General features: G+C 39.4%; 9 protein-coding genes and 1 long non-coding RNA gene across 13 annotated transcripts; 5 read left to right on the plus strand and 5 right to left on the minus strand.

Annotated features, from left to right (window-relative positions):
• Nucleotides 1–4,914: 4,914 nt before the first annotated feature.
• slc30a4 (solute carrier family 30 member 4) lies at nucleotides 4,915–14,828 on the minus strand. Its single transcript, XM_044134957.1, has 8 exons — nucleotides 14,492–14,828; nucleotides 13,631–14,174; nucleotides 10,958–11,104; nucleotides 9,912–10,065; nucleotides 9,482–9,707; nucleotides 8,341–8,446; nucleotides 8,112–8,246; nucleotides 4,915–6,017 (listed from the first exon to the last, which is right to left on the minus strand). Exons 2-8 carry the CDS (start codon nucleotides 14,052–14,054, stop codon nucleotides 5,863–5,865), a joined length of 1,347 nt encoding a protein of 448 aa, XP_043990892.1. The 5' UTR covers nucleotides 14,055–14,174; nucleotides 14,492–14,828; the 3' UTR covers nucleotides 4,915–5,862.
• A 193-nt stretch (nucleotides 14,829–15,021) lies between these two features.
• Nucleotides 15,022–20,036, plus strand: bloc1s6 (biogenesis of lysosomal organelles complex-1, subunit 6, pallidin). Its single transcript, XM_044134970.1, has 6 exons — nucleotides 15,022–15,356; nucleotides 15,538–15,655; nucleotides 16,993–17,152; nucleotides 18,945–19,032; nucleotides 19,148–19,234; nucleotides 19,313–20,036. The coding sequence occupies exons 2-6, from the start codon at nucleotides 15,601–15,603 to the stop codon at nucleotides 19,430–19,432; spliced, it is 510 nt and encodes a 169-aa protein (XP_043990905.1). The 5' UTR covers nucleotides 15,022–15,356; nucleotides 15,538–15,600; the 3' UTR covers nucleotides 19,433–20,036.
• Nucleotides 20,037–29,730: 9,694 nt separating this feature from the next.
• mibp2 (muscle-specific beta 1 integrin binding protein 2) lies at nucleotides 29,731–32,021 on the minus strand. Its single transcript, XM_044134983.1, has 8 exons — nucleotides 31,750–32,021; nucleotides 31,252–31,342; nucleotides 31,001–31,049; nucleotides 30,592–30,781; nucleotides 30,441–30,512; nucleotides 30,252–30,358; nucleotides 30,079–30,171; nucleotides 29,731–30,003 (listed from the first exon to the last, which is right to left on the minus strand). Exons 1-7 carry the CDS (start codon nucleotides 31,773–31,775, stop codon nucleotides 30,086–30,088), a joined length of 621 nt encoding a protein of 206 aa, XP_043990918.1. The 5' UTR covers nucleotides 31,776–32,021; the 3' UTR covers nucleotides 29,731–30,003; nucleotides 30,079–30,085.
• A 3,201-nt stretch (nucleotides 32,022–35,222) lies between these two features.
• LOC122841574 lies at nucleotides 35,223–38,115 on the plus strand. Its single transcript, XR_006372405.1, has 5 exons — nucleotides 35,223–35,531; nucleotides 35,745–35,895; nucleotides 36,066–36,189; nucleotides 36,280–36,347; nucleotides 36,904–38,115. It is a non-coding gene; the product is annotated as an uncharacterized LOC122841574 (long non-coding RNA).
• A 9,418-nt stretch (nucleotides 38,116–47,533) lies between these two features.
• LOC122841599 lies at nucleotides 47,534–50,001 on the plus strand. The gene is made up of 4 exons (XM_044135036.1): nucleotides 47,534–47,661; nucleotides 48,062–48,239; nucleotides 48,327–48,547; nucleotides 48,790–50,001. The coding sequence occupies exons 1-4, from the start codon at nucleotides 47,569–47,571 to the stop codon at nucleotides 49,093–49,095; spliced, it is 798 nt and encodes a 265-aa protein (XP_043990971.1). The 5' UTR covers nucleotides 47,534–47,568; the 3' UTR covers nucleotides 49,096–50,001.
• A 531-nt stretch (nucleotides 50,002–50,532) lies between these two features.
• LOC122841579 (EGF-like repeat and discoidin I-like domain-containing protein 3) lies at nucleotides 50,533–59,596 on the minus strand. Of its 2 annotated transcripts, none has more exons than XM_044135011.1 (10): nucleotides 59,413–59,596; nucleotides 56,406–56,531; nucleotides 56,191–56,322; nucleotides 53,396–53,509; nucleotides 53,090–53,271; nucleotides 52,861–53,016; nucleotides 52,618–52,762; nucleotides 52,007–52,191; nucleotides 51,735–51,890; nucleotides 50,533–51,320 (listed from the first exon to the last, which is right to left on the minus strand). In XM_044135011.1, the coding sequence occupies exons 1-10, from the start codon at nucleotides 59,486–59,488 to the stop codon at nucleotides 51,177–51,179; spliced, it is 1,416 nt and encodes a 471-aa protein (XP_043990946.1). In that variant the 5' UTR covers nucleotides 59,489–59,596; the 3' UTR covers nucleotides 50,533–51,176. The 2 variants fall into 2 exon arrangements, with proteins under 2 accessions (XP_043990946.1, XP_043990938.1); XM_044135003.1 differs by having other exon boundaries at nucleotides 52,007–52,209; nucleotides 59,413–59,594.
• Nucleotides 59,597–62,751: 3,155 nt separating this feature from the next.
• Nucleotides 62,752–78,839, plus strand: LOC122841591 (monoacylglycerol lipase ABHD2-like). The gene is made up of 12 exons (XM_044135023.1): nucleotides 62,752–63,003; nucleotides 64,496–64,592; nucleotides 65,005–65,039; nucleotides 65,222–65,437; nucleotides 68,614–68,789; nucleotides 70,207–70,374; nucleotides 70,837–71,020; nucleotides 71,538–71,630; nucleotides 71,903–72,004; nucleotides 72,097–72,166; nucleotides 72,259–72,343; nucleotides 75,453–78,839. Exons 4-12 carry the CDS (start codon nucleotides 65,229–65,231, stop codon nucleotides 75,659–75,661), a joined length of 1,296 nt encoding a protein of 431 aa, XP_043990958.1. The 5' UTR covers nucleotides 62,752–63,003; nucleotides 64,496–64,592; nucleotides 65,005–65,039; nucleotides 65,222–65,228; the 3' UTR covers nucleotides 75,662–78,839.
• Nucleotides 78,840–79,247: 408 nt separating this feature from the next.
• Nucleotides 79,248–85,664, minus strand: LOC122841606 (retinaldehyde-binding protein 1-like). Its single transcript, XM_044135050.1, has 8 exons — nucleotides 85,633–85,664; nucleotides 84,738–84,778; nucleotides 84,388–84,516; nucleotides 84,091–84,295; nucleotides 81,713–81,891; nucleotides 81,467–81,625; nucleotides 80,260–80,370; nucleotides 79,248–80,166 (listed from the first exon to the last, which is right to left on the minus strand). The coding sequence occupies exons 2-8, from the start codon at nucleotides 84,744–84,746 to the stop codon at nucleotides 80,020–80,022; spliced, it is 939 nt and encodes a 312-aa protein (XP_043990985.1). The 5' UTR covers nucleotides 84,747–84,778; nucleotides 85,633–85,664; the 3' UTR covers nucleotides 79,248–80,019.
• A 4,077-nt stretch (nucleotides 85,665–89,741) lies between these two features.
• slc39a1 (solute carrier family 39 member 1) lies at nucleotides 89,742–97,645 on the minus strand. The gene is made up of 4 exons (XM_044135064.1): nucleotides 97,330–97,645; nucleotides 94,878–95,008; nucleotides 94,255–94,563; nucleotides 89,742–91,663 (listed from the first exon to the last, which is right to left on the minus strand). The coding sequence occupies exons 1-4, from the start codon at nucleotides 97,442–97,444 to the stop codon at nucleotides 91,310–91,312; spliced, it is 909 nt and encodes a 302-aa protein (XP_043990999.1). The 5' UTR covers nucleotides 97,445–97,645; the 3' UTR covers nucleotides 89,742–91,309.
• A 10,669-nt stretch (nucleotides 97,646–108,314) lies between these two features.
• On the plus strand, nucleotides 108,315–112,477 carry tmem208 (transmembrane protein 208). Of its 3 annotated transcripts, none has more exons than XM_044135077.1 (6): nucleotides 108,315–108,570; nucleotides 110,086–110,181; nucleotides 111,274–111,333; nucleotides 111,424–111,560; nucleotides 111,655–111,739; nucleotides 111,826–112,477. In XM_044135077.1, the coding sequence occupies exons 1-6, from the start codon at nucleotides 108,565–108,567 to the stop codon at nucleotides 111,961–111,963; spliced, it is 522 nt and encodes a 173-aa protein (XP_043991012.1). In that variant the 5' UTR covers nucleotides 108,315–108,564; the 3' UTR covers nucleotides 111,964–112,477. The 3 variants fall into 3 exon arrangements, with proteins under 3 accessions (XP_043991012.1, XP_043991023.1, XP_043991020.1); XM_044135085.1 differs by lacking the exon at nucleotides 108,315–108,570 and adding an exon at nucleotides 109,532–109,740; XM_044135088.1 differs by lacking the exon at nucleotides 108,315–108,570 and adding an exon at nucleotides 109,528–109,740 and having other exon boundaries at nucleotides 111,274–111,560.
• Nucleotides 112,478–127,668: the final 15,191 nt, after the last annotated feature.

Genomic DNA, 127,668 nt, shown 5'->3' on the forward strand with positions numbered 1-127,668 from the left:
GATTTTAATCTGATAGCTTACAGTTCCTTTTAAATAACATGAAATTAACAAAGCAAATTTCTTCTTATTTAAATCGAGTGAGTTGTTTGTGCATGATTCAAGTGTCAACCTCTCCATTGAAGATTGAAATATACCACTGGACCAATGTTATATCTATTATGACCTCTTTAAAAAAAAATTGATTACATATATGATATGTGGATAAATCAGAGGGTTTTTTTCTACTTTTAAAAGAAAATAATGCAAAAAATCTAGTTTTGCCAGCAATATCTGTACTGCTTAGTTAGTGACAGCAACAAGGTGGGAAAGAATCAACTCTCTGAAGCGTCTGAACGATTATGTTGAAAAAGTGGGAATGGATATTGGCTCTGATTGTTTTGTTTTCAAGATCGATATCAAATACAAGAACTAAAAGTTCACTGTTACTTTGATTCTTCTGTCACAGATCTCCGTATTTCATTCAGACGACAGTGGTTAGCAGGAAATGGTGGCTGTAAGGCAGGCTGTAAAGTCAACCCAGGACGAAAAGCTAAGCAACTAATCTGCTCAGTTTATGGCTGGATGGGCAAACAGAGCTCGCATTATGTTTCAGAGAGGCAGTCCTCCCAACGCTCATATCAGAGAGCGAATAATCAGAAAATGTCAGTGTCTGGCATCCACAGCCTACAGTTCAGTTGGATATCCATGACGCTGAACAGGTGTCTCATGATTTATTAAACAAAAGGAGACAAAAAATGTGGAGCTTTTATTTCCTGCTCTGCAACCAGGAAGTGTTTCTCCTTTTTTTTTTTTTGGTTCCACTTGCATTGGAGGTGCTGCTGCCTCATGAGTTTTTAGCAATGAAATTTGATGGCTTTGGATAGACGAGCTCAGACTTGCCCAGGCATCTGCATGGCTGCAAGGCTCCTAATGCTTTTGCATTAGGAGCAAATAATACTAATAATAATAATACAAGAGAGCTTTACTGCTGTCACAGTTTCATCTATCAAGCTACATTTGACAGACAAGTTATTTACCGAAACAATGAGACAGGAAGGGCACGGCGCTGCAGTCGTGTGCCTTGAAATATGTGTACGTGACATTATTGCACACACACATGACACCGCAGGTCATGTGACCAGCGAGTGAAAAACATTCACTTTAGCTGTAAATTAATATCAAACATGAAACCTGTTTGTTCATGTCATATTATTGAAAGTTATTTTGTGCTGCTCATTTCGGACAGATTTCCATGCTTTGCAATGGAACCTACTCAGACACAATAAAAGCAAGTTGTGTGTTAGACGAGGCAGAAAGGCAGGGCAGACGGAGGGGAACTGTTTCCTTCTCCTAAAACAAAGAGTAATCCGCTGTTTGGAAATTTTATAGCACTTATGTTGCTTGGAAACTGACACTGTCTTGTCAATTATAAACTTTTTTATATATTTGAAATGTACACATTAACTTTGATTGGTGGGTTATGTTGCAGCTATCAAAGGATAATTCTTTCATGTAGTCTGATGTTCTCTTCAAGTATATTCATATTACTTAGAGAAATCACAAAGTTTCTCTAATTCATAGGCCTTTCGATGTTTGATTACCTGCACCTGCACTGACCAGCCACATACCTTTAAAAATACGAGGTTGAAGACACTTTTTCTTTCAGAACTGCCTTACATTTCCATGGTAAAGTATCAGCAAACCTTCCTCAGAGATCTTGGCCCTCATTTGCAGGAGAACATCAAGCTGTTGCTACAAATTTCTCCGCCACAGATCCATGATGGAAATGTGTTGTTCTACCACTTCCCAAAGGTGCTTAATATAACTAGAATCTGCTGACCTTGAAATGCCATTGTAGCAATTTCAATTGCAGCCTCGGTTTCCTGTTAAAAGCAAAGAGGTGTGACACCTGCTGCTGAAACCCACCTGCTTCAAAGTTGACATGTGTTCAGAGATTATATTTTGCATACCTTAGTTGATGCCTCATCTCAAACCATTTTCATTCTACTGATGGAAATCCTATAATCTTCTACTGCTGCTGAGAGAGGGTTTGGCATGACAATGTACATAGTCCACCAGTTTCTCAAACACTTAGACCAGGTCGTCTGCTGTAAACAACCATGTCGTTGAATTTCCTACCCTGATGCCAAGATTGACCTCCGTGTTTCTAGTCCCTGCCATCTAATTGGCTGATTTGTTTGTTAATGAGCAACTGAACAGGTGTACCTAATAAAGAGCCGGTGAATGTATATTTTATTACTCGCTAAAAGCCGATTTTGCTTCCTGCACTTAATCACGTTTCGGCTTCAAGCATTGTCATTCATGAAACCAGCACATGCGCGCCCCCTGGTGTTGAAAAAAACAACACATAAAAAAAAAAAAAAAAAACATCTAACGCTTTCATCCAAACCTGATCAGATTTGCTGTGGTCACTTTTGAGTAGAATACATAAATAACCACAGTTTATACAAAATGCAGTTTTGTAAGACATTTTACAGACTTTTTATGGACTTTTTTTAATGGATGTAAAACAGTTAATGTCCCCTCAACCAAACAAATGGTTGTGCTATTCTTTACAAGAACAGTTTAATCTCTGAGCCTCAAACTTTCAGATATGTCTTTCATTGAGCCAGAGGACTTTTGGCCCACTTTTCCTAACAAAATTGTTAGACATTAACCACAACCACCCACTTCTCTGGGTTGGGGGTGGGGGAGGTCCTGCCCCAAGTGGAGGAGTTTAAGTCTCTTGGGATCTAGTTCACAGATGAGGAAAAAACAGAGTGGGAGAGATGGATTGGCGCAGCATCTGCAATAAAGTGGGTGCTGTACCGGTCTGTTGTGGTGAAGAGAGAAGTGAGTCAAAAAGCGAAGCTCTCAATTTACCGGTCGATCTACGTTCCCACCCTCATCTATGGTCATAACCAAAAGCAGGAGGTCACGGATTCAAGCGGCCGAAATGCGTTTAGAGATAGGGTGAGAAGCTCAGTCATCCGGGAGGGACTCAGAGTAGAGCCTCTGCTCCTTCATGTCGAGAGGAGCCAGTTGAGGTGGCTTGGGCATCTAGTTAGGATGCCATGTTTCTCTGGTGAGGTGTTTCGGGCAGGCCCCAAAAGGAGGAGACCCAGGACACGCTGGAGGGACTATGTTTCTCAGCAGGCCTGGGAACGCCTTGGGATTCCCCCAGAGGAGCTGGAACAAGTGGCTGGGGAGAGGGAAGTCTGGGCCTCCCTTCTGAAGCTGCTACCCCCGCGACCCGACCCCGGATAAGCGGAGGGATGGATGGATGAATGGATGAACGCAGGGCCGGCCCAAGTCTCCATGGGGCCCTAAGCGAAATGTGGTTTTGGGACCCTTTAGTTCTGCTAACAATGTGGACTGGCTGCAATCAGCAATCTGATCATTAGATCCTTCACACACCTGCTATAAACCTATTGCATCTCTGGCAGTGCTGTTTACATTATATACATGTATAATATAAGATACATTTATTGGCCAACTGATTTATTGACCAGTTGATTTCTGGATGCTGATTTCCTTAATTTTGGTGGATCGTGATCTGCTGATACTTACATGTGAAGCTGATCTTATCCCCTAATCTAATCTTCGTCAGCAAAGGTTTATAAATCATCTCTGTCCTCTTCTGCTCTGCAGTGAGAGGAGTGACTGACAGACCCACCAGGTCAGGTCTGAACGTTTACAGTTAACAATATTCATCCCACTGTTGCCAACTCACCGACTTTCTTGATATATTTAGCAACATTTCAGACAAAAAAAATTATATCAGCCAAAATCAAAATTGGCAGGTCAGGCTCTAACCGGGGATCGGCCAGAAAACTGCAATGGGTGCAGCTCTACACACATATTCATGACATTCTGTGATTAAATTTATTTCTCTTAAGCGTTTACGCCAATAGCTAAAAATGTAATTTATACCAGGTGAGTCTTTCTCTCCTCAGAATGTGGACCGGTACCGGTACTGGACTGATTCCGAGCCTTCAAATGATTTTAACATTAGTTTCACATAGTTGACGTAAAAATAATATTTGTTTTAGGCAGAAAATAGTTTTGCTCAGCAGCAAACAACAAATCCCCAACTATAGAGTAGCTCATCCATGTAGCAGCCATGTAGCCTCACGTAAAAACATTTTGCTAGACAATGTCAAACATTGAGAAGTTTTAATTATTGTTATCAAACGTTATCAAACACGGCGTTTCGAAGCCAAAAATACCTCAGAAATATACAGAGCCAAATAGGAGAATCAACTCGTTTAAAGTTTAAACACAAACACAAAGACGCTAGCATAAATGTTTGGCTGTTGAACTGGACCGTTCAAGCTAATTTTCTATTAGCAGCTTTACAAATCTTTTACATTACATTACATTGCCAAGGCACATGGTGACCTCCCCACTCTAATACATTTTATTTATTTATGGATAATAGCTCTCATTGTTATTTTCTTTCTTTGTAACCCTTTCTAGATTGATAATGACTTCCTAGTTCATGTGTTCCACAATAAATTTAGTCTGAGGCATGATGTGTAGCTTATTGAGATATTTGAGCCTACTTCATGTTGTCAAGCAGGTTCTATAAATGTAATTTCTTATTCCTACAGGTCTGGCCTTTCTCAAGCTTGGGTATCATCTCTGCAGACCCCACACATACAGGACACTGTCTGTTCACACTTCAGCCACACAATACCGTTTGCACAAACCAGCTGTTACTGATGGATATAGATCATTTCATTTTAAATTTTTTGCGTCTTCCGTCTCTCTGTATGTAAATACACATATTGAATGTCTGTATGTTAAGAGTGTGTGTAGAGTCAAGTCCCTTGCTTGAGTGCACAAACCTGAACAATGTAGCTGATTCTGATATATTTGACATTCTGAAACACTTGGCTGCTGCTTTACTTTATTACAACACAGTACAACAAACACAACTGAAAACTTTATTAAACCAAAACTGTGGTCCAGTTTTTCATACTATTTTTGCAGGGAGTGGAGATTTAGGTTTCCCCCTTTTACATTGTCTTAACTCTTCAGAAAACGCCATAAATGGCAAATTCAGTTCATGTCATTGCTTGTGCTCTGAACACTAAAACTGATCTGCACTTATATCCTCATGCTGTCTGTCAATGATATCAGTCTTATTGATCGTTAGCACTCTGTTTCTTAATTCTGTATAGTTAGTAAATTATTACATTGTGCAAGTGGAGCAACAATGATGTTACTTTTGAAATATTTGGAATATTCACCATTGATTTTCTTAACAGAGACAGAAATTTGCCTGGTAACAGACTTCAGGTGGACACATTTGATGAGGTGTAATGTTTACAAAATAGAAATACTAAAAAAGTGAGGGGCTGATCCATAAGTCTCATAACCCATGAAAAGGTTTAGCTTACATGCAGGGAGGCCAAAATCAAATCAAAATTGCTGATTTCCACTAATATATTAAAATCATAGCCTCCAGCTTCAACACATTAGAATAAAGAAACACCTTTTAACAACTAAACATCATTTGAAACAAAGCAAAATTATTTAATACAAATAAAAAATACCTGTTGCAGTAGGCTTTAATGGTGAATTAAGGTCAAGTTTTCAGATTATTCTCAGCATAAGAGATCATTTTCCACCCAATGAGAGCAATACAAGCACAGGGCATCAGGTCCCCCTGAGGCTGCAGTTCTCCTCCAATTAGAAATGTGCATCCGTTGTCGTTCCACTGACTGCACTTGGGCACCGCCATTTTTTCCCGTCCAATTCTCAATACTTCAGCTCTTGCAATGCCACCGAGCAGCGCAGAGACATCCCAGCCCCTCCGTGTGAGCTCATCCCTGCCTCCACTGGAACGGATCGCGTGTGTCAATGAAACAGAGACTCTCAGACGCTGGGCTGCTGACACTGTGCACAGCTGCGTACTGTCCTCTGTCTGTGAGTCTGGACCTGCACCGTGCATCTGGTGAGGCCATAGGTGTGAAGCAGCAGGTGGCGTGCCTTGGCCTGGACGTCTTCCCAGTTGTTGGCACTAGAGGGAGCTGTGAACACAGGCGGTGTACATGATCACAGTTAGCTCAGCTGTGGATTTTATGTTTCAAGAAAGTGATTTCAATGTAGTCAGTTTTCTGCAGTGTAATATATCTCATACTAGATTACCATGTTAAGTGAAACTCTTCAGAGACCAAGAGGTTAGATAAGTCAACTTTGCATTCCCAGCTAATTATAGTTTCATTTTTGAGAACAGAGTGTAAGGAGTCTCTCACAGACTCATTCCCTCACTTTATTTCTGGCTTATCCAGACCAAATGACAAAAATAGTCATGCCACAGTTTGTTTTAACATACAAAAGATTTCTCTCCTAAACAACATATCTAACAATAGCTGAATCCACAGAATACTTTTGCAACAGAAACAACTGTTACAGCTGGAGGTAGCCTGATGATTCACTTGTTGTAGAATAATGTTGCACAGAAAGATAAGCTGGAACAAAAGAAAAGCCTGTTCTTGTTAAAGTTTCATTCTGGTCGATCCAGCATGCGCCGTCTGTACAACAAGAATCATTTTCACTCCTTCATAAGGCTGACGTCTACTTGAGTAAGCAAGATGGGGCTAAGAACGTTCTGCTGCACAGTGGGAGAAATGGAGCATCTACCGTCTTTTTTTTAAAAGGATAATAGCGGAAAACTAAATCACTTTAAAGTTGAATCAGGATCTGCTAAATACCAAAGCAAGACTAGAGGATTACGAAAGGTTGTGTTCCCAAGTACCTCATGTACAAAGACCTGAGTGTGTCAAAAACAGCTTGACTTAAATCGAGAACATAGTGAACGCAGACAAATCCAGATGTATGAAATGTTATGAATCCAAATGAATTTCCTTTTATACAGTATCATAAAAACATTCCCCAATAGCAGGTTTATTCTGTTGTCACATTTTTGTCACACTTAAAGATTTGAGAATATAATAGAGCGTCACACATGTTTATTAGGGGGGGAATATATTTTCACAAGACTGTACATCTTAACCAGAGTGGAAGTGAGGGAACACAAGACCCTCCACAGCCATTCACACTGATCCAAAAGGATTGGCTTTGGTACAGCAACTCATTTACTGTAAATGTGCCAAAATCATTAATGCTTCAAATATTTTCTTCACCACTTTGTGTATGCTTTAATATCCACGGCATACACATATATGTGCACAATAAAAGTTTTCGCACCATTATCAGTCAAACCAGTCAAGTTTTGTCAATAGAAACAAAATCCTGAATAAGGCAGCCAGTGAGTTGGTACAGAGATGAAGGAACAGCGCCCTCTGCTGTCCAATCTGCAGCTAATGGAAACTTTGAAGTGTTCACCTAAAATACATTCAGATGCAAATTGTAAAGCGCTTTAAGTGTTGGACAGTGTGTGTCTTTCATCCATGACCCTGCTCACTGTTGGATCAGACAGTGGAGGGACTTTTTATGACATGAAATAAGGAACATCAGACGGTCTGTTAATGGCTGAAGTTTATAGGGTTTTCTAAAGCAGTGTTTTCCAACCCTGGTCCTCAAGGCACATGTTTTAGGTATTTCCTTGCTTCACTCCAGCTGATTTAATTGATGACTGATTATCAGGCCTTTGTTGAACTGCAGTCAGTTGAATCAGGCACATTAAAGCAGGGAAACCTCTAAAACATGGATGACAGTGCGCCTTGAGGACCAGGGTTTGGAAACACTGCTCTAAAGTGTTACATCTGATAACAGCATGCATCAGCACACTGAGCACCATTCCTGTTGTAAACAGAAACGTACATAGTTATTAAACCAAAGGCCAAAGATAAGAACGAACTCCAGAGGCCACACTGACACATGGCTCAAAGGCTTTTGTCCTTTCAGGTCACTGAAACTTCATCTACTGCCAAATCAGCAACCAATCTACATCAAGCCGATAAAGGAAAAATGTTGATACAATCACATCAGAATCTGATTATACTCAGCACATATGCTGAGAAGATCTTTCCATTCTAGCTAACGTTTTCAATTTAACCAAAGGGCTTTGATCTAGCATGCTGAAAAGCAACGCATGTTAAACTGGAGCTGAATTGCCTGAAATCTTTCCATTTCATCCCATCTTTATTGTAGATACTCACTCAGCTGCAAGTGCACCACCGCTGCGGTCTTGTCAGCCGTCAGAGCCCAGACATTCAGCTCGTCGACAGACTGGACGTCGTCCAGCTGCAGGAGGTCCTCTTTGATTCGCTGAGTGTCCAAATGTCTGGGAACACCTGGAAGGCGGGAAAATGATCACCGGAGCTCCCGCTGTAACATATTAATAAAAACTAACCAAAGTAAGCTCGGGGAAAAGGAACCCGGACTGACCTTCCAGTACAATGACTATCGTGTCTCGGATGATGCGGACTGTGGTGAAGAGGACCAGAACTGAGAAGATGTAGGTGCAGATGGGGTCCGCCAGCTTCAGCTCGGGCTGTGAAGTCAGACGTTTGCGTTGAGTAAAAGCAAGAATGTCATCAAAAACTGTACTTAAATAATTTATTATTTTAAGAAAAAACTTCCTCAACATACAGTGATATAGTTGTAGTGCTGATATCTGTTCATTTGGATGGTTATAGCGAAGAGCAAATTAAATCCACAGCAATTTTCTGAGAAACTGACATTTCTGCAAGTTTGAATGAGCGGCAATTAGGATTTTAAGAGGTTTTGAGGACTGGGTTAAATTGAAGGCCTACACAAAATGATCTAAGAACTTCAAAGCTTATTTGTTACATGTTTTTTGACAAGTGCCATGCAACTCTTGGACTTAGCTTGCCTTTAATACAACAGGCTTCAAGCTGATTATTGAAGAAACCTTTACTTGGTGTGAAAATCCGTTTTCGTGATAAACGGAATGTCAAATTCAAATTTATGGAGGGTTCAACGTCAAAAAAAAGCCTAGGCTGAACGTCAAACAGAATATTTTGTTTTTCAGAAACAGAGACATGTTTCAAAGATGTTTTACGTCAATGTATTAACTTTCTAATATTTTTTCAAAATTCAGAACAAAGTTTTCACTGCTTGAGTATAAAACATGACATTAAATTATTATTTGTATCAAATATAAGTATTATATTACTAGATCTATTATGTAGATCCGAGCAGCAAAAGCAGTCAAAGGCCTCTTCTGACTTGAATGTCCGTTTTATTATTATTATTATTATTATTATTATATTGCAGGTGTGTTATGACTTGTTTGGGTCCATCAACCACAATGCTGCTCGAATACTGTTTGAGCAATATGTAAACAGGAACAGATGGATCAACAAAGAGGCAACAAACTAGGGCAACACGCTGTTTCTTCATGAATGATGGATTGCACCATAATGTTGGAAGCAGGCTAATTTCTGCATGCTCAGTTCTGTTACCCTAACTTTGCTATAAGAAAAGAAGTGGAAAAAAATCTGCAAAGGATTTTACATTATCTGAACTCTGACTTCAGGAGGAATATTGGAACAGGTGATTTCACCTTGAAGCGGACGATATAAGCAGCTATGAGCACGCCGACGCTCTGGAGGAGATCTCCCAAAGCGTGGATGAAGGCCGCTCTAACGGCGAGGCTGCCGCTGGGCCTCTGCTGACCCGACCCGGCCGAGTGTGAACCTGAGGGGGCAGCCGGACCGTGGGAATGACCGTGACCATGACCGTGGCCATGAGAGTGAAGGTGGCCGCCTTGGTTTAACAGAAAACCCATTCTGAAAAGACAAAGAGACATCAAATCACACATCTGACCAAATCACTAAAGCGCCGCAGTCGATCCTGTAGACTGAAGTTTGTGCAGTAAAGGGTTAGGGTAGGTTAGGGTTAGTAAAGGCAGCAGCAATTTGGACTGAACTTACACATTTTTTCTGTATCATATAGTTTGTTTTTTTTAATTTGGTAAAAATGGCCATGCTTACATAAGATTAACCGCCACCCCTACAGCTGCAGTGATGAGCATGACATCCCCGTCAATGTCAAAGTCCTGATGCACAGTCCTCAGGACGGCCTCGTACAGCAGGATGCCCGTCAGGATGTAGATGAGCAGCACACTTAGGACCGCCGACACCACCTCTACAACAACCACACACAGAGGTCAGAGGTCAGCTCAGAAACACACGCTTACTAAAAGCTGAAGAGAGGAGAAGTCTCTTTTAACAATGTTACAGTAACGGATCAAAAAAGAAAATCTCACACAATGGCTTTTGATCTGCAACTGTACCATCCAGCTTAACTTGTGTGTTTAATAATAATAATAATAATAATTTTCTAAAAATATATAAATTTTTTCTGAATTTTTCCATATTTTTCTCACATTTCTCATCATTTTTATTTTTTCCTTCAAGGAAATTAAACAGAAAGCCGCTGTTGTACCACAAAAAAACCTTAATTAAGGCATAGTAACGTGAAACACGCAAAAAATCTCACCTTTACAATACTTCTAAAGAAATAATTGTGTTTGAAATTACTGAAACATTAAAAAGATATATCTGATGCAAAAACAATAAGTGCCTTATGATTATTATTTTTTTTCTTCTGCAAGAACCGAGTTCTAAAATGAAGAAGCGATGTAATGAACTGAAATCCAGTTTAATGAGAGGCAGACAGAAAATCCAGTTGAACTCTTTCATCTTCAGCAGCTTCTTCATTTGTAGCTGCTGGTTTCATTTTCCTGTTTGGTTTAAATCGTATTGACTGTGTTAACAAAGACATAAATATAAAGGCAACTCTTTCAAAGACGTTTCTGAAACAATGAATTTTCATAACTATGTTGGCCTCCATTGTTATAGACGCAATAAAAGAGATAGGACTCTTATCTGCTTTCAGCACAGCTGAAAACACACTTCTCCAAATGATTACTCAGCAAGAAACGCAACATGAAATGCCACAGCGGGAAAGTGACAGAAGAAAAACAAAAAAACAAACAAACCAAAAGCAGAGCAGCTCAGCTGCCTCTGCAACTCACCAAGGCGATGTAGTCCAAAGGTGAATCTCTTGGTGGGCGGCTTGGTGGAGAGCCACAGGGCCAGCAGAGAAAACAAGATACCAACCACATCTGCTAGCATGTGCACAGCATCAGTCATTATTGCTAAACTGTTCGACACGTAACCACCTGGGGGAAAAAAATGGAGGAAAATGAGAGCAATTAGAGCGAAAAATGTTTACGACTGGCCATCTAAAAATCAGTTGTAAATGCCAACTTGAAACTTGGAAATCCTCGCTAACTGAGATTGGTGCTGTTCAGTGCAATGGGAATTATTTTAAAGATTTTCACACTAAACAGTGAAAATAGGGCAAAAACTAATAAAATAATGCTGAATAGATTAAATCTAACAAATGAGAAACACTGGAGATACTGTTAAATGCTAGTTAGGTTGAATTTAGTAAAAAAAAAAAAGCACTGGAGGATAATAAGAAGGTGATGGCCAGTAGGGGATAAAAGAAAGGATTTACACAAAGGCAAGACACAATAGAAAGGAAAGAAAACATGAAGAACGAGAGGGGGAATGGACAAAAGAAGTAAGGTAAAGAAGACGGAAGAAAGAGCAAAGGACAGGTAAAAGAAGATGAGGAAGAAAGGAAATAAGGTCAGAAGGGGTTAGGACTGAAGGGTTGAGGACAGAAAGGAAAGTAGAAGGACACAACGAAGGACAGCTAACAGGACAAAAGGAAAACTGAAGGAAGTATAAAAATGGAGCGAGGACAGGGAGGGAGTTCCTGCATGGGGACCTGTCAAATACACACCCTGTACTGAAGTTAAAACAAGCCTGCAGCTACTGCATGGTGAGACAGTTTCAGATCTGATTTAAACAACCAATTAAAGTTCAAACTCCCGCATGAGACAGCTGTATGCTCCTCTTTCATATAGGTTAATGTTTTATGAAGATACTGAAGGCGGCTTTCCCAGCTGGTTTATCGGCTACTGGAAAAGTAAACAAACGCTAGATTAATTTCAAAGGTTGCTTACGGGAGATTTATCCCTTTAGTGGTTCACAGGGTTTAGTTTTCCAGGAATAAATCACTGTGTGACCAGCAGGAATAAAAATAAATAAATTCCAGTAACTCCAGGCAGCCCTGTCGTAATTAATGCACAACAGATTGATACAAATTATTTCAGCAGAGAGCAAGAAGAACAAGATAAATGTTACAGAGATAATGTTGTTCTCTTCTTGCTGCATCTCATCTCTGCCCTCAGCCCTATGGTTTATAAGTACTTCTGTGGGCAAGGGGGAAAATATGGGGGACTCTTTAGATATTTAAAAATTTTTAGGGATACACTTGGAGACAAAGCAATTTATTTTTTTATTTTTTTTTGCACAGTAACCAGCATTATGTGAATATTGAAGGGTTCCAATATAATACTTTTGGTACGCTTATTATTCAGGCATTAGAAAACACACTAGAGCCAAACATTTTCCATTTCAAACGTTTAACTGCTACAACTAAAAGTTTGTGCAATCATATCCAGTTCCCAGGAAGACAAAACATAAATGAATAGGAAGAATAACAGCGTTATTTCTTCATTTAAAAACATAATCACAAGAGCAAAACTACTGAAATATCTAGCTTCTTGTACACTGGTGCATTGGGCAAAAATAAAATGAATTACTGAGTGTAAAAAAAAAATTTTATGAACTTGACGGTCTTTGAAGTCAGAATATTTCCAGCATGTATGAAAAACTCTTCTTCTTTGGCACAATTATTTAAAGGGGCATTGTTATGTGTTTTCAGGGCACATAGTGCCATTTTATAGCACAACCAAATAACTATGTGATATTCAGTTGTTAAAAAAGTGCTATATATATATATATATATATATATATATATATATATATATATATATATATATATATATATATATCCTTTAGCAATATTTAGCAATGTTTCTACTAGTGCTGAGCTCGTCTAATGAGCTCAGCTTCATCACCAGGTGTTTGCTAATTGCTGCCGGCTAGTCTGTAGGAGCTGAGTGGCGGAGGTGCAAGGGAGGACTGCTCTGTGAGGCAGAAGCTCAGAAGCTTGAAAGGAGCTCAGAGGAGGAGCTACACCTCAAAGAAGGCGGGGCTAGGCCCATCCAGGCATTTTGCAAAGCTGAATGGTCGCCATGGAGATTAAAGGATTTCTCAAACACGCATAAAGGAATCAAGGCAACACTCCAGGTATGTTTTTGATCATAACATGATGTACAGCTCACACATGATGCCGGCTGAAGGGTTGATAGCCGCTTGCATGACACGCCCAGGCATATTAAGTCATATTATGTCTATGTAATTGGAAACAGTGAGAACAGATGATGCATCTGCTTCATGAGGGAGTGTCTTGTTTCACAGCGGGATATTTTAACTACTAAGGGATGAGTGGGAGGGGTAGGGCTTGGGGCAGCACTGGTGAATGTGATTCACAGTGGGGCCAGCTGCTACTCTTAAGGCAGTTCACTTTCAACTGGGTGCATTTTCATATCTAGAGTTTGTTTAGCTACAGAGATAAATTCAAAGGATTTGCATACAAAAAGGAGGTGGTTAAACATGCATATAGAAATCGTTTAAGTATAAAAAGAAAAAAAGACAATAATAATAATAATGTTTGGATATTTTAGTCATTTACATTGAAAGCCACCTTTTCCCATTGTGGTTCTTACCTATAATTTCCCCCGTCATGAACAGGAAGTACAGTATAGCTGCAATGATGAGCCTCTTCATCACCCTCCTGTGTCTGATCCTCTCTCTCTTCTTGTTGCAGTTGTCACATGGGTCCATGTTCAAACCAGGGCTGCCCAGAGTGGACGAGGAGTCCAGCAGGGAGTCATCATCATCTTCTTCATCTCCTCCACCACCGGGCGGGACCACCACGGTGCTCACCGCCACCCCGTTGGACGGAGCCCCGGCCGAGTAGTCGGACATCTCTCCGGAGACGACCACCTTCAGCTTGTTGAACTTGGGGGCCTCGTCATCTTCCACCAGCTCGTCGGAGAAGTCAAAGGGAGCCGAGTCGCTCAGGCTCCAGTCGCTGCGATCCCTCCTGAAGGCGGACCGCACCTTACCGAAGAGCTTATTTCCTGACATGTCAAGTGATTACCGGGGCTCAGTGTGTCGATAGCTCTGTGTTTAAGTCCCTGTCCTCTTGGGCAATCAATCACATCTTTATAATGGAGCGCGATGGTAAAGCTGCATGTCTACTCCGAGCTGTCAAAAAGGAAAGAGATGTCAAACGCAGACAGAGAGGCGTTTCGTGTTTTTACAACTGAGTAGTTCAAACAAACAGACAAAAAAAAGCAGTCGCTATTTACTAAACTTCAACAAAAAAATTTGAAAAATAATAATCTTCTTTGTGCCTTTAACGCCTTCACGTGAGCAGAGAAAGTTCACCTGCCCTCATAAAAGTAGCACTGGCCAAACAGTAACAAGCTAGCAAGCAGATGTTAGCTTTCCTGTCACTTTCAGACTGAATGGCAGCTCTTGTAATATGACAGTTTGTTAATAAACACTCGAGAAAGACTTACTGATCAAGAGTTTTCAGCACGACCCACTTATTCCGCTGTCACGATAGTAGTTGTGCAAACAACGCCAGAGACCTGGCACCACCTTAGCTCCGCAATGAAACACAGGGAACTTTGCTTCTGTTCGGTTGATCATAGACATGGGATTTCCGGCTCTTTTCTGGGATCCGTATCAATTGGCTAGATTTATCGGAAATAATTGTTATCGTGCAGAGTGGAATTCCCCGTTAGAGGTTAGTTTCCTCACGATTATGCTTCTTTAAAATTGTAACATGGCGCGTTTCTAGCCTTTTAAACCACTGAAAGTGTTTTTAGACTTCAAGTCTGATGCTCAGAGTACTCCAACTTCCACAACAATTTAGGACAAACGTGCTTGCATATTGCGTAGCAAAACTACAGCTATTATTATTATTATTATTATTATTATTATTATTATTATTATTATTATTATTATTATTATTATTATTATTATTATTATTATTATTATTATTCACAAATAAGATTCCTTGGGTATTTTGAACATGTATTGTAGGGAAGAAATTTTTTGGTTTCATTGATTTTAGGCAATGACGTGATTTTATTACCATAAATACAAAACTAGTTACACCGTTTCAGAAGAGAAAAGGAGTTAGAAAGAAAAGACCCATCACATGAGTCAGTTCCAAACGTTCCTGTAAACGAGTCGGCAAAGGGAGCCGGATCCATCGCGTTGGCACCTTCGGAACGTGATCACGTGATGACGCAGAGGTCACATGATGTTGTCTCATGCTACAACAAATCGAAAATATCCGGATTTGTCTTTCTTTCCGAGTGCCAAACACACAACCCAACCGAACCGACAGCTGCTGTTCAGCCGAAACGTAAACAGGTAACTCCCTGACTAAGATAGTTTTCAGTGAAGCCTCTGGTTCAGTGATGACCAAGGATTGTCGTGTTCCTGTCATTCAAAGAAGCTCAATGAGCTAGCTGCTCTTCCTCTGCACAGAGTCAGGAGACACCGCATTACACTGTGACTCATATGCAGGCGTTTAACTTGTTATTTCCATCAGATAAAGGTGTTGCATCCGACCGCTCGACGTTACTCGGTTGGTGGTTCAACCGAGTAGCTGCAGATGGAGGTAGGGGGGATGGAAGATGAAGGACCTTCGTCCCAGAATGAACTTCCAGGTACATGAAGAGTGAAAACGTGTCTCTGCACAATCTGTGTTTGTCCATTGTCCAAGCCTGCGTGCCTCTGCACAGTGCAACACAATTGTAACTTTATTTAAAAGCACAAAGCAGTTTGCTTGCACGAGTCGAGAGGAAAGCTTCAGAAAGATGGCATGTATGTTTTTTTTTTTCAGGTTGCCATGTGTTTAGTTTGCTTAAAGCAAGCACTGAGCTACATTCCGAGGAAGATTACAACTACAAGAGACCTGCTTAGGAACAAACTAATACCTCTGTTGCCCAAATCCCTGCTCAGATTTGCGTTTCCTGTATTTCAGCCTCTGACATTTCCAGATAAACATTTCAGTTAACCCTGATGTAGTTTGAAGGGAATGGATTTGCACCTATCTGATTGAGGCTACAGAATTGCGATGCTTTTGTAAAAATATTCAAAGTACTCGGTTTTGTTCACATCCTTCCACATGCTTGCTGCTCTTCCCTCCCAGCTTGTGGCAAACTGTGAACAAGGATTCTTGTGACTTTCTGTCACCAAAAAAACTACCTTTCTCTCTATTTTCCATTAAGAGCAGATCAACTGAGTTCACCACCAATAGTTGCTGTGTCAACAGCATCTCCCACCTGAGCTGTGGATCTCTGAAGGTCCCCCAGAGTTACCACGGGGTTTGCTGGATTTATATTAAAATCAAATCACACACACGAGTGGAATTGGTTTAATGTGTTAAGAGTAAAGAATTCTCAATAATATTAATAATGCATGCCATGCTTTTCAACTGTCCATTTGTCAAAAAATATAAAAAGCTATGTATTGTTTCCTTCTGCTTTAGTTATACGCCACTTTGTGTTGGTGTTTTACAACAAGTCAGAGTTTGTGGTTATAAATATGGAAGTGGTGAAGGAATATTTTATGCATTCTATTGCAGATAACAAAACACCTCTCCACTTTTTGATAAAAAACAGACAAAGACAACTTTATCAGATCACACGTTCAAAATACTTGTGCATTGGTGTTATGGATCTCTTTTGTTGTGTCACAGACATGCCGCTCATGTAGAACACTTTTCAGTTGTGGTGGATAACGGAGTAAGAATCTTATTTCATAATTTTTTTTTCTCCAAAAGTAAAACTCTAAATAAATGTTTTAAAACTGCTTTAGCATCGACTGCATAGCCTAATATCTCAGAAAAAATGTGTTAAATTCTCATGTTAAAACAAAATGCTAGTAAAAGGTTGCCTTTCAGACTGTAAGAATGTCAGTGCTTTTATGACCACCTAAAACTCACTAGCTGTCTGTATGAGTCTTTTTGATGTTGTTTGAGCTCTCTGAACTTGCTTGACAGATCTCCTGGCAACGCAGCAGCAGCCAGCGGATCTGCAAAGCTCCAGGCCTGCAGAGAACGTCCGCGTGAATCAGAAAGCAGTGGACAAACTCACAGAGGGTTTCCTCTCCCACTACCTGCCAGATCTACAGAACTCTAAACGAGCCCTGCAGGAGCTCACGTACGTCTCTGCATTTTCTGTGTCTCGACGTATGCGCGCCTGTTCGTAGTGCAGAGAAAAAGTATTTGCCGGCTTGTTTTTTTTTCCCCCTCATATAAATGGTAAATGGACTGAACTTATATAGCGCTTTTCCAGTCATTTTGACCACTCAAAGCGCTTTACACTAGAGTCACATTCACCCATTCGCACTCACAAACATTCATACACCAATACGCAGATCGGTAGGTAATTTGGGGTTAAGTGCCTTGCCCAGAGGCACATCGACATGTGGCAGGAGGAAGCTGGAATCGATCCTGCAACCTTCCGATTGCAAGACGACTACTCTACCATAGAGCCACAGTCACCCACACTTATATGTTTAAGTCATCCAACATTTTTAGCTAACAGTCAAAGATCCCTGAGTAAATTAAAACAAAGTTTTCAAATTCTGTCTTCATTTATTTAGGGATTGAAGCTGACCAAAAAAAAAAAAACTGTACCTTTGGCTTTGCTACTTTTTTCTGTTACATGACGCAGTAGACGCTTCTGGTTCTCATACGTCAATACATTTGAGCCCATCCAGTCTGTTTTAAATAGAAATTGCAAGCAAGTGAGCTAAATCGGGAGCAAAAACAATCCGTTTTCATGACGCAGCAAGCTTCTCCTGCTTTTATTCCTGGAAGGAAATCGAATTGAACAGGTGTCAGTTGGACTAGCGTGTTCACCCAGATGAAATGAGAAAGGATGGGTCAAAGTTGTATTGTTATTAGTAAAAAAACAACAAAAAAAAACTATCATTAAAAACCCAAAGTGATGATTGAAGCATTGAAGCACTGCGGTAATGTGTTGAATGACCTTCTGGATATTGAAGCCAAACAGAAGCTAGCCGGATGAGTCAAAAGGGGAACAGATGTAAAAGAACAGCTAAAGAAAAATCTGTCAATGCTGCAGTGAAACGGAACAAGAATATGCAAAACATGTTTTGATGTTCACAGCAGTCAGTTGTCTTGACTGACAATTTGTTTAGATATCAAGTTTCACAGGAAACAAACATGAGTCATTCAAAACATAAAAAACAGGGCACATGTGTGGATCAGCTTTCTGTTGTTTGTGCTTATTATTAGTTTCTGTGCAAAGTGATGAAACTATAAATATAACATGTCGCATTAAAACATGCTGATTTTCTATTCTGTATTTATTTGCTCTAGATTTTTTTTTCTAAATAGATTTTTTTAAAAAGACTCAGTACTTCAGAGTGATCGATCTGTTGAAAATCCCCTTTCGACTCAACTCAGAAATTTCCATTTCTTCGTTTTCAGCCATTTCTTGTTCCTTGGGGCTTTTTCAGCTTTAGCTATTAATGGATGGTTTCGCACTTAGTTCTTATCGCCCTCTGAAATATGACATGATCATGGTAGAGTCTATAATAGTTAGCTGAACACTACCGGCTAAAGCATTCCCAAACCACGACACCTCTTACACCATGCTTTTCATTTCCCTCTAAAAGAACCTGATGGTTTGGGTTCATTAAACTTGTCCTCGTTTTGTCGTACCCTATTTTCTGTACAGTGCAGCGGCTGATATTCAATTTTTGTGACCTCTTTAAGTTGCTTGGCAGACATAGAAGTCTATTTCTATTTTAATCTCACCCTACTGAACACTCTCATTAGCTCTCATCCGGATATCAAAATTTGGCATATCTGGTCACTGTTTTAATGCTTTTTACGCAACTTTAATGACAAACTTCTCTTGCTTCTCCTTTTGAAGGTTACATTTCTACACGATTCTTTATTTGTTTTCTATTTCCAACCAGACAAAATCAGCTGATACTGTTGGACACACTGGATCAGGAAGTCACCAAGTTCAGAGAGTGCAACACCTTGCTGGACCTCAACTCGCTGGTGTGTTTAGACTTTAAAAAAAAAAAATAAAATCCCGTCTGCGTTACTCTCTCTTTGATCTTTTACTGGACTCCGTGGATCAGAACGGAGGACTAACCCAGTCTGTCTTCTTCAGTTTACAGAAGCCAAACTTTACCAGAACAAGCTGGTGAACATAAGGAAAGAGATGATCATGCTTCACGAAAAGACAACTAAATTAAAGGTACCTGTCGCAGCGAAAAGAGATCTAAAAGGGCGTTGATGGCATGTTGGGTAAGTGTTTGGTGTTGCTGGATTTCAGAAAAGAGCTCTGAAGCTGCAGCAGCAGAAGCAGAAGGAGCTGCTGGAGAAGGAGCAGCAGCGTGAGCGGGAGCTGGAGAGGGAGAGGCAGCTTATCGCCAAACCGGCCAAAAGAACGTAGAGATCCCCACGGTGATAAAGAACCGCTCTGTGGCGCTTGCATGTCTTACTCTGTTTACTACATATCTCCGATCAATGACACAAACCTGTAACCATTTTCCAAAGTGCTGATTGGATAATCGGACAGGCAGCACGTGGTTTCAACACATTTCAATGCAGATCTTGTGACAAGCTTTTGAGGAACTTAGAAAAGCTCCTCTGCATCTCCTGCTTAGAGTCAGTTTTGCAATGGAGGGCTTTTTATTTCCAAATTTATCTACACTATATACACACTATATCTGTACATAAATTAAGTTGTTCTCATGGCAACCTGGTGACAGCGTCGTGACACTTTAAGCTGCGGTTCTCTAGAAGTGCTCTCTTGAGATTTTTTATTTTACTTCCCTCGTCATTTCCATTTTAAACGTGTTGCAGCCGACTTCCTCCTTGCTCGGCTTTGTTTATTTCAGTTCCACTTCGTTTAGACTCACTCTGAGTGTTCGGGCAGATTTAGCTGTGTATCTGTTTGCATTAGTTTGTATGACGTATCGATATAAACACTCATATGCCTTGCTTGAATGGCATGGTCTCTAAATTCCCCCCCCCCTTTTTTTTTTTTTTTTTTAGAAACATTTATGGATTCTTAAGCGAAAGTCCCTTCATATTCTAAAAGGAAATTTCTCAGGGAGATTTTTGTTATAAAATTTGTTTGGGGTGCCAACATTTAGGAGAAAGGTGTTTTTTATTTCTTAATATATCAGTACATTACTGAAATGTTGGATTCGTCAAAAAATAAAAGACTACATCATTGTGATGCCATGAAAGGTATGTTTATGTTAATACTTTTTACAGCTGTTTATCAGCATGGATTCATGCTTTGGCCTTTTTACATTTACTAAAAAGCCTAATTTCTATGGTATTTTGTGGAAAATATTTACACTCCCTTCTGAATTTACTGCTTCTCCAGCAGGAGAAACTTTTTGAACAGACTAGGAAGTTTAAATATAAAACAGTATTCACCGAGGAGATTGGAAAAGTTGTCCTCCGTTCAGTTCAGACCTCCTTAAATCTGCGGCGCACTTTGGAAAATGGTTTTCTTAATAAAACACTTGATGTGGTGCTTAGTAAATAGGAATAGTAAAAAGCTTGCAGAACCTTGATTTCGGTTGTTCCTGCCTGATTTAGCCAAGGACACCATAAACCAAAGACCTGAACTACGTCATCCAATGCTGTTTGACTTCTGACGATGCGCATGTTTGTAAAGCAGAACAAATCATCCTCTGACTCTTTGACAGATAATAATCTAGGAGAACTTCTTCATCTGCTGTGTTTTGTCAAAGTATTGTTTGATATGCGTTGTAATATGGGCCGTCAGCCCCGTTAGTGTTGAATGTTACAAAACAAGTATGTTGTGTAAATCTCTTTGTTTTTTCCTGCACTAAATCTGACTGGGGGTTGTGTACTATGATAATAGATGGTAAAATGTACCAAACTGTAAACATCACTTCGAAATCTCCTTGATTTATATATATTTTTTTTTTTGTAAAGGCTTTCTATGCACTAGTTTTGTTTTGAAATTCTAGGGTTTGTAGAGTTAATAATAAAAGCAACATAATCACTGGTTTGGTGGGATTTTTCTCTTGTTGTTGAATAATTTACAGTGTTTGTCAATAATAGAAGTTAAATTATTATCAAAAATCTTTTTTCAGTTATTCGTTCTGAGAGAAATAGCTCATGTTATAGTTTCATTATAGTTTCACAGATTGACATATTTTAAGCGTACATGTAATGAAAACCCAAAATTCAGTTGGCAGAAAATTACAATATTGCATACTTTAGACCAGGGGTGCCCAAAGTGGGTCTTCGAGGGCCGACATCCTGCATGTTTTAGTTCTCTCTCTGGTTTAACTCACCTGGATCAGATGATGGCTCATTAGAAGGCCTAAGAAGAACATTGACATGCTGAAAAGGTTGTTGGTACCACCAGGGAGAGAACTGAAACATGCAGGATGCCGGCCCTCGAGGACTGACTTTGGGCACCCCTGCTTTGGACCAAAGAACTGAAAAGTAGATGGCTGCACTAACTCTAGTTTATAGACCTAGTGAACCAACACCAGCGGTTCACCCTGAATAATCACATTGTATGGAAAGTCAACGCTGGACCTCAAGCAGCTCCTTCAGACTGAGACTTTTATTTGTAAGCAGAATGAAAATTATGCTTTCGTCTGAAAATAACATGTTAAATATAGTTGGGTCTTTTCTCTTCCGCCCAGGTAAAACACTTGACTGTGTCCTGGACGTGCATGTGTGATGATTCTTGAACCTCTGACTCCAGCTGCTGTCCACTGCAGTCTTCTTACTCTCTCCTCTTGAATTGGATTTATTTCATCATCCTTTTCGACTTTTGTGATCCATATTACTTGTGCACATTTTTTCTGGCAAACATCCACAGTCAACTTTCCATCCACATGTTTAACTTAGCATTTTCCCCCATGGTTGTGTTTGCCATAACACAACCGAAACCCAATATTTCGGGAATATAAATTTTGCCGGTCTTTTGTTTTTTGAAAGAGGAGCTGTAATGATGATTTTAGCCCACTAGATGGCAGCAGAGAACCGCGAACAAACGTGCTCGTTAAGCGGAAGTCAATTTTGCACGGCCAGGCAATTCACGGTTATAACTTACGTTTGACCGTATTCCCTTTACATGTAGCGCTTTGTCAAAGTAATTTGTTTTTTGTTGAGTTTTTTTCTTATTTGGTGGGGGTTTTTTTTTACATGTAAACACAGGTAAAAATGGACCAGCCACAAAACTGGAGTTTGTTGACAGAGAAAGTAGGCTACATTCCTCTCAGTCTCGGTCCTAACACCAACCCCGTGTCTGCCACACCCACTTCCATTTCACATAAATCCCCAATTTTATCCTCAGCTACTACAGCACTACAGCAGGAAGTTGAGTCAAAGCCCACAAGACTCTAATTGCCCCCGCTTGGTTTGTCTTGGACTGTAGCACAGGGTGGACATTAATGGTGAATTCTGAGGTCGGGGCAATTTGGCATCTCACTAACAAAAGGAATGAGTAAAAGACACAGATTTGAGGGTAACTTTACAAACCTTTTTTTTTTATGTTGTTGAAACTAAAACATTACAGCGGTTTAGGAAAAGTGAGAATTTGTGAAAAAAACAATCAGTTTTTTTCACAAATTAGCTACAGCTAGAGTATGTTACATGTAGAACGGTTGTGTTTTTAGTCTATTTTATTTCAGAAATTTGGTGAATTGAGTTTATTAGATATGGACTCTTAACATTTGTCTAAATAACAAATGAGTCCTCACCAGTCATCCAACTTGCATTGCACCAAATTTTTACATTTCCTCCCTGCGCCTAACTGGTGGTCATTGATTATTATGAAGGAAGGTTCCTATTGAAATTTTACACTTATCCTGGTGAAGTCCCTGGAGGTTCAAACCCCGGGACCACCAGCATTACCCTAGATATGGCTTCAGAAGAGTACTTTGTGGTCCCTAACATGAACAAGTATCACTGTGGTCTTGGTCTGGTCCCTTCTGACCTCAGTGTCATCTAGGATGAGTTAGAGATGGAGGTCTGATTCATTCCTATCCTGGAGCTTTTACTCCAGGATAGGAATGAATCCAGTCCAGAACCAACAGAGTTGTTCTAATAACTTTTGGGACAGTCGAAATTAGATGGTTCATAATCAGACCAAAAGAAACTTTTTTTTTTTTCTCAATTCAAGTCTTCCTCAAACTTTATTTACTCCTTACATTTTTCAAATAAAAGTTGATTTAATAAAAAAAAAAAAAAAAAACATAAACTAAAATAACACTGATTTGGAATTATTTTAATGCAACATTTGCATGAAAAAAGAAGAATAAAAACAATAAGCTGGACAAAAAATGTGCTCAGTTTGGATTTAAAGCCCGCAAGATGTTTCAGTGACCTTGTGGGACTATTGTGTACCTTCCTCCTGCTCTAGTTTTGTAAATGTTTAGAGTCTGAGGAGATTCAGAGCAGTAGTTTTGCAACAGAAGGATGTTTTATCTACCTTGTTTGGCAGATGACTTTCAGCTCCTAAACAGTTTGTTTCACATTTTGAAACCACACTTAGGTAACTGAACCACCTGAACAATAACTTCACAACCTTGCCCTTGTACTTACACAATGCGGCATGACCCAGACGAAATGGGCAAAGCCTGTAACTGCTGTTTCGGAAACGGGATGTTCATGCATCTGTCCTCTCTGCACTTACTGATGCCGCCTTGATAATAGCCAAACAGAATCTGTCACAGAAACTAATCAGATTATTTAAAACTGACTCTGTTCGTCCAGCAGATGGAGGCATTAAAGCTTCTTGGGGGAGACGGCTCACAGGCACATTATTTTCAGAGGCAAGGCCAGTGTTGTCTCTGAGCGTTTGGTTGGAGAGTCGTCTCTACTTTTAGAAAGTTACCCGTCAGGGAAAACACAGCCTCCCCTCATCAAAGCCGCAGGCGAGTCACAGAAACACGGAGCAGAAGAAACAGATGATGTTGTAGCCTTCCAGTCTGAGTAAACAGTGATTCAGATGGGTGAGGAGTGGGAGGCTGTGGTCTGCTGGAGACTGGCAGCTCCAGGCCTCTCCCAGACCCTCCACAACAGGATATGGTCCTCAGGACCCACACTAAGAACAGATGCATGGTGTTATTATTCTCTCCAGGTTTTACCATTTGATTTGAGTGGTGGACGTTGAGCACGGTCTGTCACATGTGAAAGGTTTGGCCTGCAGTGCTGGAAAACACGTTGCTGTGGTGTTTTTGTCCAAAGCCACGGTGAATTAGGTGACTTTTCTTTTCCCTTCTCCACCATGCCTTATGTAACGGTTCAGATTCAGATCAGGATGAGTGGGTATTGTGGCAATGAAGACGTTTGTAATTAGGCTACTGTGACTCAGCAGATGGTACAGAACAGCTATTTGAACAGTTCACCACGTAACCAAAGCAATAATTTTACATTTGAATTCAGAAAAATATTTTCTCCCTCACTTACGGAATAACCGAATAACCATTTTGTTGACCTTATTGACAAAGGAAGTAGCAGCCATTTGCTGTACTGATCATCAGCAAATGAGACCACAAAACAAGATGTTTTGGAAACCTGGTGTCTTACATAATGGTATTGAGAAAAGGCAGCCATGATCTCGGACATGCAATTTTTTTTTTTTCTGACATCATTCTTGGGAGGGTTGTACAAGTATTTCCAAACAACTTGAAATCCATCGTTTTAAAAACTATTATACTCAAAAAGAAAACATTTGAAATGGCTGCTCATCTTCCCAGGGTGAATTATCTGGTATGTTCATCCCAAAGTTAGACCAAGCAGTGTATATACAACATGCCCCACCCTAAAAAAAAAAAAAAAAAAAAAAAAGAACAAGAACAACAAAGATGCATTTTGGGCTCCAAAGTCAATTATACAATTGAGGACAAGCGTGGCTTTATCTGATAGGTCGCAAGATGAAAAACTCTGCAATGAAAACAATGCCAGGCTCTGGAAAACTAGTTGTGAATTAACCACAAGACATTAGAATTGTGTTTTTATATTTTTGTTTAGACCAAAGTAAAAATGTAAAACCATAAGACACATTTTACATGTTTTTAACATGCAACACATTTAAATGGAAAAAAATATAAACAAATATTGCAATGGGGCATTAAAGTCCAGAACTTGCTATAATCTAAACAAATTTTTTGGGTGAATTTAAGCCATATTCACCAAAAAATAAAAAATTCGCCTAAATTCCAAATGGGCAGTGGCCCATTCTTGTGCCACTGTCCATAAGAATTGGCAGCGGCATAAAATGGTCACTGCACCTTTGGAAGTCCTAAGGTTTAACTTCTTGGCTGAAGTGTTGAGCCGTTGTTTCAATGTTTTCATAAAAATCTATCTTTTTGTGATGCAACAGATTTTGAGAAGTGCAGCAAGATATCCACCCAACATGATGCTGCCACCACTCCATGGGCGGTGTTCATCCTGACAAGGTCTTCACCTCTTTTTATTTTTTTCATATTTGTTTTCGGTTGGTTCCTATGGAATGAAGTGAACAGAGCTTGTGGAAGTGCCACGTTTCCCTTATTTTAATCTTACCTGATTTCTTTAAAACATTTTTTATAATGGTGTGTTAGAGAGGTGTGCCTGGGATTCCCCCCCTGCGCCCCAGTTGTTCTGTCTTCGATTATCTTGAGTGTTGTGACTTGACAGGTTTTCAAAAGCCATCGCATCTTCATCTTGGTTTGGCCTGATTTCATGTCAGACAGTGCGAGAACAAAATGTTGTGTGACCTTTTAGGCAGTAAATGTCAACATCTGCTTTCAGCGTTGATCGGTAATTGCTTTTGTGAGATACAACAGCAAATATCGTGCAGCCAAAAAGCAAGAAGTGCAAAGGTGGCCCTGTGACTGTACGTCGCGCCGCAGTTCCTCTGCTGCCAGTTCTACATGCCATTATTGCTATTTCGAATCTGAATGAATACCTCTTTCAGAACGCTAAGGCTGCAACAACAACAACAGCACTGCAGTGTGGCCAGTTTAATATCTAACGCCATTTTGGGGCTACGCAGCGTGCTGTTGTGTCTGCGCTGCGGTCAAAATCTCCCCAGACTGTGTCCGCTCAGAATAAACACAGACGGAGTGGGTGAACCACAGCAGATGTTTTTACTCCAGCCTCACACAGGTGAAGCGTTGAGACCTGCTCAGCTCACTGCCAAGGAGGTTCGCGGAGACTCGCACTTTCAAAACAAGTCCCTGCAGAAATGTTTATTTGTCACGAAACATTTTTATGGGTGGAAAAAAAAAAGAGAGGCTCCTGTAAGACTGCAGTAAAAGGGATAAATATAGAAAAAAACTGGTAGGCTGCAAATGAGAAGTTGTGGCTGAGTGGGTGGTTTGACCGAATAAATGAGCTCTGTCCCTGTTGTTTTCTCTGGTTGGAATTATGTTAAAGGGCACACTGGGATACTGTCAGCAGGACAGAGATATTGTTTTGAGACAGACGGCCGCAGAGTTGCAGTCACCTCTGCTGCCAGGATGGTTAGTGGTTGCAGGGCTGTGTCCTGTCTGACCTGCGTGAGGTGGAGATGTGATCATCCAAACCGTAACTGTATGGAGTTAGAGGTCTGAGGCCGGGATTTATAGGGTTGTTTAGATGCTCTTTTTGAGTCAGCCGCAGCGCAGAAGGTTGCTTCCTCTGCTTTTTGGATAGACCGAGGGGAAGTGCATTGCAGAAGGGCGCAAATCAGCCACACACATACACAGGCGGGAGGAAAGGCAGCAAACAAGATCCAGTCAGGGCCAGTACTCATCACCCAGAGTGTGGTGGTTGGTGTGGTCCAGAAAAATTCAGGGATTGTCGTTGTCCACTCATGCAAAAAAAAAAGTTTCCTAATTAAGATTTGAATGTGAGGTCAATGAGTTTCATTCTTTCTGTAAACAAACCACTTCATAGTTTAAAAAAAGAAACATTTTCAGACGATAATTCACGTGCAATGTCATCAGAAAGGTAAGACAAAGTGAATCATCAGGTTTCTTTTTCCCCTGCAGCAGTCACTGTTATATAACTACCAATCTCATGTGCCCAAGTCTAGACTGTCAAGCTTCCACACTTCAAGTAACACCCATTTTATAACGACTTAGCTGCTGCTTGAGGATAATTAACCCCCCACCCCATAAATGTTCAGAGGTGGCGTTAATTCTGGAGTTGGCGCTTTACAAGTATGTTAAGCTTTGACTTATATGAGGATCTGGGTTCAAATGAAATCTAAAACAGAGCAACAAAAAGAACAATAAGATATTAACTTGAAGCACAAATTAAAACTTGCAGCTTTAAACTCTTTTTTTTTTTTGGTTTGAGCTCCAAAAGTGCAAGTTAGGCAGACATTTTGAGCTTGAAACCAAAGTAGGCTTTCCGAGAAAGAATCACCTATTCATTACGTGTGAGGCCATTTTGCTGCAAAGCAAACATGGCTGCACACTTTTTCTTTGGGGGTACATAACCCTCTAATCTTCTGATGAGATTGAGGGCACTCTTTAATCAACATTTATTTATAAAACGCTCACCGTATCCAAAGTGTGCTTCACAGTGAAAAGAAAACAGAAATGAACAAAGCACTCACTGAAAACCGGAAGAAAATTAAGCATATCAAATCAAATAAAAACATGCAAGAATATGGAAGATGGATAATCAGCACATACAAAATGTGCTGGAAAATACTGGAAACAAATTCCAGTTTTTATACCTTGATGTTGGTACTTTGACTCCAAGAGTTAAGCTTTGTTTTTTTTGTTTTTTTGTTTTTTTACAATAAGAAATACTTTTTTATTCCAGAGCATTTTTTAAAAAAAATAAACAAGTTCTGGGATGTGCTGTGGTGGTGCAGGGGTTAAGCACAACCCACATAAGGAGGCCTTAGTCCTCGATGTAGCCATCGCAGGTTCGATTCCCGGTCTGGCGACCTTTGCTGCATTCCCTCCTCCTTCTCTCATTACCCATTTTCCTGTCAATTAACTATCAAATAAAGGTCACTAGAGCCAATAAAACTTTAAAAAAAATAAATAAATAAACAAGTTCTTTCCAACAATGTACTATAAATCTGATGCTTGTGCACAATTAAAAAAAGAACAATGTGAACTGTAACCGTAAAAAATAAAGCCTCAGAGTTTGAAAAACCTAACGTTTGAGGGACTGCCAAAACTTTGGGACACCAGAGGAAAAAGAAAAATAGAGCCAGGATAAATTTAGAAAAACATACGTATGAAGAAAATACGTACATTAAGATGCACCAGATAGAAATATACGATAATTGGAATTCTATCTAAACACAAAAGTTTTTAAGAAAGGGCCCTGGGTTGCCAAATACAAATTTTGAAACGTTTACTTATTAGCATACTGTTCCCATAATTTTTATGTGTGGTATTATCCAGAAGTTATAAATTGATAAAAATAGTTGGTGGGTTGTTGATGCCTTTATGCTTCTGGTTTAAATGCAAAAGTCCAGTGTGGTTTTTGCTGTTACTGAGTTACGGTCTGTCTCAAGAAATGGAACACGCGTGCTGTATTATCACGGCACGTGTGTGTGCTTGTTTGTCAGACGTCCACACATGCATGCAAAACTCTGAAGACTCAAAAGACATCTCGGACGGAAAGCTCTAAAAATATCAACTTGCCTTAAACAGCATGGCGCTAGGATAAATAGAACCTTCCCTGCACTGAGGAAATGACCTCAAATATAGGCCAGCGGACGCTTTCCAACAAACAGTATGCAGACCTCTGACACACTTCCATACATGCCTGGCTGCATTACATAATGGTGTTTGCATGGCAGCACCAGAAATGGAAAAAGTGAAATTAATTTGACTCTGAGGGACACGCCCACTGTCCACACAGTTCTAGATTTCTGTGGAAGTTCAACTTAGATTTGCACTTAGATTACTGCAACTGCAAATACCGTTACACGAGTCAAAAAAATGGATGCAGCTGGTGAAGATAATGCAATATTCTTAAAGTTTTAACTAAAATCTTCAAATAGCATCTTGTGGCGAAAAACAGACAAGTAAAAATTCTTACACTGGCTATTAAAAGTCATTTCAACCTAGTCAGAATAATTGAAACTTTTGCAGAACTGAAGGGAGTCGTGTATGTGATGGTCCCCTCAGGGACTACAGAACAAAACAAGCCTTTATGGAAAACTCTGGTAAGTGCACTCTCCCTTTTGAAATAAATGAAAACTTCCACTAATCTTATTCTGCACCATTTGAAGTCCAAGTAAATGAGTTTGCAAAAAAAAAAAAAAAAAAAAAAAAGTCTAAAGCCTCAAACTGGTCAATAATACCTATGACAGGATTGATATGCTTTTGGTATGTGAAGCCTCATGATGGGTCTCAGTTCAAAACCAAATAACTATGGTTCTTTACCCCCAGTAGAGAATTTGACTAGTCAATATCAGCAGCACACACATTTCACTCATTTCTGCACAATTACATAATTTGTAATCTGCTGTAAGTGCAGTCAGGGAAATACGCCCCACCCGCCTTCACCCCCCACATCTGAATTTGAGTGTGCTCTGCTTCTAGTCACGAGGCTGACTTATGACGTCACTTATCACCCCCGCCAGTTGCGGCACAGAGCGAGATACATCATGTTCTCACGGTGACCCCGCTGACCTCGGACCTGACAACTTTTAGGGGCCTCGGGATGAGAGATTGTGTAATTTCAGATCTTTGAGAACAAACCGTTTCAGGTAGAAGAAGAAGAAGAAACACTTCAAAGTTTTTTGCAGAAGAATCATTTATTGATACATGCAGCATAGTGGAACCATCTCTTGAACATTTCCATTATCTCTCTTAGGAGTGTAGGCGGCAACAAAGCAATAAATACGAAAAGATGAAAAGTCATGCCAACATTGTATGATGTAAAACTTTGTGTATAAAAAAAAATCTTGACAGTCAGTTAAAAACTGCCAGGCAAAAAATTAAATAATTAAGGCAAGACGGTCGTCTGGTTGCGCTCTGAGTACATGATTTCCTTAGCCGATCAGTTGACCTGGAACAGAACAACAAATCAGCAACTCATCTGGATTATGCAACATCACGTCAGACAGTCAAACGATTTTAGCACCTTTGTTTTAGAGAGATTTCTGAATTTTATTCAGGATGTCGCCATAGACAAAGTTGTACAGCTGCTCCTTAGTCAGGGTTCCATCTAGCTGCACTGTAAAGAAACACAGACAGTATTATATAGTGGCACATCATCCACAGACCATCCAATCCTTGCAATAAAACCATACTTACAGACATCAACACCTGATTCTTCCATCATTTGTGTGTGTTTCTCATACATGGGCCAGACGTGGCCATCGAACAGGCCAGGTGGGTCAGGCACCTTGTAGTTCCTCGAGCTGCACAGATAATAGAAAAAAATTCAAAACAAGCTCAACATGATAAAGAACCACAAGTTCAGCGCTATAGCGGAGCACTTACCACCTCCTCTTTTTGCATTCTTCATAGGGGATGGACATAAAGTAACGCTGGTTAAACACGTCGATCAAAGGCCTGCAGACAAGGAAGCCGATTAGTATTTCTAAGCAAAGGTCAAGCTAATTATTTTAGGTGCATTTAGCTGAGGACTTACTGATAGGTGTAAAGCAGAAAGCCCTCCACAATAAGGATGTGAGTCTCCTCGTCCTTGCTGTGATCAGACTTCGGCATAATCTCAGTGTCCAGGGTGTTATTAACGCCATGAGACTTTTCAAACTTCACTGGATTGTCCAGCCATGCGTAGATGGTGCTCATCATGGCGTCCATGTCCAGGGCAGTGATGACTAAACAGAGAGGTGGGTGGGAAGGAAAAGAGAGGTGTGTGGAAAAATAGAGTGAGTAAAGCCAATATTTGAGGTTTTATTTTCTTTTTGTTTTGGTTCTTTTTTTTTATAAAAAAAAAATGCATGCAGGTTACAAATGAGACAGCATTACAGTTTTTAAGCAAAACACACAGAAGCGCCCACAAAAAGAACACCCTTTCATAAAAAACCCAGGCTTACCATCATACTGCTTAAAGCCATCTTCACCAACTTCAATCTGATCTTGGGGCTGAAACATACATTGATAAGATGTACCCAGGTACATTCTGCTAGGCCTACACTATGCTATATGGAAGTTGAATAGTTTATACTGCATCTAGGAATGCAAGTGGGCAAGGATAGACAAACCATTGACTTGCTTACTCAGACTGATCCCTTAGGTTGACTAGATGCTACAAAATCCAAGAGGCATTTGTGGGAACGGTGCTCACCTTGAAGAAGTCATCCTGGTGTACCACACAGCAGTTGGGAAGGGCCTGGATCAGCCGCTTGGTGAGGGTGGTCTTCCCTCCGTTGGTAACGCTGCGTGCGATAGAGTGAAAATACGACATGTATATAAAATATAGCAAAGACGCATTAAAAAAAAAGAAAGAAAAGTTTTTAAAAGAGAATAATTTGCAGTATGTTGTAAAATAAAGTGTCCATGTCATAGAACTTCGTAAGCAAAAGCATCCCAGGAAATGGATGAGTCAATGAGGCGGATGAGCCATCTGTTACTTTGTTATAACTGTTAGCTTACGCTTACAAATAAAAAGCGAACAAAAAACAATCATGCTTAACTTTTGGGTTAGCAATATATGTCATGAAAAATACATCCAACATAAAAAACACAAGGTAAGTATTTCATCGGATGCAATGACTGCGCAGTCCCACGTGCACCGTCCTTTTAAGGCCTCGCTAGCCTAGCCTAGCTTAGCATCTTGACTCACCCGCCAATGCCGATGATGTACTTCATGATGTGGGATGGTAAAAGCTTGAGTCAGTCGTTCAGAGTCAATAAAAACCGGGTCAGAGGCACAATGATTTGACGGGAAGAAAGCTTAAAAGAGAAAGGCTGCAGCAGGAAACGTCAACTACTCGATTCCTCCATGGTACTTGAGTTTAGAGCGTAGGGTAAGAGCTGAGACGAGCTGTCACTCGGACCGCGGTCTTCCACCGAGAGAGAACCTCGTTGTTCCGTTGCTTCCACACATACTGAAAAAGGTCTCGCGATTGGATATTTAAACACTTTCAGGTTTGCCGAGTAACCAATCACGAGCGAGTGTTCTCGTAGGTCATACTGGCTCCGCCCACCAAAAAAACCACAGCTCTAGGGAGGAAAAACAAAACGGAAATAACACAAATATAGATGAATACTTAAAAAAAAATAAAAGGAATAACAATAAGCTCGTGTTCTTTGACATCTTAATTCTTTCTGAAGTTTTCATTTATGTTTAGTAGGTGCAGAAGAGGGTTGAGGAGCTGGGAAATAAGTTAAGTGCTTTTGAAAGAGAGGAATCCAGCCAGTCTCACTAAATGCTTCTGCAACGTCTTTCCAATAAGGCAAAACATTGCCTTATTGTCTGCACTGTTTTTAGAAAGAAGGCCAACTAACAGATACACAAAGTTGACAGATTCTTGTCTGTTACTGGGAAATTGTTACACTTACTTGAATAGATTAAAGACAGCGGACACTTTAAAAAATGGTAAAACCTAATATGTGTTACTACTTAAATTAAATAGAAGTGATTGGGTGTTCACACAGTATATCAACATATACAGTCATTGGAAGAGGTACATTATTTATTTATTTGTTTATGATTTTCTAGTGTTCATGCATCAAATCATAATAAATGTGATTCAATTCAGTTCAAAAATACTTCATTAATCCCAAACATAAGTTTTACCTGATTTAGTTAAACCTATAGAGGACAGTATAGGTCCTCTATAGTTTGTACATCGTCTTAATCTAATAAAGCGCCATTTTCCATTTGAGCTTTGTCTTGTAATGACAGTGTGTGTTTAGCGAGTTCATACTATTAAGGACAGATTGAAATAAGCTTTTAATCTGGGAAAGACCAGATCCTTTTTATTGCATCTTGGCATAACCAAGAATTGAAATAACATGTGAAATGTCTTATTAATTATTTTCTTATCACATCCTTTTAATAAGCATGACTTGTAAGAAGGGGAGTAGAAGTGGAGATATTTTCATTTGTCACTTGTCAGGTTAAATGAGACCTCTTAGAATACTGTATTTTATTTTTATTTTACTTTAATGGTTGCACTTAACAATTTGCATTCAAAATAAAGACAAAGTTCCCCTAGAACCCAGGCTTAAAATTCATTTTATTACCCCAAAATGAGTTAAGCAAGAGGACTTTAAATGTTGTAGGGTGCTAATCATGCTCCTGAATGATTTGATTCGGTTCTGACTGACAAATCTCAAACGAAATCCGGTGCATCACATGAGCTAACCAAAGATAAGTGAATCAGCCTGCAGTAAACGTTTCCATCATTAGTAAGTCATAAGAAGCCTTTTCTTTTAAATCACGTCTCCTTTCTAAACCACCATGACAGGATGAATATCGTCACCTTTGCCAATGTGACTGAGTGATTCTCGGTAGTTAGAGGTTAACTCGTGGAGTTAATTCAGATTTTCACGCATATGTTAAAGATACAAATTTACAAGGGCGTGTATTTGTCTTCTAATGAATTTGCAAAGAGCCCCTGCCACTCATGCTCCCAGTCGCATATGGAAGTAAATATGTGCCATCAGAATTTGAATAAAAAATACCTCTGAAATTTGAATGTTGTATATTAGTGCTTACTTTTTCAGTATTAAAATAAATTCAGAATATATTTTTAACCTAAAAAAAAATTCAATGTCATTATTTTTGCAGTAAAAAAAAATTTGGTGTAATTTTTTTTACATGGTTGCAATTTTCAGTTATTAAAAAAATTCACATTCCTATTTCAAAGTCATCAAATTTTCAATATACATATTTTTCACAGTTTAAATTTTCAGTGTTAAAAAATTCAGCATATAAAAAATTCAACTTTTCAAAATTCAAATGCAATATTTTCGTTGTCCTCCAATTCAACTTGCTCAAATTCGCCGTCTCAAATTCAGCGTCTAAAAATTCGCTGTCTCAAATTCAGCGTCTAAAAATTCGCTGTAAAAATGGCCAAGGTTACTTCAGGTCACAGACATTAGCAATGGATGTCCGATTCCTATGGCAAGCCGTTTTAACATAAATTCGGTTTTGCCGCCCTTACATTCCAGATATCTCAAATTGTATAATGACTAGACGTTTTAGCGATTTAAGATATCTCTAATTATATTTTGACTAGTCAAAATACCTATTTGAGATATCTCTAATAACATTCTGACTAGTCGAAATGACGTCAGATTTACCATTCAGTTGTATGGAGACTTCAATTCGAGATATCTACAATGAATTACTGACTATCTGAAATACACATTTCAGATATCTACAATTAAATTACGACTAGTCATAAAGTAAATTCAAGATATCTCAATTTTAGTTTTGACTAGTCATAATTCTAATTAAAGATATCTCAAATTACACCATAATTCAAGATATCTTAAATGTATTTTTGGATAGGAGAAATGTAGTTTTGACTAGTGAAAACTAAATTATAGATATCTTAAATGCAAATAATGACTAGACAAAATTAAATTTAAGATATCTTGAATTGTAATTTTGACTAGTCAAAATTCCTTTTAAGATATCTCTAAATGAATTTGAGATATCTTGAATTATTCAGCTTTTCCATTTAAGATATCTTAAATTGACATTCTGACTAGTCAAAATGACATTACTGATATCTTGAATTAGCATTCTGTCTAGTCAAAACGTCACAGATTTACGTAACATTTTGGCGGATACTAGCCTTCTACTTGATTATGCTAGTCAGTGGTCCACAGTGTCAGATCAGTCCAGCTCAAATGTTCGTGTTTTTAACAATATTCAGCGCTGCAACTCGTGCTTGACATGAATTAAGAAATACATGTTGCAGAGAATAATTTATTCTTTGCAACAAGAAGACTTTTTCGACGTCAAGTGCAGAGAAGTCAAGGTAAGTGGATGTTCAGTTATCGGTTCATATAACTGTAGCTTTCCAAGCTACGTTAGCTTCGTGCTAGTGGAAGAATTAAATATTTATTGGGAAAATTTAAGTAGCCTATTTAGTTAGCACTGGAGTTGCCATCCGCCCTATAAAATATGGAATTGTCTACAAGATACGGAATAGTCCGGTATTTTGGCAAATAAATTTTACGTCCCGAAGCGATATGGAAAGAGATATGAATTGTATATGATTTGTTCCTATCTCGCACAAGCAGCGGGCGAGAGTCGGGTTACCCATGGACAGGTAGACAGTCCATCAGTCTGTTCATTAGGATAAATGAAATTATTGGCTTTCATATTTTAATTTCACAATTTTCATAATCTACATGAGAAGCCACAATGGGCGTTTCTTCTTGAAACTTATGAAAGGTGGCATCCCCAGTTACACACTCCATGTTATAGAATATCAGTTAGCATCTATGATGGATCAATGGTGTGATTCTGTTGTGTTCATTGCAGCTCGGCTGGGAGGCTGCCAAGCCCTGTATGGAAGACAAATATTTTCTTGCTTTCTGGCCCTAAAATTGACGTCCTCCCTTCTCCCTCAGATGTACAAAGACTGAAGGACCATGGATTAGGTGGGCATATATTTTCAAAAAATACATTATTTCATACACCTGCATAATGTGACAGAAGGAGGTACTTTTGCTTTTAACATGGGTTTAATTCACCACTTCATGATAATTTTACTCTTTCACCAGTCATCTGGCGGGCTGATGAGTTTAAACTTAAATGGCTTTGTGTTCTTTGTTATTGTGTTTAACATTGCTTTGTCACTGTTGATTATTCAGGCCTGTGCATGAGGGGACAGAAACCAGAAGCTCCAAAATTAACCTGAATTGGAGCTTGTCTGAACTGAACAACTTTGTGTGTCAAAGCTACCCACACATCAGCCTAAATCTGGTTGGCTTTGAACTGGCAAGAGCTGGAAAAGGACGAAAGGTAAAAAAAAAAATTACAAGTGAATTCTGTAAGGGAGCTGAAGGAAAAGGTTGGCAAAAGCAGATCCGTCACACATATGATTGTTTTTTACACAAAAATAATTTTATGTAGTGTGGTACATCCAAAGTAATATCTTCCACTATAATTTGAAATGTCTTGGCCATGTCTAGGAAACCTGTCAACCTCAGCAATGTCCAGGAGTTTGTTTGCAGAACCCTCAACTGCACCAGAAGTACAGGACGTCTCTCCAGAGGTTGAGAGAGTACCAACAGACAACATTTGGAGGAAGAGCAGGTCATTAATTTCAAAAACAATATATGCATTTTTGTTTTATAACTTATTTCTGATGTTGACTTTAACAATCTCTGTGCTGTACACTTCTAGATTGGCGATCTCTGCGGTCCCAGCAAGACGAAGAGTACGAAGAGTCTTTTTTAGCAGACCAAGAAAATGTGAGTTAACATTTTAGTTATCATAATTTGTTGTCGTTGCTACTCACATTTTAGTTTAGCTTTAGTTCTCATGTTTTAGGCAATTGAAGAAGGCCAGCAACGACTGGCAGTATATAAAGAACCGTCAAGTGACCGACTTATCACCACTGTCCAAGAAGAAGTAATCATAGTTTGAGTGTAAAGGCAGACTTTTTAAATGACTAGTGACACCAAAAACTGTTAAATTACTAGAAAAGTCTCTTTACTGGAATGTTGTTTTGTTAAGCTGCCATAACAAATTGTCTGTCTTTTACCAGTGAATATACAGTATATTGGGTAATTTGTTGCATAAATGCATACTTTTACATACTATTTACAATGATCATGCTTAGTCATGGTTTGTCTTCAAAATGTTTATTGATTTATATTTACTTACAAGAAATGTAATGTCATCACCAATATAACAAGATTGAGGAGGAACAAGGACAGACATTTGACACATTTTCTTCCATGTCTTTAAGAGTACACACTGGATACTTTATTACAAAGGTCATAATTTCAACATTTTGTCTTTCAGAAGGAGAATGCAGTCCCATTACCCTTGGAATGATACTGGAATTTGCTTCTGGAGCATCCACGGTACCTCCACTGGGCTTTCACCATCGTCCACAAATTGAATTCCTCCATGAGTCTAACAGAGTCTTCCCAGAAGCAAATACTTGCCTGATAGTACTCTGCCTTCCTGTACACCCAGACTATGAGTCTTTCACAAAGTACATGACAGACGGGGTGCTGCAGGGACCTACCTTTGGTGTTGCATAATCAACTAATAACTGTAATAAGCATTTCTTTTAAAATAGAGTTGGAATGTTTTGAAAAGTTAAGTATTTTAAAGCAAGTTATAGTAAAGGTAATGTAATGGCCGAAATATTGGAATGTAAATACAATATTGGCTTCTCTTGTTTTTTTGCAAAGAATAGGAGTCTTTTTAACCACTTTTTGGTTTCACAATTTAAAGGTGTACGTTTAAGCCACACTGCAAATCAAAAGGTCTACTCTGGTAATGAACACTGCTCAATTGCTCTCCAGAATGTGTAATTAATTTGTCATATCTTTAAACACCTTAACATTTATAATTAAATCTGAAAGGTTACCTACTCGTGTCAATTCCGAGTTTTATTTGTAGTAATTGTATCTTTAGAACAATGCATTTGATCAAGTGTTCTGTGACATGTACTTAAATCAATAAAGCATTTGCAGTTTCTGCACAACAGACCTGGTATTTCTCCTTCAGATCTGAAATATGATTGACTGCAAGATTAAATGACTGAGGTCGGTGCCAACTGAGCCTGGTCCGAGGTGGTTCTACAACTACACTAGGAACCTCTTCAGCAACAGTGGTTGGTAGTGGCCAAAGGCCATGCTGTTGCAGAGTCTCTGGTGCGCTGGAATTTTCACCAAACACGTTGTTAGTTGCTGTGCTGTTTGCCAACATCCGTTCAGTGCAGATTTCTGTTGGTGTTTTATTGTTTTCTGTATGCAAGGAATGGTGGTTCCATGACTTTCTGAATTGTTCCAGTCGGCTTTGAATCTCAGGAAGAAAAACTATGTGAAGAGAAAGTTTGTGCACATCATTGCTGGGATCCAAGAGGGCTGAATCTTTAAGATTATAAAATGTGCTATAAAATGGTTCCAGAACATGTAAAACCACATCCCTCCAAAGACGCTCAACTCTGATTATGGATGGATTCCCCAGTTAGATGACTCCGACGTTCATCACCAGTGCCACATTCTCTCCACTATGGTTTGACCTCACTCTAGAAGGTAAACCATAGAGGCCTGTTGCCTTGAGAAAATGAAATAGCACTGTTGAGGTGTGATTGTCTGTGCTGCAGTTCAAGTAGGTAACTAAGCGAGAACATCCATTGATGCCACCATGTACCACAAAGCCCCACCTTGGGCCAAAAGAAAGTCGATCTGCTCTTTTATAATATGAATAACTGGTCTACCTCGACCACCTAAAATAGAATCATATTTTAGGTGGTCTTAGCATAATGTTTACTTTATACATCTGTTTTTTTCTGTTTGTCTATATCTGTCTATCCTCTGCAGGTGTCCCTGTATCTCCTAAAGGTGACACTATGCATTTCACACTGTGTATAAATTTATTTTGATATACATAATTTCCTGTTACAAATGCATGAACACAAAGCTTTAAACTTTTATAGACGCTGGAAAGCAACTTAAAGTGTGAATCAGACATGAACCGGGGTGCGCTTTTATTTTCAGAGGAGCTAAAGGATGGGTGTAGTGCCGTGTAGTATGTCAAAATCAAGAGCTGGCTGGCTTTACTATAATTTCCGAAAAGGCAGATAGCTTTACCACAGTATAAAAACTACATCTGGTTATTACTTGAACTGGCCCGGGCTGCGGAATATTAATATCAATACAATAAAATCGCGCTCTCCGCATATCCCATACTGAAGAGCTCTTTCTATATTGTGGCATTTTCTTACAATTTTGTCCAAAACTGCCAGCGCCATTGAATTTGTTCAGGCAATTGTTTGGACAGCTCAGTACAGCCAAAGAGGGGCTTACACGCAATCTCTTAATTCAGATATCTAAAATTGTAATTCTGACTAGTCATAATTACGTTCGAGATATCTTAAATTATAATTACGGATGTGTGACCCTTCTAATGACGAATCCGATGACGTCATATGAGATATCTTGAAAGGAATTTTGACTAGTCAAAATGAAATTGAAGATATCTTGAATTATTATTCTTCCTAGTCAGAATGTAAATACAGATATCTTAAATTACCATTCTGGATAGTCAAAATGTAGTTTTGTCTAGTCAAAATGCAATTTTAGATATCTAGAATGTAATTACGGATAGTCAGACGAAACCGAATTTATGTTAAAACGGCTTGCCATACGATTCCAACATCCACCTAATCACGTGACACAACCGTCATATTGAAGAAATACCAGCATCACCCAGGCTGGCGACCATGGAGGCGAACGCAAACCCAACGGTGAGTTTAATGCTTTCATATTTCTATAGTATATTTTATTTTGTGCATGAAGTTTGATACATTATCTTAAAGCCTGATTTAAAACACGGGTTGGGCCGTTGTTAATCTTACACCGTGTAGTGCCGGCATATTACATCTTGCTACCTCCTAGCACCCCAGCCCTCCCGCTGTCCCACGTCCAATTTCCCCAGTTTTATTTCAAAAAGAAATACCACTTGGGTCAAGTCTAGAATCTTTAAAGAGAACTGATGGGTGGCGACATTCTGGGTTGTTTGTATGTTGTCTTAGGTGAGACTGAGACAGGCAGTCTTAGTAAAGTCGTAATTTTTCAGGAGATGCTACCGCTAATATCGCTGCCTTGTGTGCTTCAAAGAGGGGCTGTGAACACTTTCCGACATTAATTATAACCACAACCCCATTCTGATCAGCTACCGTATTGTTCAGGTGACTTCATTACAACATCATCCAAAATACTGCTTCTCTTATCTGACAATTGTTGATATACAATATTAATTTACATTCTTTTTACTTTGCCTAAAACCTCGTTCTGTTACCTAGCAACACTATAAACAACCGCCTTTGTTTTTTCAGTTGATTTTAACTCATTTTCAATAAAATATATGCTTGTAAGTACATCTGTTAACTTATTTTAGATTAAATATCATAATTTAATTTAGATTACTGTGACTTCTCAATGCTGACCTACCGATGTCAAAATACTTTTTTATTTTACTGACAATTTTTTAAATGTTTTTTTTCTTTTTTCTCTTTTCAAGGAACTTTTGCTGAATCATATTTTTGATAGACTCCGTGATCGTTTGGAGCAGGAAGAAGCAGTTTTATATCTGGGAAGAGTGTGCACAATCAAAGGTTTGTACAAATGACAAGTTTCAATATGTGATGCTTTTGAATGTCTATAGTAACATTAGCTTTGTGTGGTCTTCAATATGATGAGATTTGAAGGGCAGTTTTTAATCGTTTATTACTCCATAATTGAAGGACTGAGCGACTGTGGAGAGATCTGTGGACGGCTGTAACGTGCATCTATTATGACGTGCTACACTACCTTAAAGAAGAGGGATAGCTGGACATTTCAAATGAAGCACTCCTCTTCTGTTGCCATTATGTCTTCCTGCCATGTCTGCAGGATGATCTGGATACTTTCTGCAGTGGCTGGGACAATCACCCACTTCCAACTGAAGCAACATGACTCCTAACCTGCTCTGGGTTCTTGGTCGTACACATCATCCAATTCCTGAACCCCACGGTGCCTTGACAGAGGTTATAAAGATTATAACGGAGGCTCAGATGTATTTGCTGAACATTTTATGTTCAGATTTTTTTTTAATAACAATAGCTGAATAACGGCAAACGGCTGTTTGTAACCAAGCAACCAAAATCACCAGAAGGCAATCATGTTTTAACAAGATAACTATCACATTTTAATAAGATACATATGATGTTATAACGTGATAGCGCTCAATTTTTTTTCCTGTGACAGCAATACGCTTCCGTGCCAGTTTAAAAATTCACCATTTATGAAATGTAAAGCAAAATGCTGATCATGTTACCACAGAGGTGAATTTTAGTGCTTTTATGGTAGACATGTTAGAGAACAAAAATGTTCTAAATTTGTAATTTGTTTGTTTTTTTCTTTACTCAAAAGGAACCCATTAGGTACATTTGTACATTGTTGTATTGCTTTACATTACTTGAATTATAAGAATCAGAAAAAGTTTTGTCTTATGTTGTTTATTTTCTAATACCTAAAGCATATATGAACTCATCTAAGTACATTCAATAAAATTTTGCATAAAAAAACAATTTCAGTTTCATATTTAAAACTGCCTGTACAAACAGTACTGACTCAGAGAAATGAAATATCTACTCTGAACATTGTGTTATTCTAGTTCCTCTAGTTTTGAATTTGACAAAACTAGAGAAATTAGAGTAACAGCAATGTTGTCGCTCTAATGAGTAATACATATGATCACATTTAAACATATGTATCGAACTTGTGATCTAACAAAATCAGAAAATTTAATTGATTCTACATTTCAACAAAACTGTTTTGTTTTAACAAACTGATTCACAAACAAAGAACTGCTACAGCTTAAATGTAGATTGTTTTTTATTTATTTATTTTTTTTAACAGGTCGATCACTCAAAGCAAGCCGAAGCCAGACTGCGTAGAGGAAATGCATGCTACAAAATCCTCACTGAAAGAGTTGTAATTCCAGTAGTGACAAGGAATTCTTAGTGTTTTGTAGTTTCCACGAACAATCTCCACAGACAGACTTGCTGGCAGATTTTCCCATCCAGTCCAGAATTTCATCATGTCTCCTCTTCCTCCACTCCGTGGTCTTTCAGTTAGTAAATTAAGTAAGTGGCTTGCAGATTCAACAATAGCATCCTGACTACCCTGTAGTCACAAAATATATAAAAGACAAAGTAGCAGTTGAAAAAGGATTAGTTAAAAAGAAATTTACACTTCATGAGAATGATCACTTTTACTCAGGAAAGCTCTGTGCTGTAGGGTTCCCACCTTTCAGAAATTAAAATAAGGATCTAGCAGATGGAAAGTGTCATTCTATTTCACTAGAGAAACTAAAACTGCAGTACCATAAGTTTTAAAGAATAAAGAGACAGTATAATTTCTTCAGTTTCCCTCTTAATTTTTTTTTTTACAATTGCTAGCATTCATCCCCACTGACACTGTTCAGCCTGGCATGTGTGTCTTCCCTCTCCTGTATCTTTGCTAGGACATCGTAGAGTATCGGTTGAGGACGTTTTAAAAAGACGCAGGTTGAGAGCGGCTCACCACGACTGCTAACCCTCTTTTGCACCCTAGTGTTTCTAGGCAACCGTGACATCATCAATGGTCCAAAGCGTTCTGGGGTCCTTACTAGCTCCCGCCACATTAGCTGAGCTTAACATGTCTTGTGTTTTATTTTTGTAATTATTGTTACACTAAATGTTTATATGCATGTGATAGGCGTTACTGTCGGACATACAGAAATACCGAACAAATCGCGTCTCGTTACGGGCGATTCCGTATTTTACGAAAGGGATGGCAATCCTACTGTGCTCTTCTCTCATTAAAATTATAGAAACTATATAAAACACAAATAAATCTACAATTTGTAAGATTAACAACGGCCCAACCCGTGTTTTAAATCAGGCTTTAAGATAATGTATCAAACTTCATGCACAAAATAAAATATACTATAGAAATATGAAAGCATTAAACTCACCGTTGGGTTTGCGTTCGCCTCCATGGTCGCCAGCCTGGGTGATGCTGGTATTTCTTCAATATGACGGTTGTGTCACGTGATTAGGTGGATGTTGGAATCGGACATCCATTGCTAATGTCTGTGACCTGAAGTAACCTTGGCCATTTTTACAGCGAATTTTTAGACGCTGAATTTGAGACAGCGAATTTTTAGACGCTGAATTTGAGACGGCGAATTTGAGCAAGTTGAATTGGAGGACAACGAAAATATTGCATTTGAATTTTGAAAAGTTGAATTTTTTATATGCTGAATTTTTTAACACTGAAAATTTAAACTGTGAAAAATATGTATATTGAAAATTTGATGACTTTGAAATAGGAATGTGAATTTTTTTAATAACTGAAAATTGCAACCATGTAAAAAAAATTACACCGAATTTTTTTTTACTGCAAAAATAATGACATTGAATTTTTTTTTAGGTTAAAAATATATTCTGAATTTATTTTAATACTGAAAAAGTAAGCACTAATATACAACATTCAAATTTCAGAGGTATTTTTTATTCAAATTCTGATGGCACATATTTACTTCCATAGTCGCAACTCCTTGCAGCAAGTAATTTACCATACTGTACGCTGACCTTGATTTGACAGTTTATCCAAATATCTTCCTGGAAGACACATGCTTCACGTTAGTTTTGTCCTTTAAGCATTACCAACGCTTTTTCATACAAGTTTACTGTGTATATTACAAATTCCAAATTTATCTGGGTGTCATAATCGAAATCCGCTGCAAGGCTTGAAAACTGTGATGTTTTTTAATCACATCATATAATTTGTAAATACAATAAATGAAGAAGTCAATGCATGATCCATTCTACTTCTGAATCCAACCAGATTTTGCCAGCATGGCCTCACAAAAGCATTCAGGCTTCAAGCTTTTTCCTAGTTTGTCTTATTGCAGCTACAAGCTTCGATGTTTTCATTTGCGATTCTATGCAATAGATCAACACAAAGTAGTAAACAGTTGTGAAGTGGGAAGAAAACTATTCAAATAGTTGCCAAATTTTCACAAATATCTGAAAAGTGTGGCAGTGCACTTGTACTTAGCTTCCTTTACACTGACACACCTAAATAAAACCCAGTGAAAACAATTACCTTCAGAAGCTGCTTAACTAGGGAACAGATTCCACATGTATGTGTTATAACCTCAGTATCAATCCAGTGTAAAGGCATAACTGTGTACTGTTCAATCAATCATCTGCTGGCAGAACTGCAAACCTACCAAGACTAGGCAAGGAGAGCCGACAGGAAGTCCTTCGAGCAGGTGGCAGCATCATGCTGTGGACTAATCAGACTCGACAAGAAGACGGATAAAACTAAATGCAGGAAAATCCTAGAAGAAGACCTTTTAGAAACTTCAAAAGATGGAAACTAGGTTTTAGAAACTGCTCTGGGAACATAAAGAGCGTTTCTTTTGTGCGTCACGGTTGTTACTGCGCTAATCTAATCGGTGAGGACATGATCTCTACATGGCTAAACTGTGACGCAGTTTTACGTGAGTTTTTCACTATTATTGATTTTCTGTCAATGTTGTTGTATGCAGCAATGATAATAGTTGTACCCTTCAAACTATCTGTGAGTAAGATGGAGGTTGGGACCACAAATGTTTTCATTCCTAGAAAACCTTGAACTTATTAAACAAAATACCAATCATTTTATTGCTGAAATTGTACTCTGGATCAAACAGGCAAAGGTTCGGAAATAACGTGTAATAAACCACAACACGTCTTTATGAGCATCATGTACAAGATGCCAGACACAAAACAAACAAGTGTCTCTGAGCACATTCCTGTTGCTGTCGTGTTTGCTTCACCAGCATGCAGCTTACTGCTCTCTCTTTTGTAAGGAAACTTCCAGTTCCATGACACAGTTTCCTGAGGTTACACCAAAATGCTGCCTGTCTGCTGGGGTTTACACCCTCAGCAGCCCTCAACTATGAAGATAGAGGGGCCAAATGTGGGATTCAGCTCAGCCTGTAGGATTCCGTTTTACAGTTTTGCACACTTTCATTGTGACGATCTGAAGCAGACTGAGTCTGGAGTGTGGAGGTATATTGGTTTAATTATCCGGAAAGGTTTAAAAATGTATTTCATCTCTGACTACAAAGTTGGACACCAACTCCTCTGCAATAATTTGCATAAATCAAGTTTTTCTTTTTAGAGGTAGACCGCCAAAGAAATACGTACAGTATCTAAAAGACGTGTTGTGTTGGTATGTAGCAGCCTTTTGAATGTGAAGTTTCTGAGATACAGTTGAATTTTATCCAACAAAGCAACACTTAACTGTTGTTTGAATTGAATCTGAAAGAAAAAGGAGAAATATGAGAGTGCACGTTTGAGAGCACTGTTATACTGCATCCAGGGGCTTGTTTTGTCACACAATTCCTGTTCTTGTTAGCATGATACACATTTGCCTCTGCATTCAGTGTGACAAGTCTCTGTGTCACTGTGATGGATTGCTGACCAGTCCAAGACGGACACCATCCCCCAAGAAGGTAGGCAGCATCCTCCATCTCCAATATGCCCAACCCTGTATGGAGTATGAAATGTAGCTTTGCAGAAACATTCATGCTTACTTAAAATGACAGACACCAACTAAACGTGCATTAGTTGGTGTCTGAATGTAAAATGCAGACGCATTTTACTTTCACTAAAATGCAGCTCAAAAATCCCCAGCGGCATCTCAAATTGTTTTGAAACACGTGAAGCATCATGCTGTAGGCTCTAATAGGTCTCAGCAAAATGGATAACGCCGTGTTTGTGTATGATAAGGAAATTATTGCACGGGATGAACATCAACATCCATGTAAGACAAAAAATGTTTGATATGTATCCATTAAGTCGTGAAAGGTTATTTCGCCTTTGATCTGTTTCGGGGACTTTTATTAATTGATTTGTAAGAGTGAAATCATACACAGGATATATGTTTCCCATTTCTGTCTAAAGAAATTGGTCATAAATTGCTTTGCATTGATGATATAAAACACTAATAAATCTAAGCACATGTGATTTCCAATGACGGTTTCAAACATGGAGGAATGGGGGGATTTTCAGCTGCCTCAGTGGAAGTTTATGAAATACAACTAAAGTGTGAGTTATGGACAAATGTCCATAAAAATGAAATCACACACTTATACAATTTCAATGTCTTTCACTATCTTTTCCTTGAACTCCAGGCGCTGTGAAGCCACGAGACATTTCTCCAAAGACGTTTGCTCAGTCCTCTCTCAATGGTTTGTTAAGTCTTCATGTGAAACTTTAACAAATCTTTCCAACAGAGCTACGTGTTTTCCAGCTGCTGTTATATAAGATGTAACTGCTATGTTTGAGAGTGGCACAGCTCTGTGAGTAATCAGCTTTGATTTGTTTTGAAGAGACACATTTTTTTTTTTTTTTTTTACTTGAAATATCAAATTAGTGTCATGCTGGTCTCGCCCTGACATAAATGCCTCATAAACTTGAGGGATTCGGCCTGTAACGTAAAATTTCTTCGTTATACCCCAAATTTGGCAGACTTGAAACTTAAGAAAAAAAAAGTAAACTTGTTAATTCAGTTCAGTTCATTTCAGTGGTGCTAATTCACAACATACATAAATGCAATCACTTTTAGAAGAAAAACAGTTCCACGACATAGAAACATCCAATCTAATAACATACAGTAGATAGATTAAAATCTATTTATTCCAGCTGGACAAAACCCGGCAGTCAAATTTACTAATTATGCCTCTTGGTAAAAAGCTTTCTGTGTAGGGAAATCCATCCGACTGCATTGAGACATTGACTAATTAAACATGAATGTAACCTTTCACTTATAAAGACTGTAGAGTTTTAAAATGAGTGAGCCATCTTGAAGATTTATACCTGCTTTAGACTTTCTGCAGCTTCTGTTTTTGTTTAATTCTTCTCCAACATCTGACCGCCATCTGCTGGCTGCTGTGTGAGGGTTTTCCGTTTTATGATCAGTCTCAATGTCAGTCTAATGGAGAACACATTGTTAAAAAAAAGTTTGGAGATTTTCTGAATAAAAATTGAAGAAAAAAAATTGCTCTTAAAGTCTATTTTACACATAAGTAGGAAGGAAATTTAATATTTAGAACATCATGAGAGCAACACAGCACAGGAACCCAAAATATAAGCAGCAATCAGTCAAAATCTTGTATCTCAACAAAAGGGAGAATAAGAGAATTTTGGAAGGATATTTGCACCAAAATAGGAATCATATCAATTAAATGAACAAACCATGGATTGAATATTGAATCAAAAGGCATTAAGGAAAAGCTTTTGTACAATGATAATAAACCTATGCAATCAAATATGTTGGCAAATACAAACACAATTTTACAGATCAGTTAGGTAGGAAATATTAACAATTTGGCAACACAGCCTGCAAAAGGTTCAATTAACAGAATTCAGAGGTGAGCTGGTGATTTCAGAAATGCTGAAATCCCCTGCAGTGTACATGAAGGGATGATAACAAAACCTATCCAGTAGCAAGAACATATACTGGACTTAATCCATAGAGAGAGAACAAATTGATCATGTAACATTGTGGTTGTGTAACAACCAAGAAAATAAACACAAGCAGCAGGACTCCATGGAGGTTTACTGATAACGACAACATCGGGTTCTTCTTCTCAAACAATGTTCATACCGCTGCTTCGTGTTGGACTGGATCGTGAACGCACCACCTGCGGTCATTAACACTTTTTATTGACAGTCACCTAACATATACACTTACAGCTTAAATAAATACAAACAAACATACGCACACACTGTATTCTTTTCATAAGACCAGATAGTCATAAAGACTAAATTTGTCAAGCCTTTACTTAATTTGTAGTTTTTTTTTTCTAGCTTGCACTCCTGGCCAGAAGGTGGGGCTACTGCGCCGTTCAGCTACTTGCCGACCAATGTTGAATAAAAAGAGGAGGAGGAAGAAGAAGAACAGAAGCAGACGGGGACAACAACTTTTGGAAAAGATGGAAGACACTCAACCTCGACAAGTAATGAAATATGCTTGCAGTTATATATTTGTACCTCAAGAGTAGCATGATTCACTCCCGAGTTAGCCTCAGTCAGTAGCTAGATAAATATTCCTCCAATAAAGATGGATATGTACCAAGTCGTGGTTGCTTATTGTACTGCTAGCTCCTCAACGTGTTACCCAACTACTGTAAATGTTGATTGCTTGTATTTGCGCACAATTAATTTGCGCAGACTTCTGCATCCTAAATAACATGCGTCCATGCGTGGAGTATGGGGTTCTGTTTTTGCTGTCCAGGCATTTCGCATTTCATTCAAAGCACTTGTGGTTACCAAGTTTTGCTAATTGCAAATGTAGACACATAATTTTGAATAAAGTTTCCGCTTTTCGTTTTCTTTTTTTTCTTTTTTTTTTTTAAGCTTCATGTAACCATCCAGAGAGGTATGACTTTCCCTATTCTGGAGAAATGCATGACCTGCTGCTTCCCAGGCCTGTATCATTGTCCCTTCTGCACACCGGCCTTCTTCAAGCCTGCGAAGCGCTCCAAAGTCATGCTCCATTTAGAGTATCACCTGAAAAGAGCCTGTCACGTTGGAGGTAATCTACTTTTTTCTTTTCAAGGGAGTAAATGAACAGATTTTACAGTACTTTATCAACACTCTCTTTTGTTGGTCTGTTTTTCAGAGTACACAATCCATAAATGTGGACTGGACTGCGCCAAACGACCACATTACCATTGTCTGTACTGCATAGCCATGCTGGGAAGCAAGCACGATTTCAACAAACACATCGAGTTCTGCCAAGAGATGCAAAAGAACCAAGACGACCCACACGAGGGAGCTTCATTAGTTAACAGAACCAAAATACTGACCGATGGAGAGAAAGCTGTTTCCTCATTTTTCATGGTAAGAAGACTGACAGACATTTAACCTGGTCAGCAAACGTTGCTCTGGCAACTTCTGATTAATCTGTTGGACTCCTAAGATGTTGCATTCAATGTTGGTCAGTATCACTTCATAAAAGTAACTTTAAAAAAAAGAGCAATTTGAAGGAAGGTTGTAGACTATAAAAATGAATGCTGTTTAATAAAAAGGACTCATTAGGAAATTGTTACAGTCTTTTAGTTTTGGTGTGAATGTCTCTGCAGGAGACCCAGGATAGCGAGAGTGAAGACATGGCTCTGGATTCTCTGAGCAGAGCGGAGCAGGAAGGGCGCAGCAACTTGTTGGGCACGGTGATCGGCGACGATGCTGCGGAGAAAGAGGGAACATTTGGTCAGCTGGCCGTGACCAAACGGGACAAAATGTTGCAAGTGAACTTGGAGAAACCTCAGGACTGTGACGAGTTCTACTTCATGAACCTGGTGAAAATGTTCAAAAAGTTGAGTCCCGCAAAGAAGACCGAGGTCAGGATGAAAATCGAGAGGGTTCTGTTTGAAGCAGAGTTCGTGTAGAAGTTTGACATTTCTTGTTGATCTCGAGAAGAAGACATGAGTTAGCTTCATCACTGCACATGATTGGAGTCATTGGATCTGTTATACTGGATATTTTGCTTCTAGCAGCTTTGTTTTATTGGCCCAGGCTACTTCCTCCTAAACATTTTGCTGTCAAAAAACCAGCTAATCACTAGAGTACCTGCTGAGGCTCATTTTGGTAGCATAACCTGGAAAATCTCAGCAGTCAAGGCGAAAATCTTAACTAGTTCCATATGTAAACACTTTACGGCACTACATATGCTGCCTAAGCGTGATTTGCATTTCACAGCCTTTTCAAATTTCGTTTCACTTTAGGCTTATAAAAATATCAAGCTTGCAATGCTTTGAATGGGAATAACTTCAAAATACACAAGGGCTTCGAAACCTGGCAGCTTCAAGGGTGGAGGGAGATTTTCTTACACTATGCATCTCTTTGCACTGCAAAATGTCTTTTTTTATTTTTCCAAACGTAATATGTCACACTTGTGAGAGGTGAAAGCTGTCATAACAGGAGATATAAGACCTATACTGTTCACTGCAGAGAAATGGTCCTTAATTGAATATTTGTGCACCAGAGACTGAAGATTGACCCTCAGATACTCAGTTGCAGGACAAATCTATTACTGCTGTTCCTTTAACGGCTGCACCAGTTATTATCAAGCAGCTGTTTGTCCAACCTGAAAGTTTTTCATTCAAAGTGACTTCCTATCATGACTCAACTCAGACCATGTTCAATGTTTTTATGCTGAACGGTAACCTTAGGTGTTTCTCTGGGTCACTGCTGCATGTCAAAGGCTGTATTGACTTAAAAATGGTTAAACAATAGATTTATTCATGATTCTAAAAATCTTTTCATACAATAAAGATCAAAGATCATACCATAAAGACCAAATGTGTGAATTTATTTTTTTACTTCTCATTTAATATTTTTTAAATTTTTTTTTTTAGATTTGTATATATGGATTTGCTTTTTTTATTTTTTTTTGGAATTGCCTTACAAAATTAGAAAAATCTGCAGACAATCAAGTCTAACTATACGCATATAAAGGGGTGATTAACTTTCTGCACAGTGAAAACGTGCATTAAACACATACAGGACTAACTTAATTTCTGTTAAGATCAGTTCATTTTGAGGTTGGTTTTAAGACATTGAATGTAAAACAAGATACAAGTGAAGCTCCTGAAATAAATTGCCAAGTTTGACTTGGCTACCTTGGTTTCAGAGTTGCTTTTTGGTGATGAGCCCCTTACACTGCTGAGATCCCGAAGCAGCCTCCACCACTCCATGGCGTTTTACTCTGGATGCCGTTTTTGATGGATCGCAATTCATTATCCCCAGGAAGGACTTGGATTCAAATCGCCAGGCAATGACAGTCTGGTGACACATTTCAAAACACATGCACAGCACACACTGAAGAGATTTTGTTTAACATTTATTAACAATCTTAGTTCCAGACCAACAAGCAGTTAAAAAAACCCCAAAACTGAACAATGTTTTTTTTTGTTGTTTTTGAATATTTTCAATATATTTCATGTTTGTTGTACAAATCAAATTAGAGCAGTGACAAACAGAAAATTATGTAAATGACATAAAAACCATCAATTGCAAAACCAGTTCAGCTATCTAATGTTGGATATTCTCTTTTTCTGGGGCAAAAATACTAAACAATACTCGCACTGTGTTTCACAAGTCCTCACATATTTTTGCAAGTTTTGCATAAGTCAGAGATCGCCAAAATGGAGCCTAGCATTTGTTCTCTGGATACTGTTAAAAACCATGTTAAATCCTTCCAGGCTGTAAATTACCCAAATGAAAGACATATATATTTATATATGTACACAGTCCAAAGCTATTAAAATTAGAACTAATCAAATAAGTGCTTTGTAATTCACCAGAGGCTGGAATGACAATTAATGTAGCCATGTAAACATAAAAAAGTCACTAATGAGAAAGTGCTATAAGTGTTAATGTCCAAACTACTCGGGAGACGTTGTCTCCGCGGAGCGTCAAGATGAGATCCACGTTCCGTGGAAGAAACGGACGAGGAAAGATCAGCGGTTTAGTCATCGCAGCCCAGCAGCTCCATGCGTAGAGTGATGCGCTCGTGCCATTCCCAGGGAACGACTCGGACGTACTGAGCATAGAACGGCGGCTCGAACACGTTCTTCTTGTGAGTGTTGTTGTCGGTGTTTCCCTGGAAAATCTGCAGATAAGAGTTCAAACCAAACTTTTAAGCATGAAGCAAAAACAACTGGTCAGGTGTTTCAGGTAAACACTTGAGGCAGCCTAAGTATTACGATCAACCTGAAACAGAAGTTTCATGAAAGTTCAAACGCTTCTCAGACTGAGGAGCAACGTCTGTCTAAATTCACAACCAGAGGTGTTTTGGAAGAGAAGATTGAAATTCAGAAATCGGAAAAGGAACACCTATAATATTTATCTAAATTTAACTAAGTTTACAGTCATAGCAACAATTAAAAAGCTTAAAGCAGCTGAAACAGTATGCTTTTGTCCTATTTCTTTACACATATTTGCCAGAGGTGTCAATATTAGTGATAGATTTACAGAACAAAAATGCGTTACGGAAAAACATTTCAAGTATTTATGCATGTCCGACCTGATCACTGCCAGTGTTTCCGTCTTTAACGACACTCCAAGACTCTCCGTCATTACTGTACGCAACTTTAAACTCTGAAACAAACTGCACCACCCCGAAGTCCTTCGCACCCTGAGTGATGATGCCTGTGAGCTGTTTTGTTTTACCGAGATCCACCTAACGAGCGAGCAGAAGAAAAAAGAAAACAGTAAGATTTTTTCCGATTAAACTGGATTCAAAGACACCGATCATCAATCCAACATCGATCGCTGGATTTTTTTTTTTTGTTTTACCTGGATCCACTCGGAGCGATTGTTTTGAGCGGGAGACCAGGCGTTCGTCTTCCCCGCCTTGTCCAGCCGGGCGAACTGAGGGTGCCAGGTGAAAGTATCGATCCCCCACGTGCGGTAAGTGCTAGAGGCTGAAAGCTGATCGTCTGAGATGAGTCGAGATTTCATTCCCAGGGGCTCGGAGCAACCTGCCGTGTTTGAATAAACTGTGAATCCGAAGCAAAACGAAAAGAAAAAAAAAATACGGGATGTGGGGGTGGGGTGGGAAAACAAAGTGAAAGAGCAGAAAAGAGAAGGAAAAGAAAGTGAATACACCCAGAAGAAAAGAAGAATCAACTTTATCCAGCTTTTAAAGGACCCGCCGCAGATGATTTCAACCAATTTGACACCATGCCATTATAAAAAAAAAAAAAAAAAGCAGCAATCGAAAGAGGTAAAGAGAGAGTAGCAAAACGCAGGTAATGAAGAGAACAAAATTACTAAAACCTGTTTACATTAACTCTGTTTTCCCGGAAAGATTTTCAGTCGTTGCAGTTCTACACCATCTTCATAGGCCCGCATTTTACAAAGCAGATCAAATCATTGAAATATGTAGCCGTTTCCTGCTCGTTTACCATTTAACTCACAGCCCACCAGCTCCATGCGCAGGGTGCAGGCCTTGCGACAGACGACGGGGATGATGCGCATGTACTGCGCCACGATAGGAGGGTCAAAAAGGTTGGTCTTAGTGCTGTCGTTGTCAACATTCCCCACAAAAACCTGCAGCCCACAAACACAAGGAGGAATAGAAAGAATTGAGTTCACTGAAGGAAATGAGAAATGAACGGTAGTTTTGTTAAACGAAGTCGCCACCTGACCTTGTCTCTTCGTATGCCGTCTCCTTTGTAAGTGACGTAGCTGATTCCATCCAGGCTGCTGGCCACTTTGTAGGCCTTGATGTATTCTGCCGCGCCCATGCGGCTGGCTCCCTGGGTGATGATGCCCGTCAGACGCATCTTCTTCTGCATGTTAATCTGAAGACAAACAGTGATTACACTGAAGGCTCATTGTCTCATTCCTAAAAGCCGTTACCTTCACTTGTCTCACCTCAATCCAGGGGTTCCTGTCATGGCTGGCTGACGTCCAGGCATTAACAATGCCTTGGTTGTTGAGTCGGGCCAACTCGGGGCCCCAGCGCTGCAAACCCAGAACACCATAGTGCACAGAGGACGCAGAGATCTGGGACTCCGCAATGGCTCCTCCTTCCATACCCAGCAGGGTAATACAACCTAGGATGAAAACATCAACTAAGCTTCACAAATTATATTTCTCTTTCTCAGAGCTTATGCTTGATTAATTATTTATATATATATATATATATATATATGCAGAAAGTGTAACTGGTGAGCATACGTAGCTGGCACTGCTTCCCGACATACGGTGACGGGCATTGGCAGGTGTAGTCCCCGTCAAGATCCCGGCAGGTTCCTCCATTTCTACAGGGATCTTTGGCACAGTCATTCACATCTGGGGAAAAAAAAACACAGCAAGAAAATATTCAACACAGAAAAACTATAATTGTCAGAGATCTGATACACTGAGTGGTTAGGACAAGTCATCATCATCAGTCTCCCCCATAATTACAACTGGAATAAGTGATGTTGGGAGTCATTTCCAAATCTAACATGAAAGTTAAATTGGTAAATGAGATGTTTAGGGGTTTTGCAGCCCCAGTAGAAACAAGACATATCTACAGTTACGTCCTGTGCCCAAATTTCGACACAGTGCCCCCTAATCTCCACAAGATGGCACTCTTACACGGCAAATAAGGCAACCAGAGGAGCGATGACGCCATGAAACGCTCTGCAGACACTTCATTATAGCGCTGGAGGCTGTTGTTTACATCATCCTCTTAAACAAACAGTTGTTCTGGTCACATGTTTCAGGAAAGCAGCTCACAGGTCAGAACAACCCAAACAACCCTTGGTACAGACAGATGGGTCAGTGGCACATGGGTGACTTCAGCCAAGACAGAAAGATTACGCTGACCTGGAAGCCTGAATGTCTGGACTGAGAACCCATTCCAACCGAACCAGGTCGTTGTACCTGTCGCTGTTCACAAATGGATCTGCTCCAAACTAAAACGACTGGCTGAACTTGAGTCTTCCAAAAGCACATAGCTAACTATTATTTTGTGTGGATCATTTCCTAGTAACAGTAGTCATGGCGACGGAACGATAAACAATGCGTGAAGTACAAAGAGCTGGAACTGTTTATTTTATTACTGTAAAAATTTATCCTAAGGCAAAAAACCCCAACAACAACAACAAAAAAACAAACTGTGTAGTAGAAATTAAAAAGGTTTATTCAACTGTTATTAATTATAGCTGTAATGCTGGAGCACTCCAGTCTGTTCTCTACAACTTAGTTATGCAATAAAATAAGCGTCCAATGACATATTTTATTCATGTAGCTGGCAAGGTCTACCAATCTTAAAACCTAATGTTAACTGTAACTGCCCCCATTCACCCTAACACCCAGAGGATTTCAAACTAAAGCAGACAACATGTTGATGTAATGCCAGGTGACTCTGTTTTGGTCTTATTCCTGTAAATGTTAAGAGGATTGGTCACAATTTAGAAACAAATACGTGAGTAGCTGCGACATCACTGGCTCAGGGCAGCTTACATGTATTACAAATGATCTGGGTGAGAAACAGACACCAAAGTAGGTTAGCGTATGGGGCCTATTTATATCCTTTAAATCTACTCACGTTTCATTACAACAACACACCCTAGAAAGACTTTTAGGGTGTACTTCCGACAGGTTTGCACATCTAGTGTCTGACATTTCTGCCTGTTGTTCTTTCCAAAATAGCTCCAGATGAATTAGACTGAATGGGAGGCTATTCCAATGAACCGTACTATTGCAGCTCTGACTGTATGTCCAGGGTTGTTATCCTGCTCAAAACTGAATCTCCCTCCACTCGTTTGCAGCCCCTAACAAATTTTCTTCTATCACTGTTCTGTATTTAGCTTCATCCTTCTTCCCTGGCCCTGCAGAAAAACCAATAAACACACCATGCCGAAGCCTTTGCCATGTTACATGATGTGTTTAGATTGTTCTTTTACTTTAAAACTCTAACATGAGTGCTGTTTTGAATGGCAGCTATGGGAAAGAGGTTATTATTTTTCTTTTCTTTTAGGAGTTCAACAGTCTTGCCTCACTCTGCCATAAAGTCCAGATTCATGGAAAACATGACTAACAGTTGTCGTCTGCAGACTCTCCCAACTGAGCTGTGGATCCCTGCAGCTGCTTTCATAATTATTATTCCGCCTTTTCCTGGGTATTAGAATAAAGCGGATTACACTAAAAATGACCAAAAATGCTTCAGTTTCAAGTCCACGCTATGATTTGATCTATTCAGGTTAGATGGGACAGGTTGATCAAACAACAACGTTGCTTTGCAATCTCTCCGGTCAGACGAGCAGCAATTGTTGGTCAGATAGTGGGCTTTGTGGGAGGCTCGTTCACTAAAGTATCTCATCAGTAAAGCAACAGAATCTCTGGAAAAAGAAACTATAAACAGTTCTACAGTTTTGAGCATTTCCTTGAGTTTTTTCTTCGTGTGTGTTTTCAAAGTATCCCTTTTTTTTTTTTTTTTGCAAAAAATAAAACACCTGTTTCTACTGTAATTGCATGCCAAGATGGTAATTGAAATTCTTCATGTGTTTAGGTCAAGCTTCAGCACAAATAGATGTAGTGTTGACCCTGAGAGGAAGACATCTGAATGCTAAGAGACTTAGAGTGGGCTTTCACTGATTAGCCAAACAAAAACACCACAGATTCCACTGAATGAGACCCTTTCATGCATCTCCTGAGCAGGCACATCTCTTTCACTGCTGACGTTGTGCTAGCACTCCGTGAAGATCTCAATGAACGCCAATGTGCAGCCTTCGTTTCATACTGCACTCATTTTTTTTTGCACCAAAAGTAAATATTCATTTCACTTGCATAACAAGTTTCTCTTTTTTTTGTATTACAAATGCTGTTCAGTGTCTTCCTAAAAAAAAAAAAAAGAGGTCCCATGCCAGTACCAGGTAGTTAAAAAGAAGCCCTTCAATTATCTTAAATGAAAGCAAAAAACAACTCTGGAGTTGTAATGCCGATCTAACGTAGCGAGCAAAGGAAAGGCAGCTGCAACTTACTAATCTGGCAGTGCGCTCCTTCGAACCCGGGCTGGCACTTGCAGATGTATTCATTGAAAACATCCCCTCGTCTGGTCGGAGCGATGACCTCGCAGGAGCCGTCGTTCCTACAGGTGTTAGGACTGCACGGTCCTGGAGGAAGTAGAACGGGTAAAATCTCTTGAGTCTTTTGCCACACATATCGTCACGAGCAGAACCTGCCTTCTCTACTCTACCTGTCTCCGTCAGGTTACAGGTGTCCCCACCAAAGCCGTCTGCACAGATGCAGATGAAAGGATCCTCTCCTACTCCCGTCACGCACGTCGCTCCATTGTGGCAGGCGTTCACCTCGCAGTAGTCGCCTGGACACGAGAAGGACAACGGACAATCTGAGGATTAGTGCTGGCAGAGAAAACATTTAGCAAACGACGATAAAGTAAAAAATGACAACATGTGCTGCTGCTGGTTGCTCCACAGAGAGAACTGGAGTTTCTAGTTTTGGTCCACTTAGTAAAGAGAAACAAATGTGACATTTTACAACTTAATACTATAATTCTACTGCTTGCAAGATGTTCTTGCTTTGAAGTTGCTATCTTCTAAGTTTGCTGTAACTTGCCCGCATAACAACAACAACAACAAAAAGCCTCAGGACCAGAACTTTAAATGTTAAGAAATGGTGTCTGACTCACTTAATAATACAGAAACATCTCAAATAAGCCACAAGTGTTTCTATTCTTAGAAATACTTTTTAAGCCACCTCGCCTGATCTCAAATTGGCCAAAAGATTTTTCCATGGCGATGGATTTAGTAAATGTTTCGACGTGCCGATACTGATCACAGCCCATTGTAGTTAATTTATGAGAAACGCATAATAAGAGAAGACAATAAAAAAGCACTGATAACAATTTTCAACCTTTCTGTCATGGGGAGTGTTTAATTAAATACTATAAGAAGAGGCAACACAATGCCACATGCAACAGAGCAGTCTCTGGAAAACAGGGTTATGCTGTTTTAAAACTAAAAGCAAAATGATTACAGGGTTGAAATCTGATTTCTATCATCAGGCAATTTTTCGATTTATCGCTGCATTTTTTTAACCTGTAAGTGTTTTGGTTCTGACATCCTTTCTCTGAAGTTCAGATTCACACACACGCACACACACACGCACACACACACACACACCCACACACACACACACACGCACACACACACACACACACACAAGGAATTTGACTTGCAGGGATTGGTCACTTCATTTATATTCCCTTGAAATGACAAAATTAATACAGAAACAAGGTTACCCTGATTTGTGTCCTGGTGTGCTTTTTTATTAATGCAAAAAAAAAAGTGGATGTGATTTTTCCACTATTATGGAAAAATTGCATGTACGCACTAAAAAGGCAAGAAAAACATTTCAAAGCTCGACACTTTGAGTCTACAAGACACCACAAAGACCTAGTAGTTTCAACTGATTTAAAAAAAAAAACACTTTAAATTAAACATAAAAATTACAATAGACAAAAATGTGTAGACAGGTAAGAATAAATAATCCTAACTTTTAGATATTTAAATATTTGTAAATACTTTAGTTCGCCGCTGTGAACCCGTCAGAGACAACCGACTGTTTATCCTCAGGATTAGGATCTAGTGGGATTAGTTGGGTTGGATAGAAGCACGCAGTTCTTTCAGGACTCTGAGCAGTTACACAACATTCAGTGCAGCGACTCAGGAGCAGGTGAAGATACACCTGTCCAACATGTGGCTGACAAGCAAGTGCTCATTTGAGAACATGACGGCGAAAGAGGCCGATTCTTCGAGTAAGCCAAAGCACGCAGTGGCCGTAAAGCTGACTAGCACATTGTAATTCCTTCAGGTCAGCGGCACATCCACAGGCTGGCCAGAAGTTAGGAGAGTGGACAGCTGGCTCCTGCTTGTTCCAGACAGGAGCACATATGGTGTTATTTCCTGCACCATCTGCACAACCTCCGACACCAGAAAGCAGTCACAGAAACGTAAACACTACAACATAATATAAAAAAACAGGAAATATATTTTGGTTTGCGCATATCTTTGCCAATGGAAAGTGTCTTGGGTCACTCTTTATTTGTTTCTATTTAGCATACAAACGGTTAGATGTTCTATCTAATGATACTTCTGCAGTGCTCTTCAAGGTTTTTCTTGAACTTCTTTCGCTGCTGAATACAAGGAATACCAGTGTTGGACCTACACAACACCATATCGATGGGTCAATTTAAATTAGACCTTTAAACGCTTTATTATCACATAATGGAAATGTGTCCCCATCCTAACACCAAAAACAACACAGTTTGACAAAATAAAGCTGATTAGCAGAAACCTTTAACGTGTTGGTTCCATTTTTATTCTGTCGACATGACTTTGAGACCTCTCTTACTGTCAGATTGTTTTGTTTGGTCTACTCCATTTGTTCTCTACTTGTTCTCTTTCATGATTCATTGAAACCACACTGATCAATATGTCATTATGTTCACATGTAGGGACTGGGCCAAAAAAGAAGAAGTTATAAACACCTCTCAATGTCAAAATAACAACAAAAAACTTAAGAAATACTTATTGTGGGCTTTTCTTGAAAGATCACAAGTTTAGTAGCAGAATGTGCAGACATTGGGGGATGACTCATAATGTTTACACAGCATTGTGTAGCCTGCAGTGCAATGCGAATGGCGCATAATACAAACCACGCATAATCCAGTGCAAGCCTTTATTTAACCAACCGGTTTCTTACAAGAAAAAAGAACCACTGCACAAAATAGACCCTAGTAATAACAGAGGGGCGTGTAATAACAGAGTTAAGTAGCATTTAATGATCATTCTTTCATGACAATAATTACCTGGTAGCTAAAGGAAGGATTTAACTTGTGTATCAATTATAATTTAGTCACATTCAGCAAAACATCTGAAAAAACTATTGTTTTTCATTCATTGATTCCATATACTACTACCTTTGTTTATAGGCTACGAAACAGGAAGCAAACAGACTCATAAGCTGTTTTTTAATTATTATTATTTACTCTATTTAAAAAATTACATCTCAACGGAAAAAGGAGAACATGTTACCATGGGGGGAAAAGAGCTCTGATGGAGTCTACAGTCAGAAAGGTTCCTATGAGCCAACACCCAAAAGCTATAAAATCTTACGAGAAGTTTTAAAGACAGTAAATCTGATTTGAGACGTGTCGTTTCAGATTTATTGAGAAGACTTACCTCTTGCTGAACACGCGCAAAGCAGCAGAAGGAAGGATCCTAAAGCCGCTGAGGTTATGTTACCTGTAGTTTTCATAATTGTTTTTCTCCTCCTTTACTATGTTTGTTCCGAGGAGTTTTGTTGGGTCACAGCTGCGCGTCACCCTGAATTCAACAAGCGCTGCGTTAAAGTGCTGTCGGAAATATCAGCATTCGGACGGACTAGCTACTCGAGAGAGAGAGAGAGAGAGAGAGAGAGAGAGAGAGAGAGAGAGAGAGACAGAGAGACAGAGAGACAGACAGACAGAGAGAGAGAGAGAGAGAGAGAGAGAGAGAGAGAGAGAGAGAGAGAGAGAGAGCGAGAGAGAGAGAGAGAGAGAGAGAGAGAGAGAATTTTTTTCTCTGATTGGCTAATTCCCGGTAGAATTGACGTCATTGCGTCGTTGCATTGGGAGCTTGGAAGATGAAAAAGTCCAATATTTTCTCAGATTTTGCTTATTATTTCCAACGTTATTTCTGTTTAAGACATTCTTTAAAAAGGGAATCCTCCAGAATGACAGAATCGTTTCTCTGCATCATGTGATCATAAATTACAATCACTGACATAATTTCTACTACAAGTCCAGTGGCGCCACCATGGGGGGTGAAGGGGGCAGGAGGGTCAGTATCCACCATTATTCAACTGACCCCCTTAACGGGTACATGTTAATAATGTTTTTTTTTTTTTTTTTTTTTTAATGAATGTGAATTTAAAGAAGAATGTGGCTTCAGTGCATTGTAACATTTATTTATGTATTTATTTATAAAAATGGTGATCCTTCCACTGTTTCTTTCAGGTTTTCACTCAGATCTATCAAAGGATAATGGGCAGCATCTGGATTAAAACTGACATTTCTGTTCTCATACCCTCAGTAGAGAGCAGTCCCCTCTTACGGTCACTTAGGGTAAACCTGATGTTACCTTCTCAGTTTAACTTTCATTGAAATGACATACTTAATCACTACTTAGCAACAGAACAGTACAGAGTTAAAAACTGAGCCAATTTTTTATTGCATTATTGCTTAGAAATAAAATTTGCGGCAAAAAATGTTTAAATTACACATATTTAGAAAATTAATTGTTTTTTTGCGTTCTCTTGACAGAATACGGGGTGCAATTATTACAAAAATGACATAAGAAATGTAAGAAGGGGAAAAAAATCAATATGAAAAAAATGTGGTAGTTCTAAAATGATACATATTTAATTTCTTAATTAAAAAAAACATATTCAAGCTTTCAAAGTAAATATAAAACAAATATACATCTGTTTGAGTCCTAAGGGTCATATGAGTGACTCTTACACGGGTGAGTAAAAGTAAGTTTTCTCGATTCACTCATAATCTGCTACATGCTTTGATAAATATAATTTGCAACCAAAAATACACTCATGGTAATTTTGAGTTAATAAGGGCTCATAGGAATAAGGAATCTGAATTAAAATGGAGGTCTATAAACCTGGTTGTACTTTAAAAAATGCCATCCATATGCCATGGTTAAATGGCATATGGATTTCCATAGACATTAATGCCTATGGAAACACACATGACACAAAATGGCAAGTGGATATGAGATGGAGGAATTGGGAAACTAAACCACGTTTTTCCTAATAGTTTCATGACTTTTCAACATCATTCACACACTGGCTTTGTCTTCTGTACCCGCGTGTCATGATGGCAGTAGGGTTTTGGTTTTAGTGTGCATCCCAGAGGGCTGATGGCCCACAGTTCTCTACTCCTCTGAGAACTGTGCGTGAATAGCACTGCAATACACATAGAGCGCCACACATAGGCATTAAAAAGTCAGACGAATCGTCAGAAAGTGTACTAATAAACTGTCATTCACCATCCCCACCACCAACCTCTCCACATTTGTGGAAAATTTTGAAAAAGGGAAACAGTGAAGTACTTCCACCTAATCCCTGTGGGAAAACTCAGCTTTTGAGTGCTGCCAATAGAGCTGGAATAGAACAGAACCCAGCCTGTATTATTTCTAAGGCCTCTTCTTTCTTTAGTCAGGAGCACTAATTAGATGACTGCTAAAATCCATACCAAAAATGCATTTGTATTTAAATAAGCTGGAAACAAAATAAGTAAATATAATCTTAAAATTAAGTAAAACTGAGCCAGTAGTACTTATTGACATCTAATATGTACAGAACCCTTAGCAGAATGTGATTTAGGAGCCTGGTTCTGGCGCAAACTCGCTCATTTACATTTATTTGCTGGATAAGAGAGGATTGAATGAGACTGGAACACTGACATAAGAAGAAAGCACTAAATTATCTACATTAAAATAAAAAACTATCAAATGTTTCCCCCAAATTGAATCTATTTGTTTTAAAAGTATGCATTTTGAGATTTGTATTTTGGATCTGAAGTTATGTGCTCATGAGGGCCCTCTACCCAGCCTGTATAGCATTAAGCTACCTGAGGTCATTTATTGCTTGGTCTGTCATATGAATCATAGGCAATGCAGCATTCCCACTGATTTGGAGCAGATCACCAATAATAAATTGTCCATTAGAATGCCAATTAATTTGGCATGCTGTAATGCCAACTAAGATTTTCCAACTGATTTTTGATGTTGTTTTTCTTTTTATTTAAAATGTCTGTGAGATCCGATTTTCAGAATTTATACTCCTTGCTGGGAAATGTGTGTGCTATGTTCTTTTGGGGGAAAAAAAAGTTGTTGATTCAATAAAAATAAAATCAAATCTGAAACTTAAACTTCAGTGTAAGCCACTTGTTTAACTCTGTCGCCATCATGTGGATGTTATATCGAAGTTGCAATACTGACTTCTGTCAAATAAATTGACTTATTCCCCAAAATAAATATTAAGAAAAAGGGATCTAAAAAAATACACAATTAAATTAAATAATAAAAACAGCAGCATTAAATCTTCCACAATTACAATGTTGTGAGTGAAAAATAATAACCAAGTAACATTTGACGTTGCCATGTAAGATGTACAGTGAAATCTACTCAAAACACTCACTGAAGTCTCGCTCTTAATGTTATATTAACAAGAGTACCTGATGATAAACGCCACATATGCAAATTAGGCGAAGGTGCAAACTTATGTAACGGCGTCAAAACTCACGTTCCCCACACGTGCTACAAATTGTATTGCACGTTTTTCAAACGCAATGAAAAATTACTCGAGACACAAATTTAGATATTTTACCTTTAGCACCAACATTTTTCACAGAAGATATCCTTGCCAGTCTCTGACAAACTGACAAAAGTAATTCCGGTGTTTAGAAGGTATCTATAAAAACCCGTAAAATCACTTGTGTTACGTCATCTGTACATGTGAACCAATGAGAACTCGGATATGCAAATGAGCAGATTGTTCTAGGAAGTGGGCTGTCAGAGCTGTGCCGTTACACTACTTCATTTGGTGTGTCTAGCCCTGTTTTTCTTTTACCTTTTTGTTCTCCTTTCACCAGTGGGCATGGTACGCATCGGACTCTTATGCTTCAGACACCACAAGCATATAAGAAGGCCACTAACGGTTTAACAGCCTGCCGCGCCATAAGCAGCGAGGAGTTAACCCATTTTCCCCCAGCCGAGGTGAGTGAAACTGAGGATGCTTTTGCTCCATTTGGACTTCTGTGTGCTGCTGTGTTTAACCTTTCATTATAAAACTTAATCATAGTTGGGATTTGTACCGTTAATTACTTGCTGACCGTGCACACGTTAAAACTACGGTTTAAGAAAATGTAGAGCGGATCGGGCCGCGGTCACTAAGGGTGTGAAGTTGCTACGGGAAAAATACTTGGTGTGGGTGGGAAGCTAACACGGTTCATTCCGTTTCCCCTCTCCCCAACAGCGTGGCGTGAAGGCGCAGCTAGACTTCCTTATGTTCAACAAATTACTGATTTGCAGTTCTGTTAACGTTCTAACATATCTGCCGTTGTGTATGGATGATTAATGGGAAACTTACTGGGTGATCCCACTGTCAGAGTCGTGACAAACGAGGAAGAGCTGAGCAAAGAGCAGCTTCTCAGAAGCTGATACAAAGTGCAGTTTACGACTCATTAAACTTTATAACCCACACCACTTGTTCTTGTTTTTGTTTTTTTTAATTAATTTAGTTGTGTTTTCTTATCCTGGAAAGCTGCTCTTCCTCTTCACCCATTCAAATACTTCTTAAATTTTTATCTAGCTGTTCCTCTATTCTTAAATATTTAATTAATTGGAATGTAAAAAATAATTCTAAATAGTGTATGGCATAATACAAATAGAATGCATAATAACAAATAAACCACGGAAATCAAGATTGATTTTATTATCAATATAAAAATACAACAATGTCACAACAAGCTCATCATTCATGCTCCAGTTAGAGATGTACTGGTTTCTGGTGTTCTTAAAATTTTAAGGAATATAATCTCTAATGGGGGGGAAATTTGCTGTAGGTCCTTAAAGAGAGGTTGTACTTTTCAGTATAACAGAAAGTTAAGAAATCAGTGAGGGGATTGCAAACTCCTTCACATTCAAATAAACAATAAAGAGTTCAGTGGGTTAATGCCTTTAATGATCAGAAGAAGAGGCAGGTCTAGTTGAGATTCCCTTTCAAGGAATAAAAAACCTATACATTTTTTCAGAATTGAATCTGCTGATTACCGATCAGAGATGTGATTGTTGCATTTTGACGCATTGTAGCTGTGTTAAATGTAATTGAAATTGATTCAGAACAGACATACTTTCAAAAAAGTATGGAGCATTCTTGCGCTCACTGTTGCCACTGTATTACAGGTAAAACATATTATAGGTAATATTATCCTAAAATAAAGAAGGTAAGGAGATCAATCCGAGTGTAAACCAATCACCTCTACGAGACTGAGGCTGACTGCGGTCATGCAAAGTGTTGTATGAAAGAAATGGGTTTAAGCTGATGTTGCTGCTCAAAAATGCACAAAATAAATACCATTAAATGGATCAAAAATCAGAATGAACATTGGCGTTTCTTGCTTTTGCATAGGAGTTACTTATTTATTTATTTATTTATTTATTTTTTGAACTATAGTTAAAGCATAATTGAAATGAGTTTTCTTCCTAGGTTTGACCGCATCACTGTGAGTTGAAGGGACGCTGACTCTTCAAACTTTTTCAACCTCCAAGTCAAATTTCACTGGAGAGAAATTTTAGTGTAAACTGTAAGTAAAGTAATTTTTTTCAGCATTGAATTTTTTTTGTCCTCTTACTAAATTACTCTGAGCAACAATGATAATGACTGCCAGTTCCTGTCGCTGGTTTGCGTGCTGTACCGCAACTTCCTTCTCTTCTGTTGCACTTTTGTAGCTTTTGCAGTTCCTGTTGCTTTCTTTTCCTATAAACAGCTCAGATGACTGTTTATACTTTGGTCGTGTATTAAGGTAAACCACACAGGACGTTGGTGTCAATCTTCTGTCTTTGTGCTGCATGTTTTTTTGGGCGGGGGGTTTGCCAAGTAGAGCCAGCTCCTTTGTCTTCTCTGTGACTAGATGACATTTTGGTGGAGATTAATGTAATCATAGTTGATTAATAAATCTTATTTTACTGAGATACCCTCACTGTGTTTTCTTGTAGATCTTTTCCTGACCGGCACAAGCACTTGTATCAAGGTTAGTCTGAGATAATTAACACGTTTGATGGATTTCTTTGCATAATCTTATCTCTAATTGATTCACTATAAGCTCCAGCCTCTCTAGAAGATCATTTACTGTGTACGTAAATGATCTTCTTGCTGGATTTTACGCTGCAGAGAATGATATGCGCCCCACATGCCTCCGTTTTGGTTTTTCAGCGTAATCATGAGCGCCCACGAGTCGGACCTGCACACCATCTCCCCAGAGATGCCGGCCATGTTTGACGGCATGAAGCTGGCGGCCGTTGCCACGGTGCTCTACATCCTCGTCCGCTGCTTGAATCTGAAGAGTCCCACCGCAGCGCCGGACCTCACCTACCAGGACACGGCTCTCAACCGCTTCCTGCTCAAGTCCTGCCCTCAGCTGTACAAAGAGTGAGTGTTTTGAGTCGGTCAATGTGGGCGTTTCCAGGGAAACGGTGCTGCTTTTTGGCCATCTGGTGGTGTGGTGTAGGTAGCACTTTGCGTGGCGCCTGTCCCGACCGTCTATGCTGCCTGTCTGCACCAGAGATGTTGCTCCAACATTATTTAATTTAAAGCACTAGACCATGTTTTTGGGTTTATCCTGATGGTATGAATAGACCAGCTCAGTGCACTGTGTAGACATTTACATTTATGACAAATTAAGGTCATCTGATGCCCTTCCAGCAGACCTGGAATTTATTAAAAGCTTAACTTTCCATTGTTCAAATAAGGCAAAATTTCTCTGCTTAACTTATTCCATCTGCATTTGCCCTGCTTGTGTAAAGCTCTGTGGGAACTTTGGCATCAACAAGGGGATCCTCTTTAAGCACACAGGAGTATCTGCTTATATAACCGACTGTTGCTCAGCTCTTTGCCGTTCTGCCATGGGGTCAGTGAGTCATAAGGCATCAGCATTGTTTACACTGGAGTCCAGTCTGTTATCATTTCCTCCTGAATGGCCATATTTTGCCTGAAACTCAGGCTGTAGGTCCTTTGTACATAGAGTTTGCTAATATCCTGAAACTTGTCCTTCTGGTTTAAGTTACAAAGTCCCGTTTCTGTCTCATAATGCCTGTCCATGTTGTTGTGTAACAGATCGATTTCCCACAGAGAGGAATGAAGGGGTGATGTAAGGTTAACAGAGTCATCAGGGTTTTTGTTTGCCTCTGTTTGAGGATGTATTTATCCAGACACACAACATAAATGATTATTTTATTAACTGCTACAAGTTTTTCCTAAAGACTTTAAGGAATATTTGTTTTGTCTGATCCCTCACGGTGGGGAATAATTTATTTGAATTGGGGAATATCAACAATTTTGCAGATGGTTTTGTCTTTGACATTAAAGCAAAAATATTGTCTAACACAGCTAAAAGTGCACCTGCAAGTTGTTAAATTGAAAAAAGGAAATGAACTTACTAGTTCCTTAGAGGAATCATGTGCACTAGTTTCACAATATAGCCATCATTGCAGCATCAATGTGTACAGGAGCACAAATGTAATATTTAGTAGGATATAATATTTCAAGTAACATTAATTAACGCTCTCCTTGCAAATAAATAATATATTCGGTCAGTTGGATAGTCTCTCACTGGCCTTGATGCCCATACCTGATATACAGCTGAATTGAATTTCCTTAAGCTCATGGAAAGTGTTTGTGAAATCATAGTGGAAACATAAGAGAGGAGGTATGAAAGCACATGTAATCACAAAACATATCATCATAGCAGCATATACACTACAGTATCGCAGTTGCTTTCTTTCCTAACATTACCTTACTGTTATTGAAGGTTAAAAAAAAAGATTCTGTAATTCAAGTCATTCTTCTTTCATGTTTCTTTTTTCTTTTGTTTTTACTAAATTGGGGAAGTTTGCCTCTTACTTAGCTTCAGATGTTTGTCTCCTAAAACCACAGTGACATATCTGTTGCCTAACAGCTGTGAAGGACAGTGGCTCAGTCGCTGTATGTGAAGGTGACTCGTTCGGTTCTAGGAGGTCCACTTATCGAAACAGACTGATTCAGTCAGTCCTTTTAACTGAAAAATAACCGTTTAATCTGGGTAGCTTGAGTCACAACTGTGACATTCCACACAGAATGTTTTCTACGGATGAGCTCTGCTAATCTGACTGCACATCTCTCTGTCAACGGGAGGACAAACGAGGTCGTCTGTCCGTCCACAGACTAGCTCAGAATCTCCCAGAAAGCGAAGATAATCTTTAACTGCAGTTGCAGAGCATTGGTGGCAGTAATTACATTATCAGCAGACTGGGAGTGGTCCTGCCTTTGACAACACTCTTATGCAACATCTTTTCTGGTCCGAGTTCTTATCACAGTCAGTGGAACAAGTACAAGGTGGAAGGGCTTGTGTAACTGCTGATCTTACCAAACCCTTCACGCCGTGCAGCCACCTGTTAAGTAGTTATGGTGGATATGCTGTATGCATTTTGACCACAGTGCAGCGCTGCTTTACCTTCACAGTGCTGTAACTCTATGCCTCGTCTCATCGCCTCTCAGATGGCTAACTGGCCTCTGTGACATTCAAAGCATCCGTTATGGACTTTTTTTTGACAGATTAAGTGAGAACAGAGCCCTTTTGACTCTGGTAGCGGCTTGTCTGCAAGGAATTGTTTCCAGACGGAAACGAATCTGTCTTGATTAAACTTTTGAGACATTAAGAAACTGTTAGATAGATGGTTTTACATCAAATAATTAATACATGACATGTATAGCTGCATAATGATATATTTCAAGGGCTTTTTTCCTACTTAATTTGATAAATTTGGCTTATGGCCAGTGGAAACTCCAAATGAAATTTCTGAACTACAGCATCAGTAACACCAGGTTTGTGTTTCCTTTAAAATAATATTAAATGAAATCTTATTATGTAATGTAATGGTCTGCTCCACCATGGAAAAGGCTGACGACAGTCAAACAGCAGGTGGTCACTGACTGAAAGTTGAGTGGAAGAACAAAAATCTGGTAGAAAATTAAACTGAAGCCAGTTCTATTCAGCAATATAATAAAGCTTGACTAATGCAAAAAAAAAAAAAAAAAAAAAAAGAAAGACTTTACTAAATAATTTAAATTGCCGTAAATATGATTACTTTGACTTCCTTTTTTTTTTTATCAAATACTGATATAAGTCCTCTAATTTTATTAAAATTTATTGAGTTGTATGCTAAAGCGAACAGTGATTTGGTAGCTAAAAGAGAAACGTCTTTAAGGACTGAATGTGAAAACAGTAATAATTTTTGAAGTTGGAGCAAGATGGTGATTCATGAATATACACAAAACGCTAAAAGGAATATTATGTGAGTGTTTCACTCCTACAATAACGCCTACAAAAGTGCCATTTAGCATGCCAAACGCAACATGACAACAAACTAACATGAAACATGGATGATGGGCTTCAACAGCTGTCTGTCAGACTCTGCAATAGGAAAATGACTTGGGATCTTTTTTGAGGTTCATGTCTGTCATTACCCAGCATGCTGTCTTCTTGCTTCATTTGCAGCACATTAAGGAGAGCTCATGTTTCCATATCAGATTAAAGTGTCCACTTTTTTAATTTTATTTTTTATTTCCAGGTACATCCCACCATTGCTGTGGGGTAAAAGCGGTCACCTCCAAACAGCGCTGTATGGTAAACTGGGTCGGGTGAGCTCGCCTCACCCTTGTGGAATCAGGAAGTATTTGCCCATGCAGGATGGAGCCACGGCAACCTTTGACCTCTTTGAGCCCCTGGGGGACCATCAAACAGGAGGTGATGCATTATTATCAAGATCTGATTTTAGGAAATAAAATGTTTAAAATTTTTTTTATTTTTATGGATAGTTGGCAAGAAAAATTAGGTGAACTCTTGAATTGGTTTGGGTGGGATTTTCTATAATAATTCAACATACAATATGATGTTTTCCTAATGTATTTATTTATTACTTTTACTTTCTCCCTTTTGTTTATTATTTAGAAATCCCCTGACTCAGATTCCAATACGTTATTATTATCTTGGGGTTCACACACATTTTCTTGCATGCTCCAATGATTTGTGCCACAATTTTTCCTGATTATAATTTGGGGTGCACGATTGCAGTTTTCTGGCCAATCACAATCTTTAAAAGGGCAGAACTGCCAATTTTGATTTTAGCCAATCCTCTATTTTTAATTATTTTTTTTGTTGTCTGAAAAGTAATTAAATATAACAACAAAGTCACAAAGTTGATGACAGTGGGGTGAAGTGGGATGAGAAGGTAAATAAGATTGATTTTACTTGTAAGTGTCGGCCAATTACCCAAAATTAAGGAAATCATGGTAGATTTATCGGTACACCCCTAAGTTTAAGCTTATTTGATACTGGCACATGACAATGACAGGAGAAAAGCCCAGAAATTTTACCTCATGTCAATGAACTGTAATCACATCTGTTTAAACTGTAATTCTGCTGCTGCTACTTCTGTCTAGTTTTTTCATGCCACACCTATTGAGTGTTTGTCTATCCTGGACGATGGAACGCTCCTGCACTGATCTTCTTGAGGTTTACCCCGTTTTGTTGTTCCTTTCAAAATTACTCCTTAATTACAAATAGAGTGGTCAGCCCAACTGGGACAAAGACTTGCGTTGAGGAAATGTAAAGTATTGTGTTGTGGATAAATTGTAGACTCCATCCAAGAAGTAGAAAAAAAAAACCAATCTTGACGTGTGATGCTAAGAACAATGAGATAAACTTATTTTATTAGAACCCACTCATCCAAATTGGATTTTTCTTCAGGGTTTTGAGTGTTATTCATCATTAAATCCAACATAATCTCACTTTGATGTTTGATGGCTTATCCTGATGGTATATTGGGTTTATGAATATGGTGCTCATAAAGCCACGCGTGTTAATGGTGGCTTTGTTTCTTTGAGGGATTCATGTGAACCACGTCAGTTTTCTGAGATTTCTCAGATACTGCTGGGTATTTGTGAAAGTTTCTTCTTCGTTTGGTCTAAATGTTATAGACATTTGAAGTAAAAGCTGTATTTGACAAACCAACCATACATTTGGACTGGCTGCAGAGTTTTGCACTGCTGATTTACAGTGATGACCTTTTGCTTGGGGAGCGCCACACTCTCCTTTCTTTTCATTGCTTACATTTCTCTCACTTGCACATATCTTTCTTCGACCCCTCTACCCATTTCACCAGACGACATCACCATGGTGATATGTCCTGGTATTGGTAACCATAGCGAGAAGCACTACATCCGGACCTTCGTGGACTACGCCCAGAAAGACGGATACAGGTGTGCCGTGCTGAACCACCTGGGTGCTCTTCCCAACATCGAGCTCACGTCTCCACGCATGTTCACTTATGGTGAGAATGAAGAGCTTCTTACATTCTGCTTATTTGTGATGTTAAACCCTGAGAGGAATCAGATTATTTATTTATTTATTTTATTTTTTAATTTTTGGTCTTAGCCACTCCTCTTATTTTCGGTCAGAAATTAAATTCTGAAGAACAATAACATTGCTTTATTATTGTTAGTCCTTTCTAATATCAAAGACTTGTTCTGATTTAGAGATGTGCTACACTTCATACCATTATTGGTACATTATTTGAAGCTGAATCGTGCAGTATGTGGAAAAATAAATGGATTCCTGCAAGTGCAGAAATGGAAATTAAATATATTTGTTCAGAGAGCCTATAGGAATATAAGTGTGGTACCTTGAGCTAAGGGCACCTTGAGCTAGAAGTGCTGAGCAGGAACTAATGTGGTTCACTGCTGAAGCGTGGCTGGGTTTATTGATCAGTAACTCTATAGTCCCTCTCTTCCAGGGTGCACTTGGGAGTTTGCAGCAATGGTTGGCTACATTAAGAGGGCATATCCTCAGACCCAGCTGATCGTTGTGGGCTTCAGCCTGGGTGGAAACATCGTTTGCAAGTTCCTGGGTGAGAACAGGGTGAACCAGGAGCGAGTGCTGTGCTGCGTCAGCGTCTGTCAGGGCTACAGCGCTCTCAGGTGGGTTTCAGTCCTCTTGTCTGCTGATTAAGTGAGTTGTTTCATCAAAGCCATTTTGTAACACCAGCACTTCCACATTCCCAGGTACAGGGTGATTTCAAGAATAACACAGAAGCTTGCATAATATAACCACACGTGCAGGCATGTGGTCAGCTGTTTAATCTGTCAAATCTCCTATCGTCATCATGATCATCATAATTAGTGCGTTTTTTTTCATTCTGAAGTTCATCTCTGACACGTTTCTTTAGTTGAAGAACTGTTTCTGTGATCAACCATGCACACCAATAGAGCCACAGAACCGGAACAGTTCAAGCTCTGCAGCTTCAGCTGCTTTTAGTGTGGATGGGTTCAGTGATTCAGTGTTATCAAAACATGCACTGTGAATATGCTCCAAGCACTGAGGACGCTGGCTATTTGTTCTTTGTGTGCTCACGTCTTGAAAAATAGGACGTTTACATTTATTATTTTTCAATGCCTCTTCAAATCTAATTGCTGCATATTTCTCATTTTCTCTTAGGGCTCAGGAAACATTCCTACAGTGGGACCAGTTCAGACGGTTCTACAATTTTCTCATGGCAGACAACATGAAGAAAATTATCCTGTCACACAGGTGTGGTAGCTGCAGTATATTCACTTTCCTCTGTACTGAAAAGTTATTTGCTGGTAATCTAATACCAGCAAATGGTAATGTGTTGTTGATTTGACATGAACTATTTAAGGTTTGTGCCTTTTTAAAACTCTGGTTAAGCCTTTTGGATACAACCCATTATAATAATGCCAATTCCTAGTGGATGTGATTTAGAAATTTGATAGTAAGTAGAAGTACAAAATATATCCATCTTGACTCAATTAAATTTTTTTTTTTCACCTTTTAAACTACAGGCACAGTCTGTTTGGGGAAAGCTTACTGAAAACGTTTGAAGCGGATCTGAACCGACTGTACATAGCAACATCCCTCACGCAGATTGACGACAACATCATGAGGTGTGTCAAACAGCTCGGCGTTGCTTGCTTCCTGTTCAGGGACGTTACTGGGTGTTTTGTTGTGACGCTCGTTTCTTTTCGTGTTTCAACAGAAAGTTCCACGGCTACAGCTCTCTCAAAGAGTACTATGAAAAGGAGAGCTGTGTACATTATATCCACAATGTAAGAACCGCTCCAGTAACTCCCTGTTTTTCCCCTTCTGTCTGTTTTTGTATTTGTGTTTTATGTGTGGAAATCTGTGCTGCAACCTACAGGTGGATGTGCCACTGCTGCTGGTAAACGCTGCAGACGATCCTCTGGTTCATGACTCACTGCTTGCGATCCCTCGCACATTAGCAGGTACCGTTCAGCTAACTATAGTTACTACAACATAAGTTAAAGTCCATGAAGACATGGATGAACGGCTATGGATGTCCTGAATGTATTGGGTTGAGTCCTCACCTTAAACTGATTTAAAAACACCGTTATGATGAATTAAAGTAGAGACTGAGGCAATTTTTCTCGTCCAAGATCACTATCTCTTACATACGGTACTGAGCTTTGTGAAAAGCCTTCTTGGAAGAGTTGAAACCGTTGTGGCTGCTAGTCATCCAAGTTAAGTAAATAAATCTTCCATAATTGGTCTCAGTTACACTGGCAATGTGGAAAATTGAAATCGATATAATAGTTCATTATCTGCAGACAAATTATTTTCATTTCTAAATCCAAATTAGATTAGATCTTTCTCTAGTTAAGCAGTTGCGTGCTGAGGTTTATTTGGTAGCTCCAGACGAACAAATCGCGGCAGTATCGAGGTGAACGACGGAGAAGTCACAAAGTGTGGGACTCTGTTGTCCTCAAGCCATTTTAAATTCACAGAACGTGTTGGACCTGTCTGACAGATGGCTGCTGTTGATTCCTTAAATAGGTTCTTAAAGAAACATTTTTGCAGCTCCACATTTGTTGGGAGGGTCAGGGTGGAGCATCCAGTCAAAGTAATGGTTTCTGATGTGTAGTCATTCTTGACGTAAGGACTGACTGGCTGTACTTTCCATCAACTTTCTTTTTGTTTCGTCTGTTCTATATTTACCATTACCAAATTCTTGATTATTTTAGAAATGGAAAATTCTCCATGCTGGAGTCCTGACATAGACTGCTGCATTTACTGAGAGGAGTTGCTCTTTAAACTCAGAGGCAAGTGGAATATCTGGTGTTGGCCCATAGATGTCAAAGTGTTACTGATTCATAGCTAGCGGGTAGAGGTTGACCAGAAATACTGGTCGGGAACGACATGCCCATATGCCCAGTTCTTTTTTTAAAACCGTGAGCTGTTCTCCAGAGCATGTTGTTCCCACCTGTGACGCGGTGTCTGGTGAGCCGGTGTGTCAAAGGTCGGGGCGGGAGCCTGTTTGTCCACTAGACACTCGGCAACTGTCACGCTGAGTGGTGGAAGCCCAGTGGGATCTTAATCACTAATCATCCACAGCACGCTACCCCACTCACCCAGATGAGGACAGGAGAATGAAAGAAAACCAGGCCAGTTCTTTTCATGAGAAAAGACTCTGGCTGGTTGTCAACAGCTGCATCACTCTGCAATTAACAGAAAGAGATTAATGGTTGTTTCAGAGTGTCCATAAGGGATACATGTCTGAACATATAAACCTAGCATGAACACACTGTTTGGCTATGTATTGATAGAATGTAATAAAATTGAAATAACCACCTCAGGAGAAACTCCCTCTTTATTTAGAGCAACCTGCCACTAACATGTACATCATTTACCCCAAACTGTGAACATAGCAAGAATAACCCTGATGGATTCAGTCTCAGTCACTGAAGCTTATTAGAAAAAGACAAACACACACACACACACGTCTTCCATTTAAAATGCTAGTCTTACAATGGGATTATTCATGACAGAGTTTCTATCTAAGAGGACATTTTGCTGCGGATGCCATCAGGTTATTCTAACCTCTCTTCCTACCTCTTTTTTTGTAGTATGAGGTCACTTTGGGGTTTTTTTTATGGCCACTGAACATGTTGTGAGAAACATGGATTGTAAGACCTACATGAGGCTTGAGATGTGTCCTGACATTTGGTCGCTTCATTACTGTAGTGACCTTAAAATCATACAAGTAAATTATGGCCCAGTGTTGTGAAGAGTTGCACACCCACTCTATGACTCACTAAGATTATCCTGTGGAAATTAAGTCAAGTCAAAGTAGCACATTTTACAACAACCTCAGCTGACCAAAGTGCTTTACAACAATAAAGATAAAGGATAAAACAAACAAAAAAAAATTAATTTGGCAAATATAATAAGATAAGTATAATAATTGGCAGAAAATACCAAAAAATAATCTGAATAAAAAAACAAGACGTACTTTATTTCAGCTGCAGCGACCAGTGAAGCACTAATATCCACGGACGTTGTGAACGGCGTTACAGCTGTTAAGGGAAAAGAGCCTAGGCGCTCTTTAGGTGCAAATATATTTCTATAACAGCAAATGATAATGAAAGTCGGATTTCGCAATCACTACTTATTTGGCCCCCTTACTGCCCAACACGTCACATGTATTGTCTGTCTTAATGAATTTCAAAGTTGAGCTTTTTTGTTGTCATTTTGTCTTCCTCTGCAAAATATTGTAGTTTTTACCCACAATTTGTGTTTCCAATAAATTTTGATTATAAGTGTAGCCATTTTAAATCCCTATGTTTGATGCCTGTTTACAAATTTAATGTTGTTTACAAACAGTTCTTGTATTTCCATATTCCTACTGAATAAATAAGTGTATACATTTTGACTTTATGAACTCAAATTCAGGCTGGGGACTTTATTTTTACTACTTTTGTGAACATTGTGTAAGATATTTATGTCCGAGTTCATAATTCCAGATTTAACTTTATTACTTTAAGATGGTTAAAAAGAAAAGGCTGTAAAAATAATTTATTCCCTTTTAAATGTTTAGTTGTAGAGTAGCCTAACCTTTCTATGTACTTGTATTAATTTGCTTAGTCCAATTTTTGTTATTTACTATCAAATGACTTCAATAAACTCGATTTAGTAATGTCAATAAACACCCTGCTCTTGTTAAAAAAAAATATATATATATATATATATATATATATATATATATATATTTCAACAGAAGTCTGCACAACAACACAACTCTTGACCCATTTGTTTGTTGAAGATGGACAGGTAGAGGTGTGTCCAATGGTGTATTGTGAAAACCAAACAAATATCCGAAATCGACAGCCTGCGAGACTTGTTAGTCAAAGCAAACCTTCTTAGCTGGTTTATTTTTTTAAAAATTGCTTCAAGACAAAAAGTGTGCTAATACAATTTGTATTCAAGCTGAACACAGGGCAAACATGGCCGTGCTTTCAGTCAGAGACAAAGAACCATCCCTGATGGTGGTGGTGAAACACGTAGAGGTCTTAACGTCTGCTCTGTGTCGTCCTTTAGCAAAGAAGCCGAACGTGATCTTCGCCCTGACGCTTCACGGAGGCCACCTGGGCTTCTTCGAGGGCGACGTGCTTTTCCCTCAGCCCCTCACCTGGATGGACAAAGTGATCGTGGGCTACGCCAACGCCATGTGCCAGTGGGAGAAACAGAAAGCGCCCTGCCACGCCACCCACCTCACTGGGAGCTCCTGCGTAGAGGCAAAAGCCTAACCCTCTGTATCTCTCTCTCTCTCTCATTCTTGATTTAAACATCTCACACTTTGCGGCACCACGGTTCCAACTGAGGAGACACTTTAAACTGCTCTTTGTCTCTGCCTTCTCCTCTGGTGCTACTCACCACTTCCAGACACACACACACACTCCTTTTACACCCATTTGAACCCACCATCACCTTACATGGTGTGGACCACAAGAACAACCACAGAAAAAAAGAAACAAACTGCCTTCACTGGAACCTTTTGTCACTCTCCATACAAACAGCGGTGACGCTTGGGTTAATGGATGCATAGACCAAATATAATAAAAGATCAAAGTTGAGCTGACTTTAATTGGAAAGAAATGCCAGTATGACATTGGTGGTGGGTTTTTTTTTAACCAATGAGAAACAAGCACATAAGAAGTCATAGAAAGTAAGGTCAGTGACTGCCGGTGCCTATTTATTGGACCCATAAGAAGCTCACTTCTTATCACCGCCAAGCCCATAGAGCCTAGTCTGCTGTATTTGTAGTGTGTGTGTGTGTGTGTGTGTGTGAGCTGGGAGATGTTAAGAGTACATCTGCATTTGTCTTGGTCACCAACGATGGGACGTAGAGTCTTTTTTTTGTTTTTAAGCAAATTATTCTTTCATGGGTTGTTGTTGTTTTTTTTTCCAACGACCTATTGTTTGTTGTGCAGTAGAAAAAAAAGAATTACCCTGGGATTTTTCTGCATCATTTGCAGCTCATAACAGCCTCCGGCTGCTCATGTTTGTTGTTAAAAATCGAACTTTAGCGTTTTCTCTGCAAACATGACCGGGAGCAAACCACAAGAAGAGATGAAACCCCACATTCCCTCACCCACATTCTACCACTTTAATTCAGTGCACTTTACACCCCGAAAGCCACGATGTTTTACGGATGTGTGCGTATTGCGTTTAGTAACGGTTTAGCTGTCCTTTGACAATTACGAAGAGTTAAAGGGATGATAACAAGCGGTTACATGACTCACTTTGCTCCCCAGGAAGTGTCTCTTAAGCCCTCTTCCTTTTACCTTTGATCAGCTGCAGGTTCAGCAGTCGGATTTGTTCCTCCGTTTACGACCAAATCGATGTAGAAAAACACAAACTGATCCAATGAGGTGCAGAAGTTTTATTGTTTTTTTGTTTGTTTTTTTGTACTTCTGTGAGGTTTGGTGAGTAGGAGGGCTAAAGATACCCAGGCTGAACCAAACTTTTACTTTATTAGATCGCGATTGTCCTGTATGTATATTCAGGAGAAGGAGGCTGCTTGTCAGAAGGAAAATAGCTTTCAGTTCTTTTTGAGTATTTTTTTTTTTCTTTCAGCCAACGTATTTAAGAGCTTATTTTATTTATTTATATTCTCTTTGCACCATTCTGTGTTTAAAGTGCTGGCAGCGCCGCGGCACGATGTCAAAATTAAACTGTAAGTGCTGGGACTTGTGGATCTGTCACAACCAGGAACTATGTTGAGAGTTAACACAAACCTTGTTGTAAGGGCTCAGGAAGCCTCTGTCCGCGCTTCATCCAGACTGGGAACCCTGTGGTTGAAAAGCTGCTGCTGAACACTGTGACGATGAGACACGTGGGTGGTTTGAAATGACGTGAATGACAACAGTGCCTTTTGTTTAGCTAAGAATCAACACCGGTCCATGCCAAACTTCGTTTTATTTACTCAGGTAAACTAACTGAGCTGCTAGAATAACACATATGTTTTTTTTTTTTTTTAAGTTTATATTTTGAGCCTTTAACTTTTTAATTCTCTGTAGACATAGTGTGCAGTTTAGCTTTTTCGCTTCATTGCTTAAACTGTGATTAAGCGCCAAGCTCATCTGTAAGTCTACACATTTCCACAAAGTATATATATTCAGAACAGATGTAATAAATACCAGATAGTAATCTCCCCACTATGATGATTAGACCCAACTTTCAGTGAGGAGAAAATTGAAAGAGAGATCGACCAGAATCAGAACGTATTCAACTAGAAAAGTCTCCAATATTTTTACTTTTTCTAATGCGTACTCAGCCACATCAGTTGTTTTTGCCTCTAATGGCACTGTTGCCATCTGCTGTCAGGGAGATGTAACTGCAACTCCCAGACTTTCATACCTGTCCTCTTCTCATCCACCCACAGTCATGCTGCATGGTTTCACCTGTCCACAGCTCTCGTTTCTTTCTAAGCAGACGTGATTTTGGGGTTCTTCAGACTCACTGAAGGATCGTCACCAGCACTAACCCAGATTCTGCACTAAAAGCCATTTGGTGTTCTTTTAAAGGCCTCTCTCTCCAACTTTGCACAAAACTACATGCTTGGATGTATTATTTAGCTCTTTTTGTGTATATTATTTTTCTTGTTTTGTATTTTGTATTTACATTTTGTCTCTTTTTCTTTTGTTAGTTGCTTGGTAAATGCAGCAGAGTTTGCGTCTTGTGTAAATGGGAGAATACTGTGTCATTTCAATACCTCTGATCCTCAAAAACCAAAAATTTAAGAACAAAAAAAGGTGAATTAGACGGACTTTATTTAATTTTATTTTTTTTAAAGGGACCAGTAATATAAATATCATGGCAATAACCAGCCAGAGACTTTTTTTTTGTTTTTGTTTTTTCTTTTTTTGACACTGAGATTTTAAAAGGGGCAAAACTGTTATACCAAACATGCCGTGCACATTGGGGTAATTTTGTAATAAATTGTGGAATCTAAAAAGTTCTGATGTAAGATATTTATCCTAACACCAGTGCTTCAGGCGTCAGGATTCTGTACTCAAATTTACTTGCTTGCAAGCAAACACATCATTTATCCCCGATTGCTTTAAATATATAAAAACACAAACAATCGCTAGGCTGTTTGATGGTTGCTCATTGTGTTCCTTTAAACACTTTTTCTTTCTTTCTTTATTAAAAAGTCATTCAGCCTAAGACACATGGCTAAGAACATACAGGTGTCTTTATACAGCTTTAATTTAGGTTTTTTGTTGTTTTTTGGGTTTTTTTGAGTATGGTTGAAGGAGTGTGGTGACAGCTTGAAGGGACCTGCGCAGTCACACAACATGGTGTACTCTAAGACTGAACACTGGCTATTTTGTTTTGGTTTTTTAAAAAGAAAACCAGTGTGATCTAATTGTGAGGAAACATGGTTATTGTGTTCTTAAATAAATTATTTTCTCAAATGAAGAAAGATTCTCCTTTCATTTTGTTTCCTCAGCATATTTTTTGCGAAATGAGATCTAACACACTTAGATTAATGTTTCTGAAAGAAGAAAATAAAAATCCCAAAGTCTGAGGAAAATGGATCAAGGGACTGAGAGATAATTAAACCATGAGGTTTTTACAAAGCAGTGATCGTTCATTGAAAAAGAAAGTATTTTCAGATTTATTAGTTGAATAATTTATTTACTGATAAATATGATTAATGGTGGAATGGTATAATTCACTACAGTGCTAATGAGAGCTACGGTTATCTTCTGTAAAAAGAGTAAAACTGTTTTAAGCTTCACAAATATTTCTTTCTAAGAGCATTAAAAACATCCAGAAATTAGATTTTGAATTCCAGGAAACTAAACTCATTCAGATTCCACTTATCGACACGGTCTTTAGGAGAAACATTTGCATTTCTGTATTTAATACATTTAGTAGAGGTAGTTCCAGTCAAGAAACTCATGGTAGAAATTTATGCATGAGGATGAAAAGTGTCTCTTTAATGTGGGTGAGGATAGACTAAACATGGTTAATGGCAGAATAATAAAGAAAAAAAAAACTCTTGGTGTAAACTGGGTTTATTGCTACACTCAAGTTAAATGAAATACAAGGTTAACAGATTTAAACAAACTAACTTTTACAGAACTATTGACGTGTCTTGGAGCAAATATTGTTTTCCAGCTCAGTGCAAGAAAAAACACAACAGAGGAGGAAAGAAGTTTGCTTAAGTGAAAACATGGCTGCTGATGAATGGAAATTTTCTGAAGGCACCACACTGATCTAAGGCAAATCCACTCCCTTGTAATTAGGATTAATATTCATAAAGTCCAACTGATTATTGTAAAGGATAAAAATCTGCACTCAGGATCAATTTTACCCAGGTTTAGCCTTATGCATCCAACATTTGAGGCAGACAAAATCAAACCACATTTATCCAATTGTTTGAATCATAATGCCACCGTGTAGCGTTCCTTCCCCCACTCAACAACATGTAATAATACCAGTGCCTTGCAGAATAAACAAAATGTAAGAATTATTCTCTATGATATCTAGGCGTCATTTCCCCTCTATTCATACATTAACCTCATCTGCAGACTGACCTCTTGCTTCTTTAATGCTCTCATACGCTTCAGTTAAAAAACGTGGGAATGTTCTTTCAGAGTGCCGTGTCTTCGGAGCCAAAGAGTTGGGTTGCGATGCCTTGATAGTCGGCCACCGGGGCTTTTCCATCAAAATCTGACGGCAGGATGTCTGCATCAAATTCTTTAAAGTAGCCGTCCAACTCTTCACCGTGAACAAAGACCTGTGGAGCATCAAGGGAAAGTATTGGACAACCCTTAAACGAATTAAGTAAACCCGCTGAATAAAGTGCAGGTTTGTGTATCTTTGTTCTTACCCTCTCCAGCAGCTTGGCCTTCATGAAGGGTTTGACCACGTTGTAGGTGGTGGTGAAGTACCAGGGCTGGTGAATAACGTGGACTGCCTTGAAGCGCGCGGGAAAGGAGTCCTGCAGAGAAACGCACAACGCAGGCAGACAGCGGACACACAGCTTTCAGGTCAAACTCTAAGGTGGTTTCAGCCCTTTAAAGGCTGACAGCGGCAAAGGGCAATCTAGACTTTGAAAATCATGCTTCTTATAAAATACCCAAAGAAAAATAAACAGTATTATTTACTAATAACTTACATCTAAGACAAATGTCAGTGCCAAACTGAAATGTGCTTATTCTGGTAAGTGTAAATGTAACTGAACTTAAAAATTAAAAAAGTAATTAAATCATGAAAATCCACTAAGAACAAGTGACCTGCACATCCAGAGTTTCTCATTTGATACTCATATTTTCACCATATTTATTGATATTTGATTTTTTTTCACTGTATTTGAGAATGTTGCTTTATTTTGCTCATCCAACTCATTTTGTTTCACTCCCACCCAAGTGACTGTAGGGGATTTTTTTAAATTTTCTTGGGAACAAAAGGTTGTTGTCAAACAGCGTGCAGCTGGAAGTATTTAGTATAAACCATCTTTTTTATTATTTCTAATATTGGAATTTGAACTGGGGGCTGCACAGTGGCGCAGTTGGTAGAGCTGTTGCCTTGCAGCAAGAAGGTCCTGGGTTCGATTCCCGGCCCGGGGTCTTTCTGCATGGAGTTTGCATGTTCTTCCTGTGCATGGTGGGTTCTCTCCGGGTTCTCCGGCTTCCTCCCACAGTCCAAAAACATGACTGTCAGGTTAATTGGTTTCTCTAAACTCTCCCTAGGTGTGAGTGTGTGTGTGAATGGTTGTGTGTCCTGTATGTCTCTGTGTTGCCCTGCGACAGACTGGTGACCTGTCCTGGGTGAACCCGCCTCTCGCCCAGAACGTAGCTGGAGATTGACCCCAGCGACCCTCCTGACCCCATTAGGGACAAGGGTGAACAGAAAATGGATGGATGGATGGAATTTGAACTCAAAGACTATTTTTGCTGCTTCCTTCTTGTGGTACTTAAATTCTCCACCAGAGGGCCTCTTTGTTAAAGAGAGACATCAATTAGAAGTAAGTGAATAAAAAGAGGTACTGTTTTGTTCTACAGGGTCATTTCTCCCCCCTCTAGGTGAGTTCTGACCTGCAGCATGTCCACCATCTTTTTGAGCTCAGCAGTCTTTATTCCCGAGGCATGCTGCATGGTGAAGCCTTTGAAGTTCTCAATCAGGACAAACCCGTTGATCTGAGTCTCCTCGTTTTCAAGCAGCTTCTCCAGGATCACGCAATACGCTCTCAGCACCTGCAACACATTGCAAAAGAGTTTGCCTCAAGCTCCCGAGTCCTTGCAGGAGGTTTCTGTGAGAGGCTGGTGTGTCTATGCAGCCACCTCATCAAAGGTGATCTCTTCCAGGTCCCAGCTGTCAATGTTGAAGAGCAGAACCACACGGCCATATTTGTCTCTGCTGGGCAGGACCAGTGGGTAGCCTGCCTCGATGGTGCTGCGGACCGCTTCGGGGGTGAGGTTCTCAAACAACTCGGGATAATCCTTCCTGAAGCGCACATAACCTGCAGGAGACACCCAGCACCGAAAGTACAGACCAAAGGATTCTTATGTGTTGTGTTTTTTATTTATTTAGTTTTATTTATTAAATAAATTATCTTTTATAGAACTCTGATTGTCTTGAAGTCGATAATTTATTTATTTATTTTTTTTATTTGGCTTTTGAACTAATATACATCCTTTTTGTGCCATTGACTTCCATTCCATATAATTCTTTGTTTCCAACTCCAAATGCATTTTCAACGGCACAAACATGCAGACGGAGTATAGATTACTTCACTAGTCATAGACAAAGACTTCCAGGAAAAAAATGACTAATTTCAACCCAAAATGGAAAAGAGAACCTGCAATAATGATAAATCAGCAATTCATAGTGTGCAGCCTGAACACTACTTGCACAATAAAACTGAAAAAAAAAAGCTTTGTTTTTTTTACTTTTGGTGCTTAGAAGCTGGCACAAAAACAATACTGTTTCATACCCAATACTTTTTTGTACTGAGGCACCAATTATCAACAGAAAACTATTTGTTTAGGTAACTAACCCTACAGAGAAAGCTCGCAGTTTACATCTTGCTCTCATCCAAACAAACCCCAATTGTTCACCAATGTGATTTTGTGCTTCTTTCATTTCTATGTGTTGTTTTGGGGTAGAAGTCTTAGAACCTATGGTTGAAATAAAATATAATTTTTAAAAAATGTGATCATAGAAATGACCGCACAATGGAAGAGTGTGTGTGTGTGTGTGTGTTGTAAGTGCATGGATCTGAACCAGAAGGCGTCCTCCTGTCCTGTCGAATCAAAGTGTCTTCTGCTTTATCATCCTGTCCGATCCCGCTCAGCTCAGGCATGCCGCGGTTCCCAGCACATCACTGAGGCCCAACAAGTAGAATCAACTTGTTGTCCAATTTGGACACAAAGGAGGGCTTTGTCAGGGGAGACTCAGAGGCATGTAAAGGCTCCCAATTAATGAATATGTGACCCACTGTTTCAGAGACGCACAAAACGAGGAAACAAAAGATAGACTTAATTACTGAAGCTTTTGAAAGTTACATGCGGGAGCTGAACTAAATCATATACAGCTGAATATACAGTTACTTACATCCACTGTAGATAGAGGGATCCAACCTTTTTTCTTTTCTTACTTTTGGAAAAGTTCAGTCTAATTAGCTGGTTTATTACTTTCTTCAAATTCAGAAGTTGCACCCAAGCTTTGGAGAGTTTATATTTTTTTTCTTAAATTGAGGTCGTGTGAAATTATCACACTATGCATTACTACTAGCTTGTTGGAAAATGAGTACATACTGGGAGTGGTGGGAAGCTAACTGGACGGTTATGCATTGCTTCAATCTGCATCATCTACTTCTTTCGTTGATCGACTGATGGTGAGCCTATATGTGGATAATTTCCAAACAACGCTGAGACCTGGATTGTACTCGAATGTACTTATTTCACTGCTGCTGCACAGCTGATGCTAAATCCAAGGGTTTACGTTGTCCTTTGCAAGCACTAGGGGGCACTGCTGAGTCTGAGAAGTGAATCAACCGGAAGTTTCAACCAGCGTATCTTTACGTAGGAACGCAGATGTTGTTCAGCCGAACCAAAAGGCAGGAAAAGTAACAACGGCGCTTCACTGTTTTCACATAATGTTTTTTTATTTTTTTTATTTATCATAACGTCATTTATTTCGCGAAGTGCACTAGTCCATAAACTCTGACACAACATTACGATTCCACTTTTGTATTTCGCAGTCAGGATGCTCGCCCGAGACCAACAAAAATTAAAAAACACGAGTTCAAAAATTATTACTTTTTTTTCTCTCTGTGCGTGTTTGTAAACTGAATTTAGTCTTTTTAAAAGAATGACTTCCTTCTTTCAGCCCACCTCCACTCAGAGCTGATTTCTCTGTGTTAAGATGGCTTCAGCCGCCGTCTTCACGCTGGATTAGTTATTAGATTAGATATATCTGGAATTAATAAAGTCAAAAGTTTCCAAAATCGTTTATGTTTAAAGATATAACTATGTAAGAGTACACAAACTTTTCTGACTTTGAAGAAAGCCTCGAAAATGTCTCTCTTTATCCTATATTTTATAAGAAAAAGTTCCGTTTGATGTGATGTGAGACAGTGAAGAAAGAGAGCTATAGTTATTTCTTTCAACCACTGCAGCGAATAGCCACGCAGATTGTCGCTGTCTCTGTCTCTCACCCTTCATGAGCTCATGGGCCCTGGTGACGTCAAACTTTCGTGCTCGGAGGAAGCGAACCAGCAGCGAGTCCGGTTTGTCCCCGAAGCGGTCCAGCACCATTCTGGCCAGGTCGTCTCCCTCTGACGCCCTCTCCTTCATCATGAGCCGCAGATCTTTCAGGGTTGACCCTCGTCTTTCAATTGTCTCATGCAGCTCATCCTTCGCCTAAAAACAACAACAACAACAACAACAAAAACACCACCCAAAACGTAATTTTCAAGAAAATAAAATCAGCAGCCTCGCTTCAGATGTTTTACCTTTTGGACAGTGTGGCCAGGAAGTTTGTGGCACGGTCCAAACACTGGCCCGTGGTCCTTCACTGTCAGATGCTCCAGCTTTGACCTCATGGCCTGCTCCTCCTCGGACACCATACGGAAAGTTCCAGTCTGCACGAACAAGAGTCTGCTGTTTTAGATTAACACCTTCGGATTAAATCCAACAAACTCAAACTAGAACACCGTGAGCTGAAGAACATCTGTGGGGTTCATTTCACACAAGCAGCAGGATGCGCTAGCAGTCAGACGTTCAAAAAGAAATGCTTTTCAAACGTTGAACAGATCCTGGTTATTGGTAAAGACAAGCAGCAGTGTAAAAAAGTTAAACTTACAGCAGCCATGGTCGCAGCGTCTCACAGCGGCAACACTGTCTCTGAAAAAAAAACAAAAAACAAAAAAAAAAAAAACAGAAGAAGAGACAGAGTCAGAAGCTTTTCTTTTCTTTAAAAAGAAAAAAGAAAAATTGGTCACAGATTAATCAATCTCCTCACTGATCCATCCCAGAACCAAAGACTAAAATCTACGACAACTCAAACAGATGAAGCAAAATGTTTTCTTAAGAGAATGTTTTTGACTCAACAGCACACTTTAGAATGTCTTGGCAGCACAAAACATTTCTTTCATGGATATCCATTCATAAATATCAGTCTTGGCTCTAGTGAATCTTAACGTGTGTCTACTGTTTGAACAAAGAGCCATAATTTATTCTGTTTTTCCATGTTTACTGTTGAATAAATGGATGCTTTATATTTTTTAAAAGAGTAAAAATCTCACCTTTATTATAAAATGCATACAACTGTGACTATGGTGGCATCTGTGTTGTTAAAGGTTTCTAAAAGATAATAAATGTAATCTTAAAAAAACACATATATGTTGAGAAGGTGCTATAAATGATGATTTTAGGCAATTTTGTACAGCTGAAACCAGGATCTTTACAACAATGCTCTGCATCGTCTCTCCTTTTACACGTATTTCTATAGTTTTTAAATATCATTGCAACCTCAAGTACCAAAACAAATATGAATTGCAAATAAATTACATATTTATTTCCTAGAATCTCCGCCTGCCTTTTTCCAAACATTAAATTTGTGTAGAAGTATTCTTTTTTTTTTTTATTATCAATAAATAACACTAAACAACTCTGTTGCAACATTTGTCTGTATCTGCTGATCTGTTTTAGTCTATTGTTTTACAAAAAAAAAAAAAAAAAGATCTGAGCAGCCTTACCTTGTGCAAACAGGATGAGAATCCCACAGAGAGTGGCAGAGGACAGGAGCATGGAGAGGACGGCCAGAGGGGTGGGAGTTCCTGAAAACGCCACTCAGAGACGGATTAATCTGGACAGATTACAGCAAGTAGCTAATCAATATGATGCAGCCCCTGAAGGAGGAGATGCTGGGGTTATGATTTGAATTTCTACCACTTTCCAATCTTTCAATTTGTTTTTACTCTTTTGTTTGCCACCTTTTTTTCTTTTTTTACTGATATTACTTTGATTATTTTCTAATCTGTTTCTTATTTTCCCAGATGACCTGTAAACCGTCTAGTTTTGCTTTCTTGCTACTATTTTGTCACTCTGTGGTTTTTAGTCCCTCACTTTTTGCTTGCTTATTCCAATTTTACACGACATACCGTTATTTAAGTGTTTTAATTTTGAAAACACAAAATAAAGGCGAGAATAAAGCACAAAACTGCATACCTAGTTACAATGTCTACAAAGACGGTACAATCTGATGACAACAATCTCATTTGAATACAAGCCAGACAGCTCCTATAAATAGTCATGGACATACATTGGAATTAACTGCATGGGCTCAAATTTTCCACAATTGTTTTTGTTATTCCTCAAGCTTATGTATTTATAAATGACAAATAGTGTTTTGGAAATGTAAAGATGCCAAGGTGCAGGCTCCCAGTCGCAACATTTATTTGAAAATTACATTTTTGATGGACCCGACCTAGAACTTTGTCATCACCATCTGACAAAAATAAATATAAAAAGAAAAAAAATATTAATGACCCTATTATGATATTCTGCTTAGCCCTCTTTGCAAAGGAAGAGAAAAGAAGACGTCATGGGGTCCTCAGAAGTTCTGATGCCCCCCAAAATGCCTGATTTCTTTTTTTTTTTTTTTTTTTTTACATTATTTTCATGTCTGACGGTGTTGACAAAAGCTTGGGAGAAAATTCAATTGGAAAATGGAATATATATAAAAATGATTTTAATTAAATTTATTGATACTTTTATAATTATTTATTTGAATACTTATACTTAATTGTCATAGTATATTATCTTAGTATTCCTTTATTTGTTTTAAACTATTATAATGTATTGAGTTCTGCTCCAGGACAAGGAATTTTAAAGACACCATCCACCTACTATAATGTTTAAAATAAAAAAAATATTCAGCAAACACCAAGAAAACATACATTGTTGTGGTCACATGGCCCAGGTTAGTTTAGTCAGATACTGGAAAAAATTATATTTTGTGTATATTTTATTCACATTTCTCAAAAATCACTGGAATATGTCTATACAACTGAGCACATTGGTTTGGTTCAACAGTGGGGTTTTTTTTTTTTCAACTATGATTTTTACATTGACTGTAACACTTCCTCCTAATATAAAATATGTTTTTTTTTCTCTCCACCGTGCAAGTCTGGAAGCCAACCAGCACATGTGATGCGAAGCCCGGGTTCTGTCTCTCCTCTTCTGGGCCAGTTGGGCCGTCATGTGAGCAAGATGACCCACTATGCAGAAATCATGCTTTTAATTTCCCATAGAGCTTTTCTGTGCACATTCCTTGCAGTCCTTCTCAGATGTGGGACAGGGCGGCGGGGGGTGGGGGGTGGGGGGGGGGGCAGCTCTTGTTTTCTGTCCCAGATTATGGATTACTTTCCCATGATCGCACAGCATCAGACTCCCTGGTCTCTGAAATACCGGCCGCTAGCCGCAGCAACAAGGATTTAAAAAATTACTCACTTTGGGAGTTTTAGTTTGTTGTAGACCTTTTCTAATACCTTTCACTGAATATTGTAATCTTCATGCTACCAGAAATTCCATTTCTGAGTCAAATTTGAATGAAATATTTGAAAATATTTTCATTGAGTTTGGTCAAACCTTTATTTATATTACAGTACATTTTAATGCTATCCTTGTGTTTTATCTAAAGTCATCCAAGCAGAAAATAAAAACTTAGCTTCTATATTTGTCATGCTACTTTTGTTTTGCCCACTAGGTGTCCTCGCACTTTATCCTCTGACTCAGTCTTTCAGTTTACTCTTTTCCACGCTGCTGGTTGTTTTCATAGTTTTTTATAGTCAGAAATACTTCGTAGACAAACACAATTGTTCAAATTTTGCACATTGTAATTGATTTTTGTATTCTCCCCTTCAGGAACAAAAAGCTGCTCCACCGGGAGAAAAAAAAAAACTATTTGCACATGACTTTTAAAGTCAAGAAAAAAACAACATTTGGTCAGACTTTGAACAACATGGGTTTTCAAAAACATGTTCCCTTTGCCTTTCAGGGCTTCCGCAGTGCAACATGTTCTGCTCCACTGAACAGGCGTATATTGACTGAAATTAATCGGGACCCGCTAAAATCAACGCATTTTAAACAGACTGTTAAATGATAATCTGCTGTTAGCCTAATTAAAGGTAGAACAGAGTTAAACCTGCAGTGAAATTGCATCTCTTCATTAGTAAAGACGGATTCTTTGGAGATTTAGCTCCCAGTTTTCATGTCAGCAAAGACTGACGTTTATGAAATGAAGAAATGTGTCCCATCAAAATTAGTTTCATCAGTTTCTGTTGATGTTTTTTTCTTTTTTTGTCTCTTCTCACAACATAATGTACAGTAACATAGTAAAGATTGCCACAGCAACATGTGGCACAACATGTCAACACAAACAGGAAGCAACGTGTTTCAGCTCTGAGAGCAATATGTGAGAATACAATCAAGTCCTGTCGCTGAGACGAGGTTAATGAGCGGGACAAACAAATGAAGCGCTACCCACCACAGCTGAGCGCTCCATCTTCCAGCTCTACACACTGAGGACTCTGTCTTGTCAAACTGGTGCATTTACTGTGCTTTTGTCCCCCTAGAACTATTCCTCATTAGTGAATGTTTATGGATGACCTCCTATTACCTCTCAGCGGCAGACAGGGGTTAAAAAGGTCTCCAAGTGCTACATCACACACTTCATCCCCGTCTGGGATACAGCTCTGGTCCTGGAAAGATGACTGTTATACAGTACATCATCTGAATACTCACACACAGGCCCGTGTGGATGCAATAAACCCATGTTTATTTTGATCAAACTGTTAAGGATGAAAAGGGAGGTAAATTAAATCTCCAAAACTCACTGAGCAAAAAGCAGCATCTACTTTGAGAAGCATTTTGTGCACTTTGAAGCACATGAATTTGGAAATATGCTATATACTGTACATATATATATATATATATATATATATATATATATATATATATATATATATATATATATATATATATATATATGTCTATGTGTGTGTGTGTGTGTGTGTGCATGTATACATTGTGTAGCACATGACATTGACACTGTATGGTCTATAAATCTCCATAACTATTGTTATTTAAATTATTCCCTGTCATACTGTCCCAAACATTAACAACTCTACATAACACCAATGGGTCTTTAGCTGGAACTGTATTTCTCTGCCATGCAACCGTATTGGAGTGCATGGCATTGTGAACCCTTTAAAAAACCTAGATGTTCAATGACTTCCAGCAGGTCCAGAACAAATGTTTCAATAAAGACAGAAATTGTTCAGCAGACACAAAACTAACCACTTTCTCTGCCATCTTAGTTCCTCCTCTGGAAAACCTGAGGGGAAAGCTGAAGCAAGCGTAAAGGGAAAACCCAGGATTTTGGGCTGTCTGAAGAGATACAGACATGAGGAGAAAAGGGATGGTCTGTATGCTCACAGCTTGTGAAATGCAATTGAAAATAACATGCAGCTCTATTGGTAAAGCAAAGGGGGTGTTGGCCCTTGTACAAAGCGTTTCAGGAAGCGTTTCATTTGTTGTACAAATGAATTATTTTCTAAAGTAGACTTTTTTTACCCCACTGAACGCTCAGTAAATTAAAGTAGATTGTTTCGATACACTTCCTAATGTGACATTTTGTCGAGAAAAGATGAGAAAGAAGAATCACGGGTTATTTTAAGGGTTTTCACTCATCTTTACCAATAAGTGAGGAGTTTACACAAGATTTTCATCTTTAAGAGCTTTTGTGTTGATAAACCAATAAAAAAATGAGTTCCTGTTTGTAGTTAAAAGAACAACAAAAGAAATTATCTCCATAAGTCCAAAAACGTCAGTTTTTTTATTGTATGTAAAAATAAAAACATGTTTATATTGTTGAATGTTTACAAACTGCTTTAAAAATATAAGAGGTCAAAATACTTATTAGAAGCTGAATATGCAAACCACGTATAATAATTTACATAATTCAGTCAGGTATATGTGACGCATTTTTCTTAAAAGGAAAGAAATTTAGTCAGAGAAGCAGCAGCGCCACCTGGCGGCTGCAGTAATCATTTAGTTGACCAAACCGGTCCGTTCAAACCGAGAAAAGAAAAATGCAGGTAAATCAAGCAGTACTTTCAAAGACGTCCAAACAAAATTAAAACCATATAATAGTAGTGAAATATAACAACAAAAGTATATTAAAAAAATACACTTTCTACCACTTTTAGTGTCATAATCTCTTTACTTTGATCACGGTTATAAATCCTCAAAAAGGTGAACAACGATAAGGCACAATCTCAGTTAAACAGGCAGTCATACACAGTCTTTGTTTTTAACAGGTTTTCACACTACAAAGCAAAAGATGAGTCAAACTGATAGTAAACAAAAAGCTGGAGTGAAAACTGTGGGCGCCATTTATTTGAAATGTAATAAGTAAAAAAAAAATAATAATATTAACAGTCTGCAGTTTTAGGTGGCATCAACATTTCTGCTGACAGATTTCTGTCGTCTGCATATTTACCACAATGAGGAAACAATCGGACACATGACAAACTAAAATAAGGAATATGGTGACAGATTGTCGCTCGAAGTTTTTACTTCTCGGTCAGTAAACAAGTATTGGTCAACATTAAGGCTTCACGTCGTCATCTACAAATATTCAAAGCTCGTCTACTCTTGCAAAAAATGGAAACTCTAACTTTTTAAGCAGCTTTTTTTGTGTGAATTTCAGAATCACAGAATTATTAAGAAAAACAGTCAGTGCAAAAACGATACCAAGGTTTGGTAAAAGTCAAAAAAGCTTTGCATTTAGAGGAAATTTTTAAGGCGGAGAGCGACCCAGAAACAAGGAGTGTAACTCAAAAAAAAACAAAACAACAACAAACAGTGCAGTCCAAACTGGGAGCCGTCAAAGGTCCTCTTGACTTGGAGAGAAAATGTAAACATTTCACATACTGTAAGGAGAATCACTGAGACGCTTGATTCATGACATTCCTTGTTTTAAACGCTGTCCTTTGTTTCCAGCTGCTTTTAACATTGCAATAGAGTCAATTTGATGTAGGTCTGGAGAATTACAAAAAAGGAAAAGAAAAAAAAACAATAAACCAACATGTGTTCTCTTTATCGCAGGCATGCAAGTGGTTTCTCTGTAGATAAAATCATCTTAAAACGACATATAAACATCATTTGATTTCCTCCACCATAAACACTCAACAGTACATTTATCGCATTACGAGCATGTTGTAAAAGTTGTTACATCTTAAAAATGTCCAGTTCAGTGTAACAGTGCGGCAATATTTGTTTAAAAATGCCGGGAGTCTCTGAGATAAAGTGGAAAAGCGGGACTTGGAGGCACAAAGCGCAGAAGCTCGCCCCCCACAGACACTCGGCTCAGCCTAGGAACGTCAGGGCGGCCATGACGGTGAAGCCCAGCAGGATGAAGAGCACCTTGAGCACCTGGTTCCCGGCCGAGTTGAGCTCGTGCGGCAAGATCTCCATGAAGGTGATGTAGATGAAGGTCCCTGCGGCGAGCCCCTCCAGGATGGCCTGGATCAAAGCGCCGGCCGCCAGCTGCGCCTCCATCACGCTGATGCCGATGCCGATGCCCAAGGGTGACATCAGGGCAAACACGCCAATGTACGCGGCGATCCAAATCGGCTGAACGGCGCTCTGGACCAGCTTCACCGACAGGCTGAACACTATGATGCTCTTGTGGACCAGAATGGCGATGCAGATCTCCATCACCTGCAAAACCAAGAAAAGTTCTGGTCATTTCTGCATCTTTGCATCAGAAATGACCAACGATGGTCATTTCTGATGCTTCAGTGGTGAGCTTAAGCAAAACTGTTCGGGATTCTAGTAATGCGATGGAAACCCTGGAAGGCACTTTGGCACATTCCAGACATCCAAATAGTTTTGCAGAAGGCGCTTCCTCCGCAGCAAAGTTGTAAATACGGAGCACTCCGCACTTCTCAGCACCTCAGGTAAATATGTGCAAATTGCGAGAACGATGATGGCTAATACCTACAGGCGATATCGGAGGAGAGGGGGGAAAGAAACGCGCAGATGTATCGAGAACGGCCAAACAGTAATGTTTAACTAAGTTGTTGCAAAAACTCAATGAAAGCGACACATTTTCCAGACTCAAATGTCTAAATTTTACCGACAACATGTAGAATCTTTTGTTTTGACAGCACAGGGGTAGAGCAGTCATTCAAAGACTTTTAGCTTCCACAAAACAACGGGTGAAGAGACGCATGACCCCTAGTGCGAGTTTGATTATGCAAGAATTTAAAGAAGGGAACAAAAGAAGCACAAATACGTAAACAGCCCAGTCACACAGGTTAAAAAAAACAAACAAAAAAACAGCTATCCCCAATACTGACCAAATGCATGTCCGCTTCTGAATTTGAGGAAAGTTACACAAACAGAAAATCTAAAAAATGTTCAACTTATTTTCTGGAATCTAGAAAACAGAAACAATTTTAGTAACTATAAGTACAGTAAGTTAGAACAAGAAACATTTGGTCTGATTTAACACAAATGTGTTTATGTATTTTTATTCAGAATATTCAGTGTCAACTGTAAAGTGAACAACGAGGTCTGAAATTTTTATCTGCACATATTTATCCAGACCAGCACAACTGGAATAGTGTGATAGGAAACCATAGCAACAGGCAAGAGATGGAAAACTACCCAACACTGATTATCAAGCTGCTCCACTTCTCCACACATGATGCTTTCATTTATCCAACTAAATGCACATTGCAGACGTGTAAAAAAAACAAAAAAAAAAAAAAAAAAACTTTTATTGCAGCAACATAAACTCACACTAGAAAATTCCCCCAAAAAATCTGACCTTTAACTTAACATTTTCAGTGAGAAGAAAACGTCTGTGTTCAGCTTTCGACCAATTATTGGCACAATTATTGACCCTATTGCTGTCGATGCTCTGTTCAAACCTCCTTTGACCAGAAGAGCAATATTTCGTCTTCTCCTTTAACGTTTCACGAGGGCTGAGCAAACAGAAAAGGGGATCTTTGACCATTCCTCTTAACGTTATTTCTCTAGATGGTCCAGAGTCCTCGGCTCTTTCCACAGGTTCTCGCTTCAGCTCACACACGACATAAGAATCAGGCCTAAAGACAATGTTCCATCAGAGGAGGTGAGCAATCTATCTGATGATTTAGTCATATGTTGTAAACCAGTTTATGATTTAAGACGTGATGAAGACCTATTTTCAAATCTGTGGTAGAGTCCACCATGTTTTCTTCAAAATCTCCACGTATCTTAAAGATTCTGCATTGCCATTAACTCAAGCGTCCACTTTATGAAATATGGCAGGAACTATTGTTCTGAGGGAAGATTTGGGAAAGTTAAGGCAAGTTCTCTTATGTTAATTTTTCCGCTTATTGCTTCCCTTCAGTGGCATGTTCTCAATTTTTTGGCTTTTCCCATTTTGAAGAGCGAGTAAAAAAAAAAAAAAAATAGAGGACAACATCATGTCATAGTTATACCCTAGGGACAGGGCTGCACAATACATGGCAAATCTATCATTATCACACCATCACGGCACACAAAACATATTGTGAAGAACTGCCTGTTGATGCTCAGACGTATAGGGAGCTGTGGATTACTAATTCACTGATACTGATCAGTTTAATAGAGGAAAGCAATAATGAACACAATGCTTCAGTTTGGTAGCTTGTCAGCAGGCCCGGCCCAAGATCAGATAGGGCCGTGAGGAGAACTGGATTTGGGGCCCATCGTCATGTTCAGGACATCAACACCAACAGTGTTTCAGCACAAATGTGGTGGAATCTGGGGATGGGGGCGGAGCTTAAAGCAGTCAGGGATAATTGGTTATTATTTTCCAAGATGTGATTATGGGTAAACTGAAGCTCAAATGGAAAGCTTCAGTTTGTGAAGTGTACAAAATAAACTTTACAAATCCTTTAAAACACTAAAATATTTTAATTTACTGATGCTGAAACCATCAAAGTCTGGTCTGGGGTCCCTAAGCAGTGGGTTAGTGTGTATATGCCTTGGGCCGGCTCTGGTTATCCACAAACTAAAACCCGAGTATTGAGGCAATTCCAGTCTTGTCATGTCACTGTGATCTACTGCCATTCAGCGCCTTCTGAAGCTTTAAACTGAAAGTTTCCACTAAATGCATCTCACTTTTCTGTAGATGTGATTCCAAACTTGACTGGAAAAACTTTCTTATTTTATTTTCTAACAACAAAAGTAAAGCTCTGCGATGCTGTAAACAGAAAGCAAAACAAAGCAACATGACGCCTTAAGAGGATCAAGAAGAACCCTCTCCGTCTTCTCACCTTAGAGTCGGTGCTCTGCAGGCCAATAGCAAGCCCCTCAAAAACCGAATGGAGCGAGAGGGACAGGAAAAGCATGAAGGAGCGAAAGGGGGAGTGAGCCTGGAAGTCGACGTGGACGTGGTGGCCGCTGCCCTCCAGGTCGGCCGCCGTCGCGGCCCCGCTGTGGCTGTGGCCGTTCTCTGACAGCAGCGGCGCCCTCTCGCCGTGGTGAGCTCCTCTCGACTGACGGAAGCTCAGGACCATTTTCTCCAGGATGAGGACCGTGAAGAAACCCGCGGCCATGATGAACTCTGGCAGGGGGAAGCTGGTCTGTTGAAGATTGATGCAGAGGTCAGAGGATCAGGCTGGTGAAGTCAGGCACACTGTTTTTGTAACAACAACTCTGTTAATAATGACAAAAACGAAACAAAAAAACCCTCTAATGATTACATCAATGCTTCCCTTTGGTTTCTTTTGTTTATTCCATCCTTTCACGTACTATAAGTGTTCACTCACCTTATAAAATAGACACATATTTACTGGTTTTGTAAAGCTTTGGATGTAGCATTTGAAACTGCAGCAGTAAATATACATAAAAATTTGAAATAATCGTTACTCGTGGTCCTGGTTTAACTGGGACACACCTCCAACTTCTGAGCGTCTATCTCCGCGCTGATGTCCGACAGGTAATCCGGGATGATGTCGAGCAAACATGCTGCCAGGAAAACGCCGCCGGCGAAACAGCTGATTAGGCTCAGAACGGCCCGGTGAGCTTCTGCGAATCCAAAGAAGACGTCTCGTAAGTTTGAGGGTTGAACAAGACATCAGAAATCTGCGGGCGTATGCTGTCGTACAGCGGATAGGAAATATTGTCACATGTGCAACTATTTAAAGATGGCGCTTGGGTGTGTAATTTTTTTTTTTTTTTTTTTTTAAAGGACACGATAAATCGTTTCAAAACGTTTTCTTTATGTATTTTTTTTTAAAGTTTTGATATGTATTAGAAATAAAAAAAAGAAAAAGAGTTCCAATAAGCTGGGTGCATACATGTTCACAAACTTAAGCTGCTTTGCTGAGTCAGCATTCAGGCTTACTCTATACACGACTCCATGGCTGGTTTTTGAAGCTGATCACTACGTTCTAATTTTTAGTTTCATTTTTCTTTCACAAAGGATCATCCAATTGATAATTTTTTTTTTATCATTTTGGGAAAGAGTCCTGGAGAAGACAGCAGTGCAATGGTTCCTCGTCAAAAACACATCGAGTTGAAACAGACAACATCAAACAGTCTAGTTGAAAGAAGTAGTAATGTAGAGTTGAAACCAGATATTTACATACACCGAATAAAGAGACACACACATTGTTTTTCCCCTCAGGGTCTGAAATTAAATCAGACCAAGCGCTTCTTGTTTTAACTTTGTTAGAATTACAAAAATTATTCCTATTTGCTAAATAGGAATAAATAAACTTAGCGAGACCCATTTATTAGTGATTTTTTTTTGTAGCTTTCCTCAAATTCAAAAGTTCAATAGAAATAATCCTGGTGATTCTAAATAAGCTAAAACAAGAAAGTATGTTTGTGCCTTTATTAGGTGAATGCACAGCAGCAGTGACATCACACACACTCATTTTGTACCAATATTGTCTTTTAGTCAATTTTTTTAAACCACACTTGGTAGAGCGCATCCCCATGTCACCCTCTCTGTGTTTCCTATGTCAAGAAACTCATGTTTGATTCAACCAACCAATATTATGGCTCAGCTGTCTTGCAATCAGAAGGTTGTGTGTTCAATTCCAGCTTTGTCCACAACTTGTCGAAGTGCCCTAAGGCAAGGCACTTAGCCCCAGTTTGCCTACTGATCTGTTTTAGTGCTGAATGAGGATTTGAGTTGACTAGTTGGTTGTCCCAAAAAATGAGTAAGTAAATAAAATGAAGCAAATGCTGCAACTAAATTAAAAATATATATTAGTGTGACAAGGTGAACACCAATGCAGAGCACATTCTTTCAGTCTTTTCTCCACAGGCCGATTTGTTTGCTGCTCGGCTGAATTGTACTTGATAAATTTGCCGTTAAAAGGCAGGAAAAGATTAAAAGCATTTGTCACGATCTATCATTTTGCATAGATGTACTGTGTACAGTTTTAAACCGACTGTTTGTGAATAAATGCAACAGCTGGCAGTTAAATTAATAAAAACGTAAAAGAAAATAAATGTTTAATCACAAACAGGACGTATCTAATGAACTTCTGAGTATCTTGTGATCATAGCCATCAGTAGAGGTCCAGATGACTCAGTGTTTCAGCACATACGGATGTAGTGGAGAGAAATGATACTTTCACTTCCATATGAGAAGGTTTGCCATCCTGACAGACTCGTTTTTATGTCTTTAGCAACAAATAAAAATGTACGGTAATCATGTGATGAGGAGGTTCTGAGCTTCAGGCTTCATCCTCATCAGGTGATTCCTTTCAGATTAAGATAGTTTTCTTCTTTTTTTTTATTGCCCACAATCCATACCAAACTCATTAAATCGTTACAACTGGAAAACGCCAGGAAGAGGCGCATTGTTTTGTTGATTGAGCAATTTCAAAGGTCGATTCTCGTTCTGTTCATTGCCTTAATTCTTCCCTTTAACCTCTGAATCAAACACATGCTTTGTCAGACGAAATAAACTCATCAGTGGCGATTACCTTTGCAACACGAGGCGGAAGTCAAAACATGTGACACAAAATGAATCGCGTTCCAGGATGAGCGCAATGATTCATCAGAGGTGGAGCGTTTTTTTTTCCCCACCCACGGAATTTCATTCAAATTTTGTTAAATTTAAGGTTCACCTCTTTTCCAGCTGATACATCTAAATAGTAATAAAAAGTTGAGATGCTGGAAATAAACATTACCCTCTGTTTTGTCTATCGGCGTTAGTGTTGTGAAAATAATTGGTGAATTAATAACAATAAAATATGTTTTTAAGGCATCAGGAGCGGTGATTAACTGAGATATTAAACCGCCGATATATATTTAAAATGAAGCTTTCCTCACTAAACACAAATAAACAGTTAAAACAGCACATTAAAATAAAAATGTAGAGCACACACCTGTTCCGTTTGTGTCTCTGAACCATTTGACTTTAGCAGGGATGAATCCAAACAGAAGCGTCAGGAGCAACAAGCCGATCAAAGCTCCGATTTTCACCTGCAGCAGATACTCCATGGTCAGGACGAGCTGTCACAGTGGGAGTCAGGAGTGGGGCAGAAACTGTACAAACATCGGAGTGTCTATCAAGCCATAAAACAGGCTGATAACATCGCGGTCCGATGAAGAGCAACCCACTGAAGCAAAACAGCCGTAGTATTGTTATTTAGAAGCTGAGTCTGCTGCTGGTACGGTGGCCGAAGGCGATCAATGCATGCGGTTTCGAGAAATATGTGCGCCTTCTAGTGGCTTTGATTAGATTAGATTGTATTGTGGTATAAATAAGCTGTTTTGACCTATTAAGGGTCACAGTTACTTTTTAACACATTTAAATCTTCAAATTGTTTTCTGTTAACTGGGCCGTGACATGCAGACTTCTTATTTTTGACTTACTGCAAACACAAGATTGTATTAGGGTTGCTTCCACACTGAAAAATTATGAAAAAAAGACAAACACAAAAAACGAATAAAAATCCATAATTAGTAAGTCAATCTGACCAGTTACAAGCCTAAACCCCACTTCACTTGTTACAGTAAATTTCAAAAATACTAAACACATGGATTCAAACAGTGCATTTCGCAATAATTAATACATTTTTTCTACACTTATGAACTCTTTTTTTTCTTTGCTGCTGTGTCCCAGGAGGCTGGAAAGTGAGCTGGCTTTGCTGTTGCCTAGCAACATTGCATACATTAGATTTTTTCCACTGATGGAGACTGATGATGTCATAGTGTTATGATGTCATAAGAGACAGAAGCCTTGAATATCCTGCATCTGAATCAAACTGGCAGATCGCGAGGAGCAGCAGAACGGACGGTGGATTTGCCATATTGGATTTAACGTTAAATTTTTTCGTAGCTTTTGTGATCGGTCAGTTGGATAATCAAAATGTCGTCGTTTGATACAAATTTGTTGACACTGTCTCAAATTAGCCTAATGTCTAGAGAGGAATTGGTTACATTGCTTGTAGATTTTCTACAAAGGTTAAAAGAGAAATCTGCAATCCTGATAAAGGAGAACATACTGGAGCAGGACTTGGAAAAAGCCCAAGATCAAATTGAGCTTTTAAATGAGAAAGTTGATTCATTGACTAAAGAGTTAAAGATTTCTCACAGGCACAACAAATATCTGAATAATGAAAAAATACCAAAACTAAAACTAGAGATAGCGACCTGGAGTTCCCACAGAAATCAACTGCTAGCTGAAGTGAAGTCATATCAAAGTAAAGTAAAAGATTTGCAAAACTTTTTTAAAACCCTGCAGAGGGAATCCAAACTTCAGATTGAAAGGACGATAGAAGAAAAAAGACAAGTGACGTCAGAATTCGCGGCATATAGACTAAAGACTGAAAAGAAAGAACATGAAATGAAGAAACTTGAAATCGAATTGTCCAGGAAGGTGAACGACATCGGTTTGAAAAACATTGAAATTGTGAAAGAGAAAGAGAAATCCAAACTTCTTGAGACCACTGTAAGAGAACTGGAAAAGAAATTGATGGAGGCAGAAAATGAAAACAAAAATCTAACTAAGAAACTGTCGAAAACTCCAAGGGAGGAAGCCATTGAGAAGACAAGAATCGCGTTTGAAGCCAGGCTTGATTTTGATGCCTTCGCTAAGGAAAAGCAGCGAAGCAGGATTTTACAAGAATCTCTCACGAAAAAAGAACGGCAGCTCAATGAGCTCTTGGAGGAGCAGGCAAAGAGACGACCCTCATTTTCTCATGTAAAGAGAGAGGCTGAGATTGGGAAAAAAAGTTTTGAACCTACTGCGTCAGATTGGAGACAGCTTAAAAGAGAAAATGTAGCTTTAAATGCTGAAATAAGAGTACATATGGAGAACAGACGGAAAGATCAACATCAAATAAAAGAACTAACCGAGCAATTGTCAAAGATCAAAAGAGAAGTGATCACCGAGAGAATTAAACAAGAGGATTTGAGGGAATCTAGAAATAATAAACAGGATGACATTGCTGTAGTGAGACCGGATGTCGAAAGCAATATCAAGGCACCAACTGAAAATAGAAATATTAGATATCTACCACCAATTGCATCAAACGTCCAGCCACCCAAACCAAAGACATCTTCTAATCAAAGAACTTTGAGTTTGGGTGAAGGCAAGTTAATGCCAGATTTTAAAGATAATTTAACAGCACAACTTAAGCCAGAACCCCCTAGCCAAAGAAAGCCTGGAAGACCTCCATTTATAGCGGGAGGCAGGAAGATCTGGAAAATCTAAGGGGAGAAAAAAATAGCGGTCAACCTCGAGGGAGAGGTTGCCTTCTCTAATTCTGTTGCCATTAGAGAAGGCAACAGAATATCATGAGGTGTGTTTGTGAACATCGCATACAAGAGGCGTATACACCTTGGGGCTGGGCTTTAACCCAAGGAGCCCAGCAGGGCACAGCCGAAGAGGAGACAGGATTCCCTAGCAGAAGGTGGGGATCCTGGGCTACAGATGCTCCCTGTACTTCCATAGCCATAATTTTCTGTGTTTATGTAATCAACTTTAGATTAACTCATTAATTAATAACTTGCATTCCTCCCTGTCCTGGACATTGTGTTTTTTTCTACACAACACTCATTAAACTCAATACGTAGGTTTTCTCTGGGTGCTCCGGTTTTTCCTACCTTCGGGAAAAAAGTGATTAGGCTAATTGGTGTCTTTTAAATTTATCTTGGTTTCTCGCTCACTGACTGTTAGAGATATAAAGAATATGAACTTATTAACTTATGCGATCTGAAGCAAAAGAAGATGGATGGATGGACGGACGGACAGTTCCTATACGCCTCATGTATTTACTAATAACGTCCGCTTTTACACTGTAAAAAACAAACTTAGGGGGTTATCACATTAACAAAAGAATATCATGTACTATTAACTAAAGCGGCGGTTTTCAAAGTGTGAGGCGCGCCTCCCCTGGGGGGCGCCAGAGCACTTTAGGGGAGGCGCGGTGCGAGGCAAAAAAATAAACCGGAAAAGCTATCTGCTTGCTGTCTACTGATGTGAGAGAAACGTCTTTTACGCACACGATCAACTCTGTGGATTTAGGAAAAAGTTGGTACTGTGGGGTGCGCGTGTGGAGCGGGGATCAGTGGAAATGTTTCCCCCCTTAGAGGATGTTTTGGCCAGTGATGTCAGTGACGTTACTGACATCAACCACTTTTTTCTGTAACGAATAATATAACGCGTTGCTATTTCAAATACAATAGTCAGATTACAGTTACTTATCAAAATCATTTTTGCGTTACTATCTTCTTTTATTATTGAATCGTATTTCCTCTACTCGTCTTGTCGTGACCGACGTCTCTATGCGACAGAAATGTAAACAATGGAGGGAGATGCGCATTTTGTTGGTGGAAAAACTGGAACTATTTTCAGTTTCTGTCGCCAAGTCCGATTATTATAAACGGCTTTGGGCTTCATCTTTTAAAAGTTAAAGTTGCAAATTTAATGAGCGGCGGGTTGCGCCTTTTTGGGCTCGTTTTTGAACGTGAAGTTGCTCATTTGGGGTTGGAAATAAGCAGAGACTCATAATAAATCCCAGAATTTGTCCATCATTAAGGTAGTTTTAGTCAGTCTCTCCCTGTTCATCATTTCCTGGATGATCCGTCCCGCTGAGTCTTTGTTAATGTCAAGTTAATATATTACCTCTGAATGACGTCGAGCTTCGCGTTGCGCTCCATAAAACTGCAAACATCGAGACTAATTTAAACAGCGCAATAAACGTGAAAACAGCCACGAATGAACGTGTCCGTAGTTGGCAATAGTTATAATGGCAAGTGCTGACTAGCATCGTTATAATTATTAATATTACGATAAGTGTCGCAGCCATCTGAGCTGTGGAGCTGCAGGAGGAGCTCTGTGCGCTGCGACATCAAACTCAGGGGCGTAACGCAGAATCTGGAGGCTGGGGGGAGGGGGGCTTTAAAATCCTTCTTAGAGTTTTCCAGACAACAGTGGACCACACAAATTACTCATGTTTTTTATTTTTGTACAATCTCCTCTTCAGTTCAACCTTATCAGTGGAGACACATTGTTGATGTTACCATTATAAAATAACTTACAATTAAGTATTGGCAAAGATCAATGTGATTTTCACAGGAGGCAGAGCGTTGTTGTTAGCAGCTGCTGAAAGTAACTAAAAAGTTACTTAATCCTGCAGTTAGTTACTACTTGACTTGGAAAGTAACTTAGTTACTTTCCAAGTCAAGTAGTCAGTAATATAACTAAGTTACTTTTTCAAGGAGTAATCAGTAGTCCGATTAAAGTTACTTTTTCAAAGTAACTATGCCATCACTGGTTTTGGCCAGAGCGGGGTTGAAGGTGGAGTTTTTAGAACTCCACCCCCCTCCGCCCCTTCGAGAGCGCAGCAGGCATTAAGCTCCTTGAAGGGGGGCTCACCCTTTCATACTTTGAAAACCCCTGAACTAAAGAATTTCATGTTTTAAACAAAAACGTGATACAATCATGTTGGATAAACAAGAAATTCAACAACTTCAGGTTTATGAAATTTAATCATGTTGAGATAACATGATTCATTCTAGTCAGACTGATATAGTGCTGAAGACGAGTGAGTTTACGCGAGACAATCGTTTTTGTCTCAACTTCAATAATGTATTCAAGTTGAGATAATATGATTCAATTTAGTCAGATTCATTTCCCTCTGAAGAGGGTCTAGCACAGGGGTAGGCACTCCTGGTCCTCGAGGGCCGGTGTCCTGCAACTCTTAGATGTCTCCCTGGTCCAACACACCTGAATCCAACAGCTGGAACACCTCCTAAGTGCAGTCAGGTTCTCCAGAGTCCTGCTAATGACCTCATTATTTGACTCAGGTGTGTTGAAGTAGAAATACATCTAAACGTTGCAGGACACCGGCCCTCCAGGACCAGGAGTTGCCCACCCCTGGTCTAGCGAGATCAGGGGATCACGAGAGATTATACGACATAAGTGTTTTGCGCCTGGGAAAACTTCAAAGCAGTTTTAGTTACACATTAAACTATAGATATCTGCACAGTTTTGTAACAGTGCAGTTCTTAAATGGACTGATACAGCGCATTTAAGAACTGTAAAAATTTAAGAACTGTAAAAAAAAGTTCTCAAAGACATTTTTTTTTTAAAGTCAAAAACTTAAAAAAAAATAAATGTCTTTGAATTAATGTACCGTAATTTCCGGACTATAGAGCGCACCTGATTATAAGCCGCACCCCCTACATTTTTAAAGAAAACACATTTTGTACATACATAAGCCGCACCGGTGTATAAGCCGCATGTGCCTACACTGAAACATGAGATATTTACAAAGAAAGACGGTACACAGAAAGTGTTTATAAAGTTTTTATAATATGCTGTAGTTTTTCTTTCTGAACAGCAGCAATATAGCAAAACAACACTAACAGGGCTGGTTTAAATAACATACTGGTTAAAAGTCACGGAGAGCCGTCATCCTCTTCCTCCTGTGCACTGAAACCATGGAAGTCTTCAGTTTATGTGCAGCAACTCTGTTTTCTTCTTTATCGGCCAGCTCGATTGCTTTTAACTTGAAAACTGCATCATATGCATTTCTTCTTGCATTCTCCATGATGAGGGTCTGTTCAAGCTAATTTTATTCATACACAAAGCACGATGTTACATTAGTCTTCCTCTACAGATATATTTCAGCTGTCTCACGCTTACCTTTTCTGCTCCAGCGCCCCTACTGGCCGTTAGAAAAAATTCATAAATAAGCCGCATCGTTGTATAAGCCGCAGGGTCGAAAGCGTGAGACAAAAATCACGGCTTATAGTCCGCAAATTACGGTAATTAAATCATGGAAATGATTTCCACATGATTAAATAGCTTTCTTTCAGCATGAAGGGTTTTGTTGAGCTAACTTAATTTTCATGAGTTGGATCAACTTAATAAGTAGTGTGAAGGTATCACTGTAACATAAGCTGGTTTTTCCAGCGTGCTGTGGTGGTGCAGGGGTTTAGCACACTGCACGTTTGGAGGTCATAGTCCTCGTTGTGGACGTTGCTAGTTTGACTCCTGGTCCTGGCGACCTTTGCCATGTCCTCACCCTGTCTGCCTACCGTCTCAAAAAAATACAAGCCACTAGTGCAGCAAAAACTCTTCAGAGAAAAAAAAAGTTGGTCTCAACTAAATTGCTGTTAATCTTGGTCAAGTAAATTATTTGGTCCAAAGCATTGCACATTAGTTGGGCTGGCTCTTTTAAATTACACTGGGTCCAATCAACCTTAATAAATTAAATTGAGCCAACACATTTGCTTTAAATTGGAATAACCATAATAAAATAAGTTGAGCCAACTCATTTTATTTAAATTAGAATATCCATAATATATTAAGTTGACCTAACACATTTGCTTTAAATATGAGTAACAGAATTACATGGTGCTGAAATAAAGCAAAGTAATCAGGTGGAAGTCCTTTCCATGATTTTTTTATGCTCATCCAAAGAGGTATTTTTTTCAGTGTATTTATTCTTGCACTAGCCATAATTTTCTGTTTTAATCTAATCAACTCTAGATTAATTCATTAATTAATAACTTGCATCCTTACCTGTACGGAACATTGTGTTTCTTTCTACGATACACTTTTTAAATGGGATGCATAAGTTTTGACCCTCCCGACCCCATTAGGGAAGAAGGGTGTATAGAAAATGGATGGATGGATGCATAAGTTTTGTCGCAGCCTTCCGAAAACCAAAATTTCCAACAAAGGTCTCTAGGGGGCGCAGAGTAAGAGACAGTAACAGCGAGCTAGCCATCCAGTAAAGTTAAGTGTAGCCATATATTTATAGTTTTCTTCTGTTACCACAGCCAGGGCCGTAACTACATATTTTTTAGGTGGATACAAACATCTCACCGGCGCCTCCCTCCTCCCCCTCCCAGGACATAAACTTATATAAGTGAGCCAAAGAGCCTATTAGCCTGTCTAGAACCTCCTATGAGCTGCAGGTCTGAGGCTTTTTGTTAGCATGTTTTCTATCATTCTTATAGCTTGATAGGAAGCCTTATCCAAACTGGCAACCCACATTAATAAAATGGTGAAATAATATTGACCACAAAACACTATTTATAAAATATATCTATTTATTTTAATGCCCCTATTAAACTTCACTGTGATTGTTTAGCTAGTGTCTTCCCACTACCGTCTGTATTTTTGCCAGATGTTTTACTTTAAGGACGGTGTAGTATCGGGTGGACATTTTAAAAAGACACTGGTTGATAGCAGCTCACTGCGGCTGTGTAGTGTCCGCTAGGTAACCATGACAACAGCGTCAGTTCGTGGAATCCTCTTTAGGTCCCGCAACAATTTAGCTGACCCTAATATTTCGTTAATATTTTGTTTTGGTCATTATTATTACACTTATTGTTGAGATGTGTGTGATCGGTGTGTCTGTCAGACATTTATAGCAATACGGAATAAATTGCGTCCCGTATTGGTTCAAGCTAGCCTGTTATTTTAGGCTAGCTTAAGCTAACCTGAATATTTACAACTCTCTTGTTGATACACTGACATTACTTACCTTCTGTCTTTCAACCACTTTGAAAAGCTCTTCTTCGTCTCTTCAACATCTTTATCTTCCCCCCTCTTCCGTTTTCTGTTTTGTGCCCCGGGGTTTTTTCTGCGCCCCGTGGTTTTTTCTGCGCCCCATCTTTAGCTCCCTATTGTCGAGGCATTACTACAAATTTATAAGGAAAAATCGCGCCTCTCGAAGGGCCGCTGCCCAAGCTACCTGTATGGGAGGGGAGAGCGGCTCCCATACAGGTATGGGAGCTGATTAGGAGGGGCACCTAATCAGTGCTGTTCCTCTGTTATTGATCATTTCATACACAAACAGCTGTTAAGTCAGACCTGGGCATTTTAAGGCCCGCGGGCCAGATATGGCCCGTTGGGCATCCCTGTCCGGCCCGCGTCCCCCCAGTCAAAACAAAACACCGTATTTTCGTGTGCATGCGACACAGCTGTCTTTTATTTTGAAAGGGCTTGACGCACCGTTTATGAATGCACGTACGTAAATGCTAACGCACAGCAACAGGTGATGCTAGCAGCCGAATACACGATCCCCACAAAATGTCATCTCACGGTAAAAAAAAGAAAAGTTGATTCCAAATTCTGCATTTTTAACAAGGCATGGACAGCGAAATATTTCTTTATTGAAGTCAAAGGCAAGGCCGTGTGTTTAGTTTGTGGTGCGCAGGTGGCTGTGTTAAAGGAATATAATATCCACCGTCACTATGTGACCAAACAGAAGAGATACAAGAACTTTTCAGAGAAAGAACACGTCACTGAGTCGTCTGTACTCGTAGCCAAGTTGCAAGCTCAACAAACACTTTTTACAAAACGCCTGGCATCTAGAGGAGCTGCAGTCAAGGCAAGTTTTGTCATATCCCACAAGATTGCTAGGAAGAGCAAACCTTTCTCTGACGGAGAGTATATTAAGCAGTGCTAATATGTCCTGAGAAAAAAGACGCTTTTGAGAACATCTCCCTCTCCCGCCGCAAACGTAACGAGAAGGATTGAGGACATCGCGACGAACCTGGTGCTGCAACTGAAAGACAGCGTGAATGATTTTGAGTACCGGTATTTTTTCCTGGCTTTGGATGAGAGCTGTGACATACGGGACACTGCCCAGCTGCTCATCTTCGCGCGGGATCAATGCAGAATTTAGCATCACGGAGGAGCTGGCAGGCATGCGGTCAATGAAAGGGACAACAACAGGGAGTGAGCTCTTAGTAGAGGTAAATGCGTGTCTGGAAAGCTTGGGTCTGAACTGGGACAAACTGGTGGGCGTGACAACAGATGGGTGTCCAAATCTCACAGGAAAAAAAGTTGGTTTATTTAAGAGAATCCAGGACAAACTGGCAGAAAAGAACCCTGAGCAGAAATTAATTTTGTTTCATTGTATTATGCATCAAGAATTGTTGTGTTAAAAATGAATCATGTGGTTGATGTCGTAACTAAAACAGTTAATTTCATCAGAGCAAGGGCACTGACTCATAGACAGTTAGTTTCACTTTTAGAGGAAACTGAGACTGATCACCAGGACCTAAGCTACCATACAGCAGTCAGGTGGCTCAGTCTGGGAAAAGTGCTGAAAAGCTTCTGGGACCTGAGAGAGGAGATTCAGGAGTTCTCTGTGAGGAAGGGGCACGGCATCCCTAAGCTTGCAGAGACAGACTGGCTGGCAGATCTTGGTTTTACTGTTGATGTTACTGCTCAGATGAATGAACTAAATGTCAAACTGCAGACAAGGGTCTTTTTGTGTATGAAATGTACACAAAATGTGTTCATTTCATGATTTCGTCAGCGAACGTGTCGTGGTCGCCATGTGTGTGTACCTCTTTAAGTTTCTGCTGTATTTAAAGTACTTTGTGGTACTTGTTTTCCCATTCATTTGCATCTGATTGGAGGTACTTTTGTGTTAGTCCTTCAAGTTGCAGCACTGCAGGTTCGTCAGGCTTTTTCCAACACTTAAAACCATTTATTGCTCATATATGCTGTTGATCAGTTGATTAATATAACACACACCATTTCAATTGTGGAGAGATTAAAAAGTTAAAAATAAATTCAGATGTGATGACGATATTTTTTTTAACTATTAATTTGTCTCACTTCAGCCAAACCACAAATTGTTAATTTTTATTAATATTTACTGAATATTCTTCTTAACAAAAGAATATGATTTAAATATTTTATTACAACAAGAGGTATGAGAAAATGAATAATGAGTCAAGATTAAATTTGAGTCATTGCTGGATCGGCCCTCCAACATATTTCAGATTTTTCATGCGGCCCCCTGAAGAAATTAATTGCCCACCCCTGTGTTAAGTACTTAAAATGCTAACTAGAAAAAAATCCCCCTCATCGTTTTGCGCCCCATATAGTGCAGCGCCCCTATGCTGCACCTTTTGCGCCACTGATTGCATTGATTAATGGTCCCAGAAAAAATAAAAAATGTTCTTAGTAGAACTTTGAGAAACAATACTGAAAATTACTACACTGTATTTTTTTAAAGTAAAATATAAACACGTCCAGACTCAGAAAAAAAAATGTTCTGTGTAACTAGCAATTCAGAAGTTCTGGTTTCACTTCAAATTGTTTAAAATAAACTAGAATTCTGCTGGAAATTTAATGGAGACCTGTTATACAGTATCATCAGATTAAACAATCCAAACAGTAACAAACTACATTTTCCATCTGTAGCTAATCTTGGTATCTGTCACAAGAATAAACAAAGAGCATTCTCTATTATGCTGTGCAGAAGTAAAATAGTTCACGGTTGGCAAAAGTAATCACACCCCAAGAAGACCTAGACGTCTTATTAGCAGTCGCCTGTAAATCATGACAGCAATGTGTCCTGCTTAGATGAACTTAAACTGAACGTTTGACCTATACATTCACAAAGTTATGTGGAGTAAAAAACTAACACAAGTACATCAACTGAAACACACAATTTCCACTGTGAAACTCAGGGAGACAGCATCATGCTATGTGAATAATTTCCTTTATTAAGGCCAGAAGCCTCTTCAGAGTAACATGTTAGAAGCTGTAAGAAACTAGTTTGGAGGTTCACCTTCTCGCAGCACAATGGCACTAAACACACAGCCAGAGTAAAAATTAAATAGTTTAGATAAAAGCGCATTCACATGTTAGAATGGCCAAATGTCCAGATCAGAGTCCAACTGAGGACTAGAGGTTGATGCTCACAGATACTCTCCACCTAATCTGACTGACCTCTCCAAAACAGAAATTAAGAAAAAGACTCTGTTTGGAAAAAAAAAGTGAAAGCCCCTTAAAGTGCAGGGTACAAAAGCAGTTCAAAAGACATTAAATTGCTCTTTCCCCTCCCCCCCTTCATCACTGACATATACATCTTTCCATCAGCAGGTGGCAGCATCACTTCATGTTCTCATAGCCGCACTCGCCTCTTGCAACGACATATTTATGCGCCGGAAATGTTTCTTTCTCCGAAGCCCTGAGTGCTGATGTGTTTCTAAGGGATTTTCCTAGATATAAACCTCAGGGTGGGATTATTTTATGCCGGTAGAGTAACGAGGAGAAGCGGCGGCCGGAGTGAGGTCCATGACAGAGACGACTCAGTGGAGGAGATCCTCAGCAGAGACGAGCAGAGGGAATGGCGGTGAGGGAAGCAGACAGTTTGATCTGAAAGCAGTGACTGAAGCTGGGACCGTGGTTCATATCCGCATGAACTCACTGTAGTTAGTTCTTCCGACATAACGAAAGCATCGCAGGCGACGGAAACGTCATAACAGAACGTTTTAGTTTCTTTTTCAGGTTTAGCCCAGAACAGGAAGTTCTCTATCATCCCCTCTGGCTCAGGAAAACAGTTTGCTTTTGGTGCCCATTTAAGTCTTTCCACGTTTTGTTTTGTTTTTAAAATCATTTAATTTTTTATTTTATTAAATTTGTATTTATTTTTTTACAAACAACCCACTTATGGTCTATTTAGACTTTTAAAGAGACATCTAAATGTAAAGACGAACTAGTTTTTATCCAGACAAAAGCAAAAATAATATCAAAGATGCAAATTTAAATGTTATTCCTTGATACACTCTCCACTTGTTGTTCCCTTAGAGCACAGGCGTCAAACTCCAGTCGTCAAGGGCCGGTGTCCTGCAACCTTTAGATGTGCCTCTGCTGCACCACACCTGAATAGAATAATTAGGTCATTAGCGAGTCTCTGGAGAACTTGAGGTAATTAAGACATTTCCTAGATATAAACCTCCAGTGTTTTGTACCTGTGGCACGTCTAAAAACTGCCGGACAGCGGTTCTCGAGGACTGGAGTTTGACACCTCTGCCTTTGAGCGTCAATTAGGATTACACACAGGTTTCATTCTTTTCACTGATCAGGAGAGCTCTGAAGGTTTCTGAAATATAGATGCATGGCACACTCACTTTTCAGATTTCTGTTTGCCAAAAATAAAGAAAGATCTTGTATAATTTTCATTCTACCTAACCATGGTGCACTACTCTGTAAGTCTGTCACATAAAATTAAGTCAAAAATAAATTGAAGTTTGTGTTTGTAAAATGACAAAATGCGAAATTGTGTAAGACACTGTAGATTTTGTTTTGCAGAAGGTGTCATTAGGCTGTGAAGATTATTCACATATTTAAATCAGGTGGTTTGGAGTAGAGACGCATCTGAAAAGTCAAGGAAAGTGTTTGTTCTTGACCACTATCATCTTCTTGAGCTGTAGGATAAAACACACAATGGAGATCATGCTGTGAGTGCACCGAGGCTCTGTGCCAAAAGAAATCCTTTAAGTTGTATGTTTACAGCAATAAAGTAAGTCGGAGTTACTTAGGTGGAAACTTTCAAAATCTCATAATAACAGGCCGCTTTGATAAATGCTCATTACTTTTCAGTCATTGAGTTAATTCATTCTGTAAAATGAAGAAAGGAAGAACATGAGATTTTTTTTTTTTTTTTTTTACAACATGATTTAATGGACAACCACTAATCTAAATGTAATGAAATACTTTTCATTGACTGCAACTCTAAAAAGCTTCAGCTCAAATAATGCTGATTATTTTGCATTTGTTGGTTGTTAAGATGGATCGACTTTGTTTTGTTCAGATTGGGAGCCGTTCCTCATTGCTCACTAAGCGCTCTGTGTTTTCTCTCCTGAAGCCCAAAGGTAAAGTTGGAACAAAAGGAAAGAAGCAGATCTATGAGGAGAACGAGGCGACGCTCAAGTTCTACACCAGAGTCATCCTGGGAGCCAACGTAAGACAGACACACACATTCATCTTGATTCTATTAATTGGTGTCATTTTTAGACTTGGCTTTGTTTTGCAATTGTCAAGAAAAAACAGGTAGATTATTAGTGTCACAATCAAAGTTCAGATCGATTCAAGACTCCTTTCATACTCTATTTTTTTTACAAGCCAAAACATAAGTTAGGCAAAAAAAATAAAATAAAAAAATCAGTTTTGGCAAAAAAAAAGACTTATCCATTATATTGGGAAGGCGACGGTACGAAAAACTAGCTGATGTTTGAAGAAACGAGATGGTTAAAGCTCCTTTAGTTTTCTGTTGGTGTTCTTTTTTTTTTTTTTTTGCGCCAGGAAATATTTCCGAATGAGGGGAAAAGGGTAGAAACTAGAAACCTTCTCTCCGCCTGCTGAGCGGCAGTGCACAGCAACAGGTAGCGTAGAAGCAGTTCAATGTTAGTGTGTGCTCCGTACTGTCAGAGAAGACCCCGATTACATTGTGGCATTTTATTACAAAACAGTTTAAGCCATAAGATCGTTCTGAAAAAATATTTGTGCTATCCTCTGGTGCTGTTATCTGAGTCCCTAAATTAAAGGAGCAATTTTCCTGGGTTAGATAAAAATGGGTCCAAAACTCTCTGTTTGGGAGACCTTCAGGTCCAATGTGATATGTAAGGTTTTACCAGATCACCAAAATACTAAAAACAAATTAAAGAGAAAAAAAATCAGTTTTAATTTTGATCAATTAAGCTGATTCCTGTTAGGTGTGTTGCAGAGTTCTCTACAAGATAATATTTTTTTTCTAACCAGTATATAAAACACCTGTTGCACTAATCTAAACAATAAAAGATAATTTCCAGTTCATCAAGTGACTAAGTTTCTTACTTTTGAATACCTGTGAGTGGAAAAGTCGGTTTTGAAGCAGAAACTTACAATAATTATTTATTTGGTTACATATGAAGTTCCTCGCATTGATTGGCGACGATCACACATTCTGCCCAATCTGAGGTCAATAATAGAAAACTATCATTACATGTTTAATGAGACCAAAAGCATTGCTCAGTTTTTGACAAGTTCCCCACAAGTAATCAAATTTCTCCTGCAGGCAATATATGCCGCTGTGAATTTTTTAGTTTTCTACAGTTCCTCCACCTTTTGGGCCTGGGTGAGTCAATTCAAGCTCCTAAACTGTCAGAGCACATCTTGTCATATTTCTTGGGCCTGAACTTATCACACCCACACACGCTTCCCGAAGCTGCTGCTGCTATTCGCGCTCGCCGTGTACGTTGGGAGCTACCGCTCCATGTCGGCCATGGCCAAGCCTGCGTTTGCTGAGGACGGGAGTCTGCTAGATGGAGGAATAGACCTAAACATGGAGCAGGGAATGGCAGAGTAAGTTTTATTTAACATAGTAGATAAATTACAGTCTCGGTGTTTGTGAGATGGCAATTTCTGCTGTTTTTTTTTGTTTGTTTGTTTGTTTTAGGCACCTAAAAGATGTAATCTTGCTCACTGCCATCGTTCAAGTACTCAGCACCCTCTCTGCTTATTTCTGGTATCTTTGGCTGCTGGTAAGAACATTTTCCAGAAGATGTCTAGACGGTTCTTCCCATTTCTGATGCTTTATTCCCTGATAACATCTTTGTGTGTGTTCCAGGCCCCTGCTCGGGCTCTTCACCTGCTATGGGTGAACTTTTTGGGCCCCTGGTTTATGGCGGAAAACCCCTCAGCACCGGAGGAGGTGAATGAGAAAAAGCAGAGAAGGCAAGAGCGCAGACAGGCGAAGCGGTTCTGATGCTGCGGAGCGGACCGAGCAGTATTTTTATACACACAACAATCTCATATACAGAAAGCGGGGAACTCGTAAGTTATTCAGGAAGACGTTTTTTTTGTTATTACGTTAAATCCAGTTGAAATCTGATACAGTGGAATCTTGTTTTTCCGTGTTTGTTTTCTTTCCGCTTTCTCCCGTAATCACATTTTCTTCGTAAATTATGAAATGAAATGTTCCCTATTTAGATGATGCCTCCGTCCAAATCGCATTTGTCTTCATGACAAGATTTACGAGTTTAGTCTTGCAGAATGCTTTCATGCCACCACCCCCTGCTGATCTTTTTTTTTTTTTTTTTTTTTTTTGTTCCACACCACTGTCCAAAAAAACTTTTGTAATGTGATGTTTTTAATTTTAGTTTTCTTTTTTGGTTTTTTTAAGTCCTCTGTAACAATCTATGTATTGTTGCCACAAAATCAAACTCAAAAGCCTTAATAAGAGAATGGGAACAACTTTGCAATAAAAGGTGTCCATGTGTCTTTGTGAGTTTTTTTTATGACAGAAGCGCTGCTTTCTGGCAAAACGCAAAGAATACATTTTTCTTTTTTTATGTTTTTCTAAAAAGGTTAAAATTGATTTTAGTTAAAGAGTTCTCCAACATGAGTTCACATATTTCAGACACTATTTATGAATAAACACAACAGCCCATAAACAAAGTTATTAAATCCTAAAAACAGGAATATAGCTAAGAAAAAGTGTGTTTTCATTCCAGTGTGTACATATAAAGGACACTTTTTCTTTTAGATAAACTAGAGAAACTGTATTTCTTGTACATATACTCATGTCCTATGTCACATTAATTTGTTGCTTAGAAACCGAATCTACAAAAGCTTGTCAGCTCTTTGAAGAGATTATGGTCAAACCTTCGGCCGGAGGAGCAACACACCCAACCATCCACCTCCATGTGGTTCAATAAAATAGATTTTTCCCTCTTTTGTATGATAATCTCTTTGAAGAGTTCAAGTATAATGTACAATAATAACAAAAGGTAAAACCAAAGTGCACCTTTTTTTATTCAAGGTTTTTTCTAAAGTTCCTTAAGTTCTTTAAATGCAGCCAGAAAAGTACACAAATACGTTCCACTATCATGCTCTTTGTTGAACAAAAATGAAGTGCAAGCAGAAGAAAATAAGTACTTTTAGCACATAACCAGATCCAGGCAGTTTTCAGCATCCTTGTGGAGGAGATTTTGCTCCACTTTTCTTTACAATGAGTCACTGAGGTTTTCAAACTTATAATTTTTCCAGAGTTCCCTGAATGTCCCACAGCAGGATTTCTGTCTGCTTTACGTTTAAACAGAGAATCTTTACATTGTCCTGTATCAAGTTAGCTGCTCTGTTTGGCATTTGTTGTGATGTTAACGAGAGATGGCGTAACATTTGACCCCATAGAACATGAAGGCATTCATGCCTGACTCAGTGACCACTGACCATGAAATATACTCTGATGGCTAATTGACGACATTTGATCTGAAATGGGGCCACACCTTGCACGCACTGCCTCTGTGTGGCGTCATGGAGAAATTAAAACAAACCAGCCACGGTGTCAGAGACAGGATTGTGGAGCTCCTTCAGTCGGGTTTTAACCTGGATTACAATTTCCAGGTGTCTATCGTGTGAACTGTGATAATCAACATTGAAGCAAAGCAACAAGATCATGAGAAGATGCCGGTTGTACCAACATGGGCTGAAAGACCAATCAGAGAGGAAGAAGCAATTACTCCAAAAGAAGCCGGATTCCACTTTGCTGGTGGTGACAAATCCTGTGGCGTGACAAAAGGCTTGCAGCATCATGCTGTGGGGTTATTTTTGCTAAAAGAAGGGTTGGTGCATGAAGAAAATCCTGAGATATTGAAGCAACATATCAAGATATCAGCCTGGAACAGGAAGCTTAGCCACAGCCGGGTCTTCAAAACTGACAATCACCCAAAACATTCTGCCAAGTTAGATGTTAAGTTACTTATAGTCAACAAAATTAATGTTTCCGATCTCAGTCTGATGGAGAAGAACGAAGCAAAAAAAAACAACAACCCTTGAGACAGAGCTGAACGTGAACCCACAAACCTGACCCAGTTGCACCAGTTCTTTCAGCGAAAACGGGCCAAAATTCCAGGAAGTCAACATGAGAAGAAGAAATCATGCGGCTTACAAAGTAATTCTGTACAACCACTAATGAATGGTACATAAACTTCTGAATCTGAAGGAAGTTAAACATTCTCTTAAAAAAAAAAGTCTCATTATTTAGACATTTAGGAGGTAATGTCGGCAATGTAACCTAACGCGAGCAGGAAAGACTTTGTCTGGTTTAACGTTGGAAAGCCAGAAAACAAAAGAAGGTTATGTTTGTACAGTTTGTGCAAATATCTGGTTTCAGTTGTAGCTATTAATAAACATCAATTACGATTCATAAATTCAGTTTTGTTGAAGTGCGAGGCCGGGGGAAATGGTTTCAGATTGCCTGAGAATCTCCTCTGATTGTTCTCAGCTGCGTCTCTACGGCTCCGTTAGGTTGGAGAGATTTTTGGTTTTCAGTACAGCGTGACGCGATTTGATTTATTCTCCTGAAAAAAAAAAATCTTCTGCTGATTGTTCGTCAATAGTCGAATCAGCAATAATCTCCCACTTGCCATTAAGCTTGAAGTGCTGCGGCCTCCTGAATGAGCAGAGAGCTTTAGTGGGTTTTCCACGCGGCGTGCAGGCAAACACGGTCACAAATGATTATTAATTGGAGCGTCACATTAATGGCAGTAGCTGCAACACTTCAAAACATAAGTCAATACTCAGCGGCTCTTGAAACTGCTCGCCCATTTAGGATTAGTCGCTGGGACTGACAGATAAATGCGCAGATGACAGCCTAATCCCTAAATGCTGAAGAAATGTTAAACCTCTCAGTGCAGCTTCCGTTTTCGCCCAGTGACTTTAGCCTTATCCTCGAGGCAAAACGCCGCCTAGTAGGTTCCTCTGAGTTGCTCTGTGTATCCACTGTTGACAAAGTGAATTGAGTGATTAAGCTGCAGCTCCAAAGAGAGCCAGTGGGCCGGTAAAGCTCCGGTCTACTCCCAATAAAACTGTAAATTTGCTCAACAAGCTAAAACCTGCTGTGTTTTTTTTCTGTTAGCGGTGAGTCTCTGTCACGGTGTGAGGACAAAACAAAAACCTTTTGCTTTTCTCTAGTGCAGAAATCAAAGCGGATCCCCTTTCTGCTAACTCTATACATTTACGCCCATATTCCCTAAAGAGCTCCCAAAATGCCTTCTCCTTGTTTTCCTGCGTCTTTCCCTCCTTCGTCCCAGCCTTGCGGTCCTATACTGTCTCTATTATAGGGTTATAAACAAAGTAACCAAAATTAGAGCAGGTCTGCATCCAGTTGTCAGGGCCAATCCCAGTTGTGGGCTTTGAGATGGACCATGCTGCAGTGTAATTTGGACCTGGGGCCACTCACTTCCATGTAACCTCCTCCCCCTCCTCCACCCTCCCTGCACACACTCCCTGCTCACACAAAACCCCCGCATATATTCTCTGTGTTCAGGAAAAAGCATGTGCAGCAATGTTGCTGTTTATGTCAACTGCCCTCCGAAGTATTTCTTAAAATAATGCGCTTCACGGAGAAATCTCTCTGTTGCTTCCAGCTTAAGAGTGCGAGGGCGAGGTCTTTGTTTACAGTGGCAATAAAACCCGGTTCATCATGACAACATGAAATGAGGGAGTTGGAGTTGCATTCCTTTTTCCCTGCTTAGTGTGTGAAGCTTGGGGAGACAAACCCCCCCAACAACAGAGATTTAGGTTTGACTTTAGTGGTGAAAATGAATGAGGGCACGCCGAGAATCATCTGGGCTGAGATTAAAAGAAGATACTTAGGACAATTGAAATAGATTTCTTTGTCTGGGTCCAACAAAGCGCAAAAATTCCCTTTGCAGATCCCCTTGGACTTTGCTGAGTCAGACAAAACAGGAAATTGGAGGGCATTCGGGAGACAGTCGAGCCTTTGACCTTTGAACCCCCAGCACTCCCAGTCTTTGAAGTCCAGAGGGAAAATCATAAGCAATTGCATGCAACGCCGAGAGTGTTCCCTTGAATCTTCGGCCCGCGCTGTACAAACAGAATCGGAGCGTCTCGGAGTGTGTTTGGCAGAGGCGTGGGTGTACTCCATCATCTGGACTCTGTTGTGGGCCTTGTTTTGTCTAAAGCAACCCACACACTGCACGCCGTTCAGGTCGTAGTGAAGCGGCACTCGTGCACAAACCGGTTTCTTCGATTCAAGAAGGCCCTTTAAAGACCAAAACCCAGCAGATGGTGATCCACTTCTCCTCACTATTTCTAGAATCGCCATCATCCGGCTCAAAGATGACACCGGCCGTCCAGCGTTCACAGCTCCGGCCGGAGCCTTAAAAGGAAGCTGTCAAGAATCCCTGCAGCATTTGACTCCTGAGTGTGCGTATGTGAGTGTGTGTGTGTGCGCGCCTGCTTGTTTAACTCTTGTTTAGAGGACATGCATCTGTCTGCAGTCACTCTGTGGCAATCTGCCTCCTAGTGAGGAAACAAAACCAAAAAAAAAACTGAACGAGCCTCTTAAGTTTTAAGGTGAGAGCTTTGTTTAGAGAGAGGCAGGTCGGTTTTATGGCCACAGAAATCTCTGGAGGGAATTTACTGAAGTCAGCGTAATGTCCTGTGAAGTGATGGAGACATTTTGAGCTTAAGTCTTGGTGGCAAACGCTCCGCCCTCTTAGGGATTAGGGGATTGTCACCTCTGCTAAACGTCTCACTTCGTCCCGCTGCCAGGCTGTCACCTGCTCCTGCTTGTCACCACCGCAAAACTGAATGCAGATCAATAAAACCACAAAACGAAACTTTTGAATCTCAACATGCATGCCACAGTTAAATATAGATCAATTCAATAAATCAAATCACACCTCAACACCAGGCGCTGCCTTTAGCCTTTTGAAATCATAAATTCTTCTGTAAATATGGAACTGCAGCGTGCATAATGATGAATTTAATGTTGCCGTGTAAACACCTAGTTGAAAACGATCTATTGCTGTTTAACTGCTGCTGGTTAAAATGTCTGCTACTGTCCGAGGGAGGCGAATATGAGGTGAAGCGATCCCAAAAGGCTGTAAAGGTATAAATCATATCTAGTGCATCTTTTATGTTTCATAGTGAGCTAAAAATTAATAGATTACACTGTTTGATAAAGTTCGCCAAGTTTGTTATTAACCAGTTTGGTTTCTTTGAGCCATTTTTCATAGAGATAAAAGTGATGAGCAGCTTAAAATAAACTACAGTTGGCAGAGTCAGGGTTAACTTTAACACATATTTCCTATTATAAAGTAGATGAAATTGTGGCCAATATACTTGGAATTTTTGTTCATAAATAGTGAAAACTTTTCTTCACAAGTGGATGTTAGTGGCTTAGTAACAAATACAAATGTGCAAAAGTCTTTGTGGATATTCAGCTGATGTAAAAAAAAAAAAAAATCCGCTAAACAGGAAATGAAATTAAAATCACGATTGAATAAGCTTCTTCACGCTCAAAGTCATTAAAAATAATGGCAGCGACTAGTGGTGGTTTCTGATGTAGGCGCTCTGGTGGACAGGACCGCCTCAGATGTAAGCAATACTTTCGAATGACAGAACTTTTTATGAACCGTCGGATGCTGTGAGAGCCCTGGTGGAGCCAGCCTTGCATTGTCCAAAAGCAAAAAAAAAAAAACTATCATCCTCCGACTACTTCCTGTTGTCTCCTTTGTAGTTTTTACCAGTAGTAACATCCGGCCGTTGATCACATGACTCGGGTGATGCGATAAAAGTGTTACAACTGCAATTCTTTATTTCGATACAGATTGAAAACATCTCATTCATCTAACAACTTTTTGTCGAAAAAAAGTTTTTTCAAAGTTGGCATGTTTCTGTTCAGCAAATTTATTTTTGTGAGTTCAGTTTGTGCAATTTTAGGTTAGATGGAAACAACTAATGAATTCAAAGTCTGCAGCATACAGTAAGTGTTTACATAAATATCGATCCAATTTAAAGTGAATGACTAAATTAAAATAGAGATCATCAATATTCCTGCTGCAATTTCAACATGAGGGCAAAAAAAACAAACAAACAAAAAACACTCCCAGCACCTAACAAGAAAAAGATTACAGAAAAGTATCAGTCAGGAGTAGGGAACAAAATGGTTCTCAATTCACAAGAGATCACAGAAATTTTAGCCAAATTCATCATTAAGAAATGGAACCGGCCTGCACGAAAAAAACCCACAAAAAAAAACATTGTGATTGCCACTTAAACACATACAACCACTTGAAGAGACCACATACATCAGCTGTAGTCCTGGTTCTTCAGACATCTGCATGGGAAAGTGACACGCTGCTGCAAAAAGGCTCACCTGATGGGACAAGAATGTAACTGTTTTGTCCGTCAGACAGCAGGTTTGGAAAACACTGAGCACTGCTCGTCGCCACAAACGTCACCACAAATAAAGAGGGCGGCATCCTCATGGTATGAGGATTTTTCAAAGCAGCGAGTCCTGAAAGGACTGAAGGATGGGGGACTTCATATAGCAGTACGGGAACTATCCAGTGACTTTCAGATGCATCCCTGCTTCAACATATTTGAATGAAGAAGCTGGGCTCCTTCAGATTGAGATTGAATTTAGGAATTTCTTTCTGCAAGGCAACAGCACCACTGTGCAGCCTACCAGAGAATTTGAACCTTATTTGACTCATATTAGCGATCTTTGTATCACTTCATCCGTCTTCTGCTGTTCTCTTCTCACTTTTTAAATCGTCCACTGATTTGATGCAAAATACAACTTGTCCTCGATCAGGAAATGATTTAGTTTCAAAAGCCACACAGCAATCCTCCCTCCAACCATTTGTTTTTCTTTTCTTTTTTTTTTTACTTTTTAGCTGTTTGATGTTTCATTGGGCAAAAAATAATAATAAAAGTGAGTCAGTGGATGACCGCAGGCTTCAGTAGTGCGAGTGGCGCCAGAGCCTGCATGACTCCCGCTGAACCAGGATCAGTGACGGACAGTCTCCACCGCAGCGGGTTCCCTTCCTCTTCCTTTGTTTTCGACCCGCTTCCTTCCATGTTTTCTTCAGTTCTGTCCCCCCCATTGAAGTCTAAACAAACTACAATGCTGTGAAAGTAAACAAATGCACAGATATCATGTCACACAACGTTGGCACTCGCCCAACTGGGACCCATTTTATGAGGACCCTAAAAGGTGCATGGTTCTGATACATTCCCAGGAAGGGAAAACATGACATGGGGATATGGTGAATGAATATGGGACGTGACTGTGATGCAGTAAAATAGGTGTGTGTGTGTGTGCGTGTGCGTGTGCGTGTGTGTGTGTGTGTTTCTTTAACTGAGTTAGCAAAATCAGAGTCTGTGCTTCATCAGAGAGATGATAACTTTATGTAACTGTTGTGACATTAGAATTAGATGTTTATTTTAGGCCGATGAATGTCATATTTTGAATCTCGAGCGAAAACAGCTTTCAGAATATTTGTTTGGCTAATTATTCACAAAGTGAATTCTTGAGATCTATTTTTTATTTTTAGTTTGTTGTTCCTTTATCGCATAAGATCACGTCGAAGTGACACACAGCAAATCAAAACCAATAAGCCCAAATTGCAGGAACATAAATAAACATAATTAAAAATCCATCCATCCATCCATTATCTGAACACCCTTCGTCCCTAATGGGGTCAGGAGGGTTGCTGGTGTTTATCTCCAGCTGCGTCCCAGGCGAGAGGCGGGGTTCACCCTGGACAGGTCGCCAGTCTGTCACAGAGCAACACAGAGACATACAGGACACACAACCATTCACACACACACTCACACCTAGGGAGAATTTAGAGAAACCAAATAACCTGACAGTCAAGCCGGAGAACCTGGAGAGAACCCACCATGCACAGGGAGAACATGAAAACTCCATGCAGAAAGACCCCGGACCGGGAATCGAACCCAGGACCTTCTTGCTGCAAGGCAACAGCTCTACCAACTGCGCCACTGTGCAGCCCCAAAAATTAAAAATAAAATACAATATAAAACAACAAATTAAACGTTACTTTCATGTTCATGTTATTTTTGTAGATTTGCCATATAAACAGAAAGACGGCGGTAGAGCGGTATTGTTGGCTCTGTCTGTGTTTCCAAACTGCACATGCGTTTGCCTCGCTGTTTGTTTTCGTTCGCAACACACCCAAATATGGGCAATAGACAAACAAGAGAAGATAGCAGGAAGTGGCATGCGACACAGCTCATCAGGAGGCCCCATCTGCGCACAGCCAAGCAAACATGTTTTCCAGCAGCGTCTCCAAAGATTGACTTGATAAGGGAGGCTATCGTTGAGCTTCACAATATCCATTAAGTCTAACAGGATATACAATCAAGAGGAATCAACCAAATAATCTCCACTGGATGAGTACAGTAGAGAAATCTGATCCTTCCGATGATAATAATTTTCTGATGGAACATGAGCAAGTCATTTTAATGCTCTGTGTGAAAACAAAACAATTAGTCTGCATCACATGCCGTCGCATGCGACAGACTTTGTCACTAAAATCCCGACTGTTTTCAGTCAGAATCAAATGCCGAGGTGACTCAGCATCAAGCAGTCCGGTGCATGTCAATGAGTCCTCAAACGCGTCTTTCTGTAATAAGAGTTTCCAAATCTGTGCCCCGTGATCGCGCTTTTCCACCATTCGTGCCCTTCCATCCCCACCCACCTCATGCTATTACAGCACATGTATAATGGAAGTGTAGATTAATGGTTAATTTCCAGGAAACTTGTGTGTTCTGTCGCAAAGTGCTTTCCATTAATTAGGGACGCTGTTTCTCAGAACAGAGTGCAGCGAGGAGACGAGTGATTAATGACCCAACTAGTGCAGTCAGCAGCCCATTCAGACCCAGTGGCGAGCGCAAGAGTCAAAGCAGCAAAGACAGAGCAAGAAAAATAAATAATGTGGGCACTGGCAAAAAAAAAAAAAAAAAAGGTATGGGATTTCATTGAAAGGTTAGACGGGTTCAGTTTCAAAGCAAAGAGAGGTTTGATGTGTCTCCTCTGGTGCCAGGGTCCAGCAGACGTTGATGTCTGTGTTTAGAGCAGAGAAATGTTATTGAGGAAACTTCAGGTCCTTGACTTTCACTTTATCAAGGTGAGAAGTTTGTTCAGTTGAAGCTAAATAGCCTCTCAATGAGAAGCTTTCAACTTGATGAAGATCAGCACTCTTACATCTACTTTGTTATTGTATGGAGAGGTCATACAACCCCATACCTCCAGGTAGATATTAGTTTACATGAGCATAAATTTTCAACATAGTTTTCCCATTTGAGTAACAATGTGTCTTATTTTGATTTTATTTTGTATAATTTTTTGCTACTATTTTGCCACCGGGTTGCTGATTTATTGAAGAAACTACAAGAATGTGCTAATTTAGCTGCAATGACATTTCTGCTATTGGAATAAATTGCAGCAATAAATTAGCAATAAAAGGTTGCACTATTAGGTGCGTTATTACATTACTGGTAATGCACGCTATTGCAGAAATTCCCAATTGGTGCCATTTTGCGTCTTTTCCCACATCCGTCCTAATTCTGCCAATGTTTCCGGATGTATTTGAACTCACCACTGAAAATGAAACTTTACGTCCAAAATGGCTGTGGCTGCAAATTGTACTTTACAAATTTCGCTGAATGTAAAAACTGGAATGCACTTCTTCAGTTGTTCACCATTTTTCTACATTTACAGTCATTGCACAAATTAGATCGATTTAATTTTACCGGTTAGACATATTAACTGTTGGAGAAACATCACAAATCCTAGATGTTGCATCAGGGAATAATAACAGACTTTAATGAACGTTAAAGCTGTGATTGCTTTATGAATGGAGATGCTTTGACCTGCAACATAATTGGTGCAAGTCATCTCTCTGGCTGTCCTGCTATCTTGAGTGTCTGCAGGGAGAGTCGTACGGTCATGTACTGTTCTTCTTGTGCAGCAGAATGTTAAACAGATCAACATCACAAAGCCGTCACACGCTGTGGTGATCCTGAGGACGGTCATCTGAACCGTCCAGAATCAGGCATAGTGCATAAATTCCCCTTTAGTGAACAGAAAAATATGGAATAATTGCACAAAGATTCAATAAAGTTAATAGACACAAACAAGGATGCTGAGACCCCTGTGCACACATTCTCCAACAGTCAAGGGACTGCAGACGTGAATTAGCTTTTGGTATAAACTGGTACAGCACATCAAATGGTGACATTTATCTTTGTCCTTTTTTAAATAAAGTTTATTATCACGCTCTGCAGCAGACCTGTGCTGCTTCTAGTCTCTGCAGAACGGGTCAAAAAAAGAAAATTAAGACTCACTCGACGAAGCAACATTTTACTGTTCAAAAGTCGGTCGGTGTAATCTTCTGCTGCTGTAGCCCATCTGCCTCCAGTATTCCCATGTTGCATTCGGAGATACTATCCTGCATACCTTGGTTGCAATGAATGTTTATTTAAAAAGTTTTTGCCCTTCTAACGTTTTAAACACCTCTGACATTCAGCAATATGCCATTTCCCTCTTTTCCCTGTTTTGTATAATTCTCAGTAAACGATAAAAATGTTTGTAAATCCCAGCAGGTCAGTAGTTTCTGAAATACTCAGACCACCACATCTGTCACAAACAACCATGTTCAAAGTCACCTAAATCCTCTGATGCTCTGTGTGAATCTAAAAAGTGTGTTCACCACTTTTAGATGCCTTAATACCCTGAATTGCTGCCACAGGCTGATTTGCTATATGTATTAACTATCAAATTAACAGGTATAATAAAGTAGGCAGTCTTTATATGTTCATTTACTATGTTTATATTTTTTCAAGCCTGTGCCTTTTATTTAAATGCTGGCTAGTCCCTTTTAGCTGGGAAGAGGCAGAGAGAGATAAATGAGGTAGCTGGGTAATGTCAGTGACTGTTGGCAGTGATTGTGTGCAGGGATTCCTACAGACATCAGATTAAGAGGGCAGCCTGGCCTGACTCCAAAGGTCTGGTCCGACATTATCTCCAGCACCCCGGACTGTTTTCATAACGGGGCCTCCCAGTCTCTCCAGTGCTGCTCTGTAAGTGGCTGGGAGTGGGCAGCTGGAGTTTGTGCGGGCCCGAATGTTTATGTATGCATGCATGCGTGTGTGAGAGCAGAATAAACTGCCGCCTTGGCGGGGCAGCACGCTGTCTGCCATATCTCTGGTGCAGCAGAGCCATTAGGGAGCGATGAAGCCGATGACATGTAGTTCCTGTGACGGGTCGCCATGGACCCAGACTCCTCTGCTACTGCTGCTGCTGCCGCCACCGCCGCCGGTTCTGCCGCTGCTGTGGGAGCCCACAGGTCTGCTGCTGGACAGACACAGAGACGCAGGGACGGCGTTTATTTTGGGAGGTGGTTTGGTGCCGGACACCCTGTCTACTCTCCCACCAACCTATAACACCACCGCCGCCGACACACCTCTTCCCACGCTCTTAACAATCACACACCGACAAAAGCAACCAACATGCTTTTATTTTGCTAATGCAGTCAAAGTAATGGCCACTGATGGTCTGGGTCAGATTATTTTAAAGACTCCGATTTTTGTGTCCTCATTGTCAACAACCGAGAGAGAGAGCCCACTCACACGTCACCATGGCACCGTCCACCATTCAAAAACATCTACATCCTTAAGATCCTGTCAAAGATGTGTTAAAAAAAAAAAGTCTTAGTATGTTGTGACCCAAAGGCCTTTTTCCCCCCTCTTCTTAACAAAGCTCTTATCTGCATTACCACTCCAAACTTAACTATGGGTAGTTCATAAACTTTTACTGAGACTTTGACTTTGATCAGATGAAGCTGACATTGAGGTTTACAGGAGCAAAACGCCAGAGGGGTTCAGTATAAAACAAAGGATGAATGTGTGGGGAAGTAAGCCTCACTCACTGGTAACTGTGGTGGGAAATCTCTGCTGCTGTGGGAATTGCTTCTTTTCCAAACACCCAGAGCTTACACGAATGCATGAACGTCCAAAAAAAATGCCATAAGATTTAAAACAACAAAAGGCTGCCAGCCTTTACCAGACGCTTTCAGCAGATTATTAATCCAAAGCATATTTCCATCAACAAGTCAAATAATCAATCTTCGTAAATCCCATCCAGGATTCATACTCAGGACTATTTTTTCTGCAAAGTAGCTGTGTTCAACTTCTATGAGGTTTCTCAGATCACATTTATTTTGTTCTGTTTTTCCTTTTTACGACATTAATATATAACTCTGCTTCACAAAGAGCCGTGCTCATTACGACCACTTTTATAACAACATTTCTAATTTACGACACGTTGGCCTTTGGTTTTTTAAAGGAGCGGACAACTTGTGTTCTGAATGCAAATCCAGGAAGCAGTCGTTGGTGCCAATGTTGTTATTTTTAATTATACCACAGTGTAATCGGTCGTACTTTGTATCAGAAAAGTGTGAGAAAATAGAGCTTTATGTTGCCTTTTGATATTTTTTGGTACCTGCAATCCCAGTTTGATAAATCATATTGGCATGCTTTCTGTTTCGCAACATGCTTTGTCATAAAATAGTTCGCAACCCTTTGCTGCTTTGCTCATTGTGTAAAATACAGTCATATTCCTTCCAATGAGGCTCGTTTGTAAAAACAAAAGTGCCTTTAAAAAATAGCCTTTAAACAGGTATTACATTTTTGATCTCATATAGCTGTAAGGGTAAAATCATCACTGGCTTGAAATCATCACTGTGTTTCATTCATCTGTATAATGGGTCTTACTTAATGAAAATAAATTTTATGAAAAAGGTGAGGGATCAATTTAGAACCACACAGAAGGACCTAATCTCAAAGGTAGCCATGGTAACGCACTTTGCCATCACCATTTATGCACTACCCTCCCACACCCCACTCATTTTTTATTTAAAAATAGCAGATTGAAAACTATTCCTATAATCCTCAGTTAGCAGAAAACTTCACTGGCATCATAACTGGCTGTTAGCATGTTCTCATTGATACTTTGATTATTTATTTTTGGAGATTAGCATCACAAAATATCTATCAGATTTAAATCAGGAATCTGACTGTGTCACTCCAAGATGTTACTGGAGTGACACAAGTTTCTGAAACCGTGTTTGCGCAACAATTTTTTAATGTTTGTAAAATTAAAAAATACTTTTAACCCGAATACTTTTGCACTAACTCTACGCTTGTGCCCAAAACAACAAAAGTGAGAAAGCTCTTCCTCCCCTGTATGGACATATGGATGGTAATCTATATTATGTAAGGATTAACTCTCACAAATACTGAATTCCTTGGTGTATTAATACATTTTGAGACCTATAAATGAAATTTCTGGTGTCCGCTCTGACCTCAGTGTGATCTCTGTAGACACTGATACATGCAGCTCTGGAGAAAGCTCGTCCCACACGCTTCTCCTTTGCCTCTCTGCATCTCAGCATCTGATTGAGTTACACGGGGGAGCACATTTTGAACAGGTGCCCAGTGAAGCCACACTCTCCAACACACCCTCTCCCATTGTAACTTGACCCTCCCTCCCACAGCCCTGGAACCTCACATAGTCGCAGATCGCGCACAGCACGTATGCATGATATGGAGTAAAGGCTTTTGACACGAGGTCTAGATGGCCTCCCTGTCCACACATGCTGACCCCCAACCTTCTCCGCCGGTCGGAGGCTGATGGAGGAGATCTGTGGGAGAAGTCATGTTGGCACAGAAACACGCCGTGAACTTGCTGGTTGAAATCCTATAACCCCCAGTTTAAATCCAGGTTTCTTATCCTTACCATTAGCAGCGATCTGAGGTCAAGAGTCCGACACAGAAACTTCTCAACATGTGCAGAAGGGACCGAGGGCTGGACCTCCTAACCTGTGACACCAGACGACTCACTTTAGCAGATTCCTTGTGTGACGGAATCGAATAAGTGCTGATGATGTCACATTTTTAAATTATTGCATTGTTGAGCACATAAAAAAAAAATTCTGGATGAACTTTCCCTTTAAAGCTTGCAATAAAACATTGTATTTGTCGTGTTTTATTAAAAACAAAAAAGCTTTCATTTAAAAAAAAATCTATTTCTTCTTCTGCTTCTTCTTTTTTTTGTTATTTGCACAGCAGCTGGAAACCAGTCTCAACAAGAAGGTCTTTAGTTTGAATCCCAGGCTGGGGTCTTTTAGCATAGAGTTTGCATGTTTTTCTATATGAGTTTTCTCCAGTTATTCCAGGTTCCACCCACAGTAGAAAAACATGATTGTAAGGTTAATATATATATATATATATGTTTATAATTGCACGTTATTAAACAGGGTCCAGTTGTGTAAATACAAATATATGCCATTTATGTATTTATTCAAATGCGTTTGCATACAGTTCTCTTGAGTTCTCTGGGGATTTGATGTGATATTTAGCTGCCGAGCACTTCCAGGGTGAGCTCAGCTGAGTGGGATGTTGCGTCTTTAAGAGTTAAGAAACTTGAAACCGTGTTTGCGCAACAATCAGAGCAGCTCCGAGCCGCCAAAGTGTCTAGACTGGCACATGATGGCGGGAATCAACCAATGGCTCCAGAGCTTTCCTCTGGGGCCGAGAGAGAGAGAAAGAGAGAGAGAGAGAGAGAGAGAGAGAGAGAGAGAGAGAGAGAGAGAGAGAGAGAGACAGAGAGAGAGAGAGAGAGAGAATCAAAGCAGAAAGAGACACACGGAAGCCACGTTGGTTGGAATTTCAAAGTAAAAGCTAGACGTTTGCGTTTTATCGCTATACCTCAGAAGGAAATTGAAAATGATTGATCTCCTAATGTTTATGCTTAACACGTGACTTGTAGGACGCAATTGTCAGGACAAATTGAATGACGGTGGAAAACTAATTGGACCACTACATTCTTTTCATTGTCTGTCTCTGCTTGAAATAAGATTTATTTTATTATTAATTTCTAGTTCAATGTGAAGGGGATGAGTTGTAATCCAAAAATCAAGGTCAAATTTTATTTCCTAGGGTTACCTCTACTCCTAGTCCTACTCTTCTCTGTATCCCTTTATACTTTATTTAGACAACGATATTAAAAAATATCCCTCAGAGAAATTGAACTGGCTTCTCAGTTATTCCTACATGATTTTAATGTGTCTGTTTGGATAATATAAGCAGCTTGTAGTCCTATGGCATATGATACTGTAAGTTATTTTTTAAAACACACCAGATTGTTGACAACGCAATGCCAATTACATGCAAAAATGTACCATGAGTGCATGAGAATAGCTCTTGAAGCACTAATATCAATGACTAGCCTGACTGCAAATATACTCAACAACATAAATATTTATACATTTCAGAACACATTGAACTAAAAATTATGGGAATTTTGCTGTTTCCATTCTTATAACAACAACAAATGCTATTCTTTTTTCGTCTCATTTCTGCTTGTTGATTGGATTAAAAATCCACACATTTGAGAGCTTACTATGTGAGTAAAGATATGCCAGCCTAGACAGCAAGTCAGTCATGAGTGTCATTACAAAAGCATTGGGTAGATTATGATTTCACCAGGTTAGCTGTCTATGCAAGTTTGACGCAGAACAACCCTGACCCATATAGTTACTTAACGTTTGTACAAACTGATCTGATT

Source organism: Gambusia affinis, linkage group LG02 (assembly GCF_019740435.1).
Source record: "Gambusia affinis linkage group LG02, SWU_Gaff_1.0, whole genome shotgun sequence".
Lineage (NCBI taxonomy): Eukaryota > Metazoa > Chordata > Actinopteri > Cyprinodontiformes > Poeciliidae > Gambusia > Gambusia affinis.

Bases quoted from the DNA above. Each gene is read 5' to 3' on its own strand.
- slc30a4 (XM_044134957.1), bottom strand. From the start codon at position 14,054: ATGTCAGGAAATAAGCTCTTCGGTAAGGTGCGGTCCGCCTTCAGGAGG. The intron at 9,708-9,911 runs GTAAGCATGGCC...TTGTCTTTTCAG, and splicing joins GGGGTGGCGGTTAATCTTAT to AATGGGTTTTCTGTTAAACC. The intron at 8,447-9,481 runs GTGAAATCACCT...CTGACTTCACAG, and splicing joins CTTATATCGTCCGCTTCAAG to CCCGAGCTGAAGCTGGCGGA.
- bloc1s6 (XM_044134970.1), top strand. From the start codon at position 15,601: ATGGAGGTAGGGGGGATGGAAGATGAAGGACCTTCGTCCCAGAATGAA. The intron at 17,153-18,944 runs GTACGTCTCTGC...ATTTCCAACCAG, and splicing joins CGAGCCCTGCAGGAGCTCAC to ACAAAATCAGCTGATACTGT. The intron at 19,033-19,147 runs GTGTGTTTAGAC...TGTCTTCTTCAG, and splicing joins TGCTGGACCTCAACTCGCTG to TTTACAGAAGCCAAACTTTA.
- mibp2 (XM_044134983.1), bottom strand. From the start codon at position 31,775: ATGAAGTACATCATCGGCATTGGCGG. The intron at 30,359-30,440 runs GTAAGTGCTCCG...TTATCTGTGCAG, and splicing joins GAATGCAAAAAGAGGAGGTG to CTCGAGGAACTACAAGGTGC. The intron at 30,172-30,251 runs GTAAGTATGGTT...GTTTCTTTACAG, and splicing joins AGAATCAGGTGTTGATGTCT to TGCAGCTAGATGGAACCCTG.
- tmem208 (XM_044135077.1), top strand. The intron at 110,182-111,273 runs GTAAGACAGACA...TTTCTCCTGCAG, and splicing joins GAGTCATCCTGGGAGCCAAC to GCAATATATGCCGCTGTGAA. The intron at 111,334-111,423 runs GTGAGTCAATTC...CGCTTCCCGAAG, and splicing joins CCTCCACCTTTTGGGCCTGG to CTGCTGCTGCTATTCGCGCT.
- LOC122841599 (XM_044135036.1), top strand. From the start codon at position 47,569: ATGTTGAATAAAAAGAGGAGGAGGAAGAAGAAGAACAGAAGCAGACGG. The intron at 47,662-48,061 runs GTAATGAAATAT...TTTTTTTTTAAG, and splicing joins AAGACACTCAACCTCGACAA to CTTCATGTAACCATCCAGAG. The intron at 48,240-48,326 runs GTAATCTACTTT...TCTGTTTTTCAG, and splicing joins AAGAGCCTGTCACGTTGGAG to AGTACACAATCCATAAATGT.
- LOC122841579 (XM_044135003.1), bottom strand. From the start codon at position 59,488: ATGAAAACTACAGGTAACATAACCTCAGCGGCTTTAGGATCCTTCCTT. The intron at 56,323-56,405 runs GTAGAGTAGAGA...TACTTCCTCCAG, and splicing joins CTGTAACCTGACGGAGACAG to GACCGTGCAGTCCTAACACC. The intron at 51,321-51,734 runs GTCGGACATGCA...TCTTATCTGCAG, and splicing joins GAAACACTGGCAGTGATCAG to ATTTTCCAGGGAAACACCGA.
- slc39a1 (XM_044135064.1), bottom strand. From the start codon at position 97,444: ATGGAGTATCTGCTGCAGGTGAAAATCGGAGCTTTGATCGGCTTGTTG. The intron at 95,009-97,329 runs GTGTGTGCTCTA...TTGGATTCGCAG, and splicing joins CAGAGACACAAACGGAACAG to AAGCTCACCGGGCCGTTCTG. The intron at 94,564-94,877 runs GTGTGTCCCAGT...AATCTTCAACAG, and splicing joins TAGACGCTCAGAAGTTGGAG to ACCAGCTTCCCCCTGCCAGA.
- LOC122841591 (XM_044135023.1), top strand. From the start codon at position 65,229: ATGAGCGCCCACGAGTCGGACCTGCACACCATCTCCCCAGAGATGCCG. The intron at 70,375-70,836 runs GTGAGAATGAAG...CCTCTCTTCCAG, and splicing joins TCCACGCATGTTCACTTATG to GGTGCACTTGGGAGTTTGCA. The intron at 72,167-72,258 runs GTAAGAACCGCT...TGCAACCTACAG, and splicing joins GTGTACATTATATCCACAAT to GTGGATGTGCCACTGCTGCT.
- LOC122841606 (XM_044135050.1), bottom strand. The intron at 81,892-84,090 runs GTGAGAGACAGA...TGTCTCCTGCAG, and splicing joins GGCCCATGAGCTCATGAAGG to GTTATGTGCGCTTCAGGAAG. The intron at 80,167-80,259 runs GTAAGAACAAAG...GATGCTCCACAG, and splicing joins AGGCCAAGCTGCTGGAGAGG to GTCTTTGTTCACGGTGAAGA.